The sequence below is a fragment of the Anomaloglossus baeobatrachus genome, chromosome 3 (genome assembly GCF_048569485.1).
Source record: "Anomaloglossus baeobatrachus isolate aAnoBae1 chromosome 3, aAnoBae1.hap1, whole genome shotgun sequence".
Classification (NCBI taxonomy): Eukaryota; Metazoa; Chordata; class Amphibia; order Anura; family Aromobatidae; genus Anomaloglossus; species Anomaloglossus baeobatrachus.
In genome coordinates, this window is record NC_134355.1 from 540,613,526 (window position 1) to 540,757,704 (window position 144,179).

Below are 144,179 nucleotides of genomic sequence, written 5' to 3' on the forward strand. Positions count from 1 at the left end.
CTACTGGCTTGCCACACTATTAGATCCCCGGTACAAGTCCAAATTTTGTGACATAATTCCAGCCATAGAAAGGGACGCACGTATGCAGGAGTATCAGCAGAAGCTGTTACTCGATCTTAGCTCGGCTTTTCCACCAAACAACCATGCAGGTGCAGGGAGTGAATCTCCCAGTTGTAACTTGACAAACATGGGACGGTCTCGTCATCTTCAACAGTCTAACCATACCAGTAGCACCGTATCTGGTGCTGGTAACAGCAATTTTATTGAATCTTTTCATAATTTTTTTAGACCCTCCTTTGCAAGGCCACCAGAGACAACAAGTCTGACACATAGTCAACGGCTGGAGAGGATGATACAGGAGTATCTCCAAATGAACATCGATGCCATGAGTTTGCAAATGGAGCCTTGCTCATTTTGGGCTTCAAATCTTGAAAAATGGCCAGAGCTCTCCACTTACGCCTTGGAGATTTTGTCATGTCCAGCTGCCAGCGTTGTCTCTGAACGTGTCTTCAGTGCTGCTGGGTGTGTGCTGACAGATAAGCGCAAGCGTCTGTCCAGTGACAATGTGGACAGACTAACGTTCATCAAAATGAACAAGTCATGGATAAACAAGGAATTTACTACCCCTATGTCATCCTGGGGAGAGTAAATGCTTGTGTATTTTGAATGTGCTTGATGCAAATCTAGCTGTGAAGTGTACAACTAGTGCACAAGTGCTGCCACTGATGGGGTGTCTGTGTGGCCCAATTTTTGGAAAAAAAGGAGACTCCGTTTGGAGTAACCCTTGCTTACATTGTTTTTAAAAATGATCCAAGATGCACAGAGCTGGGATCAGGAAAGACTTTGCTACCTACCCCGGTGTCATCCTGGGGACGGTTAAGTATGGCGTATTTTTGAATGTGCTTGATGCAAATCTAGCTGTGAAGTGTACAACTGGGGCACAAGTGCTGCCACTGAAGGGGTGGGTGTGTGTGTGGCCCAATTTTTGGAAAAAAGGGAGACTCTGCTTGGAGTAACCCTTGCTTACATTGTTTTTAAAAATGATCCAAGATGCACAGATCTGGGATTAGGAAAGACTTTGCTACCTACCCCGGTGTCATCCTGGGGACGGTTAAGTATGGCGTATTTTTTAATGTGCTTGATGCAAATCTAGCTGTGAAGTGTACAACTGGGGCACAAGTGCTGCCACTGAAGGGGTGGGTGTGTGTGTGGCCCAATTTTTGGAAAAAAGGGAGACTCCGCTTGGAGTAACCCTTGCTTACATTGTTTATAAAAATGATCCAAGATGCACAGAGCTGGGATCAGGAAAGACTTTGCTACCTACCCCGGTGTCATCCTGGGGACGGTTAAGTATGGAGTATTTTTTAATGTGCTTGATGCAAATCTAGCTGTAAAGTGTACAACTGGGGCACAAGTGCTGCCACTGAGGGGGTGGGTGTGTGTGTGGCCCAATTTTTGGAAAAAAGGGAGAGTCCGCTTGGAGTCACCTTGCGGTGTTTTACATGATTTTAGAAGGGCGTGCCATGCCTATATCTGTGTCTCCTTCTCTTTTTCCTTGCCCTGCTCTTTTGTTTTCGCATGAGTATATGTCCTTGTCACTTTCCCATGTGTTTGTGTTGTGTTGTGAGTTGTTTGTCACCTTTTGGACACCTTTGAGGGTGTTTTCTAGGTGTTTTTATGTGTTTGCCTGCCATTGTTTCCTATGCGGTTCGAGTGGTTCGTCGAACGTTCGCTGAACCGAACTCGAACGAGACCTCCGTTCGGCGAACCGAACTCGAGCCGAACCGCGACCGGTTCGCTCATCTCTACTTGAGATTTATTGAAGCAGCTGCTGTTTTGGTGCCTCATCTACATTTGTTAGGGATGGTCGTGACCGTGAAAAAAGGATCATATCAGATTATCCACGGGAAGAAGTACACCTGTTATTTTGGCTGTTATTTGTTGTTACGAATCTGTGCCGCCGTAAACGCAAGCAACCTGCTGCGGTTCCAGTTGAGCCCAGGCGTCAGCTGCCATTTAGGGCTGTGCCTCGGGTTGTCCAGCTGGCTGCTTTCTCCTACACGTCTAAGTGTGGAGAGGCGGCTAGTGCGCATGCGTGTGCCGATTTACCCCAGCCGGAGCCTAACTCCAGTGTTTCGCCTAGTGAGTATGCCCAGCCTGACTGTGCCATTCCTGAGGCTAAGTCTTCATTTCGTGCTACAGCGCAGGCTCCCACACTTAGTGCGAAAAGCCTCTTTGCACAGGTACTTGCACTCTGTGCCGGGTCTAAGTCCTGTGTTGTGCCTAGACAGCATGCTGAGGCTGATAGTCTTTTTTCTGAGACTGTATCTCATGCTACTGAGCATGCTCAGGCACTTACTGCATCAGAGGCTAGGTCCGGTAATGAACTCTTTGGCCCTGCCCCTGATGTGGGGGGCCCATATAGACCACAGGGCATCAGGTGTCCTGATGATGTAGCCAGGCTGCCAACTCCCAACTGGCTTACAGAGGTCCGAACCTATGACTTGTCACCTCATTATTGTTGGTCAGACGATGACTGGTGAGGTATCATAGTATCATAGTATCATAGTTTTTAAGGTTGAAGGGAGACTCTAAGTCCATCTAGTTCAACCCATAGCCTAACATGTTGATCCAGAGGAAGGCAAAAAAACCCCAATGTGGCAAACAAGTTCCAATGGGGAAAAAATTTCCTTCCTGACTCCACATCCGGCAATCAGACTAGTTCCCTGGATAAATACCCTGTCATAAAATCTAATATACATAACTGGTAATATTAAATTTTTCAAGAAAGGCATCCAGGCTCTGCTTAAATGTTAGTAGTGAATCACTCATTACAACATCATGCGGCAGAGAGTTCCATAGTCTCACTGCTCGTACAGTAAAGAATCCTCGTCTGTGATTATGATTAAACCTTCTTTCCTCAAGACGTAGCGGATGCCCCCGTGTTCCAGTCGCAGGCCTAGGTGTAATAAGATCTTTGGAAAGGTCTCTGTACTGTCCCCTCATATATTTATACATTGTGATTAGATCCCCCCTAAGCCTTCGTTTTTCCAAACTAAATAACCCCAAGTTTAATAACCTGTCTTGGCATTGCAGCCCACCCATTCCTCTAATAATCTTGGTCGCTCTTCTCTGCACCCTCTCCAGTTCAGCTATGTCCTTCTTATATATCGGTGACCAGAATTGTACACAGTATTCTAAGTGGGGTCGCACTAGTGACTTGTACAGAGGTAGAACTATATTTTTTTCATGAACACTTATACCTCTTTTAATACATCCCATTATTTTATTAGCCCTGGCAGCAGCTGCCTGACACTGTCCTCTAAAGTGAAGTTTACCATCCACCCATACACCCAAGTCTTTTTCTGTGTCTGTTTTACCCAGTGTTCTACAATTAAGTACATAATCATAAATGTCATTTCCTCTACCCAAGTGCATGACCTTACATTTATCTACATTAAACTTCAATTGCCACTTCTCAGCCCAATCCTCCAATTTACATAAATCTCCCTGTAATATAAAATTATCCTCCTCTGTATTGATTACCCTGCAGAGTTTAGTATCATCTGCAAATATTGAAATTCTACTCCGCATGCCCCCAACAAGGTCATTTATAAATATGTTGAAAAGAAGCGGGCCCAATACTGACCCCTGTGGTACCCCACTATGAACTGAGACCCAGTCCGAGTACGTACCATTAATAACCACCCTTTGTTTCCTATCACTGAGCCAGTTTTTAACCCAGTTACACATATTTTCCCCTATCCCCATTATTCTCATTTTATGTACCAACCTTTTGTGTGGCACTGTATCAAAAGCTTTTGAAAAGTCCATATATCATAGTATCATAGTTTTTAAGGTTGAAGGGAGACTCTAAGTCCATCTAGTTCAACCCGTAGCCTAACATGTTGATCCAGAGGAAGGCAAAAAAACCCCAATGTGGCAAACAAGTTCCAATGGGGAAAAAATTCCTTCCTGACTCCACATCCGGCAATCAGACTAGTTCCCTGGATCAATACCCTGTCATAAAATCTAATATACATAACTGGTAATATTAATACACAACATCCACTGCATTTCCCTGGTCCAGGCTTGAACTTACCTCTTCATAGAAGCTGATCAAATTAGTTTGACAAGATCGATCCCTCATAAACCCATGTTGATACTCTGTCATAAAGTTATTTTTCTTGAGATACTCCAGTATAGCATCTCTCAAGAAACCCTCAAGGATTTTACCAACCGTAGAGGTTAAACTTACCGGCCTATAATTTCCCGGCTCAGTTTTTGTCCCCTTTTTGAATATTGGCACCACATTTGCTATGCGCCAGTCCTGCGGTACCGACCCTGTTATTAAGGAATCTGAGAAGATTAAAAATAATGGTCTATCTATCACAGAACTCAATTCCTGTAGTACTCTGGGGTGTATGCCATCCGGGCCCGGAGATTTGTCAACCTTAGTGATTTTGAGGCGGCGGCGTACTTCCTGCTGGGTTAAGCAGGTAATATTCAAGGGTGAATTTATGGTATCACTGGTCATGTCATCTGCCATGGCATTTTCTTGTATAAAAACCGTAGAAAAAAAGTCATTCAGCAGGTTGGCTTTACCCTCATCCCCTTCCACCATTTCACCAAGACTATTTTTAAGGGGGCCAACACTATCGCTTTTCAGTTTTTTACTGTTTATGTAGTTAAAGAATTTTTTTAGGATTATTTTTACTTTCTCTCGCAATGAGTCTCTCTGTCTCAAACTTAGCTAACTTAATTTGCTTTTTACATATTTTATTTAATTTTCTATAATTATATAATGCCTCATCACTACCAACCCTCTTTAATTCTTTTAAGGCTTTCTGTTTTTCTTTTATTGCTTCCCTCACAGCTCTATTTAGCCATAGGGGTTTCCTCCTATTTCTAGCATGTTTGTTCCCATAGGGTATATTTTCTGCACAAGCCCTATTCAGGATGCTCATAAAAGTCTCCCATTTGCTTTGTGTACTTTTATTACTTAGTACATCATCCCAGTTTATTGCACTAAGATCATCTCTCAACCGTTTAAAATTTGCTTTCCTGAAGTTTAGTGTCCTTGTAGCCCCTCTACTATACATCTTACTAAAGAATACATGAAAAGTTATTATTTTGTGATCACTATTCCCCAAGTAACCCCCAACTTGTATATTTGATATGCGGTCTGGCCTATTGGTTAGTACAAGGTCTAGTAGTGCTCCCCCTCTTGTGGGGTCCTGTTCCATTTGTGAAAGGTAATTATCTTTCATTGTTATCAAAAATCTATTTCCTTTGCTGGAACTGCAAGTTTCTGTTCCCCAATTTATATCAGGATAGTTAAAGTCCCCCATAATAATTACCTCTCCGAGACTCGTTGCTTTATCAATTTGCTTTATGAGGAGATTCTCTACCTCTTCCATAATATTCGGCGTCTTATAACACACCCCTATCAGTATTTTATTATTCATTCTCCCCCCCCTTATCTCTACCCATAGGGACTATACATTCTCAGTACCCTCACATATGTTGTCACGCAGGATGGGTTTTAAGGATGATTTTACATATAGACACACACCTCCCCCTCGCTTATTTGTACGGTCATTCCTGAATAGGCTATAGCCCTGTAAATTAACAGCCCAGTCATAGCTCTCATCCAGCCATGTCTCTGATATCCCCACTATATCATAATTTTCTTCCAACAATATTAATTCTAATTCCTCCACCTTATTTGTGAGGCTTCGGGCATTAGTGTACAAGCACGTTACGTATGACTCTGTACCTATATTCCTGCTTACTGTATTGACTGTCCTAACCCTTCCCCCCGTACCACCCCCAATTTCATTACTTGTGCCCTGGTCACTATCTGCACTACATTCCCCTTCTATAAAGTGAATACCCTCGCCCCCCATTCCTAGTTTAAACACTCCTCCAACCTTTTAGCCATTTTCTGCCCCAGCAGAGCTGCACCCTCCCCATTAAGATGCAGCCCATTCCTAGCATAGAATCTGTAGCCAACTGAAAAGTCGGCCCAATTCTCCAGGAACCCAAAACCCTCTTTCCTACACCAATTCCTGAGCCACCTGTTAACCTCCCTGATCTCTCTTTGCCTCTCTGGTGTGGCTCGTGGCACAGGTAGTATTTCCGAAAATACCACCTTTGAGGTCCATGCTTTAAGCTTACAACCTAATTCCCTGAAATCATCTTTAAGGACCTTCCACCTACCTCTAACTTTGTCATTTGTGCCAATGTGTACAATGACCGCTGGGTCCTCCCCAGCCCCTCCCAGTAATCTGTCAACCCGATCAGCGATGTGCCGAACTCGAGCGCCAGGAAGACAACACACTGTTCGGCGATCCCTGTCTTTGTGACAGATTGCCCTATCTGTCCCCCTAATAATTGAGTCCCCCACTACCAGTACCTGTCTTGCCTGCCCTGCACTCCTATTCCCCCCCTTACTGGAGCAGACACTCCTCTGGCATTCAGAGGTCATGCCTTGCTGCAGCAATGCTACCCCTGTAATGACATCCCCCTCATCTGCCAAGTTTGCAAACCTATTGGGGTGTGTCAGTTCAGGACTAGCCTTCCTAGCACTTCCTAGCACAGGTGTTTGGGTCATGGCTGCCATGAGGTCATCATTGAAGTGGCGGTTCCGAATAGGACGCTAGTTATGCCACTCATGACGTATCACTCTCCTTTTGTCTCCAGGAGGTGCACTGTGGTCCACCCTGGTTTGGGGCGGACCCATGTTATAAAAGGGGTGGGAGCCAACAAGGTGCAGTTCTATTATGCTCCGAAAGAGCACACCTCCATGTTTTGAAACCATTGCGGCTTTAGGCCAGAGGTAGGGAGGGATAGGGCGCCAATGCAGGCCGCTACCACAGTTGGTAACGCAGAATGATTAAGACCAGCTCCTGTCCTACCAGTCGTGCTAGTGCAGCCCAGTGGCATTAACAGGCCTGCTGCTGCTGATGCGCCTGCTGTCCACAGGTGTGGCCCATATGCACATGGACAGCGTACCCAATGGCCCCCTGTGTTGTTAACAGGGAGTTCCTGGGCTGGGTGGGCATGTGGACCCTGTGACGCTAACGGGGCTCCCAGTCTCCAGATCCGAGTGTCGTCTAACTCGGTTCAGGCTACTATTAGTTTCAGTCACCCAGCTCTGTATCCTCCACCTAACCTTCCAGTTACAAGCCTCTCCTTTTCCATTTGGGAGCACGGTGGACACCGACTGGCGATGGGGATATATACCTTTTTCTTTTCTTCTTAATTTTTTTTATATAGCGGTAACATAGTATCTAACACCTTATCCAAATCTGCCAGTCCCACAATAACAGATGTTGTTTCTTTAGCAAATATTACTGTTGCTTAACCACCAAACCCACGGACACAAACTTTTTTCCCCTTTCCAACACACCTGTTCCCCTTTCCACCAGCATCTGTCCTTTTTCAACTTATTTTGTATATGACCAAAAGGCAGCTCTGCAGGGACACCGTACTCAATGCCATCTCAGCACAGCAGCCAGCCCTCGGTCCCTCAGATGTGGACAAGTAAAAGACCATTACCCCCTATCCATGACAAAGCGTTGAGATTCACTCTGTGCACCACTGGTGTTTAGTGGAAAAGCAGATCTAAGATTGTGTACCACCTTCTGCTGATATTCCTGCATACATGCGTCCCTTTCTATGGCAGGAATTATTTTGCCAAATTGTGTCTTGTACCGGGGATCTAACAGCGTGGCAACCCAGTAGTCAGCATTACTTCGAATTCGTACAATCCGAGGGTCATGTTGTAGGTAGTGCAGCAAGAAGGCGCTCATGTGTCTTATACATCCAGGAGGACCAAGTCCTTGGTGTGTTGGTGGTGGCAAGGTGAGAATCGTGCCTTCATCCTCTGCCCTCTCCCCCAAACCTCGCACAACCAAAATGTGAGCAAGCTCTCACTCATCTGCTAAATCTTCCATGCCCATCACCAGTTCATCCTCCATTTCTTCATGGGCTCCTGCACCTTCCTCAACAGTTTTGCTGATACTATGCGCCCTTGATAATCCCTCTCCGCCACCATCCAATGACTGCCGCCTAGGTGCCGCTGACCGTCTGAACCTTGGAGATCTTGTTATCCTTCCGCATATGACGCCTCCTGTACTTCCTCCCCTTCCTCTTGTCCCAACACCTGACTCCAAATAATGCTTACAGTGGGCTCCATCATGTAGATGACCAGAATTGTCATGCTGAGAATGGCATTGCCAGTGCTAAACATCTTCGTCGATATTTGTAAACTGTGTAGAAGGGTGCATAGGTCCTTGATCTGACACCACTCCAGCAGCGTGATCTGCATTACCTCTGGATCAAGTTAGCCCAGGGAATAGGTCATAACGTATTTCAGCAGGGCTCGGCGGTGCTGCCACAGATGCTGCAACATGTGCAGATTTAAATTCCTGCGTGTCGGCACATCGCATTTCAGGCGTTGAACCGCCAGACCAAAAGACTTCTGGAGTGATGAAACTTGTTGAGCTGCTGGGTGAGAATGATGAAAGTGAGCGCATAGCAAGCGTGCCCGCTGCACAAGGCCATGTAGGCCGGGATGGTGTTTTAAAAATTGCTGTAGAATCAGATTCAACACCTGAGCCATACAAGGCACGTGTGTCACATTGCCCTGACCAAGGCCCGCAGCCAGATTTCATCATTGCCGCATATGGCTGTTAAGTCACCACCGGAGTCCCCTCCATCAATTTGTACTCCAGTCGCCAGGTGACAACGTGTTTCTTTCATACATAGTGCTGATGATGGGAGAGGAGTCAATGCCAGTGGTGCAGGTGGACGCAGGTTATGCTCACCCACTGGGCTGTATTACCTTGACAGATGCAGAACCACTGGCTAAATGTAGGTGGTGGGTGTCTCACAGATGAAGTACCATTATTCAGCTACAACCAATGGGAAGACACCACACCCTTTTTTAGGCCCATCCTGTCTGCTGGCCACTGCCAGACATAGCTATGAACCTCTGGTTACTGTTACCCCCAGTTCTGTTTTGTGATTTTGTGTGCTTGTTTCCTGACTACTTTTCCTGCCTGCTGTTTATGTACCTCGTTGGCCAATCCGCATTTCACTTCTGCTTGTTTTCTGATTAAGTCCTGGCCGTCCCATTCTGTTCCTCTTCCTCAATTAATGTTTTGACCCTGCCTGACTACTATTCTCTGGAACTGCAACCTTCCACAGGTATTGATAACCTTGGGCCCTGTGTAATTCCAAATCCCTGTATAGGGGTTAAAGGGTTTCAGGGTTCTGGGGGTCTGCTTGGTGAGTGGCTTCCCTCTAGCCTATCCTTTACAGCCCGTCTGAGTGTGTGGATCAAGGAAGGCATTACACCATGCTCTCTGCAGAAGGCCATGTAGGCCAGGAGAGTGCTTTAAAAATTGCTGGACAACCAGGTTCAACACGTGAGCCACACAAGGCACATGTGTCACATTGTCACGACGAAGGGCCGCACCCAGGTTTGCATCATTGTCACACCCGGCCTTCCCTGGCTGCTGGTTGAGAGGAGACAACCATTGATGAAATTCGGTCTCACTCTCCAGAGCTTACCGTCCACAACTCCTCAGCGGTGTGACTCACAATTCACAGACATTTCAAAGAAAAGAGTCGACCTCCTCATGATGTTGAGCTCTGCTGCTGGCATAGTAAGGAGGTGTGTGAGATTCCTTTTGCGCAGTTGAAACGTGGGTGGCCTGACAACATAGGGTTTGGGCTGAGCTGGAGGACCCACATGAGGTTGAGGAGGCAGAAGCAGTGGAGGAACTTCTACATACAGAGGAAGGATTGTCACACAACTCGTGGGGACAGCAAGACTTGAACAGCAGACCCTTCTCCATCTCTCACCAAAGTTACCCAGTGCCCAGTCAGCGACATGTAACTCCCCTGTCTATGCTTACTGGTCCAAGTATCTGTGATGAAATGAACCCTGTCACACACAGAGTTTCTCAAGGAAGCGATGATGTTGTGTGCGACCTGCTGTGGTAGCGCGGGCACACCTTTCTTGGAGAAGTAGTGGCGACTGGGCATCGGCTCTTGGGGCACTGCGATGGGCATAATGTCTCGAACATCCGTGGTCTCAAAAGGGTGTAAAGGCAGCCTTTCTGTAGCCAACAAGTTGCAAATGCTGAAACTCAAACTCTTAGGCATGTCATGCCCTTCGAAAATCATGTAAAACACAGTGAGGGGACTCCAACCACAGTCTCCCTCGTTTCCACTAATTGGACCACACACACCCCACTTGACTGGCATCAGTTGACCCTGTGAGGTAGCGTGGTCGGCTGCGCAGCAGAAGACACGGGATCCAGGCACCAAGGGTCACAGCACACGGTTTAATATCCAAACATAAGTCCACACAGTACACATGTGCCTCTCCGGCAGAGAACTCAGGGAGTTGTGTTCACTCCCTCACACCCGGAACACCCGCCCTTGTTACTGTTTCCTTTTAACCCTTCCTTCAGCCTGTAGGGAAACAGCATTAACCCTGGAGTGGAGTTACTTTCTATCATGGAGTGAGCACAACCAGGGCGAGACATACCGGCCGTCATAGACAACCCCGGTCACAGTCTCACATACCCCCCCCTCAGTTCAAGCGTGTGGGGTTGAACTCCCGCCATCAAACACGGGCCGCGGGACAAGGCATCGGCGTTGCCCTGCAACCTACCGGCCCGGTGTTCAACCGTAAACCGGAAGTTCTGCAGAGAAAGGAACCACCGGGTAACCCGGGCATTCCGTTCCTTGGCGGACCTCATCCAGACCAGCGGAGAGTGATCCATCACCAAGCGAAACTGCCGTCCCAGCAGGTAATAGCGTAGGGACTCCAAGGCCCACTTGATCGCCAGGCACTCCTTCTCCACTACGCTATAATTCCGCTCAGAAGGGGTGAGCTTCCTACTCAAGAAGGTAACGGGGTGTTCCTCCCCCTCAACCACCTGAGACAGCACTGCCCCCAGGCCGACCTCAGAGGCATCAGTCTGTACTATGAACTCCTTCCGGAAATCAGGATTGACAAGAACGGGTTGTCCGCACAGGACCCCCTTCAGGGCCCAGAAGGAGTCCTCGGCCTGTGGAGTCCAGCGCACCATGACGGACTTCTTGCCTTTGAGAAGGTCCGTCAAGGGGGCTGATAGTCCCGCAAAATCTTTTACAAACCTCCTGTAATACCCTACGATACCCAGGAAGGCCCTAACCTGCTTCGTGGTCAGGGGTCTAGGCCACTTCTGGATCGCCTCAACTTTGTTAATTTAAGGCTTAATCACTCCTTGGCCTATTAAGTAGCCCAAGTAGTGGGCTTCCGTGAGTCCCAACGCACATTTCTGGGGATTGGCTGTCAATCCGGCTGTTCGGAGCGCGTTCACCACCTCTTGTACCTGTTCCAAGTGGGTCTGCCACTCAGAGCTGTAAATAATGATGTCATCAAGGTACGCTGATGCATACGCCTGGTGGGGTTCCAGCACCAAGTCCATCAACCTCTGGAACGTGGCCGGAGCGCCATGTAACCCAAAAGGCAAGACAACATAGTGGAAGAGACCCTCCGGCGTAACAAAAGCGGTTTTCTCCTTGGCGGACTCCGTCAGTGGCACCTGCCAGTACCCCTTGGTCAGGTCGAGCGTGGTGAAATATCGCGCCTGTCCCAGCCTATCAATCAGCTCATCCACCCGGGGCATGGGGTAGAGATCGAACTTGGATATTTCGTTCAATCTCCTAAAGTCATTGCAGAACCTTAAGGAGCCATCGGGTTTTGGTATTAGGACAATGGGACTAGCCCATTCACTCCGGGATTTTTCGATGACCCCCAGACGTAGCATTGTCTTCACTTCCTCTGATATGGCTTGTCTTCGAGCCTCCGGCACCCGGTATGACTTCAGGCGTACCTTCAGGTGAGACTCGGTGACAATGTCATGTCGTATCAGACTGGTCCTACCAGGCAGCTCGGAGAAGACATCGGGGTTCTGCTGAACCAGCCGTCTGGCCTCTCGCCTCTGTGTCTTGGTAAAGGTTTCTCCAATCCTTACTTCCGGTTCGTCCTCTCCGGAGGTCGTGGGAGCCGGATGGGAACGACCCGAAGAGGAGGGAGACGGGGAGAAAACAACCATCAGGCTTTCCCGTTCCTGCCAAGGTTTTAATAGGTTGATATGGTATATTTGTTCGGGTTTCCGCCTACCAGGCTGCAATACTTTATAGTTGACCACCCCGACTCTTTCCTTTATCTCGTAGGGGCCTTGCCACTGAGCCAGGAATTTACTCTCCACCGTGGGGATTAAAACCAACACCCGATCCCCGGGTTTAAAGGTCCGCACGGTGGCGTGTCTATTGTAGCGGCCGCTTTGCGCGGCCTGAGCCTCCTGTAAATGCTCCTTCACAATTGGCATGACCACGCTTATGCGGTTCTGCATTCCTAAAATGTGTTCAATCACACTTTTATGGGGGGTGGGCTCTTGCTCCCATGTTTCCTTTGCCAGGTCCAACAATCCCCGGGGATGTCGCCCGTATAACAATTCAAAAGGCGAAAACCCCGTGGATGCCTGTGGCACCTCTCGTATGGCAAACATCAAATAGGGAAGCATCATATCCCAGTCTTTCCCGTCTTTGGAGATCACCCTTTTGAGCATGGTTTTCAGGGTTTTATTGAATCGTTCCACTAAACCGTCCGTCTGAGGATGATACACAGTCGTACGCAACTGCTTGATCTGGAGTAGCCGGCATAGCTCTTTGGTTACTTTAGACATGAATGGGGTCCCCTGATCCGTAAGGATCTCCTTGGGCAACCCCACCTGGCAGAACACAGCAAACAACTCCCAAGCTATAAGCTTCGCCGCAGTATGTCTGAGAGGTATCGCCTCTGGATACCGGGTGGCATAGTCAACGATCACTAGGATGTGTTGGTGCCCTCGAGCGGACTTTACGAGGGGCCCCACCAGATCCATCCCTATCCGTTCAAAAGGGACTTCTATAATGGGTAACGGTACCAACGGACTGCGAAAGTGGGTCAGGGGTGCGGTAAGCTGACACTCCGGGCAGGTTTCGCAGAACCGTTTTACCTCCCCAAAGACCCCGGGCCAATAGAACCTTTGTAATATTCGCTCCTGCGTTTTCTTGACCCCTAGGTGGCCACTCATCAGGTGTTTATGAGCCAAGTCGAGGACCCGCCAGCGATACGGCTGGGGCACCACCAACTGCTCTACCCCCACGCCCCGTATTTCATCTACCCGGTAGAGTAAATCCTGCTTAAAAGCGAAATGGGGGTACCTTACCTGGGCATCGGGCAGCTGTGCCACCCCGTCAACTACTGTCACCCGACTCCGGGCATGTATTAATGAAGGGTCCTGGAGTTGGGCTGTCCCAAACGTATCCGGGGACGCCTCCAACTCCGGGATGGGCTCGACCGTCTCAGCCTCTCCTGCCAATACCTCTAGGGGCGACCTATCGGGTTCACATTCTGTCCCAATCATGGGGACCCCTACGGCAGGCGTCCCGGATTCAGGATTGTAGGGCTCAGGTCCCGGACTGACCAATATCTGAGGGGACTTAGGAGGTCCCTTCCATAAAGTCCAAAAATAGGGCAGATCCCTTCCTAGGATCACGTAATAGGGAAGAGCGTTAATAAGTGCCACCTCATGTTGCACCTGACCGCACGGTGCTGTGATGGTGACAATCCCCGTGGGATAGTCTCGGCGGTCCCCATGTATGCAAACCACCCCCACGGTACGTCCTGTGGCCTTTACTTTAGCCCTCAAGGTTGATCGCACAAGGGTCACTAAGCTTCCGGAATCCAACAAGCCTGTAACCGGACATCCATTCACCTGTATTTGGCACAAGTGGGGCTCAGTCTCTGGGGAGACCAGGTCAGCGGTACACACCACCTGAGCATACATTGAACCCCGCCGGGTAACCCCACAATCCATTGGGTTCCGTGGTGAGTGGACACTGGGCTTCCATATGTCCCACCCGCTGGCACCGCCAACATCTAATAGGGAAGGAAACCCCCTTGACGAGTTGTCGTTTAGGGTATATAGCCTTCCGGACCTCAGGGACAGAGGGCGCGGCCTCAGACGGGACGGTAGCGGACTCCTGCCCCGGTGTCAGCGGTGGGTCCTTGGCCCTAGGCTTGGAGGGGCCGGACCGACGAGCGGTACGCAAAGTCTCAGTGTCCCGTATCAAGTCCTGCGTAGCCACATGCCGCTCTACCAGGCCCACTAATTGGTCCAGGGTACTTGGGTCGCCCTGTCCTACCCACCGTTGAATGGTGACGGGTAAAGTGCGCACAAAACGATCAACTACTACCCTTTCCACCATTTGCGCCGGGCTCAGAGTGTCAGGCTGCAACCACATCTTTACGAGATGCAACAAGTCATAGGCCTGGGAGCGTACGGGTTTGGCTTCCTCATAGAACCACTGATTTACCCGCTGAGCCCGTACATAGGTATTCACCCCCATCCGAGCAAGTATTTCGGCTTTCAGGGTCGCATATTCTAAGGCGTCCTCGGTACAGAGGTCCAGGTACGCTTTTTGGGGCTCCCCCGTCAGATAAAGCGACAATGCCTCAGCCCACTGAGGGGTCGTCAGCTTTTCCCGCTCGGCCACCCGCTCAAACATCGCCAGGAACGCTTCCACATCATCCCCCGGGGTCATCTCTTGCAACGCTTGTCTCACCGCTTTCCGGACGCTGCCGTCGTCACCTGGTCCCGGGGTTGTTGCTGCCGGTCCGGCACGGATCGACTTGGCCAGGAGAACCATCTGTTCTTGGTGCCTTTTTTCCTGCAATTGCAAGGATTGCTGCTGACGTTCCAACGACCGGAGCAGGTGTGCATTGGTCTGTTGCTGCTGTTCATTAGCCTGTTGTTGCTGTGCATTAGCCTGCTGTTGCTGTGCATTAGCCTGAGCCAGCTGCTTTAGTATGTCCTCCATGGCGTCACCGGGTTTGGGCTGTAGTATAGCCGCTCGAATCCAGGACATGTGCTACCGGATCACCAGAAATGGAAGCTACACCTCACCGGGCTGGCATGCCCGCATTCTCCACCATATGTGAGGTAGCGTGGTCGGCTGCGCAGCAGAAGACACGGGATCCAGGCACCAAGGGTCACAGCACACGGTTTAATATCCAAACAAAAGTCCACACAGTACACATGTGCCTCTCCGGCAGAGAACTCAGGGAGTTGTGTTCACTCCCTCACACCCGGCACACCCACCCTTGTTCCTGTTTCCTTTTAACCCTTCCTTCAGCCTGTAGGGAAACAGCATTAACCCTGGAGTGGAGTTACTTTCTATCATGGAGTGAGCACAACCGGGGCGAGACATACCGGCCGTCATAGACAACCCCGGTCACAGTCTCACAACCCCCATTTTCAAGATGAAAAAGATGCTTTGCATGAAGCACTCTCAAAAATACACGTGCCTTTTGCCTCCCCTGGATGACCCAGGGGAAGAAAAGTCCTCTGTGAGCCATGACTTGTTCATATTGGTTCTTTTTTCAAAAGCGAGTGGACTCCAACCACAGTCTCCCTCGTTTCCACTAATTGGGCCACACACACCCCACTTGACTGGCATCAGTTGACCCCCATTTTTAAGATGAAAAAGATGCTTTGCATGAAGCACTCTCAAAAATACATGTGCCTTTTGCCTCCCCTGGATGACCCAGGGGAAGAAAAGTCCTCTGTGAGCCATGACTTTTTCATCTTGGTTCTTTTTTCAAAAGCGAGGGGACTCCAACCACAGTCTCCCTCGTTTCCACTAATTGGGCCACACACACCCCACTTGACTGGCATCAGTTGACCCCCATTTTCAAAATGAAAAACATGCTTTGCATGAAGCACTCTCAAAAATATACGTGCTTTCGCCTCTCCTGGTTGACCCAGGGGAAGAAAAGTCCTCTGTGAGCCATGACTTGTTCATCTTGGTTCTTATTTCAAAAGTGAGGGGACTCCAACCACAGTCTCCCTTGTTTCCACTAATTGGGCCACACACACCCCACTTGACTGGCATCAGTTGACCCCCATTTTCAAGCTTACAAAGATGCTTTGCATGAAGCACTCTCTAAAAATACACCAACCTTTCGCCTCCCCTGGATGACCCAGGGGAAGAAAAGTCTGAGAGGCATGACTTCCTCATCTTGGTGAACGTTAGTATGTCCACATTGTCAGTGGACTGACGCGTGTGCTTATCTGTCAGCCCACCTCCAGCAGCACTGAAGACACGTTCCGAGAGAACGCTGGCTGCGGGACACAACAAGATCCCCAAGGCGTACGTGGTGAGCTCAGGCAATTTATCCAGATTGGAAGCCTAAAATGAGCAAGGCTCAAATTGCACAGTAATGGAATCGATGTTCCCTTGCATATACTCATATATCTGTGTCTCCTCCTCTTTTTCCTCGTCCAACGGTTTAGTTTTTGCATGGGTATTTGTCCTTATCACTTTCTCATGTGTTTGTGTTGTCTTGGGAGTTGTTTGGCACCTTTTGGACAACTTTGAGGGTGTTTTCCAGGTGTTTTTAGGTGTTTGTGATTGCCTCCCATGTTTTCAATGGGGTTCGAGAGGTTCGTCGAATGGCTCGTCGAACGGCTCGTCGAACGGGGCACTGTTCGATGAACCAAACCGAACTAGAACTCTAGGGGGTGGCTCATCTCTAGTTACATCACTGACAACCAGACACTGCTACTATGCCCAAGGGATTGCCTGGGGTAGCTGCAGTAAAAAATCGGCTACTGGATAAATAGGCGTTGTAGCTTTCTACACAGGGGTGCTACAACACTGACTACCAGACACTGCTACTATGCCCAAGGGATTGCCTGGGGTAGCTGCAGTAAAAAAATAGCTACTGGATAGACAGGCGGTGTAGCTTTCCACACAGCAGTGCTACACTACCTGCCCAAAAGAATTGCCTGAGCTAGATTTGGCCAGATGCTGTGAAAAATACTTGCACAGCACTGGCACAGACCTGCGTGGCAAAAATTGCTAGGAGCTGCTCTAACCTAGTCCTCAAAAGTGCTGAAATTACAACTAGTCCCTACTCCCTAAACCTATCTCTCTATTAAACTTTATAGCGCCCACAGCAGCAGTAGCGGTGACTGACACACAACTGCAGCACTGAGGTAATGGTAGCGATGGGGAAAATGTATAGGGCAAGGACATGTTACATACACAGCCAATGACACATGCCCTTGCTTGTGTGCAAACAATGCACTTTGATGTGTGTGTGTGTGATTGGCTGACAGCCTGCTCCGCCCCCCTCTATATGCGGTTAGAGAAAAAAAAAGGACATTGCCATTATTTCAGCAGCACTGATCTTAACCCTGCCCCCCGCACACTATACACTGAAGTTGGATATTAGGCTGGGGCCACACAGGGATCTGCTGCTGTCCCCTCGCATGACACTGGGCTCACGCTGGCAGTAGAGCAGAGCCGAGTGTCATGCGAGTGGCCCTGCGACTAGGTTCGTTCATGCAAGTAGACCTCAGCTGCAAGGGGCGGGCCGGTGATGCGGAGGGGCGGTCCGGCACGGAGGAGGAGAGGGAGGGATTTCTCTCCCTCTCTCCTCTCTAGCCAGCTATTGCCATTCTCGCCCTGCACTCGCAGTATACCGGTGTACCGCGTGTGCAGTGCAATTTTTCTCTCGCCCCATTGACTTGAATGGGTGTGAGAGAAACAATGATCGCAATGCGCTTACTGTGAAAAGCCAGTTCCGCTTTTGGTGATCGAACCGTTATCGAACATAACCTCGAACTGTCGAACTTGAAGCTAATTGTTCACGTTCGCCGAACGACTCGAACATCGCAATGTATATGCTAAACAACATAATCCCGCCGGATTGAGCTCATAGGCTACATTCGAAATGGGATTTGACATTGTGTTATTTAATGCCTCTGGTTCAATTAAGACTCACCAGGAGTCTGTTTAATGCTCTAATAAGTACATACATATTTCTCTCCATCTTTGAAAAAAGGGAGAACCCTAAAAAATAAAAAAGAAGAGAACCGCTACTTCTCTTCTAGGTCCACGCCCCCACAGACCTGAATACCACCATTATCCTTGCAATTATTTCTGGTAGGGCGTGCATTATTTTTGCTCATATCCCTACCAGCTGCAAAAAATGTTCAAAGCAGTTGAGAAACCTGGAGGCACGTTGCGCATCATGGTTCACTCTTTTGTTTTATTTATCTCATCCTTCTATAGTTCCTGTTTATTTAAAAATCCTGCTAAGACAAAACAAATAAGACGCAAATATGCCCCACTCAAACATCAATGGCCAACATAAAGGTAGCTACCTATAATGTAAAAGGATTAAACATCCCAGGAAAAAGATCACAAATCTTGAACTATCTACATAAAAATAAAATAGATATAGTATTTTTCCAAGAAACTCACTTTAAACAAACACACACACCAGTTACTAAAAATAAAATCTTTACTAAATGGTTTAACGCTAAAGCGGGCTTTATACCCTACGAGATCGCTACAGCGATCTCGTTGGGGTCATGGATTTTGTGACGCACATCCGGCCGCTGTAGCGATGCCGCTGCGTGTGACACCTATGAGCGATTTTGCATCGTCGCAAAAACGTGCAAAATCGCTCATCGGTGACATGGGGGTCCATTCTCAAATATCGTTACTGCAGCAGTAACAAAGTTGTTCCTCGTTCCTGCGGCAGCACACATCGCTCCGTGTGACACCGCAGGAACGAAGAAGCTCACCTTACCTGCGTCCCAGCCACAATGCGGAAGGAAGGAGGTGGGCGAGATGTTCGTCCCGCTCATCTCCGCCCCTTCGCTTCTATTGGGCGGCGGTTCAGTGACGCTGCTGTGACGTTGCTGTGACGCTGAACGAACCGGCCCCTTAGAAAGGAGGCGGTTCACCGGTCACAGCGACGTCGCAGGGACGGTAAGTAGTGTGACAGATCCGGGTGATGTTTTGCGACACGGGCAGAGATTTGCCCGTGTCGCACAACCGATGGGGGCGGGTACGCACGATGGTGATATCGGTACCAATATCGCAGTGTGTAAAGCAGCCTTAACTCACAAATCAAAAAAAACAAAGGTGTATCTATAATTATAAATAAGTGGATTCCTTTCGTCTTTAAGGACACGTTATTTGATAAAGAGGGCAGATACATATTACTGAAATGCACAATATATAATACACTGTTTACGCTAGCAAACATTTATGCACCAAACAACAATCACGCCCTTTTTTTCAAAAGCTTTACTGAGAGCTTAGATTATTTCACAGAAAGCCAATTAATTCTGGGAGGAGAATTCAACATACCCTAAAGGGGGCTTTACACGCTGCGACATCGCTAATGCGGAGTTGTTGGGGTCACGGAATTTGTAACGCACATCCGGCCACATTAGCGATGTTGCTGCATATGACACCGATGAGCAATTTTGCATCGTTGCAAAAACGTGCAAAATCGCTCAAAATCGCTCATCGGTGACATGGGGGTCCATTCTCGATTATCGTTACTGCAGCAGTAACGATGTAGTTCGTCGCTCCTGCGGCAGCACACATCGCTATGTGTGACGCCGCAGGAACGAGGAACCTCTCCTTACCTGCCTCCCGGCCGCTATGAGGAAGGAAGGAGGTGGGCGGGATGTTATGTTCCGCTCATCTCCGCCCCTCCGCTGCTATTGGGCGGCCGCTCAGTGACGTCGCTGTGACGCCACACGGACCGCTCCCTTAGAAAGGAGGCGGTTCGCCGGTCACAGCGACGTCGCCGGGCAGGTATGTGTGACGGGTCTGCGCGATGTTGTGCGGCATGGGCAGCGATTTGCCCCTTACACCCTCCGTTAGACACATCAAATGGCCAATCGACGGTCCCACTCAAAACAACTAGATACATTAAAAAACTTCTAAAGAGCAGACTATTAATAGATTTCACAACCCCGCCACAAAAGACTATTCCATCTTCTCTTCAGTACACAAAAAATACTGAAGGATTGACTATTTATTTCTCCCCCACAAACATCTGAGCTTAGTACATAGCATCTCTTATGACTCAATAATATTCTCAGACCATGCCTCACTTTTTTTCAACCTGAACATACAACAACAAATCAGAAGCCTCTTAAATTGGAAGCTAAATAATAATTTACTCAAAATGAAAGACTCACATGATTTTTTAGCCAGTTCTATTAAGAATTTCTTTACAGAAAAACTGTATTTCTGGCAAATGCGACTCCAACATTTGGGAAGCGCACAAAGCTGTTCTCAGAGGCATTCTCATTGAACTTGGTTCGAGAACAAAGAATGAAAAAGAAAAGGAGATCTCACTAAAAATAGCCCAAATTAAAAATATGGAAGACAAACATAAGATAACACAATCCCATATTCTAGAAAGAAACCTTTATAATCTAAGACTTGAATTAAGGGCCCTCCTTGATCAAAAATTTGAAAAGTTTCTATCATTCTCCAATTTTAAGGCAAACTCTAATAAGAAACAAATTGACTCCATACATATTCTGAAAATAAAAAATAATAAGGATCAGATATTCTACAAAACAGAAGATATCGCCAAAACATTTTCAGAATTCTACTCAAACCTATATAATCTAAAAGCTAACTGCAAATCTGACTCAGAAAAAATTGAAAAAACTGAAGAATTTCTCAAGAACCTAACCCTTCCTCAAATTTCAGCTATGCAAAAGGAATCGCTATACCTCAAACCCCAAATGGTAAGAGCCCATACTTATGTCTTTTTAATAGAATATTATTAGCATTTCAAAACTGAACTGATTCCACAACTGTTAGATTACTTTAACCATATTGATAAATCTAACAAATTCAAGAAGGAATCTCTAGAGGCACACATAAGTCTCATACCGAAAGAAGGAAAAGACCCCACCTCCTGCGGCAGCTTCAGACCAATTTCGCTTATTAACACTAGAACTACTGAGGTAGTCATTTTGACTACTTTGCACCATGTATTTCTATATAGGTGTCACGAGTCCAGTAGTTCTAGTGTTAATAATGATGGGAAGCTCTATGCCAAAATACTAGCAAATCGAATGCAGAAACTTCTCCCAAATTTGATAAATCCGGAACAAGTTGGCTTTATTAAGGGTAGAGAAGCCAAGGATGATGTGATGAGGGCAATTAAAGCGATTCACCTGGCTAAACACTAGAGTTGAGTGTGGTTCGTGGTTCTCCAGTTCGTGGTTCGAGTGATTTTGGGGGCTGTTCTAGATCGAACTAGAACTCGAGCTTTTTGCTAAAGCTCGATAGTTCTAGTTACGTTTGAGAAAGGTTCTAGCAGCAAAAAGCCAAGCTAATTACTAGCTGGCTTTCCGCTGTAATACTGTAAGTCACTCTATGACTCATACTATTATGCAATTTCAGCGTATAGTCTGCGGGAACAGCGCGATCAGATCACTGCTGTTGGGATAATGGCGATCGCCATTTTTTTTTCCTTGTCTTCCTTCCCTAAGCGCACACGTGTAGTGGGGCGGGCCAGCATGTCAGCCAATCCCAGACACACACACACAGCTAAGTGGACTTTTAGCCAGAGAAGCAACGGCATGTGTGATAGGATGTCCATGTCACATGTCCCTGCATTATAAAAATGGGTATCTGCCCATCAGGACGCCATTATCTGCCTTCTGCGTCTGGGTGTCAGTCACCGCTGGCGTAGCTCCTGTCTCTGATACTGCTGTGTACGCTCTACACACAGCGCTATACAAAATAGGGATCGAAGTTTCTTTTAGCCCTAGTAAGGGCTAATAACAGCAGGCTCAGAGCCATAGGTGACAGTCAGGTCCGTGGAAACAGATTTTAACAGCTTCAGATAAGAGCGTCTGTGTAGCTAAGCTCAGGGACTTCCTCGCTGCATTTCCCCATTAGGAGGGATACAAAGTGAGGCTTCCTTTCCTCTACACTGACCCACAACCCTGCCACTGTACCCTCCTGCCCTTTGCACACTCAAGCTCATTGTTACTAAGCCATTATATTAGCAAACACTGAGGAAACTTAGTGGCATCCTAAAAGTGGCTGTTGGACTTCATTATTGTCCCACTGGTGCAAAGCTATTTGCAGCACCACTGCATTGCACACTCAAACTCATTTTTACTAAGCCATTATACTAGCAAACACTGAGGAAACTTAGTGGCATCCTAAAAGTGGCTGTTCGACTTCATTATTGTCCCACTGGTGCAAAGATATTTGCAGCACCACTGCATTGCACACTCAAACTCATTGTTACTAAGCCATTATACTAGCAAACACTGAGGAAACTTAGTGACATCCTAAAACTGGCTGTTGGACTTCATTATTGTCCCACTGGTGCAAAGCTATTTGCGGCACCTCTGCATTGCACACTCAAACTCATTTTTACTAAGCCATTATACTAGCAAACACTGAGGAAACTTAGTGGCATCCTAAAAGTGGCTGTTGGACTTCATTATTGTCCCACTGGTGCAAAGCTATTTGCAGCACCTCTGCATTGCACACTCAAACTCATTTTTACTAAGCCATTATACTAGCAAACACTGAGGAAACTTAGTGGCATCCTAAAAGTGTCTGTTCGACTTCATTATTGTCCCAATGGTGCAAAGATATTTGCGGCACCTCTGCATTGCACACTGAAACTCATTGTTACAAAGCCATTCTAATAGCAAACTATGCTGCCAGTTTAAGGGCCGTAGTTGCATTGTCAGGTATAGTTATTGTTGTTTATTCTGCTGTTAATAAAGCTAGACCACCGCTGAAATCTACAGCACCTCTCAATTTTTACTACCACATTTTAAGTGCACAATCTTGTCGCAATCAAAATGAGTGGCAAAATGACAGATGCTGGTGGAAAGGGTAAGAGGCGTGTTGGAAAAGGAAAAAAAGGGTTTGTCCGTGGGGAAGGTGGCAAAGCTCCATTAACATCTGCTGAAGATAGACCATCTTCCAGCAAAAGTAAGATGTCTACTACTTACCGTGGACAATCCGATGTGCTCCCTTTTTTACGGACATGAACAAATGGGACAAAGGTAGTTGATGGCCAAAAAAAGAACATACTTGAATGAATCTCAAGTGCCCTCTCCGCCACCTCAACTACCGCATCCAAAAAACACCAGTTCTCTAAGTTGTCATCCCAATCACACTTGCTTTCTCCCAGCTCTCAAGTCTCCATCCACCCTGCACAGTATAGTGGAACTGAGATGGCTGAGTCTGCAGAGCTTTTCAGTCACACTATAGCCTGGGAATCAGAGGTCTGCTCCCAAGCTACAGTGAGTACAGACCAGGAAATGGTCTGCAGTGATGCCCAGAACCTTTGTGACTCTGATTCAGGCCATGAGGACCAGGTTTCTGAGCATAATGTAAACTCTTATTCACAAACTGTAACACCTGTTGTTATAGACAATGAGGAACATACTGATGACGATGATTCGCAGATACCAGAATGGGATGACAACTGAAATATTCGGTCAGGGCAAGAAGAGGCTCGGTCTGACGGTGAGGGGAGTGCAAACACAACAATTGATGAGGAAGTTCTAGATCCCACCTACTGTCAACCCACAGTCAGGCACTCGAGGAGGTCAACAGAGGTGGTGGAAGAGGATGCAACTGATGACGAAGTTACCTTACGCCTTCCTGGACAGAGTCGGAGTACTGGTAGCACGTCTACAACTGCATCTTCAGCCACCACTGTGCCTCTGAGCACTAGTCAGGGTGGATCAGCACGTCGCATGCCCTCTATGCCTTGCCTAGCCTGGTCCTTTTTTGACATAGCAAAAGATCGCCCAAATCATGTGATATGTTAAATTTGTCGTGATTCTGTTAGTAGAGGGGCAAAACCTCAGCAGTTTGACAACTTCTTCCATTAATCGTCACATGAATAAATATCATATGTCCCAGTGGGAAGCTCACCGTGCTGCAATGCGGCCTAGCGGAGCGAACCATCCACCGCCTGCCCCTTCCAGTGCATCCGCACGCTCTTCATCTTCTAGGACTGTGGGGACAGCTGTCACACCTGGTTTCCACGCACAACTTCCACCACTGTAACCGCAACAGGCAGTTTGCTTGGTAGGTCGTCAGATGGTTTAGAAGGGGAAACAAGTGCGTGTGTACAGCTCTCTCAGACATCGATAGCATCAACGTTGGATGAAGGCAACATCATGTCTACGCCTGCACTTTCCTCACAAACCTTCATTTTTCCAGGGACACCCTACTCAACACCATCTACACACAGCAGCCAGATCTCTGTCCCTCAGATGTGGACAAATAAAAGGCCATTTCCTGCGACCCATGACAAAGCTATGAGGTTGACTTTATCCCTCTGTAAGCTCTTGGCTACCGAAATGCTGCCTTTCCACCTGGTGGACACACAGGATTTTAGAGACCTTATGTCTGTCACTGTGCCCCAGTACCAGATGCCCAGTCGCCACTACTTCTCTAAGAAAGTTGTGTCTGCGCTACACCAGCATGTCGCACACAACATCACCGCTTCCTTGAGAAACTCTGTGTGTGAACGGGTGCATTTCACCACCGATACTTCGACCAGTAAGCATGGACAGGGACGTTACATGTCTCCGACTGGGCACTGGGTAACTATGGTGATAGATGGTAAAGGGTCTGCTGCACAAGTCTTGCCGTCCCCACGACTTGTGTGTCAATCCTCTGTCTGTCCAAGTTCCACCACTGCTTCTGCCTCCTCCACCTCGTCTGGGTCCTCCACCTCCGCCCCAAGTCTGCCTGGTCAGGCCACCAGTGTTCTAACAGCGCAGAAGGAATCACGCACCCCTCATTACTATGCTGGCAGCAGAGTGCAATGGCATCAGGCGGTCTTTAGCTTGAAATGTCTTGGAAATAAGATTCACACAGCGGCTGAATTGAGGGCAGCTCTGGAGACTGAGTTTAATAAATTGTTGTCTCCACTCAACCTGCAGCCTGGTAAGGCCATGTGCGACAATGCTGCAAACCTGGGTGCGGCACTTCACCTGGGCAAGGTGACACACGTGCCTTGTATGGCTCACGTGTTGAACCTTGTTGTCCAGCAATTTTTAACACACTATCCCGGCCTAGATGGCCTTCTGAAAAGGGCACAAAAACTGTCTGCTCACTTCTGCCGTTCAACCACCGCTGCTGAGCGACTTGCATTGCTCCGGAATTCTTTCGGCCTGCCGGTTCATTGCCTGAAATGTGATGTGCCGACATGCTGGAATTCGACTCTCCACATGTTACAGCGACTGTGGCAGCACCGTCGAGCCCTGGTGCAATACGTCATGACGTATAGCCTGGGCCAACGAGATGCAGAGGTGGGGCAGATCACCCTGATGGAGTGGTCTCAGATCAAGGACCTATGCACCCTTCTGCACAGTTTTGCCATGGCGATGAATATGTTTAACGCTGACAATGCCATTATCAGCATGACAATTCCAGTCATTTACATGCTGGAGGCCACGCTAAACACTATTTGAAGTCAGGGGGTGGGACAACAGGAAGGGGAGGAACTACAGGAGGATTCATATGCGCAAGGGACAACAACATCACCAAGGTCCAGACGTTCATCATCACCAACGTGGCAAGCATGGGACCATGGGGGACAGGGATCAACAAGGGCGCATGGTAGCAGGCGAAATGTTGAGGAAGGTGCAGGAGAACATGAAGAAATGGAGGACGAACTGTCCATGGACATTGAAGACTCAGCGGATGAGGGAGACCTTGGTTAAATTTCTGTTGAAAGAGGTTGGGGGGAGATGTCAGAGGAAGAAAGAACGGTTAGCACCTTTATGCCACAAACACAGCGTGGACTTGGTCCGCATGGCTGCGCAAGACACATGAGCACCTTCTTGCTGCACTACCTCCAACATGACCCTCGTATTGTCAAACTTAGAAGTGATGATGACTACTGGCTTACCACACTATTAGATCCCCGGTACAATTCCAAATTTTGTGACATAATTTTAGCCACAGAAAGGGACGCACGTATGCAGGAGTATCAGCAAAAGCTGTTACTCGATCTTAGCTCGGCTTTTCGACCAAACAACCATGGTGCAGGGAGTGAATCTTCCAGTTGTAACTTGACAAACATGGGACGGTCTCGTCATCTTCAACAGTCTACCCGTACCAGCAGCACCGTATCTGGTGCTGGTAACAGCAATCTTATTGAATCTTCTCATAATTTTTTTAGACCATCCTTTGCAAGGCCACCAGAGACAACAAGTCTGACACATAGTCAACGGCTGGAGAGGATGATACAGGAGTATCTCCAAATGAACATCAATGCCATGACTTTGCAGATGGAGCCTTGCTCATTTTGGGCTTCAAATCTTGAAAAATGGCCAGAGCTCTCCACTTACGCCTTGGAGATCTTGTCATGTCCAGCTGCCAGCGTTGTCTCTGAACGTGTCTTCAGTGCTGCTGGGTGTGTGCTGACAGATAAGCGCACGCGTCTGTCCAGTGACAATGTGGACAGACTAACGTTCATCAAAATGAACAAGTCATGGATCCACAATGAATTTACTACCCCTGTGTCATCATGGGGAGAGTAAATGCTTGTGGATTTGGAATGTTCTTGATGCAAATCTACCTGTGAAGTGTACAACTGGGGCACAAGTGCTGCCAGTGAAGGGGTGGGTGTGTGTGTGGCCCAATTTTTGGAGAAAGGGAGACTCCTCTTGGAGTAACCCTTGCTTAGGCTATGTGCGCACGTTGCGTAAATACATGCAGTTACGCTGCGCTTTGTAGCGCAGCGTAACTGCATGCGTCCTGCGTCCCCTGCACAGTCTATGGAGATTGTGCAGGGGCCGTGCGCACGTGGCGTTATAGAGCGCAGCGCTTTGGCTACTGCCGAAGCGCTGCATAAAAAGAAGTGACATGTCACTTCTTCCGTGCGCTTTGCCGGCAGCTCCTGCTCTGTCTATGGCAGGAGCTGCAGGCAGAGCGCATGGAATCGGCTTCACTACGGACATTTCTGCAGCGATTTAAAGCGCACATGTGCTCTTCAGATCGCTGCAGAAATTTCTGCAGTGAACTGTACGCAACGTGCGCACATAGCCTTACAGTGTTTTTAAAAATGATCCAAGATGAACAATTCATGGTCCAGCAAATACTTTGCTACCTACCCCGGTGTTATCCTAGGGACGGTTAAGTATGGCATATTTTTGAATGTGCTTGATGCAAATCTACCTGTGAAGTGTACAACTGGGGCACAAGTGCTGCCACTGAAGGGGTGGGTGTGTGTGGCCCAATTTTTGGAAAAAAAGGGAGACTCCGCTTGGAGTAACCCTTGCTTACAGTGTTTTTAAAAATGATCCAAAATGAACAGAGCTGGGATCAGGAAAGACTTTGCTTCCTAACCCGGGGTCATCCTGGGAACGGTTAAGGATGGCGTAATTTTGAATGTTCTTGATGCAAATCTACCTGTGAAGTGTACAACTGGGGCACAAGTGCTGCCACTGAAGTGGTGGGTGTGTGTGTGGTCCAATTTTTGGAAAAAAGGGAGACTCCGCTTGGAGTAACCCTTGCTTGCTGTGTTTTTTAAAAGGAGCCAAGATGAACAAGTCATGGTTCAGCAAAGACTTTGCTACCTACCTTGACGTCATCCTGGGGACGGTTAAGTATGGCGTATTTTTGAATGTGCTTGATGCAAATCTACCTGTGAAGTGTACAACTGGGGCACAAGTACTGCTACTGAAAGGGTGGGTGTGTGTGTGGCCCAAGTTTTGGTAAAAAAGGAGACTCCGCTTGGAGTAACCCTTGCTTGCAGTGTTTTTAAAAAGGAGCCAAGATGAACAAGTCATGGTTCAGCAAAGACTTTGCTACCTACCTCGGTGCAATCCTGGGGACGGTTAAGGATGGCGTATTTTTGAATGTGCTTGATGCAAATCTACCTGTCCAGTTTGCAACTGGGGCACAAATGCTGCTACTGAAGTGTTGTCTGTGGGGCCCAATTTTTGGAAAAAAGGGAGACTCTACTTGGAGTAACCTTGCGGTGTTTTACATGATTTTAGAAGGGAATGCCATGCCTATATCTGTGTCTCATCCTCTTTTCCTTGTAATGCTGTTTTGTTTTCGCATGAGAATTTGTTCTTGTCACTTTCCCATGTGTTTGTGTTGTGTTGTGAGTTGTTTGTCACCTTTTGGACACCTTTGAGGGTGTTTTCTAGGTGTTTTTATGTGTTTGTGATTGCCTCCCATTGTTTCCTATGTGGTTCGAGTGGTTCGCCGATCCGAACCCGAACGAGACCTCCATTCGGCGAACCGAACTCGAGCCGAACCACGGCCGGTTCGCTCATCTCTACTAACACCAGGAAATACAATTGTTGGTCCTTTCCACAGACACAGAAAAAGCATTTGATCGCGTTGACTGGTACTTCATAGAACAAGCACTCATTAAATTTGGCTTCCCCAAAAGTTTTTTACAAAAAATCCTGGCCTTATATACCATGCCCTCAGCCAGAGTCAAAGTGAATAATATTCTGTCCCCCAGATTTGATATACAGAACAGTACGAGGCAGGGCTGCCCATTGTCCCCCCTTCTATTCATCCTTACACTGGAAACCCTTTTACAAAAAATTAGACAATCCCCCAATATCAAAGGACTGAAGACTGGCACAATTGAACATAAATGTGCTGCTTATGCAGATGATATTCTATTCTTTTTGGTAAACCCAAATGACTCTATACAAGAATTGCTATCAGAACTGCGTCTCTTTAACACAATTTCTAACTTTAAAATAATTTTCTCTATAGCTGGGTTCACACATAGTGACAGCGACAACGACGTCGCTGTTGCGTCACCATTTTCTGTGACGTAACAGCGACCTTGTAAGTCGCTGTTATGATCGCTGCTTAGCTGTCAAACACAGCGACGCAGCAGCGATCATAACGTCGCTACATGTGCAGAGAGCAGGGAGCCGCGCACACTGCTTAGCGCTGGCTCCCTGCTCTCCTAGCTACAGTACACATCGGGTTAATTACCGCTTACCGCAGCTGCCAGATGCCGGCTCCTGCTCCCTGCTCGCTTCATTTTGTCACTCTCTCGCTGTCACACACAGTGATCTGTGCATCACAGCAGGAGAGCGACGACCAAAAAAACTAACCAGGGCTTTGTGTAATGAGCAGCGATCTCACAGCAGGGGCCAGATCGCTGCTCAGTGTCACACACAGCGAGATCGCTAATGAGGTCACTGCTGCGTCACAAAAACCGTGACTCAGCAGCGATCTCAGCAGCGATCTCACTGTGTGTGAAGCACCCCTTAGTCCAATATAATGCATATCCTATTATCACCTGAAAGCAAAGAAAAGCTGTCTACTCTCCCTCCCTTTAAAGAATGTTCCTCCATCACTTATTTGGGTACAAAGCTGAGTAATTCTTCCAATCACCTTTACAAACTCAACTTTATGCCTTTACTAAAGTCAGTACAATCTTCCCTGATGTCATGGAAAGACGCCCCGATTTCCTGGTTTGGTAGAATTAATCTGATAAAAATGATAATTCTACCCAAAGCTCTTTACCTTTTACAAACCCTCCCAATAGATATCCCTGAACATTTTTTTTAAAAAAATGAATGCTATAATATCAAAGTTTGTATGGGCAGGGAAAAGCCATAGGATTAAACACAAAATTCTAGTAAATCTGAGACATAGAGGAGGTCTTGACCTTCCAGATTTCGAAAAATATAGGACAGCAGCACATATAGCAAGAGTGGTTGAGCTTCAGTCCCACACATCAACAAAACTTTGGACGATACTTGAATTGAGCGATTTACATAGAGGATTTCTACATTACTTGTGGCCTACTTCCTTTAACAAATTCAAATACAAAAGTATCACAAATCCTTATACCATAACAACTCTCAAATTTTGGCATAAAACAAATAAAAAAATGAATCTGATAACAAGGATCTGCAAAGCCACTCCTACTCTTGCCCTAATCCCCAATAGCTACAGATCACTAAAAAAAAAACTCAGCCACCTGGATCAATATAAAACAATGCCAATACAGTAATTAATAGACAAAAAGGACTCACTGAATAAAGGTAAGCTTAATGCACTTATTTCCACACTAAAGCTGGAGAAAGTAGATATTCTGATCCTACAAGATACGATAAATCTACACCTTCCAGATATCTCTTCCTCACCTACGGACCCACCATTACTCAAACTCTTTCTAAACACAACAAGAATGAAAAAATAATATCCAAAATACATAAAAACTTATCCCAAGATGTTGATGTTCCAGACTTTTTGAACAAATGGGAAACAGATTTTAATACAAAATTCCTCCAAGAAGAAATCCAAATAATTTTAGGGAACATTCACTCCCTCACTACTTCGGTGAGGTATCAAGAATTAAACTACAAAACAGTCTCAAGATGGTATAAAACTCCAATTATATTAAATTAAAAAACAGCTCAATTTCCCCACTCTGCTGGAGATGTGGATCTGAACTAGGTACCCTGTCACATATCCTGGTGAAATGCTCAAAAATCCAAAATTACTGGGAAAAAATTAGAGACCATAATAAAAAAGTGACCAATACGGAAATACCCTTATCCTCCGAATTCATTCTCCTCAACTTAGATCCCTCAAAGTCACTCATTAGGAATAATTCTCTGTTACCACAAATACTCAATGCTGCTAAAATAGTCATAACAAGACACTGGAAGAGTAAAGAGCCACCCTCATTTAAAGAATGGATCAGAGAGACAGTCCAGACAGGTACACTTGAAAAAATCAGACTGTCAAAAATCAAACATGGAAAAGATTTAAATGACTGGGAGGCTTGGCTAAATGCATCGTTATCATACTAAGAAGTTAGTTGAAAAGTTGCATCTGATCAGCATGCAATGAGAAGTCTCATTTCGATAAAAAAAACAGAAAACTTAGCAGGTTTTATTTTTTCTTCTTTGTCTTTGCTCCTGTTGCTCCCCCTTGCTTACCTTAAGCAGGCTTTACACACTACGATTTCGCTACAGCGATCTCGTTGGGGTCATGGATTTTGTGACGCACATCCGGCCGCTGTAGCGATGTCCTAGCAAGTTTTTTCTGAATCCACATTGTCATAATTTGTAAGAAAGTGTCATGACGGTTCCCTACCCATCTATGTTGTATTCTAAAATGTTAAATAAAGAATTTAAAAAACAAAACAAAAAAAACAGGTTGAATTTGAGATTGGCAAACAGTTCGATTCGAACACCGCTCATCTCTAGTCTGATGCCCAAATAGGCTCAACTTGAGTACTGAGTATATGGAAGTCAAAGGTACACTTGAGCATATTTCTGAAGACCCTAACAAGAGGGTTAGGGAGACAGGAAAATAGCCGCTATGGATGAAAACAGCGCTGAAATGGAATGAGAACATCATGAGGAAAATATCTAGACGCATTTCTGACTCCCAAGTCGCTGATGGAAACAATGTTGTCAGAATATTACTCAACTTTTACGGACTGACAATAAACCTCACAAAACTAAAGATAAAATGGAATCTACAGGAAAAAAAATGTTGGGAAACATTTATCTCTGTATTATGATTTGTATAAGGTAAAATTAAAACAATTAAAAACGCCATCTCCACTGCTTAATAGCTGGGCCACCTCTCAGCGAATTTTCCCATTGTTTATGCCTAGAATAGATGACATAGTAAATGGGGAAATAAAACTATACTCACCAGTAAATGTAATTTTAACATTTTACTATTTTATCTGGGAATGTGGTATGTGTCACCTTGTAAGATGCATCCCCTTTCATTTATGAAGAAGGACTCTGAAACTCACACAGCCTATTCAGACAATGCAAAAACTGCCAAAAATTGGAAGGAAGAGTGAACCCAATGCACCCTGTATTAGATAAAGAAGGACTTCATACACATTTTGCTAAAACTGTTAGGTAGTGGGACTACTAGACTCATAAAATCTATGCAATAAGTGTAAGGACTGCCAAAAATTAGGAGGAGGGACTGCCATTCACCCTGGAAGACATGTAAAGGAGGGCCTCAGAAAACATTTTTTCCTATTCTTGAGGCCCCCTTCACACGTCCGTGAAAAACACGCATGTGTGTTACGGGCCGTTTTTCGGGTCCGTGTCCCGTTTTTGTGTCCGTTTTTATGGTCCGTGTGGCACCTGTGTGAATTGCGTATGCTAGCCGTGTTTGTGTGCAGAACGTCCGTGTGTGCGTGTGGAATTAACGTGTATGTGTACGTGTAATGTCCGTGTGTAATGTCCGTGTGTGTAATGCACAATGTCGTTTATAAACGTCGGCTGACAGCAGACAGAGTTGCGCGATGAGAATGAACTCGGGTGAACTTCACCCGACTTCATCCTCATACCGCGGCTCTGTCTGTGCCGAGTACTGATTAGCGGTCGCCTGTGAAGGATTCACCGGTGACCGCTAATCCCCCGAGTAACTGAAGTTTCCCCCCCTCTCTTATACTCACCGTTCCTCGATCCCCCGCGCGGCCCTGCACAGCATTCACACTGCTGCGGCGGCTTTTACTATTTTGAAAAAGCCGGCCGCTCATTAAACAATCTCCTATTCCCTGCTTTCCCCGCCCACCGGCGCCTATGATTGGTTGCAGTGAGACACGCCCCCACACTGAGTGACAGGTGTCACACTGCACCCAATCACAGCAGCCGGTGGGTGTGTCTATACTGTGCAGTAAAATAAATAAATAAATAATTAATTAAAAAAAAATGGCGTGCGGTCCCCCCCAATTTTAATGCCAGCCAGATAAAGCCATACGGCTGAAGGCTGGTATTCTCAGGATGGGGAGCTCCACGTTATGGGGAGCCCCCCACCCTAACAATATCAGTCAGCAGCCGCCCAGAATTGCCGCATACATTATATGCGACAGTTCTGGGGCTGTACCCGGCTCTTCCCGATTTACCCTGGTGCGTTGGCAAATCGGGGTAATAAGGAGTTATTGGCAGCCCATAGCTGCCAATAAGTCCTAGATTAATCATGTCAGGCGTCTATGAGACACCTTCCATGATTAATCTGTAAGTTACAGTAAAAAAACACACACACCCGAAAAATCCTTTATTAGAAATAAAAAACACAAACAAATTCCCTCATTACCAATTTATTAACCCCGACAAACCCTCCATGTCCGGCGTACTCCACGGTCCTCCAGCGTCGCGTCCAGCTCTGCTGCATGGAGATGACAGGAGCAGCAGAAGACACCGCCGCTCCGGTCACGTCCACGCAGCTAATGAGATGAGTAGCGCGAGAAGTGCCGGGTACAGCCCCAGAACTGTCGCATATAATGTATGCGGCAATTCTGGGCGGCTGCTGACTGATATTGTTAGGGTGGGGGGCTCCTCATAACGTGGAGCTCCCCATCCTGAGAATACCAGCCTTCAGCTGTATGGCTTTATCTGGCTGGCATTAAAATTGGGGGGAACCGCACGCCGTTTTTTTTAATTATTTATTTATTTATTTCACTGCACAGTATAGACACGCCCACCGGCTGCTGTGATTGGGTGCAGTGTGACACCTGTCACTCAGCGTGGGGGCGTGTCTCACTGTAACCAATCATAGGCGCCGGTGGGCGGGGAAAGCAGGGAATAGGAGATTGTTTAATGAGCGGCTGGCTTTTTCAAAATAGTAAAAGCCGCCGCAGCGGTGTGAATGCCGTGCAGAGCCGCGCCGGAGATCGAGGAACGGTAAGTATGAGAGAGGGGGGGGAAACTGACCGACAGCCTGTGAGAGAGGGACAGACAGACAGAGAGACCGACAGAGAGACAGAGAGACTGACCGACGGACTCAGGGAGATTGACCGACATACACAGAAATAGAAAGAATAGCCGACATCACTAGAAATAAAAACACCAAACGGACACGGACTATAGGTAGATGCATACGTGTTTACTAACGTGTGTGCACATACCCATAGACTTTCATTGTGTCCACGTGTGCGTGCTCTGTGCAGATAACGGACATGCATCCGTGCCAAACGCAAACACATACGGATCACGGACACGCACACACGGACATAATGAAATAACGGACGTGTGACCACAATCATAGATTAACATTGGTGCACGTTTGGCCGTGTCTCCGGTATATACGGAAACGGACCAAACACGCACGTGTATCACGGACGTGTGAAGGGGGCCTTAAGGAGTAGGACTCCTAGACTAGTAAAGCCTAAGCACTAAGTGCAAGGGGTGAAAAATAATTGCCGCTGGGGGTATACATCCCTATATGTAAGAAAATTGCAGCAGTAGGCCTCATACACATCCTGAAAAAATTATGAATGAGGACCTCATACACATCTTAGATAATTTAAGAGCCGGGGTCGCATGTTGAAAACTAAAAATTGAGTGACGGCTGCCTGTTTACCCTTTTACAATTTGGAGCAAGGGCCACCTGATAACCTCCTAAAAATTTTGAGAGAGGGACACCTGTTTACCCTCTTAAGATCTGGAGCAAGGGCTGCCTGATGACCCTCTAAAAATTTTGAGTGACAGCTATATGATGACCTTATTGATATGGTGGATGAAGAGGACAAGAAAAAGAAGAAACCATGAACTATATACCCTTTATTTGATGGGAAGGGGTACATGGGAATACATTAGAAAAAAAGAAACATTTTCATTGGCTTCAGATTCCACTGCTGTCATCTGGTAGAGCTGAGATGTCTAGGAAACCATTTTGATAAGACTCATCCTGTCAGTATTTTCAGTTTACAGGGGAATGTGACTATCAGTGGCACTAAAAACCTGTTGTGATGGAATGCTAGCAGTAGGGCAGGCCAGCACCTCAAAGGCGTAGAGGGACAGTGTATTCCATGTGTCCAGCTTGGATACTAGGTAATTGTACAGGATCATGGAGGATACTGGTACGGTCGGCTAGGTACTCATTCACCATCTTCCAAAATTTTTCCCTAATTGTCTTACACCCTCGTGCATCAGACCCAGAGCACTGGGAGGGTCTAATGAAACTGTCCTAGACCTTTGATTTTCCTACACTGTGTCTCCAATATCTTTTTTCCTTTTTGGCCTAAGCAACTTTGACCATTGCTGCCAGAGTGATCAGATGGTAATTTGTGCACTAATTGTTTTAGGGCCTTCTTGTAATACATCATTTTACTAGCCCTCTATACTGCAGAAAGGATACATTTAATGTCCTTCTTGTAGTGTGGGTCAAGAATAGTTTAACTAGTAATCCGTGTATGCCAAAATATGTATAACACAAGAGTAATAGTAATGGCAGCACAACACAAAGTCTGCAATGTGTGGATATATATTAGTGCTCACTTCAGTAATCCTATTTAGCATTATGACGTTTTTTTCTGAATGTGAACACAGCTCCGCCCCTTTCGGACATGTTTTTTCCATCTCCTATATAAGAAAGTCCTTGGTTACCCCTCTCCACACATAGCAGTTTTTAATTGCAATGAGATGACACACAGTTAGGGTCATAGAGCTAGGGACCCCAATATAGAGATATACCTTGGCGAGGTTTTGGGGCTCAGTTACATTGATCAATGCAATTGCTAAATATCTCCTTTTTCCTAATATTCATGGCAGGTATGCATTTCATTATTCACACTTTCAAGTTAGCAAGTGGCATTTTTCATTGTATGCTTCAATGTTTTTAGGTATGCTTATAGCATTATACTATTATCTAACTTTGATGTGCGGCCTTATCCTTATGTACTATGTATTTTTTTGGCTTGCACTCAGAATATATATTAGTGCTCACTTCAGTTATCCTATTTAGTATTATGCAATGTGTGGAAGACTTACAGCACGAAAACGTGCCTGTCCCCACCAACTCTCCATCCTCTTCTCCCTCTCATCGTCCTTCCTCTCTTCAGCCCATCCACAGTGAACAGATGGATTGAAGCTGGTGCGGGTAGTACCCTCTGTAGCGCAGGCATCTCATGTTCCTCCTCCTCACCTCTTCCTCATTATCAATGAATTTGCGCTGAGAAGATGAGATGAAGCTTGCTTGGGTAGTATCACACTATGTACTTTCGTTCTCCATATCCACCTGATTTACATGCAATATTTATTTTATTGTCAGCAGCAAATATTTGAGTCGACACAGAAGCAGGAATGGTTACGATGATTATAACATAATTGCTGCTCAGTCACCATCTTGGTTAATTCCTCAAAGTTTTGTAGAACCTCACAGATGTCAGACACAGCCCGGCACTCAGGTCACCTGAGATCACACTAGGTGCTTCCCCGCTATCCTCAGAGAAAATGCTGCCAGATTGTTGGACTGTGGGAAATGGCTGTGGCTTGCAATCTGATAGTCCTGCAGCAGCTTCAGCTTTCACTGAGGGCAACGATGACCTCAGGTGACTGCGGATCATGGCCGTGTCACTCAGTCCAACAGTTGGCAGTCAGGTCATCTGAAGTCACACCGTGGCAACCTGAGTAATAGGTAATGTCACCTGCTCACAGTCGGGTCTCCCTCGTCTGTCAGAGATTCCCGGAGTCTGCAGAAAGTGGACATGTTTTCCCTCTCTGCAGCCTCTGGATGTTGCAGGGCTGAGGATTTTCGTGGGACTTTATTTCAAATAAAGGATTTTTTCAGTGTTTGTGTTTTATTTGTTTTCACTTACATTATTAGTAATGGGGATGTCTCATAAAATCCTCCCATTACTAATCCAGGGTTGATGGCAGCTGTCATTTTTTGACAAATCACAGCTGTAATTAACTTCGTATATTACCTCGATTGCCATAGCAGCAGGGCAATTGGGATGAGCTTGGTAAAGCACAAGGATTGGCAAATCTAATACCCATACTTATACCCAATGGGGGGCTAATATCCATGGCTCTAAGCTTACTGATAACACCAGCCCCCACCTGTCTGCTTTACCGTGGCTGGTTATCAAAAATAGGAGGAGCCCTAAGCCTTTTTTATAATAAAAAAAAATGATCATAGCATTTAGGAGGCTGGCAGATAGAGTGCTCTCCCATTTGATTGGGACAAAGACAAAGTGATCACGGTGGCCCTATCATCGCCATGGTAATCTGAGGTCAAATGACAACCTCTGGGTGGCCTCTTAGACTATGCCAGTAGCATGGTTTAAGAAGTGATCTGTAAGTTTAATACTGACACAAAGAGAGAAAATACAGGTCACCGGCAGCTGTATGCTGGTAAATAATGTCCTGTGAACGGAATGGTCTGGCCACCAGATTATAAAAAAGGAAGAGAAATCCAGCGCAGGTCCAGTTAAATATTCCATTTTATTAAAATTTTTCATAAAATCCATCATATACAGCTCATGATATAAGGATCAGTGGGAACTATTTTGATGCTAACGATTCATTTCGATGCTAAGTCTTAATCATGTTCTGCCACCTTGTGTGACTGAGTCTGTGATTGGCTGGAATCACACACGCTCTCTGGTTCCCCTAATGGAGTGTAAAAATTAATAATTAACAAAAAAAGATTGACGTAATGTCCCACATATATTGATACCCATCGCAGATAAGGCAGACAGCTACAGACTGCAGCCCCGAGCCATGTGCTTGTCATGGCTGTGTATCAAAATGAGAGGGACACAATGTGGCTTTTTTAAATTCATTATTTAAATATATTTTGAAAACCGGCATGCAGTCACCCCAATCTTGATACCCAGCCATGATACAGCTGGCAGCTGGGGGCTGGTATTCTCAGGCTGTGGAAGCCTTTACGCAGCTTATTCCAATTTCCCTGACGCGGCGGCAATCAGTGTGATATAAGGGGTTAAAAACAGTTTATAGTTGCCTCTAAACCCAAGATTAGTAATAGGAGGCGTCTATGAGACTCTTCCATTAATAATACTATAAGTGAAAAGAAATAAACACAGACACCAAAATAATACTTTATTTGAAATAAAGCATGAATGAAAAAAAACAACCTCTTTCTCCAATTTATTAACTGCAAACACGCAGTTCTGACATAATCCATACGAGGTCTCACGATGATCCCTGTTTTGATATATGCTGAAGTCACACTGTGTGGGCACAGAAGATGACCACACTCTGTGGCTTCAGGCACAGACTGACTGAGCCGCACCTGTGAAAGGTGATGCTACTCAGTTTATTTGCAGTGACAGCAAGAGGTTCCCATGGTAAATTGACCTCAAGTGACCTCATTGAACTCAGTGACCTCAACTCAGGTGAACTCATTCAAGTCAATGAGACTTGCTTTGTTATGCTATGCTTTTTGCCAGGAGATGCAGATTTTCTGTTGAAATTTATACATCAAATTCCTGCACCAAAGCTGTATCTTCTGGCAAAAAAAATTGCATCTAAACACAATGCATTTTTGATGTGATATTGATGCAGCTTTTGCTAGGAGATGCAGTTTTCGCACTGAAATTTATACACCATATTCCTGCACCAATTTTGCATCACGCTTTGATGCGGTTTCTTTGCAAGAGATTTCAGATTTGATGCAGGAATATAGTGAATGAATTTCAGTACCAAATCTGCATCTCTTGACAAAAAACCCACAAAAGCGATTTTGGAGCAGATTTTTTTCAGGAGATGCAATTATGGTGCAAAAACAGAAAACAAATTTGCATCTCCTGGAAGAAAACCACATCGAAATAGTGTCAAAATTGTTTTTGTGCATTTGTGTGCCAATAAATGCAGATTTGGAGCTGAAACTTATACATCATATTCCTGCACCAAATCGGCATCTCCTAGTAAAAAAAAAATCGCATCAATACCATAACAAAACCACAGTGTCTTTTGATGCGTTTTTTTTCCCCAGAAGATGCAGATTTGGTGCAGGAATATAGTGTATAACTTTCAACACCAAATCTTGGCAAAAAAATGCGGTTTTATACCAGGAGATACAGGTCTGATTGAACTTAGTGACAATCACATGAATCTCAGCAAGTCTCATTTAGATGTAAAGAATAGTCTCAGACATTGCATTATGATATGGTTTTGATGTGATTTTTTTGCCAGGGGATGCAGAACCAGAGATAATGCTAGGACAGAAAGTTAAGCAAAAAGGTACAAAACAACATGAAAATTGGCAGAAAAATACATGGGGCTCTTTTCTTGTTGAGTAACTTGTTTGGTCCAAATATGGTGAGATGTAAATTGGTAATTGGAGGCGGTGTTCAAGTTACTTCACAACCCCACATGAGCCCCAGCAATGTGATTCTAGACACCATTGAAAGGGAGCTGGTACAGGAGGAGAGAATAGTCTTTATTATTTTACCTGGGGAAAACGTGGAATTAGAAGGGGTTGTCCCAGTAGTGGACAAGCCGTTTAAGGAAAGGCCTCTGGTTCACTGGTCCACCAATCTTTTGGTATTTCCACTGGTCTCAGTGTCAGCAGGTCGTCTGTTTCCAGCCATGTCATTTACAAAACAGAGCATTTTGTGTATCACTTCTCAATCATAGTTGTGTGTGAAGTGTGTTGGATAATTAGCTCATTTCTATAGCTAAGCCTACCCTTTACTCTGTCATGGCCAGTGCATGAATAGTTAAGAGGATTGACTTAGCCATTGAAATAGGCAGTAGGGATGGGCAAACCCGGACTGTAAAGTTTGGGGTCTGTACCGAACACATAGTGTTTGTGCACATGACTCCGAACACGAGCTTTCCTGGGAAGCTCGTGTTACAGTTCGGGTCCAGTTTGGGTCAGGAGCTGTAAAGAAAGCACGTAATTAAAAAAGATTATGATCATACTTATAGGTTCCGCGACGCATCCTGCAGGCTCTGTCTCCCGGCCACTTCTGCGTCCGTCCAATCATTGCTGTGCCATCCAGTAACCAGCACGGAGTTACAGGACCTTCCGTGACATCATAGCCATGTGACCAGTCATGTGTAAATGTTGTATTACCTCATTGGCTACAGACTGGTCACGTGAGTATGACGTCATCAAAGGTCCTTGTGTGCCGTGATGCGAGTGTTGCGTCACATCACATCGCATCACGGCGCACAATCTCCTGACAGCAGCGGGTCAGCTGCATTTATTTCCATAGCTGAGGTTCTGCTATCGGGAGAGTGGGGTGATGCAATGTGAGTGCAATCATCCCCTCACTGTCAGCCTCTGCTTCATCACTCTGTGCAGAACGATGTAGCAGACCTGACATGTCTCTCTGTGCTTCTCACTATGTATAGACACTGTCTGTGCACAGTGATGTAGCAGAACTGACATGGGTCTCTTTGCTTCTCACTATGTATAGACACTGTCTGTGAAGAGTGATGTAGCAGACCTGACATGGGTCTCTGTTTCTCACTGTATACAGACACTTTCTGTGCACAATGATCTGACATTGGTCTCTTTGCTTCTCACTATGCATAGACACTGTGCAGAATGATGTAGCAGAACTGACATGGGTCTCTGCTTCTCACTGTGCATAGACTGTGTCTATGCAGAGTGATGAAGCAGAGTTGACTTTGCTCTTTGCTTCTCACTATGTATAGCACAGTCATGAAGCAGAGTTGACATTGCTGTCCCTGTGGATTACATCAGACTAAGGATTTTTTATAGTAAAGATTAAGTCTCTAAATGTTTTGTTTTTGTTTTATTTCTAAAACAAGAAACATTTCTGTGCTGTGCTTTTTTTTTACTGTATCCTAGAAATTCATGGTGGCCATGTCTAATTTGGCATGACACAATGAATTTCGGGCTTAGTACCATCTGAGAATACAAAGCTGGTATTAACCCCTTTTTTTACCCAGCGAGCCACCGCCATCAAGGCCGCTGGATGAACTGGGTAAAGCACCTAGAAATGACGCTAAGAGACAATGCGTCATTTACAGGGGCGGCTGTGGGCTGCCGAGAATACTAGCCCTCAACTGCCTGGCTTTACCTGACTGGTGATCAAAATATGGCGAGAGCCCATGCATTTTTTTCAAATTATTTTTTTAAATAAAAAAATTAAATGGACTTCTCTGTATTTTGATAGCCAATTAGGTAAAGCAAGACAGATGGGGGTGACAGCCTGATTTATCTGCGCTGAGAATCAAAAATAGAACGGAGAGCTATGTCTTTTTTTAAATTATTTATTTTGACAGTACTGTGATGTCAGCCAATCACAGACCAGACACATAGAATGGGCGTCTGTGATTGTCTGTTTTAGGAGGGGACAGGCATGTAGTCTTGCTCAGCTGGTCACACCCACTTACCTGGAGGCAGATCTCACAATCATAAAATCACAAAGACTGAAAATTTTGCAGTGGCCTCTTAATTTTTGCCAGAGGCTATATATATATATATATATATATATATATATATATATATATACCCCTCGAAAAAGTAAAGGGAACGTTTAGTACTAGAATGTGGTATTTTAATGTTTTCTTTATATTTTTTGAGCAGTATATATATATATATATATATATATATATATATAAATACATATATATATAATGTACACAATATTTTGTTGTATACAAATTAATAATTTTAGAAAATAACGTAGCGCTCCACGGTATTTTGGATTTTCAGCGCACACAAAGCAGATGGTTAAGGGCTGACAATCCTAGCTGCCTGATTTACTTTGGCTGGCAATCAAAATACAGGGAAGCCCATTTTTTTTTTTAGTTAGTTAAAAAATAATTAAAAAAATAATTAACTCACACTGCATTTTCTATTGCTAGCTAAGTGTACCCCAAGCAGCTACTGGCTCCTAACACTCACTGCTTGGTGTTACCTTCACTGGCAATGGAAAATCCAGGTAAGCCCTTTTTTTAAAAACGTTTTTTGCCAAAAACTAAAAAAAAATGACGATGGCTTCGCCATATTGTTGTATGCTTGCCAGGTAAAGCAGGCAGGTACGGGCTTCCCCCAATCCCCAGCTGTCTATTTGTACCCGGCTGGGAACTAAAAATATAGGGAAGCCCTTTTTTTAATTATTTCATGAATTTCATGAAATAATTAAAAAAAAAAAATGATGTGGGCTTTGCTCAATTTTTCTTTCCAGCCAGATACAACTAGGCAGCTGGGAATTGGAATCCGCAGCTCAGGTTGGCCCAAGCCTTCTTCCCCCTCCTTCCCCGCTGTGAATTGCAGTCCACAGCCACCTCAGAAAATGGCGTTTTCATAGAAACGCCATTTTCTGGCGCTGAATCCAATCCTTCCAGCGGAGCTGGTGCCAGGTGGCATGCTGGGTAATAAGGGGTTAATATCAGCTTTGTTTTACCAGCTGATATTAAGCCCGAGATTCTTAATGTCAGTCCAAGTTTGAACCGGCCATTAAGAATCTCCAATAAAGGGTTAAAAAAAACACCACACAGACAAAAAATACTTTATTAGAAATAAATACACAGACACACCTCGTGACTCCATCTTTATTACTCCCTCTCACCCCTCCATGATCCTGGTTTTATTTCTTCTTCAACCCATGCAGTTCTGCTATATCAGAGAGCACAGGGGAGGAATAATCTTACTGCTCCCCATGCTGTTTAATCACTCAATGAGTGAGAAGAGGCTGCGGGTTGGTATGTTGTGACTAGAGATGAGCGAACCGGTCCCGGTTCGACTCGAGGTCGGTTCGCCGAATGGAGGTCCCGTTCGAGTTCGGCTCGTCGAACGTTCGACGAACCGAACTCGAACTGCATAGGAAACAATGGCAGGCAATCACAAACACAGAAAAACACCTAGAAAACACCCTCAAAGGTGTCCAAAAGGTGACCAACAACTCAAACACATGGGAAAGTGACAAGGACATATACTCATGCGAAAACAAAACAGCTGGACAAGGAAAAAGAGGAGGACACACAGATATAGGCATGGCACGCCCTTCTAAAATCATGTAAAACACCGCAAGGTGACTCCAAGCGTAGTCTCCCTTTTTTTCCAAAAATTGGGCCCCACACACACCCACCCATTCAGTGGCAGCAGTTGTGCCCCAGTTGTACAATTCACAGCTAGATTTGCATCAAGCACATTCAAAAATACGCCATTCTTATCCGTCCCCAGGATGACACCGGGGTAGGTAGCAAAGTCTTTCCTGACCCCAGCTCTGTTCATCTTGGCTTCTTTTAAAAACACAGCAAGCAAGGGTTACTCCAAGCGGAGTCTACCTTTTTTCCAAAAATTGGGCCCCACACACACCCACCCATTCAGTGGCAGCACTTGTGCCCTAGTTGTACACTTCACAGCTAGATTTGCATCAAGCACATTCAAAAATACGCCATAATTAACCGTCCCCAGCATGACACCGGGGTAGGTAGATAAAGTCTTTGCTGAACCATGACTTGTTCATCTTGGCTTCTTTTAAAAACAATTTAAGCAAGGGTTACTCCAAGCGGAGTCTCCCTTTTTTTCCAAAAATTGTGCCCCACACACACCCACCCATTCAGTGGCAGCACTTGTGCCCTAGTTGTACACTTCACAGCTAGATTTGCATCAAGCACATTCAAAAATACGCCATAATTAACCGTCCCCAGATTGACACCAGGGTAGGTAGCAAAGTCTTTCCTGATCCCAGCTCTGTTCATCTTGGCTTCTTTTAAAAACACAGCAAGCAAGGGTTACTCCAAGCGGAGTCTCCCTTTTTTCCAAAAATTGGGCCACACAGACACCCACCCCATCAGTGGCAGCACTTGGGCCCTAGTTGCAAACAGGATGTTTTGATTTGCATCAAGCACATTCAAAAATACGCCATAATTAACCGTCCCCAGCATGACACCGGGGTAGGTAGATAAAGTCTTTGCTGAACCATGACTTGTTCATCTTGGCTTCTTTTAAAAACAATGTAAGCAAGGGTTACTCCAAGCGGAGTCTCCCTTTTTTCCAAAAATTGGGCCACACAGACACCCACCCCATCAGTGGCAGCACTTGGGCCCTAGTTGCAAACAGGATGTTTTGATTTGCATCAAGCACATTCAAAAATACGCCATAATTAACCGTCCCCAGCATGACACCGGGGTAGGTAGATAAAGTCTTTGCTGACCCATGACTTGTTCATCTTGGCTTCTTTTAAAAACAATGTAAGCAAGGGTTACTCCAAGCGGAGTCTCCCTTTTTTTCCAAAAATTGTGCCCCACACACACCCACCCATTCAGTGGCAGCACTTGTGCCCTAGTTGTATACTTCACAGCTAGATTTGCATCAAGCACATTCCAAATCCACAAGCATTTACTCTCCCCAGGATGACACAGGGGTTGTAAATTCCTTCTGGATCCATGACTTGTTCATTTTGATGAACGTCAGTCTGTCCACATTGTCACTGGACAGACGCGTGCGCTTATCTGTCAGCACACACCCAGCAGCACTGAAGACACGTTCAGAGACAACGCTGGCAGCTGGACACGACAAAATCTCCAAGGCGTAAGTGGCGAGCTCTGGCCATTTTTCTAGGTTTGAAGCCCAAAAGGAGCAAGGCTCCAGTTGCACAGTCATGGCATCGATGTTCATTTGGAGATACTCCTGTATCATCCTCTCCAGCCGTTGACTATGTGTCAGATTTGTTGTCTCTGGTGGCCTTGCAAAGGAGGGTCTAAAAAAATTATGAAAAGATTCCATAAAATTGCTGTTACCAGCACCAGATACGGTCCTACTGGTACGTGTAGACTGTTGAAGATGACGAGACCATCCCATGTTTGTCAAGTTACAACTGGGAGATTCACTCCCTGCACCTGCACGGTTGTTTGGTGGAAAAGCAGATCTAAGATCGAGTAACAGCTTCTGCTGATACTCCTGCATACGTGCGTCCCTTTCTATGGCTGGAATTATGTCACAAAATTTGGACTTGTACCGGGGATCTAATAGTGTGGCAAGCCAGTAGTCATCATCACTTCTAATTTTGACAATACGAGGGTCATGTTGGAGGTAGTGCAACAAGAAGGCACTCATGTGTCTTGCGCAGCCATGCGGACCAAGTCCACGCTGTGTTTGTGGCATAGAGGTGCTAACCGTTCTTTCTTCCTCTGACATCTCCCCCCAACCTCTTTCAACTGAAATTTGACCAAGGTCTCCCTCATCTGCTGAGTCTTCCATGTCCATGGACAGTTCGTCCTCCATTTCTTCATGTCCTCCTGCACCTTCCTCAACATCTCGCCTGCTACCATGCGCCCTTGTTGATCCCTGTACCCCATGCTCCCATGCCTGGCGCCTTGGTGATGATGAACGTCTCGACCTTGGTGATGTTGTTGTGTCTTGCGCATATGAATCCTCCTGTAGTTCATCCCCTTCCTGTTGTCCCACCCCCTGACTCCGAATAGTGTTTAGCGTGTGTTCCAGCATGTAAATGACTGGAATCGTCATGCTGATAATCGCATTGTCAGCGCTAAACATATTCGTCGCCATGTCGAAACTGTGCAGAAGGGTGCATAGTAGAGATGAGCGAACCGGTCGCGGTTCGGCTCGAGGTTGGTTCGCCGAACGGACCTCCCGTTCGAGTTCGGTTCGTCGAACGTTCGACGAACCGAACTCGAACTGCATAGGAAACAATGGCAGGCAATCACAAACACAGAAAAACACCTAGAAAACACCCTCAAAGGTGTCCTAAAGGTGACAAACAACTCAAACACATTGGAAAGTGACAAGGACATATACTCATGCGAAAACAAAACAGCTGGACAAGGAAAAAGAGGAGGACACACAGATATAGGCATGGCACGCCCTTCTAAAATCATGTAAAACACCGCAAGTTGACTCCAAGCGGAGTCTCCCTTTTTTCCAAAAATTGGGCCACACACACACCCACCCCTTCAGTGGCAGCACTTGTGCCCCAGTTGTACACTTCACAGCTACATTTGCATCAAGCACATTCAAAAATACGCCATTCTTATCCGTCCCCAGGATGACACCGGGGTAGGTAGCAAAGTCTTTCCTGATCCCAGCTCTGTTCATCTTGGCTTCTTTTAAAAACACAGCAAGCAAGGGTTACTCCAAGCGGAGTCTCCCTTTTTTCCAAAAATTGGGCCACACAGACACCCACCCCATCAGTGGCAGCACTTGGGCCCTAGTTGCAAACAGGATGTTTTGATTTGCATCAAGCACATTCAAAAATACGCCATTCTTATCCGTCCCCAGGATGACACCGGGGTACGTAGATAAAGTCTTTGCTGATCCATGACTTGTTCATCTTGGCTTCTTTTAAAAACAATGTAAGCAAGGGTTACTCCAAGCGGAGTCTCCCTTTTTTTCCAAAAATTGGGCCACACAGACACCCACCCCATCAGTGGCAGCACTTGGGCCCTAGTTGCAAACAGGATGTTTTGATTTGCATCAAGCACATTCAAAAATACGCCATTCTTATCCGTCCCCAGGATGACACCGGGGTAGGTAGCAAAGTCTTTCCTGATCCCAGCTCTGTTCATCTTGGCTTCTTTTAAAAACACAGCAAGCAAGGGTTACTCCAAGCGGAGTCTCCCTTTTTTCCAAAAATTGGGCCACACAGACACCCACCCCATCAGTGGCAGCACTTGGGCCCTAGTTGCAAACAGGATGTTTTGATTTGCATCAAGCACATTCAAAAATACGCCATTCTTATCCGTCCCCAGGATGACACCGGGGTAGGTAGCAAAGTCTTTCCTGATCCCAGCTCTGTTCATCTTGGCTTCTTTTAAAAACACAGCAAGCAAGGGTTACTCCAAGCGGAGTCTCCCTTTTTTCCAAAAATTGGGCCCACACACACCCACCCCTTCAGTGGCAGCAGTTGTGCCCCAGTTGTACACTTCACAGCTAGATTTGCATCAAGCACATTCAAAAATACGCCATTCTTATCCGTCCCCAGGATGACACCGGGGTAGGTAGCAAAGTCTTTCCTGATCCCAGCTCTGTTCATCTTGGCTTCTTTTAAAAACACAGCAAGCAAGGGTTACTCCAAGCGGAGTCTCCCTTTTTTCCAAAAATTGGGCCCACACACACCCACCCCTTCAGTGGCAGCAGTTGTGCCCCAGTTGTACACTTCACAGCTAGATTTGCATCAAGCACATTCAAAAATACGCCATTCTTATCCGTCCCCAGGATGACACCGGGGTAGGTAGCAAAGTCTTTCCTGATCCCAGCTCTGTTCATCTTGGCTTCTTTTAAAAACACAGCAAGCAAGGGTTACTCCAAGCGGAGTCTCCCTTTTTTCCAAAAATTGGGCCCACACACACCCACCCCTTCAGTGGCAGCAGTTGTGCCCCAGTTGTACACTTCACAGCTAGATTTGCATCAAGCACATTCAAAAATACGCCATTCTTATCCGTCCCCAGGATGACACCGGGGTAGGTAGCAAAGTCTTTCCTGATCCCAGCTCTGTTCATCTTGGCTTCTTTTAAAAACACAGCAAGCAAGGGTTACTCCAAGCGGAGTCTCCCTTTTTTCCAAAAATTGGGCCACACAGACACCCACCCCATCAGTGGCAGCACTTGGGCCCTAGTTGCAAACAGGATGTTTTGATTTGCATCAAGCACATTCAAAAATACGCCATTCTTATCCGTCCCCAGGATGACACCGGGGTACGTAGATAAAGTCTTTGCTGATCCATGACTTGTTCATCTTGGCTTCTTTTAAAAACAATGTAAGCAAGGGTTACTCCAAGCGGAGTCTCCCTTTTTTTCCAAAAATTGGGCCACACAGACACCCACCCCATCAGTGGCAGCACTTGGGCCCTAGTTGCAAACAGGATGTTTTGATTTGCATCAAGCACATTCAAAAATACGCCATTCTTATCCGTCCCCAGGATGACACCGGGGTAGGTAGCAAAGTCTTTCCTGATCCCAGCTCTGTTCATCTTGGCTTCTTTTAAAAACACAGCAAGCAAGGTTTACTCCAAGCGGAGTCTCCCTTTTTTCCAAAAATTGGGCCACACAGACACCCACCCCATCAGTGGCAGCACTTGGGCCCTAGTTGCAAACAGGATGTTTTGATTTGCATCAAGCACATTCAAAAATACGCCATTCTTATCCGTCCCCAGGATGACACCGGGGTACGTAGATAAAGTCTTTGCTGATCCATGACTTGTTCATCTTGGCTTCTTTTAAAAACAATGTAAGCAAGGGTTACTCCAAGCGGAGTCTCCCTTTTTTCCAAAAATTGGGCCACACAGACACCCACCCCATCAGTGGCAGCACTTGGGCCCTAGTTGCAAACAGGATGTTTTGATTTGCATCAAGCACATTCAAAAATACGCCATTCTTATCCGTCCCCAGGATGACACCGGGGTACGTAGATAAAGTCTTTGCTGATCCATGACTTGTTCATCTTGGCTTCTTTTAAAAACAATGTAAGCAAGGGTTACTCCAAGCGGAGTCTCCCTTTTTTCCAAAAATTGGGCCACACAGACACCCACCCCATCAGTGGCAGCACTTGGGCCCTAGTTGCAAACAGGATGTTTTGATTTGCATCAAGCACATTCAAAAATACGCCATTCTTATCCGTCCCCAGGATGACACCGGGGTACGTAGATAAAGTCTTTGCTGATCCATGACTTGTTCATCTTGGCTTCTTTTAAAAACAATGTAAGCAAGGGTTACTCCAAGCGGAGTCTCCCTTTTTTTCCAAAAATTGGGCCACACAGACACCCACCCCATCAGTGGCAGCACTTGGGCCCTAGTTGCAAACAGGATGTTTTGATTTGCATCAAGCACATTCAAAAATACGCCATTCTTATCCGTCCCCAGGATGACACCGGGGTAGGTAGCAAAGTCTTTCCTGATCCCAGCTCTGTTCATCTTGGCTTCTTTTAAAAACACAGCAAGCAAGGTTTACTCCAAGCGGAGTCTCCCTTTTTTCCAAAAATTGGGCCACACAGACACCCACCCCATCAGTGGCAGCACTTGGGCCCTAGTTGCAAACAGGATGTTTTGATTTGCATCAAGCACATTCAAAAATACGCCATTCTTATCCATCCCCAGGATGACACCGGGGTACGTAGATAAAGTCTTTGCTGATCCATGACTTGTTCATCTTGGCTTCTTTTAAAAACAATGTAAGCAAGGGTTACTCCAAGCGGAGTCTCCCTTTTTTCCAAAAATTGGGCCACACAGACACCCACCCCATCAGTGGCAGCACTTGGGCCCTAGTTGCAAACAGGATGTTTTGATTTGCATCAAGCACATTCAAAAATACGCCATTCTTATCCGTCCCCAGGATGACACCGGGGTACGTAGATAAAGTCTTTGCTGATCCATGACTTGTTCATCTTGGCTTCTTTTAAAAACAATGTAAGCAAGGGTTACTCCAAGCGGAGTCTCCCTTTTTTTCCAAAAATTGGGCCACACAGACACCCACCCCATCAGTGGCAGCACTTGGGCCCTAGTTGCAAACAGGATGTTTTGATTTGCATCAAGCACATTCAAAAATACGCCATTCTTATCCATCCCCAGGATGACACCGGGGTAGGTAGCAAAGTCTTTCCTGATCCCAGCTCTGTTCATCTTGGCTTCTTTTAAAAACACAGCAAGCAAGGGTTACTCCAAGCAGAGTCTCCCTTTTTTCCAAAAATTGGGCCACACAGACACCCACCCCATCAGTGGCAGCACTTGGGCCCTAGTTGCAAACAGGATGTTTTGATTTGCATCAAGCACATTCAAAAATACGCCATTCTTATCCGTCCCCAGGATGACACCGGGGTAGGTAGCAAAGTCTTTCCTGATCCCAGCTCTGTTCATCTTGGCTTCTTTTAAAAACACAGCAAGCAAGGGTTACTCCAAGCGGAGTCTCCCTTTTTTCCAAAAATTGGGCCCACACACACCCACCCCTTCAGTGGCAGCAGTTGTGCCCCAGTTGTACACTTCACAGCTAGATTTGCATCAAGCACATTCAAAAATACGCCATTCTTATCCGTCCCCAGGATGACACCGGGGTAGGTAGCAAAGTCTTTCCTGATCCCAGCTCTGTTCATCTTGGCTTCTTTTAAAAACACAGCAAGCAAGGGTTACTCCAAGCGGAGTCTCCCTTTTTTCCAAAAATTGGGCCACACAGACACCCACCCCATCAGTGGCAGCACTTGGGCCCTAGTTGCAAACAGGATGTTTTGATTTGCATCAAGCACATTCAAAAATACGCCATTCTTATCCGTCCCCAGGATGACACCGGGGTACCTAGATAAAGTCTTTGCTGATCCATGACTTGTTCATCTTGGCTTCTTTTAAAAACAATGTAAGCAAGGGTTACTCCAAGCGGAGTCTCCCTTTTTTCCAAAAATTGGGCCACACAGACACCCATCCCATCAGTGGCAGCACTTGGGCCCTAGTTGCAAACAGGATGTTTTGATTTGCATCAAGCACATTCAAAAATACGCCATTCTTATCCGTCCCCAGGATGACACCGGGGTACGTAGATAAAGTCTTTGCTGATCCATGACTTGTTCATCTTGGCTTCTTTTAAAAACAATGTAAGCAAGGGTTACTCCAAGCGGAGTCTCCCTTTTTTTCCAAAAATTGGGCCACACAGACACCCACCCCATCAGTGGCAGCACTTGGGCCCTAGTTGCAAACAGGATGTTTTGATTTGCATCAAGCACATTCAAAAATACGCCATTCTTATCCGTCCCCAGGATGACACCGGGGTAGGTAGCAAAGTCTTTCCTGATCCCAGCTCTGTTCATCTTGGCTTCTTTTAAAAACACAGCAAGCAAGGGTTACTCCAAGCGGAGTCTCCCTTTTTTCCAAAAATTGGGCCCACACACACCCACCCCTTCAGTGGCAGCAGTTGTGCCCCAGTTGTACACTTCACAGCTAGATTTGCATCAAGCACATTCAAAAATACGCCATTCTTATCCGTCCCCAGGATGACACCGGGGTAGGTAGCAAAGTCTTTCCTGATCCCAGCTCTGTTCATCTTGGCTTCTTTTAAAAACACAGCAAGCAAGGGTTACTCCAAGCGGAGTCTCCCTTTTTTCCAAAAATTGGGCCCACACACACCCACCCCTTCAGTGGCAGCAGTTGTGCCCCAGTTGTACACTTCACAGCTAGATTTGCATCAAGCACATTCAAAAATACGCCATTCTTATCCGTCCCCAGGATGACACCGGGGTAGGTAGCAAAGTCTTTCCTGATCCCAGCTCTGTTCATCTTGGCTTCTTTTAAAAACACAGCAAGCAAGGGTTACTCCAAGCGGAGTCTCCCTTTTTTCCAAAAATTGGGCCACACAGACACCCACCCCATCAGTGGCAGCACTTGGGCCCTAGTTGCAAACAGGATGTTTTGATTTGCATCAAGCACATTCCAAATCCACAAGCATTTACTCTCCCCAGGATGACACAGGGGTAGTAAATTCCTTCTGGATCCATGACTTGTTCATTTTGATGAACGTCAGTCTGTCCACATTGTCACTGGACAGACGCGTGCGCTTATCTGTCAGCACACACCCAGCAGCACTGAATACACGTTCAGAGACAACGCTGGCAGCTGGACACGACAAAATCTCCAAGGCGTAACTGGAGAGCTCTGGCCATTTTTCTATGTTTGAAGCCCAAAAGGAGCAAGGCTCCAGTTGCACAGTCATGGCATCGATGTTCATTTGGAGATACTCCTGTATCATCCTCTCCAGCCGTTGAGTATGTGTCAGACTTGTTGTCTCTGGTGGCCTTGCAAAAGAGGGTCTAAAAAAATTATGAAAAGATTCCATAAAATTGCTGTTACCGGCACCAGATACGGTCCTACTGGTACGGGTAGACTGGTGAAGATGACGAGACCGTCCCATGTTTGTCAAGTTACAACTGGGAGATTCCCTCCCTGCACCTGCACGGTTGTTTGGTGGAAAAGCCGAGCTAAGATCGAGTAACAGCTTCTGCTGATACTCCTGCATACGTGCGTCCCTTTCTATGGCTGGAATTATGTCACAAAATTTGGACTTGTACCGGGGATCTAATAGTGTGGCAATCCAGTAGTCATCATCACTTCTAATTTTGACAATACGACTGTCATGTTGGAGGTAGTGCAACAAGAAGGCACTCATGTGTCTTGCGCAGCCATGCGGACCAAGTCCACGCTGTGTTTGTGGCATAGAGGTGCTAACCGTTCTTTCTTCCTCTGACATCTCCCCCCAACCTCTTTCAACTGAAATTTGACCAAGGTCTCCCTCATCCGCTGAGTCTTCCATGTCCATGGACAGTTCGTCCTCCATTTCTTCATGTTCTCCTGCACCTTGCTCAACATTTCGCCTGCTACTATGCGCCCTTGTCGATCCCTGTTCCCCATGGTCCCATGCCTGCTGCGTTGGTGATGATGAACGTCTGGATCTTGGTGATGTTGTTGTCCCTTGCACATATGAATCCTCCTGTAGTTCCTCCCCTTCATGTTGTCCCACCCCCTGACTCCGAATAGTGTTTAGCGTGTGCTCCAGCATGTAAATGACTGGAATCGTCATGCTGATAATGGCATTGTCAGAGCTAAACATATTCGTCGCCATGTCGAAACTGTGCAGAAGGGTGCATAGGTCCTTGATCTGAGACCACTCCATCAGGGTGATCTCCCCACCTCTGCATCTCGTTGGCCCAGGCTATACGTCATGACGTATTGCACCAGGGCTCTGCGGTGCTGCCACAGTCGCTGTAACATGTGTAGAGTTGAATTCCAGCGTGTCGCCACATCGCATTTCAGGCGATGAACCGGCAGGCCGAAAGACTTCTGGAGCGATGCAAGTCGCTCAGCTGCGGCGCTTGAACGCCGGAAGTGAGCAGACAGTTTTCGTGCCCTGTTCAGAAGGCCATCTAGGCCGGGATAGTGTGTTAAAAATTGCTGCACGACAAGGTTCAACACGTGAGCCATACAAGGTACGTGTGTCACCTTGCCCAGGCGAAGGGCCGCACCCAGGTTTGCAGCATTGTCGCACACGGCCTTACCAGGCTGCAGGTTGAGTGGAGACAACCATTTATTAAACTCGGACCGCAGAGCTGACCACAACTCCTCAGCTGTGTGACTCTTATTACCAAGACATGTCAAGCTAAAGACCGCCTGATGCCGTTGCGCTCGGCTGCCAGCATAGTAATGAGGCGTGCGTGATTCCTTCTGCGCAGTGAGAACGCTGGTGGCCTGACCAGGCAGGCTTGGGGCGGAGGTGGAGGACCCAGATGAGGTGGAGGATGCAGAAGCTGTGGCGGAACTTGGACAGACAGAGGATTGACACACAAGTCGTGGGGACGGCAAGACTTGTGCAGCAGACCCTTCACCATCTATCACCATAGTTACCCAGTGCCCAGTCAGCGACATGTAACGTCCCTGTCCATGTTTACTGGTCCAAGTATCGGTGGTGAAATGCACCCGTTCACACACAGAGTTTCTCAAGGAAGCGGTGATGTTGTGTGCGACATGCTGGTGTAGCGCGGGCACACCTTTCTTAGAGAAGTAGTGGCGACTAGGCATCTGGTACTGGGGCACAGCGACAGACATAAGGTCTCTAAAATCCTGTGTGTCCACTAGGCGGAAAGGCAGCATTTCGGTAGCCAACAGCTTACAGAGGGATAGAGTCAACCTCTTAGCTTTGTCATGGGTCGGAGGAAGTGGCCTTTTATTTGACCACATCTGAGGGACAGAGATCTGGCTGCTGTGTGTAGACGGTGTTGAGTAGGGTGTCCCTGGAAAAATGCAGGTTTGTGAGGAAAGTGCAGGCGGAGACATGATGTTGCCTTCATCCAACGTTGGTGCTATCGATGTCTGAGAGAGCTGTACACACTCACTTGTTTCCCCTTCCAAACCAACTGACGACCTTACAAGCAAACTGCCTGTTGCGGTTACAGTGGTGGAAGTTTTGCGTGGAAAAACAGGTGTGACAGCTGTCCCCACAGTCCTAGAAGATGAAGAGCGCGCGGATGCACTGGAAGGGGCGGGCGGTGGATGGTTCGCTCCGCTAGCCGGCATTGCAGCACGGTGAGCTTCCCACCGGGACTTATGATATTTATTCATGTGACGATTCATGGAAGAAGTTGTCAAACTGCTGAGGTTTTGACCTCTACTAACAGAATCATGACAAATGTTACATATCACATGAGTTGGGCGATCTTTTTCGATGTGAAAAAAGGCCCAGGCTAGGCAAGGCTTAGAGGCCATGCGACCTGTTGATCCACCCCGAATAATGCTCATAGGCAGAGTGGTGGCTGAGGATGCAGTTGTAGACGTGCTACCAGTGCTCCGACTCTGTCCAGGAAGGCGCAAGGTAACTTCGTCGTCGGTTGCATCCTCCTCCACCGCCTCTGTTGACCTCCTCGAGTGCCTGACTGGGGGTTGACAGTAGGTGGGATCTAGAACGTCATCATCAATTGTTGTGTTTGCACTCCCCTCCCCCTCAGACCGAGCCTCTTCTTGCCCTGACCGAATATTTAAGTTGTCATCCCAATCGGGTATCTGCGTCTCATCTTCATCAGTATGTTCCTCATTGTCTATAACCACAGGTGTTACAGTTTGTGACAAAGGGTCAACATTATGCTCAGAAACTTGGTCCTCACGGCCTGAATCTGAGTCACAAAGGTTCTGGGCATCACTGCAGACCATTTCCTGTTCTGTACTCACTGTAGCTTGGGAGCAGACCTCTGATTCCCAGGCTATAGTGTGACTGAACAGCTCTGCAGACTCAGCCATCTCAGTTCCACCATACTGTGCAGGGCTGATGGAGACTTCAGAGCTGGGAGAAATCAAGTGTGATTGGGATGACAACTCAGAGGAATGGTGTTTTTTGGATGCGGTACTTGAAGTGGCTGAGAGGGCACTTGTTGGACCACTTGAGATCCATTCAAGCATTTTCCTTTTTTGCCCATCATCTACCTTTGTTCCTCTTGTTCGTGTCCGTAAAAAAGGGAGCACATCGGATTGTCCACGGTAAGTAGTAGACATCTTACTTTTGCTAGTAGATGGTCTATCTTCAGCAGATGATAATGGAGCTTTGCCACCTTCCCCACTGACAAAACATTTTTTGCCTTTTCCACCACGCCTCTTCCCCTTTCCACCAGCATCTGTCATTTTGCCACTCATGTTGATTGCGACAAGATTGTGGACTGAAAATGTGGTAGTAAAAATTGAGAGGTGGTGAAGATTGCAGTGGTGGTCTAGCTTTATTAACAGCAGAATAATAAAGAATAAATATCCCTGACAATGTAACTTAGTTATAATTCGTTGGAGTGTGCAACGCAGGCAGACGTGCTGCAAATGTCTTGGCACTAGTGGGACTATAGCAAAGTCCAATAGCCACGTATAGGATGCCACTAGGTACACTGAGTGTTTGCTAGTATAATGGCTTCGTTATAATTAGTTGGAGTGTGCAACGCAGGCAGATGTGCTCTGCAAATGTCTTGGCACTAGTGGGACTATAGCAAAGTCCAATAGCCACGTATAGGATGCCACTAGGTACACTGAGTGTTTGCTAGTATAATGGCTTCGTTATAATTAGTTGGAGTGTGCAACGCAGGCAGATGCGCTCTGCAAATGTCTTGGCACTAGTGGGACTATAGCAAAGTCCAATAGCCACGTATAGGATGCCACTAGGTACACTGTGTGTTTGCTAGTATAATGGCTGAGTTTAAAAAACTTGGAGTGTGCAATGCAGGCAGATGTGCTCTGCTAATGTCTTTGCACTAGTGGGACTATAGCAAAGTCCAATAGCCACGTATAGGATGCCACTAGGTACACTGAGTGTTTGCTAGTAAAATTGCTTAGTTTAAAAAACTTGGAGTGTGCAATGCAGGCAGATGTGCTCTGCAAATGTCTTGGCCCTGGTGGGACTATAGCAAAGTCCAATAGCCACGTATAGGATGCCACTAGGTACACTGAGTGTGTGCTAGTATAATGGCTTCGTTATAATTAGTTGGAGTGTGCAACGCAGGCAGATGCGCTCTGCAAATGTCTTGGCACTAGTGGGACTATAGCAAAGTCCAATAGCCACGTATAGGATGCCACTAGGTACACTGAGTGTTTGCTAGTATAATGGCTTCGTTATAATTAGTTGGAGTGTGCAACGCAGGCAGATGCGCTCTGCAAATGTCTTGGCACTAGTGGGACTATAGCAAAGTCCAATAGCCACGTATAGGATGCCACTAGGTACACTGAGTGTTTGCTAGTATAATGGCTTCGTTATAATTTGTTGTAGTGTGCAACGCAGGCAGATGCGCTCTGCAAATGTCTTGGCACTAGTGGGACTATAGCAAAGTCCAATAGCCACGTATAGGATGCCACTAGGTACACTGAGTGTTTGCTAGTATAATGGCTTCGTTATAATTTGTTGTAGTGTGCAACGCAGGCAGATGCGCTCTGCAAATGTCTTGGCACTAGTGGGACTATAGCAAAGTCCAATAGCCACGTATAGGATGCCACTAGGTACACTGAGTGTTTGCTAGTATAATGGCTTCGTTATAATTTGTTGTAGTGTGCAACGCAGGCAGATGCGCTCTGCAAATGTCTTGGCACTAGTGGGACTATAGCAAAGTCCAATAGCCACGTATAGGATGCCACTAGGTACACTGAGTGTTTGCTAGTATAATGGCTTCGTTATAATTTGTTGTAGTGTGCAACGCAGGCAGATGCGCTCTGCAAATGTCTTGGCACTAGTGGGACTATAGCAAAGTCCAATAGCCACGTATAGGATGCCACTAGGTACACTGAGTGTGTGCTAGTATAATGGCTTCGTTATAATTAGTTGGAGTGTGCAACGCAGGCAGATGCGCTCTGCAAATGTCTTGGCACTAGTGGGACTATAGCAAAGTCCAATAGCCACGTATAGGATGCCACTAGGTACACTGAGTGTTTGCTAGTATAATGGCTTCGTTATAATTTGTTGTAGTGTGCAACGCAGGCAGATGCGCTCTGCAAATGTCTTGGCACTAGTGGGACTATAGCAAAGTCCAATAGCCACGTATAGGATGCCACTAGGTACACTGAGTGTGTGCTAGTATAATGGCTTCGTTATAATTAGTTGGAGTGTGCAACGCAGGCAGATGCGCTCTGCAAATGTCTTGGCACTAGTGGGACTATAGCAAAGTCCAATAGCCACGTATAGGATGCCACTAGGTACACTGTGTGTTTGCTAGTATAATGGCTGAGTTTAAAAAACTTGGAGTGTGCAATGCAGGCAGATGTGCTCTGCTAATGTCTTTGCACTAGTGGGACTATAGCAAAGTCCAATAGCCACGTATAGGATGCCACTAGGTACACTGAGTGTTTGCTAGTATAATGGCTTCGTTATAATTAGTTGGAGTGTGCAACGCAGGCAGATGCGCTCTGCAAATGTCTTGGCACTAGAGGGACTATAGCAAAGTCCAATAGCCACGTATAGGATGCCACTAGGTACACTGAGTGTGTGCTAGTATAATGGCTTCGTTATAATTAGTTGGAGTGTGCAACGCAGGCAGATGCGCTCTGCAAATGTCTTGGCACTAGAGGGACTATAGCAAAGTCCAATAGCCACGTATAGGATGCCACTAGGTACACTGAGTGTTTGCTAGTATAATGGCTTCGTTATAATTTGTTGTAGTGTGCAACGCAGGCAGATGCGCTCTGCAAATGTCTTGGCACTAGTGGGACTATAGCAAAGTCCAATAGCCACGTATAGGATGCCACTAGGTACACTGAGTGTTTGCTAGTATAATGGCTTCGTTATAATTAGTTGAAGTGTGCAACGCAGGCAGATGCGCTCTGCAAATGTCTTGGCACTAGTGGGACTATAGCAAAGTCCAATAGCCACGTATAGGATGCCACTAGGTACACTGTGTGTTTGCTAGTATAATGGCTGAGTTTAAAAAACTTGGAGTGTGCAATGCAGGCAGATGTGCTCTGCTAATGTCTTTGCACTAGTGGGACTATAGCAAAGTCCAATAGCCACGTATAGGATGCCACTAGGTACACTGAGTGTTTGCTAGTAAAATTGCTTAGTTTAAAAAACTTGGAGTGTGCAATGCAGGCAGATGTGCTCTGCAAATGTCTTGGCCCTAGTGGGACTATAGCAAAGTCCAATAGCCACGTATAGGATGCCACTAGGTACACTGAGTGTGTGCTAGTATAATGGCTTCGTTATAATTAGTTGGAGTGTGCAACGCAGGCAGATGCGCTCTGCAAATGTCTTGGCACTAGTGGGACTATAGCAAAGTCCAATAGCCACGTATAGGATGCCACTAGGTACACTGAGTGTTTGCTAGTATAATGGCTTCGTTATAATTAGTTGGAGTGTGCAACGCAGGCAGATGCGCTCTGCAAATGTCTTGGCACTAGTGGGACTATAGCAAAGTCCAATAGCCACGTATAGGATGCCACTAGGTACACTGAGTGTTTGCTAGTATAATGGCTTCGTTATAATTTGTTGTAGTGTGCAACGCAGGCAGATGCGCTCTGCAAATGTCTTGGCACTAGTGGGACTATAGCAAAGTCCAATAGCCACGTATAGGATGCCACTAGGTACACTGAGTGTTTGCTAGTAAAATTGCTTAGTTTAAAAAACTTGGAGTGTGCAATGCAGGCAGATGTGCTCTGCAAATGTCTTGGCCCTAGTGGGACTATAGCAAAGTCCAATAGCCACGTATAGGATGCCACTAGGTACACTGAGTGTGTGCTAGTATAATGGCTTCGTTATAATTAGTTGGAGTGTGCAACGCAGGCAGATGCGCTCTGCAAATGTCTTGGCACTAGTGGGACTATAGCAAAGTCCAATAGCCACGTATAGGATGCCACTAGGTACACTGAGTGTTTGCTAGTATAATGGCTTCGTTATAATTTGTTGTAGTGTGCAACGCAGGCAGATGCGCTCTGCAGATGTCTTGGCACTAGTGGGACTATAGCAAAGTCCAATAGCCACGTATAGGATGCCACTAGGTACACTGAGTGTTTGCTAGTAAAATTGCTTAGTTTAAAAAACTTGGAGTGTGCAATGCAGGCAGATGTGCTCTGCAAATGTCTTGGCCCTAGTGGGACTATAGCAAAGTCCAATAGCCACGTAAAGGATGCCACTAGGTACACTGAGTGTGTGCTAGTATAATGGCTTCGTTATAATTAGTTGGAGTGTGCAACGCAGGCAGATGCGCTCTGCAAATGTCTTGGCACTAGTGGGACTATAGCAAAGTCCAATAGCCACGTATAGGATGCCACTAGGTACACTGAGTGTTTGCTAGTATAATGGCTTCGTTATAATTTGTTGTAGTGTGCAACGCAGGCAGATGCGCTCTGCAAATGTCTTGGCACTAGTGGGACTATAGCAAAGTCCAATAGCCACGTATAGGATGCCACTAGGTACACTGAGTGTTTGCTAGTATAATGGCTTCGTTATAATTTGTTGTAGTGTGCAACGCAGGCAGATGCGCTCTGCAAATGTCTTGGCACTAGTGGGACTATAGCAAAGTCCAATAGCCACGTATAGGATGCCACTAGGTACACTGAGTGTTTGCTAGTAAAATTGCTTAGTTTAAAAAACTTGGAGTGTGCAATGCAGGCAGATGTGCTCTGCAAATGTCTTGGCCCTAGTGGGACTATAGCAAAGTCCAATAGCCACGTATAGGATGCCACTAGGTACACTGAGTGTGTGCTAGTATAATGGCTTCGTTATAATTAGTTGGAGTGTGCAACGCAGGCAGATGCGCTCTGCAAATGTCTTGGCACTAGTGGGACTATAGCAAAGTCCAATAGCCACGTATAGGATGCCACTAGGTACACTGAGTGTTTGCTAGTATAATGGCTTCGTTATAATTTGTTGTAGTGTGCAACGCAGGCAGATGCGCTCTGCAAATGTCTTGGCACTAGTGGGACTATAGCAAAGTCCAATAGCCACGTATAGGATGCCACTAGGTACACTGAGTGTTTGCTAGTATAATGGCTTCGTTATAATTTGTTGTAGTGTGCAACGCAGGCAGATGCGCTCTGCAAATGTCTTGGCACTAGTGGGACTATAGCAAAGTCCAATAGCCACGTATAGGATGCCACTAGGTACACTGAGTGTTTGCTAGTATAATGGCTTCGTTATAATTTGTTGTAGTGTGCAACGCAGGCAGATGCGCTCTGCAAATGTCTTGGCACTAGTGGGACTATAGCAAAGTCCAATAGCCACGTATAGGATGCCACTAGGTACACTGAGTGTGTGCTAGTATAATGGCTTCGTTATAATTAGTTGGAGTGTGCAACGCAGGCAGATGCGCTCTGCAAATGTCTTGGCACTAGTGGGACTATAGCAAAGTCCAATAGCCACGTATAGGATGCCACTAGGTACACTGTGTGTTTGCTAGTATAATGGCTGAGTTTAAAAAACTTGGAGTGTGCAATGCAGGCAGATGTGCTCTGCTAATGTCTTTGCACTAGTGGGACTATAGCAAAGTCCAATAGCCACGTATAGGATGCCACTAGGTACACTGAGTGTTTGCTAGTATAATGGCTTCGTTATAATTAGTTGGAGTGTGCAACGCAGGCAGATGCGCTCTGCAAATGTCTTGGCACTAGAGGGACTATAGCAAAGTCCAATAGCCACGTATAGGATGCCACTAGGTACACTGAGTGTGTGCTAGTATAATGGCTTCGTTATAATTAGTTGGAGTGTGCAACGCAGGCAGATGCGCTCTGCAAATGTCTTGGCCCTAGTGGGACTATAGCAAAGTCCAATAGCCACGTATAGGATGCCACTAGGTACACTGAGTGTTTGCTAGTATAATGGCTTCGTTATAATTAGTTGGAGTGTGCAACGCAGGCAGATGCGCTCTGCAAATGTCTTGGCACTAGTGGGACTATAGCAAAGTCCAATAGCCACGTATAGGATGCCACTAGGTACACTGAGTGTTTGCTAGTATAATGGCTTCGTTATAATTAGTTGGAGTGTGCAACGCAGGCAGATGCGCTCTGCAAATGTCTTGGCACTAGTGGGACTATAGCAAAGTCCAATAGCCACGTATAGGATGCCACTAGGTACACTGAGTGTTTGCTAGTATAATGGCTTCGTTATAATTTGTTGTAGTGTGCAACGCATCCAGATGCGCTCTGCAAATGTCTTGGCACTAGTGGGACTATAGCAAAGTCCAATAGCCACGTATAGGATGCCACTAGGTACACTGAGTGTTTGCTAGTAAAATTGCTTAGTTTAAAAAACTTGGAGTGTGCAATGCAGGCAGATGTGCTCTGCAAATGTCTTGGCCCTAGTGGGACTATAGCAAAGTCCAATAGCCACGTATAGGATGCCACTAGGTACACTGAGTGTGTGCTAGTATAATGGCTTCGTTATAATTAGTTGGAGTGTGCAACGCAGGCAGATGCGCTCTGCAAATGTCTTGGCACTAGTGGGACTATAGCAAAGTCCAATAGCCACGTATAGGATGCCACTAGGTACACTGAGTGTTTGCTAGTATAATGGCTTCGTTATAATTTGTTGTAGTGTGCAACGCAGGCAGATGCGCTCTGCAAATGTCTTGGCACTAGTGGGACTATAGCAAAGTCCAATAGCCACGTATAGGATGCCACTAGGTACACTGAGTGTTTGCTAGTATAATGGCTTCGTTATAATTTGTTGTAGTGTGCAACGCAGGCAGATGCGCTCTGCAAATGTCTTGGCACTAGTGGGACTATAGCAAAGTCCAATAGCCACGTATAGGATGCCACTAGGTACACTGAGTGTTTGCTAGTATAATGGCTTCGTTATAATTTGTTGTAGTGTGCAACGCAGGCAGATGCGCTCTGCAAATGTCTTGGCACTAGTGGGACTATAGCAAAGTCCAATAGCCACGTATAGGATGCCACTAGGTACACTGAGTGTGTGCTAGTATAATGGCTTCGTTATAATTAGTTGGAGTGTGCAACGCAGGCAGATGCGCTCTGCAAATGTCTTGGCACTAGTGGGACTATAGCAAAGTCCAATAGCCACGTATAGGATGCCACTAGGTACACTGTGTGTTTGCTAGTATAATGGCTGAGTTTAAAAAACTTGGAGTGTGCAATGCAGGCAGATGTGCTCTGCTAATGTCTTTGCACTAGTGGGACTATAGCAAAGTCCAATAGCCACGTATAGGATGCCACTAGGTACACTGAGTGTTTGCTAGTATAATGGCTTCGTTATAATTAGTTGGAGTGTGCAACGCAGGCAGATGCGCTCTGCAAATGTCTTGGCACTAGAGGGACTATAGCAAAGTCCAATAGCCACGTATAGGATGCCACTAGGTACACTGAGTGTGTGCTAGTATAATGGCTTCGTTATAATTAGTTGGAGTGTGCAACGCAGGCAGATGCGCTCTGCAAATGTCTTGGCACTAGAGGGACTATAGCAAAGTCCAATAGCCACGTATAGGATGCCACTAGGTACACTGAGTGTTTGCTAGTATAATGGCTTCGTTATAATTTTTTGTAGTGTGCAACGCAGGCAGATGCGCTCTGCAAATGTCTTGGCACTAGTGGGACTATAGCAAAGTCCAATAGCCACGTATAGGATGCCACTAGGTACACTGAGTGTTTGCTAGTATAATGGCTGAGTTTAAAAAACTTGGAGTGTGCAATGCAGGCAGATGTGCTCTGCTAATGTCTTTGCACTAGTGGGACTATAGCAAAGTCCAATAGCCACGTATAGGATGCCACTAGGTACACTGAGTGTTTGCTAGTAAAATTGCTTAGTTTAAAAAACTTGGAGTGTGCAATGCAGGCAGATGTGCTCTGCAAATGTCTTGGCCCTAGTGGGACTATAGCAAAGTCCAATAGCCACGTATAGGATGCCACTAGGTACACTGAGTGTGTGCTAGTATAATGGCTTCGTTATAATTAGTTGGAGTGTGCAACGCAGGCAGATGCGCTCTGCAAATGTCTTGGCACTAGTGGGACTATAGCAAAGTCCAATAGCCACGTATAGGATGCCACTAGGTACACTGAGTGTTTGCTAGTATAATGGCTTCGTTATAATTTGTTGTAGTGTGCAACGCAGGCAGATGCGCTCTGCAAATGTCTTGGCACTAGTGGGACTATAGCAAAGTCCAATAGCCACGTATAGGATGCCACTAGGTACACTGAGTGTGTGCTAGTATAATGGCTTCGTTATAATTAGTTGGAGTGTGCAACGCAGGCAGATGCGCTCTGCAAATGTCTTGGCACTAGTGGGACTATAGCAAAGTCCAATAGCCACGTATAGGATGCCACTAGGTACACTGTGTGTTTGCTAGTATAATGGCTGAGTTTAAAAAACTTGGAGTGTGCAATGCAGGCAGATGTGCTCTGCTAATGTCTTTGCACTAGTGGGACTATAGCAAAGTCCAATAGCCACGTATAGGATGCCACTAGGTACACTGAGTGTTTGCTAGTAAAATTGCTTAGTTTAAAAAACTTGGAGTGTGCAATGCAGGCAGATGTGCTCTGCAAATGTCTTTGCACTAGTGGGACTATAGCAAAGTCCAATAGCCACAGATAGGATGCCACTAGGTACACTGAGTGTTTGCTAGTATAATGGCTTAGTTAGAATGAGTTGGAGTGTGCAGAGGACAAGAGGGTACAGTGGCAGGATTGTGGTGCTCTGGGTAGAGGAATGGAAGCCTGCCTTTCTATTCCCTCCTAATGGTGAAATGCAGGGAGGAAATCCCTGACCTGGGCTACACAGACGCTGGCGCTGTTTGCAGGACCTGTCACCTATGGCTCTCTGACCCTGCCGGTACGAGCCCTTAAAAGGACTGCTAGAATGTGCTCTCCCTAAGCTGTCTAACGCTGTGTATGCAGCGCATACAGCTGTATCGGCGATAGGACAAAGGACGGAACTGCGACAGTGATGTCTGACACCAAAGACGCAGAAGGAAGATAATGGCGATCGTGAAGAAAATGTCCGGTTTTATAATGCAGGGACATGTGACATGCAGATCCTATCACACATGCCGTTGCTTCTCTGCCTCAAAGTCCACTTAGGTGTGTGTGTGTCTGTGATTGGCTGACATGCTGGCCAGCCCCACAAGACGCGCGCGCTTAGGGAAGGAAGACAAGAAAAAAAAAATGGCGATCGCCATTATAGAAACAGCAGTGATCTGAAGGCGCTGTTCACGCACACTATACACTGAAATGTGATAATAGTTTGATTCACAGAGTGACTTACACTATTACAGCAGAAACCAAGCTAAGATTTAGCTGTTTTTTGGCTGCTAGAACCGTTCTCGAACGTTTCTAGAACTATCGAGCTTTTGCAAAAAGCTCGAGTTCTAGTTCGATCTAGAACATGCCCCAAAATCACTCGAGCCTAGAACTGGAGAACCACGAACCACGAACCGCGCTCAACTCTAGTGCATAGGTCCTTGATCTGAGACCACTCAATCAGGGTGATCTGCACCACCTCTGCATCTCGTTGGCCCAGGCTATACGTCATGACGTATTGCACCAGGGCACGGCGGTGCTGCCACAGTCGCTGTAACATGTGGAGAGTTGAATTCCAGCGTGTCGCCACATCGCCACATCGCATTTCAGGCGATGAACCGGCAGGCCGAAAGACTTCTGGAGCGATGCAAGTCACTCAGCTGCGGCGCTTGAACGGCGGAAGTGAGCAGACAGTTTTCGTGCCCTGTTCAGAAGGCCATCTAGGCCGGGATACTGTGTTAAAAATTGCTGCACGACAGGGTTCAAAACGTACATGAGCCATTCAAGGTACGTGTGTCACCTTGCCTAGGCGAAGGGCCGCACCCAGGTTTGCAGCATTGTCGCACACGGCCTTACCAGGCTGCAGGTTGAGTGGAGACAACCATTTATTAAACTCGGACCGCAGAGCTGACCACAACTCCTCAGCTGTGTGACTCTTATTCCCAAGACATGTCAAGCTAAACACCGCCTGATGCCGTTGCGCTCTGCTGCCAGCATAGTAATGAGGGGTGCGTGATTCCGTCTGCGCAGTGAGAACGCTGGTGGCCTGACCAGGCAGGCTTGGGGCGGAGGTGGAGGACCCAGATGAGGTGGAGGATGCAGAAGCAGTGGCGGAACTTGGACAGACAGAGGATTGACACACAAGTCTTGGGGACGGCAAGACTTGTGCAGCAGACCCTTCACCATCTATCACCATAGTTACCCAGTGCCCAGTCAGTGACATGTAACGTCCCTGTCCATGCTTACTGGTCCAAGTATGGTGGTGAAATGCACCCGTTCACACACAGAGTTTCCCAAACAAGCGGTGATGTTGTGTGCGACATGCTGGTGTAGCGCGGGCACACCTTTCTTAGAGAAGTAGTGGCGACTAGGGATCTGGTACTGGGGCACAGCGACAGACATAAGGTCTCTAAAATCCTGTGTGTCCACTAGGCGGAAAGGCAGCATTTCTGTAGCCAACAGCTTACAGAGGGATAGAGTCAACCTCTTAGCTTTGTCATGGGTCGCAGGAAGTGGCCTTTTATTTGTCCACATCTGAGGGACAGAGATCTGGCTGCTGTGTGTAGACGGTGTTGAGTAGGGTGTCCCTGGAAAAATGCAGGTTTGTGAGGAAAGTGCAGGCGGAGACATGATGTTGCCTTCATCCAAAGTTGGTGCTATCGATGTCTGAGACAGCTGTACACACTCACTTGTTTCCCCTTCCAAAACAACTGACGACCTACCAAGCAAACTGCCTGTTGCGGTTACAGTGGTGGAAGTTGTGGGTGGAAAAACAGGTGTGACAGCTGTCCCCACAGTCCTAGAAGACGACGAGCGCGCGGATGCACTGGAAGGGGCAGGCGGTGGATGGTTCGCTCCGCTAGGCCGCATTGCAGCACGGTGAGCTTCCCACCGGGCCATATGATATTTATTCATGTGACGATTCATGGAAGAAGTTGTCAAACTGCTGAGGTTTTGACCTCTACTAAGAGAACCATGACAAATTTTACAGATCACATAATTTGGGCGATCTTTTTCTATGTCAAAAAAGGACCAGGCTAGGCAAGGCTTAGAGGCCATGCGACCTGATGATCCACCCCGAATAATGCTCAGAGGCAGAGTGGTGGCTGAGGATGCAGTTGTAGACGTGCTACCAGTACTCCGACTCTGTCCAGGAAGGCGCAAGGTAACTTCGTCATCAGTTGCATCCTCCTCCACCACCTCTGTTGACCTCCTCGAGTGCCTGACTGTGGGTTGACAGTAGGTGGGATCTAGAACTTCATCATCAATTGTTGTGTTTGCACTCCCCTCCCCCTCTGACCGAGCCTCTTCTTGCCCTGACCGAATATTTAAGTTGTCATCCCAATCGGGTATCTGAGTCTCATCTTCATCAGTATGTTCCTCATTGTCTATAACCACAGGTGTTACAGTTTGTGACAAAGGGTCAACATTATGCTCCGAAACTTGGTCCTCACGGCCTGAATCAGAGTCACAAAGGTTCTGGGCATCACTGCAGACCATTTCCTGTTCTGTACTCACTGTAGCTTGGGAGCAGACCTCTGATTCCCAGGCTATAGTGTGACTGAACAGCTCTGCAGACTCAGCCATCTCAGTTCCACCATACTGTGCAGGGCTGATGGAGACTTCAGAGCTGGGAGAAATCAAGTTTGATTGGGATGACAACTCAGAGGACTGGTGTTTTTTGGATGCGGTACTTGAAGTGGCTGAGAGGGCACTTGTTGGACCACTTGAGATCCATTCAAGCATTTTCCTTTTTTGCCCATCATCTACCTTTGTTCCTGTTGTTCGTGTCCGTAAAAAAGGGAGCACATCGGATTGTCCACGGTAAGTAGTAGACATCTTACTTTTGCTGGTAGATGGTCTATCTTCAGCAGATGATAATGGAGCTTTGCCACCTTCCCCACGGACAAAACCTTTTTTGCCTTTTCCACCACGCCTCTTCCCCTTTCCACCAGCATCTGTCATTTTGCCACTCATGTTGATTGCGACAAGATTGTGGACTGAGAATGTGGTAGTAAAAATTGAGAGGTGGTGTAGATTGCAGTGGTGGTCTAGCTTTATTAACAGCAGAATAATAAAGAATAAATATCCCTGACAATGCAACTACGGCCCTTAAACTGGCAGCAAAAATTGCTAGTATAATGGCTTAGTTATAATGAGTTGGAGTGTGCAATGCAGGCAGACGTGCTCTGCAAATGTCTTTGCACTAGTGTGACTATAGCAAAGTCCAATAGTCACGTTAGGATGCCACTAGGTACACTGAGTGTTTGCTAGTATAATGGCTTAGTTATAATGAGTTGGAGTGTGCAATGCAGGCAGACGTGCTCTGCAAATGTCTTTGCACTAGTGTGACTATAGCAAAGTCCAATAGCCACGTTTAGGATGCCACTAGGTACACTGAGTGTTTGCTAGTATAATGGCTTAGTTATAATGAGTTGGAGTGTGCAATGCAGGCAGACGTGCTCTGAAAATGTCTTTGCACTAGTGTGACTAGACAACAGTCCAATAGCCACGTTTAGGATGCCACTAGGTACACTGAGTGTTTGCTAGTATAATGGCTTAGTTATAATGAGTTGGAGTGTGCAATGCAGGCAGACGTGCTCTGCAAATGTCTTTGCACTAGTGTGACTATAGCAAAGTCCAATAGTCACGTTTAGGATGCCACTAGGTACACTGAGTGTTTGCTAGTATAATGGCTTAGTTATAATGAGTTGGAGTGTGCAATGCAGGCAGACGTGCTCTGCAAATGTCTTTGCACTAGTGTGACTATAGCAAAGTCCAATAGCCACGTTTAGGATGCCACTAGGTACACTGAGTGTTTGCTAGTATAATGGCTTAGTTATAATGAGTTGGAGTGTGCAATGCAGGCAGACGTGCTCTGCAAATGTCTTTGCACTAGTGGGACTATAGCAAAGTCCAATAGCCACGTTTAGGATGCCACTAGGTACACTGAGTGTTTGCTAGTATAATGGCTTAGTTATAATGAGTTGGAGTGTGCAATGCAGGCAGACTTGCTCTGCAAATGTCTTTGCACTAGTGTGACTATAGCAAAGTCCAATAGCCACGTTTAAGATGCCACTAGGTACACTGAGTGTTTGCTAGTATAATGGCTTAGTTATAATGAGTTGGAGTGTGCAATGCAGGCAGACGTGCTCTGCAAATGTCTTTGCACTAGTGGGACTATAGCAAAGTCCAATAGTCACGTTTAGGATGCCACTAGGTACACTGAGTGTTTGCTAGTATAATGGCTTAGTTATAATGAGTTGGAGTGTGCAATGCAGGCAGACGTGCTCTGCAAATGTCTTTGCACTAGTGTGACTATAGCAAAGTCCAATAGCCACGTTTAGGATGCCACTAGGTACACTGAGTGTTTGCTAGTATAATGGCTTAGTTATAATGAGTTGGAGTGTGCAATGCAGGCAGACGTGCTCTGCAAATGTCTTTGCAGTAGTGGGACTATAGCAAAGTCCAATAGTCACGTTTAGGATGCCACTAGGTACACTGAGTGTTTGCTAGTATAATGGCTTAGTTATAATGAGTTGGAGTGTGCAATGCAGGCAGACGTGCTCTGCAAATGTCTTTGCACTAGTGTGACTATAGCAAAGTCCAATAGCCACGTTTAGGATGCCACTAGGTACACTGAGTGTTTGCTAGTATAATGGCTTAGTTATAATGAGTTGGAGTGTGCAATGCAGGCAGACGTGCTCTGCAAATGTCTTTGCACTAGTGTGACTATAGCAAAGTCCAATAGCCACGTTTAGGATGCCACTAGGTACACTGACTGTTTGCTAGTATAATGGCTTAGTTATAATGAGTTGGAGTGTGCAATGCAGGCAGACGTGCTCTGCAAATGTCTTTGCACTAGTGGGACTATAGCAAAGTCCAATAGCCACGTTTAGGATGCCACTAGGTACACTGAGTGTTTGCTAGTATAATGGCTTAGTTATAATGAGTTGGAGTGTGCAATGCAGGCAGACGTGCTCTGCAAATGTCTTTGCACTAGTGTGACTATAGCAAAGTCCAATAGCCACGTTTAGGATGCCACTAGGTACACTGAGTGTTTGCTAGTATAATGGCTTAGTTATAATGAGTTGGAGTGTGCAATGCAGGCAGACGTGCTCTGCAAATGTCTTTGCACTGGTGGGACTATAGCAAAGTCCAATAGCCACGTTTAGGATGCCACTAGGTACACTGAGTGTTTGCTAGTATAATGGCTTAGTTATAATGAGTTAGAGTGTGCAATGCAGGCAGACGTGCTCTGCAAATGTCTTTGCACTAGTGGGACTATAGCAAAGTCCAATAGCCACGTTTAGGATGCCACTAGGTACACTGAGTGTTTGCTAGTATAATGGCTTAGTTATAATGAGTTGGAGTGTGCAGAGGACAGGAGGGTACAGTGGCAGGATTGTGGGGCTCTGGGTAGAGGAATGGAAGCCTGCCTTTCTATTCCCTCCTAATAGGGAAATGCAGGGAGGAAATCCCTGACCTTGGCTACACAGACGCTGTTGCTGTTTTCAGGACCTGTTACCTATGGCTCTGACCCTAACAGTTTGAGCCCTTAAAAGGACTGCTAGAAAGTGCTATCCCTAAGCTGTCCAGCGCTGTGTATGGAGCGCATACAGCTGTATCGGCGATAGGACTCAGGAGGACGGAGCTGCGACAGTGATGTCTGACACCAAAGACACAGAAGAGATAATGGCGTCCTGGAGGAAAATGTCCGGTTTTATAATGCAGGGACATGTAACATGGACATCCTATCACACATGCCGTTGCTTCTCTGGCTAAAAGTCCACTTAGCTGTGTGTGTGTCTGGGATTGGCTGACATGCTGGCCCGCCCCACTACACTCGCGCGCTTAGGGAAGGAAGACAAGGAAAAAAAAAAAAAAAATGGCGATCGCCATTATAGAAACAGCAGTGATCTGAAGGCGCTGTTCCCGCACACTATACACTGAAATGTCATAATAGTGTGATTCACAGAGTGACTTACACTATTACAGCGGAAACCAAGCTAGGAATTAGCTGTTTTTTTGCTGCTAGAACCGTTCTCGAACGTTTCTAGAACTATCGAGCTTTTGCAAAAAGCTCGAGTTCTAGTTCGATCTAGAACAGGCCCCAAAATCACTCGAGCCTAGAACTGGAGAACCTCGAACCACGAACCGCGCTCAACTCTAGTTGTGACGCCACCGCTGCCACCCTTGCCATAGTAACCTAGCAAGCGGGTTACTATAGCAATGGTGATCTCTGATCACCTGATTCCCGGCGACTCTATTCACCGGCTGTGGCAGCCAATCCCTGCATGAGGGCTGACTCTATAAAGAGCACCGACATGCAGGGACGGGGAGTCGAGCATGTGCCTGAGCATCTTGCCAGTACATGGCACTCACTGGGTATACTGAATACTGAGATGCTTGGGCAAGCACCGCATACCAGCAAGATGCACTGACAGGACCTAGCATGATATCATAGCTATGTGATCGGTCTGTAACCAATGAGGTAATACAACATTTACACGTGGCTGGTCACATGTATATGATGTCACAGAAGGTCCTATCATCAGTGCTGGTCACCGGGAGGGCCCAGCAATGATTGGAAGCAGAAGCGGCAGGAGATAGAGTCTGCAGGACACGTTGCGGGACCTGTAAGTATAATGACAATGTTTATTATAAACTAAATTCCTTATTTACAGCCATCCCATAACTGTAAGGTCCAAGTTCGGGGTTCGGATGCAAGCTCGCGTTATCTCAGAACCCGAAAATAAACTTTACAAGACGTTCGGGTGAGTCTCCCAAACACCGAACATCCGGGGGGGGGTCGCCCATCACTAGGCATTAAGGCAAAATCGAGCTTCCAAAAGTGAATTCTTGTAGATCAAGGAAACTGTAAGAATAGACACCTATTTTTATTGCAAGTTATACAACATGAAAAGGGATTTAACATCTTATTTACAAATCTTTTCAAAGCCACTAATACTGAAATACTGACAAAATTGCTGAATACTTATCCATATAATCCATGCTGCTGTCTACTGTGCTGAGTCCTCAGTTCTCTTCTGTTTACTTGACTGCAGCAGTGATATCCTATAAACCCCACATGATTGCTGTAGCCAATCACTGGCCTCATTGGAATCATACTATATACTGCTGAGATCAGCGACTGGGTACAATGGTCATTTGAGATATGCAAGACATTAATGCTGCAAATAAAAAAATGACTACTCTGAAATGGGGATGTGGCTCTGGAATAGCAAGAAAAAATACATATTTTAAGTTATTTTTTACAGAATTGGTGGCTGTGGGTGGATAGATTTAGAATGTGTTTATCTACCTATGTATCTATCTATGTATCTATCTATGTATCTATCTATTTTATTGAGTCTGAATAAATGAAAATATTTGATTGAGAAGTAAATATTTAAAATTATTTACATTAAAATTTAATTTTCATTTCTAATTTGTAAAATATTCAGTTGTGACTCATAGATTGGTATCTATTTTTAATGAATTGTCTTCTATTATTTGGACATTTATTTTACGCAAAAAAAAAAATACTGAAATGACTTCAGACTGCCATCCCTCTGAGCTTTGGGGCCTGCAAAAACCTCTCATTTGAGCTGCATCAAAGTGAAGGAAATTCAAGGATCACTAACGTCTCAGATGGTAGCACTTGCCCTAACAACCAAGGTTCAGGAATTCTTTGGAGCAGACTGAGGTCATTTTTCTCCTCTTTTTTCCTAGTGCTTTTCTGTATTAATCAGAGCTCACAGCTCAGATTGGTCTTCAACTTCCTCCCAATCCTTCCTAAGCCTGTCATTTCGAGCTATTATTTACTTTAATGGACTTTGGCTGATCCCTTATGAAGCTGGATCTGAGAATAATAAGGCTAGAGAGTAACGGGCACAGACATGGGTGTGGATTTGCCTGCAGATTAACTGTGGCAGATGGGCTTTGCAGCGGTTTCCTGTGTGCTGAGTGTTGATTGAGAGAGCATAATGAGAGAGGTGGTGTCAGTACAATGACTGCGACCACTTCATTGCGCCTCTCTTCTAAACAACTCCATTTTTCGAAACCTTTGGCTTGTGAAATTTTCGGAAGTCAAAGCACAAGAACAAGTACAAAAACAACTGTAAATAACCATGAATGGTAATGCAACATTAATTGGCTTCCAGTTGAATTAAATACACATTTTACATGATAGGAAAGAAACATTAATCAGAGAAGCAAGTGTTCTATTATTATTAGTAATATTATTATTTTATTTATTTATTAATTAATTATTTTTTTCTATTTTTGCAAATAATTAACTGTAATTGCAAGAAGACTTCAGGTCAAGTTTGTGTACATAGGATACAATTTTTTTTGCCACAATCCCTTCTTATTGGTTTTTAAAAGTTTCCACACACTGCTGTAAAAGCTAAAACCACCAATTATCCCACTCCTTTGTAAGGCTTTATCAAGATTTTCAAAACGTCTTTCATTTCACTGTTGTCAGTCAATGAAAAGGAAACTAACCACCATGTCAAGACAACTCAGCTGCCTGGCAACCGAAAGACCACATTCTAACTCCGAGATGTCCAGTGTCTCAGCTAATGCTGAAAGGACTGCAATGTCAGGCCAGCTACATGTGATTCCTGTCTGGAGTGCAAACAAAATGAGATTGTTGGTCTATGTCTCAATAGGTGGCTCCTGTCTGCTGCATTACTTTTACATTGTGTGTATGAGGTGTAATATCTCTACTCCGAGAGCTACCCACAAGGAATAATAAGAATTTATGGATTCTGCTGTTAACTTGAATTTGAGTTGGAAAGGAAAAAAGAAGCAGGTAGTTTCTATTAGCTATTGAAAATGTTAATTTCCACTTATTCTTCCATATAGTGTATTATACATCAGTAATCCGAGTTTTGGAACTGACATATAAAGTACTGGCATTCAATAAGATTAAAACTTGCAAAAAAAAAAAAGGTAAATTTAGGTGTTATTTTTGACCAGTATGCATGAACTGTAGCAAATAATTTGAATTCATTTAATTTATAATCACTGTGCAGATTTTTTTAGTTATAAAGATCATTTTCTATGAGCAAATAACTATAGAAACAACAATAGACTTTTAAATGAAATGTATAACCGATGTAGCACATAGGAAACACTTATGGAATTGAGACCTTTACCAGCAAACTAATTGCTTAATTTATAATTCATGGTTCATAATACAGATAGTAGCAACATATATGTTTGCATGCAGTGTTTCTGTTATATAGTGATGAAATTTAGTACTATGGTAATAGTTGTATATACACACACACATATATATATATATATATATATATATATATATATATGAATATTTCATATTATAAAATATATAAAATATATGTGTGATTAATATTTTCTTTTTTACTACTTTTAAAAATTGACTATACCTGGTTAAAATGGTTAATAGAAATGGTTAACAAGATACAGAAAAACAATAGTGAATAAAATACAATAGAATTTTAATGATAGTGTGCACATATCCTAAATACAGTATATAAATCTGTGAGTAAATATTCCTGAATGTGAACTACTTATTCCTCACTACACAAATCCTACACAAGATAATCTGTGAAGACGCTTTGTGTAAGTCTTATTAGTAAACCTTCATTGGGAAGACATGAAATATCATCTTAAGCTTCACCACCTCGTACACACAGTAATATTTTCCTTGTATGCATTTTATGTCAATCTTTATAAGAATATTCATATATTTAATTATTTTTTGTTGTTGCAGGATTGTGAAATTTATGAAGAGTAATATGTAAGACCATTTATGAGAAAGTTAGGTATAATTCATTAATGTTGAGTGCTACATTTGTTTTTAATACTGCATTACCTGCATTTTGATGTTGGAAAATATCACTGGTCATAATGAAAAGATTTGACAGAGTGGTACAAGAGGTACACAAGTCTGGGCTTATGGTTAGTGAAAGTTGTATGTTCTATTGAGAAATCCATTGCACTAGAAGGCCATGCCCCTTTCTAGGCAACAAAAATTTAAAAAAAATAATTCACTTTAATTTCCAGGTAGTCTTTTTACATATGGATATAGTGTCCTGTGTGCACACTGCGTTTCTTGATGCGGATTTTCTGCAGTTTTTGCTCATAAAGTTCATGCAGTCCTTCCCAAACAAAATCTATGAGAAATCCAAAATGGTGTACGCACACTGCAGTTTTTTTCCTTACAGGTTTTGCTGCAGAATTTCTGCAGCAAAAAGAAGCAGCATGTCACTTCTTTTCCACAAGTACCTGCGGTTTTGCCATTGATAAGGGTTGAAAACAGAAGGGAAAAAAACGCTACAAATCCGCACCAACACCGCAACAACCCACAACAACAATACAAATTCATTACTTTAGTGCAGATCACCTCCTTCACCTTCTTCATTTTTATAGGTTATTGTCCTAAGGTATTAAATGTGTAAACCCAAAATTCAGATTTGGATAATTCTGAATTTTGGTTATGTGATATGTGCATACTGAGCAGTTTGCAATTTTGATCTCTTCTGAGGCCTAGTTAGGGGTAAAAAAAACAATGAAATATTTCACTCAATTATACTCACCTCTTCTTAAACTTCACCTTACCTTTACTACTGTAGCAGCTCCCTCCCGTTCCTCCCCTTGCTTCTTTTCTGCATTGCTCTGGGTCTGAATCTTCTGGCAATGCATGTGATTAGACCCCAATACTTGGAAGGAGTAAAAAGTTGAAGAGGGGTACCGGGCGGGGAGCTGCAGCAATATTACATGTGTAGAGATGGAACAGGAGAGCGGACTAAAGGGCGCTTTACAGGCAGCGACATCACTAGCGATGTTGCTCGTTAAAGCACCCGCCCCCGTCGTTTGTGCGTCACGGGCAAATCGCTGCCCATGGCGCAAAATATCGCTAGTACCCGTCACACGTACTTACCTTCCTAGCAATGTTGCTGTGGTCAGCGAGCAGCCTCTTTTCTAAGGGGGGCAGTTCGTGCGGCATCACAGCGACATCACACCACAGGCGTCCAATAGAAGCGGGGGGACGGAGAGCAGCCGCATGAAAGACACACCCACCTCGTTGCTGGAGGACGCAGGTACGGTGTTGTTCGTCGTTCCTGGGGTGTCACACGTAGCGATGTGTGCTGCCTCAGGAACGACGAACAACCTGCATCCAAAATCAGCAACAATATTTTGGAAATGGACGATGTGTCAACAAGCAATGATTTTGTAAGTATTTTGCATCGTTAGCGGTCGCTTGTATGTGTAACATGCAACGACGTCGTTAATAAGGCCGGATGTACGTCACAAATTCCGTGACCCCAACGACATCTCGTTAGCGATGTCGTTGCGTGTAACGGAGACTTTAGAGTTTATTGTTTTTCAAAACGTTATGGGCAGACAAATAGAATGTCCCTATCCAAAGTGAGTAAATTTGCCTGAATCGAATTTTGGGATATTTGCTCAACTCTAGACTTCACTTGATTAGTTATTTTTTAATTTTAATACTATTTGATTACTTTTATTATTCAGAAAATACATTGTTTGCCATATGATACTGCTTACATGAAATATATATTATATATATTTCCAAGGATATTTTAAGTTTTAGGTATTCAGTTTTATTTAAAAAAAAAATTGAAAAATATATGACAAATAAAGATGTTAAAGCCCATGTGGGCAGAGTCCTCTACTCCTCTGTAGCAGTCTGTCAGTGTTAATTTGTTTACTGTATAGTATATATGTATTATATGTATGCAAACCTCTTTTCACATGAACAGCTACAAAGAATCAATGGTGCTTTGAAAATAAGTAATAATAATAATATTAATAATGATGATCTATCTCAAACCTTATGCACAAAAAAGTTGAGTTCTTAATAAACAGTTTTTTAATGATCATTCATAATTTTCAGGGGGAAATATCTTTGTTGTTTGACACTATATTGTGGTAGACCAAAAGAAAAACTATTCTACGGCATGTCCATCCAAATAAAATCTGTGCTTTTATTCAATAATCCATATAAAAAATTAATCCATAAAACATTACATATCCATACACAATTCTAGTGCAACAGCACCATTAGTTACAGGATTAAACAGGAAACAAGGAGTAACCCTTTAGATACACAATAACCAAATAACCAATCACAGAATGAGTAGTAAACATTCAATGCTGATAGAAAACTACATATATACATAAATTATATATATATATATATATATATATATATATATATATATATATATATGTATATATATATAAAATTGCAAAGATACACATTACATTTAATAATAGAGAAGGACATGTACAAACAATTACAAAATTACAAAAAAATAAATGCCAGAAAATACAAACAAATTATCCATAGAATTTGCAATCCAAAAGATACTAGTTACTCACATCCATATATAAAAAAAATTAGTTTTAAAATTCATACTTTGTGGAAACTTAGTGTTTAATGTCAAGATCCAGTTAGCTTCTCAGAGTGCTACCTGTCTCTGCCATGAACCACCACTGTCCGACGGTAAGACCTTCTCTAACGCATAGAAAAAAACAAAGTATTTAGCCACATATATAGTGGTACTATGTGCTTTCATACAGTGCTTCTATACTTAGCAGCATACCCACATGAGTGGGTGAAAGGACCCTCTAGCAAAGACTAAACTGATCACCCAATTATGGGGACAGATTTTGTCACACAGGGCAGAAGGGACTTTGTTTCCTTACTTCAAACCTTTTCTAATAAACTTTAGCCTAATTTTCTATCACTTTGCTAGCAATGTTCTTTCTCTGGAGGGAGAGTTTTGCTCAACAATCTCAGTAAAAATAGTTTGGAACCAACAAGGACTGGGCCACTTTCCTCTCCAAAGGCTAATTAGCAGCCATAAGGCCTACATCTACAGTATGTAAGCCCTCGTCTGCATAAGCAGCTTGGCCATTTGGATGAGTCACATAAAATTATATAAATGGGGATGCAGCAAGAAAAATGGTTAATCTAGACTAAAAAAATACTATCTAAACCAATAATATATTTTATATATACATAATATATATATATATATATATATATATATATATATATATATGTATAATATATATATATATATATATATATATATATATATATATATAGATAGATAGATAGATAGATAGATAGATAGAAATAAAAAATGTTACAGATTATGTTACGTTCTAAATTGCAACAAAAGAAAAATAGACTACAATTAGTGAATTGGAAATTTTAATAGACATTGCACTTTTGTTTGTAATGCTTAAAAATGTCCCGGCAGAATGTGTTATATTATATATTTGCCCATTTACAAATTCTCCTTCCTAGACCTATTTAATTTGCTCATGAAAACATTAACAAGTACAAGCTCTGATATTAGCCAATAATTCCGCACCTTTGTTACTGCCGCCATTGATTGAATGTTACTCTATTCTTTCTAGAACACCTGGCCCCTTTTCATTAAGCAATTTTAATTTGTTACAAAAGATTACATTATATGATTGCCATGTATTTTCTTCAGAACAAAAGGCTTTTTGTATTTTTTCAAACGGCACTTCCTCTACCTGCTGCCATCACAATGGAGATGATTTCAGTGGACGCAGACAGACTGCACATGAATTGCTGCTTCACGTGACACCAAAAATGTTTTGTTTTAGAGCGTACTCAATTTCTAAATCTTCTCAGTCATAGCCTCTTGTGTTTTCGTGGCCTTGACTTATGGGCAGAGAGCATATGTCCTTCCTTGTAGGAACAAATGATTTCTGCAACTGTATTGTGATATATGATTGAAACACACAGGAAATGCGCTGCATTAATAAAGACATATGTGCATGCCTCGGGTGCATTCGAGACATTAGGCCATTGTGCCTTAAGCTCCCAAGTGGTAAATGAACTTCATAATAGGATGCCAAGAAATCACAAAAGCTAAGTGACGCTAATTTTTTTAACACAGTATAAAATGAAATGATAGGCTTTATTCAGCAAATAGTACATAGTCCATTGTGCTTAATAATAGAGGGAGAAATAGCATTTTTGTCACTTGGTATATTTTCTTTTTCCTTTGTTTTTTTTCCTTTTAATATATTTATATACATCAGCTGTACATTCTATCTAAATATATGTACGTCAAGTAGGGATGGACTTTGACTGAAATTCAGCCCTGGCATTTGGAAGGGCAGAGACCCATGCTCTCCCTGTCCCAGATGGGGGCGTCTATTACTAATATTACCCTGCCTAGAAGAAATCAAGGTTTACTACAAGACCAATATTTCTAAAAAATACCAATAATAACACTATATAAGATTGAATAATAATACCGCAATAATAATATTGCAATATAGCAGACGAATATCAACAAACCATATTACCAGTATACACCATAGGGATAATACCACCATACTGATCATTAAACAGGTTGAGGTTAAAGTCTGTGACCTCAGACTTCTGAATCCTTACAGTGCGCATTGCGAGTTGACCGCAAGTATGCAATTTCCACATTGTGGCTAAACATACATGGCACTGCTTAATTCACTATTATTGAGTGAAGCTAAGCACCTCTAGCCAGCACGTGACCGCATATACTGTATGTAAATTGCAAGAGTCACTGCAGATTTTAACTTCAAGCCTGCATGACAACTTTAACCATGACCACTGTACTAAGACTGATTATTAGAGTTGAGCGCGGTTCGTGGTTCGTGGTTCTCCAGTTCGCGGCTCGAGTGATTTTGGGGCATGTTCTAGATCGAACTAGAACTCGAGCTTTTTGCAAAAGCTCGATAGTTCTAGAAACGTTCGAGAACGGTTCTAGCAGCCAAAAAACAGCAAAATCCTAGCTTGGTTTCTGCTGTAATAGTGTAAGTCACTCTGTGAATCAAACTATTATCACATTTCAGTGTATAGTGTGCGTGAACAGCGCCTTCAGATCACTGCTGTTTCTATAATGGCGATCGCCATTTTTTTTTTTTTTTCTTGTCTTCCTTCCCTAAGCGCGCGCGTCTTGTGGGGCGGGCCAGCATGTCAGCCAATCACAGACACACACACACCTAAGTGGACTTTGAGCCAGAGAAGCAACGGCATGTGTGATAGGATCTGCATGTCACATGTCCCTGCATTATAAAACCGGACATTTTCTTCACGAACGCCATTATCTGCCTTCTGCGTCTTTGGTGTCAGACATCAGTGTCGCAGCTCCGTCCTCCTGAGTCCTATAGCCGATACAGCTGTATGCGCTGCATACACAGCGTTAGACAGCTTAGGGAGAGCACATTCTAGCAGTCCTTTTAAGGGCTCAAAGCGGCAGGGTCAGAGAGCCATAAGTGACAGGTCCTGCAAACAGCAACAGCGTCTGTGTAGCCCAGGTCAGGGATTTCCTCCCTGCATTTCACCATTAGGAGGGAATAGAAAGGCAGGCTTCCATTCCTCTACCCAGAGCACCACAATCCTGCCACTGTACCCTCTTGTCCTCTGCACACTCCAACTCATTCTAAGTAAGCCATTATACTAGCAAACATTCAGTGTACCTAGTGGCATCCTATACGTGGCTATTGGACTTTGCTATAGTCCCACTAGTGCAAAGACATTTGCAGAGCACGTCTGCCTGCATTGCACACTACAACGTTTTTAAACTAAGCAATTTTACTAGCAAACACTCAGTGTACCTAGTGGCATCCTATACGTGGCTATTGGACTTTGCTATAGTCCCACTAGTGCAAAGACATTTGCAGAGCACGTCTGCCTGCATTGCACACTACAACTTTTTTAAACTAAGCAATTTTACTAGCAAACACTCAGTGTACCTAGTGGCATCCTAAACGTGGCTATTGGACTTTGCTATAGTCCCACTAGTGCAAAGACATTAGCAGAGCACATCTGCCTGCATTGCACACTCCAAGTTTTTTAAACTAAGCAATTTTACTAGCAAACACTCAGTGTACCTAGTGGCATCCTATACGTGGCTATTGGACTTTGCTATAGTCCCACTAGTGCAAAGACATTTGCAGAGCACGTCTGCCTGCATTGCACACTACAACTTTTTTAAACTAAGCAATTTTACTAGCAAACACTCAGTGTACCTAGTGGCATCCTATACGTGGCTATTGGACTTTGCTATAGTCCCACTAGTGCAAAGACATTTGCAGAGCACGTCTGCCTGCATTGCACACTACAACTTTTTTAAACTAAGCAATTTTACTGGCAAACACTCAGTGTACCTAGTGGCATCCTATACGTGGCTATTGGACTTTGCTATAGTCCCACTAGTGCCAAGACATTTGCAGAGCGCATCTGCCTGCGTTGCACACTCCAACTAATTATAACGAAGCCATTATACTAGCAAACACTCAGTGTACCTAGTGGCATCCTATACGTGGCTATTGGACTTTTGTCAATTCACAGTATTGGAACGTTATTTGCAGGACATCTGCCTGCATTGCACACTCTAACTTTTTTAAACTCAGCCATTATACTAGCAAACACTCACTGTACCTAGTTGTATCCTAAACGTGGCTATTGTACTTTTGTCAATTCACAGTATTGGAACGTTATTTGCAGGACATCTGCCTGCATTGCACACTCAAACTTTTTTAAACTCAGCCATTATACTAGCAAACACTCACTGTACCTAGTTGTATCCTAAACGTGGCTATTGTACTTTTGTCAATTCACAGTATTGGAACGTTATTTGCAGCACGTCTGCCTGCATTGCACACTCAAACTTTTTTAAACTCAGCCATTATACTAGCAAACACTCACTGTACCTAGTTGTATCCTAAACGTGGCTATTGTACTTTTGTTAATTCACAGTATTGGAACGTTATTTGCAGGACATCTGCCTGCATTGCACACTCAAACTTTTTTAAACTCAGCCATTATACTAGCAAACACTCACTGTACCTAGTTGTATCCTAAACGTGGCTATTGTACTTTTGTCAATTCACAGTATTGGAACGTTATTTGCAGGACATCTGCCTGCATTGCACACTCAAACTTTTTTAAACTCAGCCATTATACTAGCAAACACTCACTGTACCTAGTTGTATCCTAAACGTGGCTATTGTACTTTTGTCAATTCACAGTATTGGAACGTTATTTGCAGGACATCTGCCTGCATTGCACACTCAAACTTTTTTAAACTCAGCCATTATACTAGCAAACACTCACTGTACCTAGTTGTATCCTAAACGTGGCTATTGTACTTTTGTCAATTCACAGTATTGGAACGTTATTTGCAGCACGTCTGCCTGCATTGCACACTCAAACTTTTTTAAACTCAGCCATTATACTAGCAAACACTCACTGTACCTAGTTGTATCCTAAACGTGGCTATTGTACTTTTGTTAATTCACAGTATTGGAACGTTATTTGCAGGACATCTGCCTGCATTGCACACTCAAACTTTTTTAAACTCAGCCACTATACTAGCAAACACTCACTGTACCTAGTTGTATCCTAAACGTGGCTATTGTACTTTTGTCAATTCACAGTATTAGAACGTTATTTGCAGGACATCTGCCTGCATTGCACACTCAAACTTTTTTAAACTCAGCCATTATACTAGCAAACACTCACTGTACCTAGTTGTATCCTAAACGTGGCTATTGTACTTTTGTCAATTCACAGTATTGGAACGTTATTTGCAGCACGTCTGCCTGCATTGCACACTCAAACTTTTTTAAACTCAGCCATTATACTAGCAAACACTCACTGTACCTAGTTGTATCCTAAACGTGGCTATTGTACTTTTGTCAATTCACAGTATTGGAACGTTATTTGCAGGACATCTGCCTGCATTGCACACTCAAACTTTTTTAAACTCAGCCATTATACTAGCAAACACTCACTGTACCTAGTTGTATCCTAAACGTGGCTATTGTACTTTTGTCAATTCACAGTATTGGAACGTTATTTGCAGCACGTCTGCCTGCATTGCACACTCAAACTTTTTTAAACTCAGCCATTATACTAGCAAACACTCACTGTACCTAGTTGTATCCTAAACGTGGCTATTGTACTTTTGTCAATTCACAGTATTGGAACGTTATTTGCAGGACATCTGCCTGCATTGCACACTCAAACTTTTTTAAACTCAGCCATTATACTAGCAAACACTCACTGTACCTAGTTGTATCCTAAACGTGGCTATTGTACTTTTGTCAATTCACAGTATTGGAACGTTATTTGCAGCACGTCTGCCTGCATTGCACACTCAAACTTTTTTAAACTCAGCCATTATACTAGCAAACACTCACTGTACCTAGTTGTATCCTAAACGTGGCTATTGTACTTTTGTCAATTCACAGTATTAGAACGTTATTTGCAGGACATCTGCCTGCATTGCACACTCAAACTTTTTTAAACTCAGCCATTATACTAGCAAACACTCACTGTACCTAGTTGTATCCTAAACGTGGCTATTGTACTTTTGTCAATTCACAGTATTGGAACGTTATTTGCAGCACGTCTGCCTGCATTGCACACTCAAACTTTTTTAAACTCAGCCATTATACTAGCAAACACTCACTGTACCTAGTTGTATCCTAAACATGGCTATTGTACTTTTGTCAATTCACAGTATTGGAACGTTATTTGCAGGACATCTGCCTGCATTGCACACTCAAACTTTTTTAAACTCAGCCATTATACTAGCAAACACTCACTGTACCTAGTTGTATCCTAAACGTGGCTATTGTACTTTTGTCAATTCACAGTATTGGAACGTTATTTGCAGCACGTCTGCCTGCATTGCACACTCAAACTTTTTTAAACTCAGCCATTATACTAGCAAACACTCACTGTACCTAGTTGTATCCTAAACGTGGCTATTGTACTTTTGTCAATTCACAGTATTAGAAAGTTATTTGCAGCACGTCTGCCTGCATTGCACACTCAAACTTTTTTAAACTCAGCCATTATACTAGCAAACACTCACTGTACCTAGTTGTATCCTAAACGTGGCTATTGTACTTTTGTCAATTCACAGTATTGGAACGTTATTTGCAGCACGTCTGCCTGCATTGCACACTCAAACTTTTTTAAACTCAGCCATTATACTAGCAAACACTCACTGTACCTAGTTGTATCCTAAACGTGGCTATTGTACTTTTGTCAATTCACACTACTGCAAATCTATGTGCAGCACCTCTGCATGACAACCTCGTGCTCTGTTTTTAATAAGCTATAATGATAGCACAAAATACTGCCATTTTGTGGCATCATAGAACTGGCTGTTGTATTCCATTAGTGCCCCACTGGTGACAAGCTATTTCTAGCACCTCTACATAACACCCTCATGCACATTTTGCTACGCTAATGTTATAGCAAACTCTTGGAATTCATTGCTGCATTTCATAATTCGGAGGGATAGAAAGTCAGGCTTCCTTTAGCTTTTCCTTCTGTTCATAGACAGCATCTCCAAGACAAATTTCCCCTCCACGTCTAAGTGTGGAGAGGCAGCTAGTGCGCATGCGTGTGCCGATGTACCCCAGCTGCAGCATAATTACAGTGTTTCGCCTAGTGAGTATGCTCAGCCTGACTGTGCCATTCCTGACGCTAAGTTTTCATTTCGGGATACAGCGCATGCTCCCACACTAAGTGTGAAAAGCCTCTTTGCACAGGTGCTTGCATTCCGTGCCGGGTATAAGTCCTGTTTTGGGCATAGACACCATGCTAAAGCTGATAGTCTTTTTTCATAGACTGTATTTCATGATACTGAGCATGCTCAGGCACTTCCTGCATCAGAGACTAGGTCCGGTAATGAACTCTTTGGCCCTGGCCCTGATGTGGGGGTCCCATATAGACCACAGGGCATCAGGTGTCCTCCCAAATGTCTTGCAGAGGCCCACACCTATGACTTGTCACCGCATTATTGATGCTCAGACGATGAATGGTGAGGTGTTTGGGTCATGGCAGCCATGAGGTCATCATTGAAGTTGCGTTTCCAAATAGGACGCTAGTTATGCCACTCATGACGTGTCACTCTACTTTTGTCTCCAGGAGGTGCATTGTGGTTCACCCTGGTTTGGGGCGGACCCAGGTTATAAAAGGGGCTGGAGCCAACCAGGAGGTGCGCAGTCTTCTATTATGCTCCGAAAGAGCACCCCTCCATGTGTTGAACCCATTGCGGCTTTAGGCCAGAGGTAGGCAGGGATCGGGTGGTGGATGCAGGCCACCACCACAGTTGGTAACGCAGAACGGTTAAGACCAGCTCCTGTCCTAACAGTCCTGCTTGTGCAGCCCAGTGGCATTAACAGGCCTGCTGCTGCTGATGCGCCTGCTGTCCACAGGTGTGGCCCCTACGCACACGGTCAGCGTACTCAATGGCCCCTGTGTTGTTAACAGGGAGTTCCTGGGCTGGGTGGGCATGTGGACCCTGTGACGCTAACAGGGCTCACAGTCTCCAGATCCGAATGGCGTCTAACTCGGTTCAGGCTACTATTAGTTTCATAGCCACACAGCTCTGTATCCTCCACCAAACCTTCAAGTTGCCAACCTCTCCTTTTCCAACTGGGAGCACGGTGGACACTGACTGCTGATGGGGATATATACCTTTCTCTTTCTTATTAATTTTCGTTATATATCGGTCACAGATTATATACCACTTTATCCAAATCTGCCAGTCCCACTGTAACAGATGTTGTTTCTTCAGCAAATGTTACAGTTGCTTAACCACCAAATCCACGGACCAAAACTTTTTTCCCCTTTCCAACACACCTGTTCCCCTTTCCAACAGCATCTGTCCTTTTTCAACTCATTTTGGGATATGACCAAAAGTGCAACTGTGCAGGGACACCGTACTCAACGCCATCTCAGCACAGCAGCCATCCCTCGGTCCCTCCGATGTGGACAAGTAAAAGACCATTTCCTCCTATCCATGACAAAGCGTTGAGATTCACTCTGTGCAGCACTGGTGTTTAGTGGACAAGTAGATCTAAGATTGCGTACCACATTCTGCAGATACTCCTGTATACGTGCGTCTATTTCTATGGCAGGAATTAGTTCGCCAAATTTTGTCTTGTACCGGGGATCTAACAGTGTGGCAACCCAGTATTCAGGATTAGTTCAAATTCATACAATCCGAGGGTCATGTAGGTAGTGCAGCAAGAAGGCGCTCATGTGTCTTGTGCATCCAGGAGGACCAAGTCCTTGGTGTGTTGGTGGCAGAGAGGTGAGAATCGTGCATCCTTCCTCTGCCCTCTCCCCCCAACCTCGCACAACCGAAATGTGAGCAAGCTCTCACTCATCTGCTGAGTCTTCCATGCCCATCGCCAGTTCGTCCTCCATTTCTTCATGGGCTCCTGCACTTTCATCAACACTTTTTGCTGATACTATGCGCCCTTGTTAATCCCTCTCCCTCACCATGACTGCCGCATAGGTGCCGCTGACCATCTGGACCTCGTAGATCTTGTTATCCCTTCCGCATATGACTCCTCCTGTACTTCCTCCCCTTCCTCTTGTCCCAACACCTGACTCCGAATAATAATTACAGTGTGCTCCATCATGTAGATGACCAGAATTGTCACGCTGAGAATGACATTGCCAGTGCTAAACATCTTCGTCGACATTTCAAAACTGTGTAGCAGGGTGCATAGGTCCTTGATCTGACACCACTCCAGCAGCGTGATCTGCACCACCTCTGGATCAAGTTATCCCAGGCTATATGTCTTACTGTATTTCAGCAGGGCTCTGCGGTGCTGCCACACACGCTGCAACATGTGCAGATTCAAATTCCTGCGTGTCGAAACATCGCATTTACGGCGTTTAACTGCCAGACCCTAAGACTTCCGGAGTGATGAAAGTTGTTGAGCTGCTGTGTGCGCACGATGGAAGTGAGCACATAGCGAGCGTGCCCACTGCACAAGGCCATGTAGGCCGTGATGGTGTTTTAAAAATTGCTGGCGAATTCGGTTCAACACGTGAGCCCTAAAAGGCACAAGTGTCACATTGCCCTGAGGATGGCCCGCAGCCAGGTTTGCATCATTGCCGCACACGGCTGTTAAGTCACCAACGGAGTCCGCTCCGTCAATTTGTACTCCGGTCGCCAGGTGACAACGTGTTCCTTTCATGAATAGTGCTGATGATGGGAGAGTAGTCGATGCCAGCGGCGCAGGTGGACGCAGGTTATGCTCACCCACTGGGCTGCATTACCTTGACAGATGCAGAATCTCTGGCTGAATGTAGCTGGTGGGTATCTCACAGATGAAATACCATCATTCAGCTACAACCAATGGGAAGACACCACACCCTTTTTTATGCCCATCCTGTCTGCAGACCACTGCCAGACATAGCTATGAACCTCTGGTTAATTTTACCCCCAGTTCAGTTTTATGATTTTGTGTGCTTGTTACCTGACTACTTTTCCTGCTTGCTGTTTATGTACCTTGTTGGCCGATACGCATTTCACCTCTGCTTGTTTTCTGATTCTTTCCTGGCCGTCCCATTCTGTTCCTGTTCCTCAATTAATGTTTTGACCCTGCCTGACTACTATTCTCTGTAATAGCGGTGTGACTCACATTTCCCATACATTTCAAAGTAAAACTTTGACCGCCTGATGGCATTGAGCTCTGCTGCCAGCATAGTAAGGAGGTGTGTGGTAGTCCTTGTGCGCAGTTGCAAGGAAGGGTGGCCTGACCACACAGGGTTTGCGCCAAGGTAGAGGACCCACACGAGGTTGAAGAGGCAGAAGCAGTGTATTAACTTCTACATACAGAACAAGGATTGAAACAACTCGTGGGGACGGCAAGACTTGTACAGCAGACCCTTCTCCATCTCTCACCATAGTTTGCCAGTGCCCAGTCAGTGACATGTAATGACCCTGTCTATGCTTACTGGTCCAAGTATCTGTGTTGAAATGCACCCTGTCGCACACAGATTTTCTCAAGGAAGTGGTGATGTTGTGTGCGACATGCTGGTGTAGCGCGGGCATGCTTTTCTTGGAGAAGCAGTGGTGATTGGGCATCTGGTACTGGGGCACAGCGACAGACATAAGGTCTGTAAAATCCTGTGTGTCCACTACGCGTAAAGGCAGCATTTCGGTAGCCAACAGCTTACAGAGGGATAGAGTCAACCACTTAGCGTTGTCATGGGTCGCAGTAAGTGGCCTTTTATTTGACCACATCTGAGGGACAGAGATCTGGCTGCTGTCTGTAGACGGTGTTGAGTAGGGTGTCCCTGGAAAAATGCAGGTTTGTGAGAAAAGTGCAGGCGGAGACATGATGTTGCCTTCATCTTGCCTTCAGATCTGTTCATCTTGTATCATTTTTAAAAAACACAGCAAGCAAGGGTTACTCCAAGCGGAGTCTACCTTTTTTCCCCAAATTGGGCACACAGACACCCCATCAGTGGCAGGACTTGTGCCCTAGTTGCAAACAGGATGTTTTGATTTGCATCAAGCACATTCCAAATCCACAAGCATTTACTCTCCCCAGGATGACACAGGGGTAGTAAATTCCTTGTGGATCCATGACTTGTTCATTTTGATGAACGTCAGTCTGTCCACATTGTCACTGGACAGACGCGTGCGCTTATCTGTCAGCACACACCCAGCAGCACTGAAGACACGTTCAGAGACAACGCTGGCAGCTGGACACGACAAAATCTTCAAGGCGTAACTGGAGAGCTCTTGACATTTTTCTAGATTTGAAGCACAAAAGGAGCAAGGCTCCATTTGCAAAGTCAATGCATCGATGTTCATTTGGAGATACTCCTGTATCATCCTCTCCATCCGTTGACTATGTGACACACTTGATGTCTCTGGTGGCCTTGCAAAGGAGGGTCTAAAAAAATTATGAAAAGATTCCATAAAATTGCTGTTACCAGCACCAGATACGGTCCTACTGGTACGGGTAGACTGTTGAAGATGACGAGGCCGTCCCATGTTTGTCAAGTTACAACTGGGAGAATCACTCCCTTCACCTGCACGGTTGTTTGGTGGAAAAGCCGAGCTAAGATCGAGTAACAGCTTCTGCTGATACTCCTGCATACGTGCGTCCCTTTCTATGGGTGGAATTATGTCACAAAATTTGGACTTGTCCCGGGGATCTAATAGTGTGGCAAGCCAGTAGTCATCATCACTTCTAATTTTGACAATACGAGGGTCATGTTGGAGGTAGTGCAACAAGAAGGCACTCATGTGTCTTGCGCAGCCATGCGGACCAAGTCCACGCTGTGTTTGTGGCATAGAGGTGCTAACCGTTCTTTCTTCCTCTGTCATCTCCCCCCAACCTCTTTCAACTTAAATTTGACCAAGGTCCCCCTCATCTGCTGAGTCTTCCATGTCCATGGACAGTTCGTCCTCCATATCTTCATGTCCTCCTGCACCTTCCTCAACATCTCGCCTGCTACCATGCGCCCTTGTTGATCCCTGTCCCCCATGGTCCCATGCCTGCCGCGTTGGTGATGATGAACGTCTGGACCTTGGTGATGTTGTTGTGTCTTGCGCATATGAATCCTCCTGTAGTTCCTCCCCTTCCTGTTGTCCCACCCCCTGACTCCGAATAGTGTTTAGCGTGTGCTCCAGCATGTAAATGACTGTAATCGTCATGCTGATAATGGCATTGTCAGCGCTAAACATATTCGTCGCCATGTCGAAACTGTGCAGAAGGGTGCATAGGTCCTTGATCTGAGATCACTCCATCAGGGTGATCTGCCCCACCTCTGCATCTCGTTGGCCAAGGCTATACGTCATGACGTATTGCACCAGTGCTCTGCGGTGCTGCCACAGTCGCTGTAACATGTGGAGAGTTGAATTCCAGCGTGTCGCCACATCGCATTTCAGGCGATGAACCGGCAGGCCGAAAGACTTCTGGAGCGATGCAAGTCGCTCAGCTGCGGCGGTTGAACGGCGGAAGTGAGCACTGCAGACAGTTTCCGTGCCCTGGTCAGAAGGCCATCTAGGCCGGGATAGTGTGTTAAAAATTGCTGGACAACAAGGTTCAACACGTGAGCCATACAAGGCACGTGTGTCACCTTGCCCAGGTGAAGGGCCGCACCCAGGTTTGCAGCATTGTCGCACACGGCCTTACCAGGCTGCAGGTTGAGTGGAGACAACCATTTATTAAACTCGGACCGCAGAGCTGACCACAACTCCTCAGCTGTGTGACTCTTATTCCCAAGACATGTCAAGCTAAAGACCACCTGATGCCGTTGCGCTCTGCTGCCAGCATAGTAATGAGGGGTGCGTCATTCCTTCTGCGCAGTGAGAACGCTGGTGGCCTGACAAGGCAGGCTTGGGGCGGAGGTGGAGGACCCAGATGAGGTGGAGGATGCAGAAGCAGTGGCGGAACTTGGACAGACAGAGGATTGACACACAAGTCGTGGGGACGGCAAGACTTGTGCAGCAGACCCTTCACCATCTATCACCATAGTTACCCAGTGCCCAGTCAGCGACATGTAACGTCCCTGTCCATGCTTACTGGTCCAAGTATCGGTGGTGAAATTCACCCGTTCACACACAGAGTTTCTCAAGGAAGCGGTGATATTGTGTGCGACATGCTGGTGTAGCGCGGGCACACCTTTCTTAGAGAAGTAGTGGCGACTAGGCATCTGGTACTGGGGCACAGCGACAGATATAAGGTCTCTAAAATCCAGCATTTCTGTAGCCAACAGCTTACAGAGGGATAGAGTCAACCTCTTCGCTTTGTCATGGGTCGAAGGAAGTGGCCTTTTATTTGACCACATCTGAGGGACAGAGATCTGGCTGCTGTGTGTAGACGGTGTTGAGTAGGGTGTCCCTGGAAAAATGCAGCTTTGGGAGGAAAGTGCAGGCGGAGACATGATGTTGCCTTCATCCAAAGTTGGTGCTATCGATGTCTGAGAGAGCTGTACACACTCACTTGTTTCCCCTTCAAAACCAACTGACGACCTACCAAGCAAACTGCCTGTTGCGGTTACAGTGGTGGAAGTTGTGGGTGGAAATACAGGTGTGACAGCTGTCCCCACAGTCCTAGAAGATGACGAGCGCGCGGATGCCCTGGAAGGGGCAGGCGGTGGATGGTTGGCTCCACTAGGCCGCATTGCAGCACGGTGAGCTTCCCACCAGGCCATATGATATTTATTCATGTGACGATTCATGGAAGAAGTTGTCAAACTGCTGAGGTTTTGACCTCTACTAAGATAACCATGGCAAATGTTACAGATCACATAATTTGGCCGATCTTTTTTTATGTCAAAAAAGGACCAGGCTAGGCAAGGCTTAGAGGCCATGCGACCTGTTGATCCACCCCGAATAATGCTCAGAGGCAGAGTGGTGGCTGAGGATGCAGTTGTAGACGTGCTACCAGTGCTCCGACTGTGTCCAGGAAGGCGCCAGGTTACTTCGACGTCGGTTGCATCCTCCTCCACCGCCTCTATTGACCTCCTCGAGTGTCTGACTGTGGGTTGACAGTAGGTGGGATCTAGAACTTCATCATCAATTGTTGTGTTTGCACTCCCCTCCCCCTCAGACCGAGTTTCTTCTTGCCCTGACCGAATATTTAAGTTGTCATCCCAATCGGGTATCTGCGTCTCATCTTCATCAGTATGTTCCTCATTGCCTATAACCACAGTTGTTGGAAAGGCAGCATTTTGGTAGCCAACAGTTTGCATTTTATGAAAGTCAACCTCCAAGCCATGTCATGCCCTTCTAAAAGCATGTATAACACAGCGAGGGGACTCCAACCACAGTCTCCCTCGTTGCCACTCACTGGGCCACACACACCCCACTTGACTGGCATCGGTTGAGCCCCCTTTTGAAAAAGAAAAAGATGCTTTGCATGAAGCACTCTCAAAAATACGCGTGCCTTTCCCGTCCCCTGGCTGACTCAAGGGAAGAAAAGTCCTCTGAGAGCCATGACTTGTTCATCTTGGTTCTTTTAGAAACACAGCGAGGGGACTCCAACCACAGTCTCCCTCGTTGCCACTCACTGGGCCACACACACCCCACTTGACTGGCATCGGTTGAGCCCCCTTTTGAAAAAGAAAAAGATGCTTTGCATGAAGCACTCTCAAAAATACGCGTGCCTTTCCCGTCCCCTGGCTGACCCCGGGGAAGAAAAGTCCTCTGAGAGCCATGACTTGTTCATCTTGGTTCTTTTAGAAACACAGCGAGGGGACTCCAACCACAGTCTCCCTCGTTGCCACTCACTGGGCCACACACACCCCACTTGACTGGCATCGGTTGAGCCCCCTTTTGAAAAAGAAAAAGATGCTTTGCATGAAGCACTCTCAAAAATACGCGTGCCTTTCCCGTCCCCTGGCTGACCCCGGGGAAGAAAAGTCCTCTGAGAGCCATGACTTGTTCATCTTGGTTCTTTTAGAAACACAGCGAGGGGACTCCAACCACAGTCTCCCTCGTTGCCACTCACTGGGCCACACACACCCCACTTGACTGGCATCGGTTGAGCCCCCTTTTGAAAAAGAAAAAGATGCTTTGCATGAAGCACTCTCAAAAATACGCGTGCCTTTCCCGTCCCCTGGCTCACCCCGGGGAAGAAAAGTCCTCTGAGAGCCATGACTTGTTCATCTTGGTTCTTTTAGAAACACAGCGAGGGGACTCCAACCACAGTCTCCCTCGTTGCCACTCACTGGGCCACACACACCCCACTTGACTGGCATCGGTTGAGCCCCCTTTTGAAAAAGAAAAAGATGCTTTGCATGAAGCACTCTCAAAAATACGCGTGCCTTTCCCGTCCCCTGGCTCACCCCGGGGAAGAAAAGTCCTCTGAGAGCCATGACTTGTTCATCTTGGTTCTTTTAGAAACACAGCGAGGGGACTCCAACCACAGTCTCCCTCGTTGCCACTCACTGGGCCACACACACCCCACTTGACTGGCATCGGTTGAGCCCCCTTTTGAAAAAGAAAAAGATGCTTTGCATGAAGCACTCTCAAAAATACGCGTGCCTTTCCCGTCCCCTGGCTGACCCCGGGGAAGAAAAGTCCTCTGAGAGCCATGACTTGTTCATCTTGGTTCTTTTAGAAACACAGCGAGGGGACTCCAACCACAGTCTCCCTCGTTGCCACTCACTGGGCCACACACATCCCACTTGACTGGCATCGGTTGAGCCCCCTTTTGAAAAAGAAAAAGATGCTTTGCATGAAGCACTCTCAAAAATACGCGTGCCTTTCCCGTCCCCTGGCTGACCCCGGGGAAGAAAAGTCCTCTGAGAGCCATGACTTGTTCATCTTGGTTCTTTTAGAAACACAGCGAGGGGACTCCAACCACAGTCTCCCTCGTTGCCACTCACTGGGCCACACACACCCCACTTGACTGGCATCGGTTGAGCCCCCTTTTGAAAAAGAAAAAGATGCTTTGCATGAAGCACTCTCAAAAATACGCGTGCCTTTCCCGTCCCCTGGCTGACTCAAGGGAAGAAAAGTCCTCTGAGAGCCATGACTTGTTCATCTTGGTTCTTTTAGAAACACAGCGAGGGGACTCCAACCACAGTCTCCCTCGTTGCCACTCACTGGGCCACACACACCCCACTTGACTGGCATCGGTTGAGCCCCCTTTTGAAAAAGAAAAAGATGCTTTGCATGAAGCACTCTCAAAAATACGCGTGCCTTTCCCGTCCCCTGGCTGACCCCGGGGAAGAAAAGTCCTCTGAGAGCCATGACTTGTTCATCTTGGTTCTTTTAGAAACACAGCGAGGGGACTCCAACCACAGTCTCCCTCGTTGCCACTCACTGGGCCACACACACCCCACTTGACTGGCATCGGTTGAGCCCCCTTTTGAAAAAGAAAAAGATGCTTTGCATGAAGCACTCTCAAAAATACGCGTGCCTTTCCCGTCCCCTGGCTGACCCCGGGGAAGAAAAGTCCTCTGAGAGCCATGACTTGTTCATCTTGGTTCTTTTAGAAACACAGCGAGGGGACTCCAACCACAGTCTCCCTCGTTGCCACTCACTGGGCCACACACACCCCACTTGACTGGCATCGGTTGAGCCCCCTTTTGAAAAAGAAAAAGATGCTTTGCATGAAGCACTCTCAAAAATACGCGTGCCTTTCCCGTCCCCTGGCTGACTCAAGGGAAGAAAAGTCCTCTGAGAGCCATGACTTGTTTATCTTGGTTCTTTTAGAAACACAGCGAGGGGACTCCAACCACAGTCTCCCTCGTTGCCACTCACTGGGCCACACACACCCCACTTGACTGGCATCGGTTGAGCCCCCTTTTGAAAAAGAAAAAGATGCTTTGCATGAAGCACTCTCAAAAATACGCGTGCCTTTCCCGTCCCCTGGCTGACCCCGGGGAAGAAAAGTCCTCTGAGAGCCATGACTTGTTCATCTTGGTTCTTTTAGAAACACAGCGAGGGGACTCCAACCACAGTCTCCCTCGTTGCCACTCACTGGGCCACACACACCCCACTTGACTGGCATCGGTTGAGCCCCCTTTTGAAAAAGAAAAAGATGCTTTGCATGAAGCACTCTCAAAAATACGCGTGCCTTTCCCGTCCCCTGGCTGACCCCGGGGAAGAAAAGTCCTCTGAGAGCCATGACTTGTTCATCTTGGTTCTTTTAGAAACACAGCGAGGGGACTCCAACCACAGTCTCCCTCGTTGCCACTCACTGGGCCACACACACCCCACTTGACTGGCATCGGTTGAGCCCCCTTTTGAAAAAGAAAAAGATGCTTTGCATGAAGCACTCTCAAAAATACGCGTGCCTTTCCCGTCCCCTGGCTGACCCCGGGGAAGAAAAGTCCTCTGAGAGCCATGACTTGTTCATCTTGGTTCTTTTAGAAACACAGCGAGGGGACTCCAACCACAGTCTCCCTCGTTGCCACTCACTGGGCCACACACACCCCACTTGACTGGCATCGGTTGAGCCCCCTTTTGAAAAAGAAAAAGATGCTTTGCATGAAGCACTCTCAAAAATACGCGTGCCTTTCCCGTCCCCTGGCTGACCCCGGGGAAGAAAAGTCCTCTGAGAGCCATGACTTGTTCATCTTGGTTCTTTTAGAAACACAGCGAGGGGACTCCAACCACAGTCTCCCTCGTTGCCACTCACTGGGCCACACACACCCCACTTGACTGGCATCGGTTGAGCCCCCTTTTGAAAAAGAAAAAGATGCTTTGCATGAAGCACTCTCAAAAATACGCGTGCCTTTCCCGTCCCCTGGCTGACCCCGGGGAAGAAAAGTCCTCTGAGAGCCATGACTTGTTCATCTTGGTTCTTTTAGAAACACAGCGAGGGGACTCCAACCACAGTCTCCCTCGTTGCCACTCACTGGGCCACACACACCCCACTTGACTGGCATCGGTTGAGCCCCCTTTTGAAAAAGAAAAAGATGCTTTGCATGAAGCACTCTCAAAAATACGCGTGCCTTTCCCGTCCCCTGGCTGACCCCGGGGAAGAAAAGTCCTCTGAGAGCCATGACTTGTTCATCTTGGTTCTTTTAGAAACACAGCGAGGGGACTCCAACCACAGTCTCCCTCGTTGCCACTCACTGGGCCACACACACCCCACTTGACTGGCATCGGTTGAGCCCCCTTTTGAAAAAGAAAAAGATGCTTTGCATGAAGCACTCTCAAAAATACGCGTGCCTTTCCCGTCCCCTGGCTGACCCCGGGGAAGAAAAGTCCTCTGAGAGCCATGACTTGTTCATCTTGGTTCTTTTAGAAACACAGCGAGGGGACTCCAACCACAGTCTCCCTCGTTGCCACTCACTGGGCCACACACACCCCACTTGACTGGCATCGGTTGAGCCCCCTTTTGAAAAAGAAAAAGATGCTTTGCATGAAGCACTCTCAAAAATACGCGTGCCTTTCCCGTCCCCTGGCTGACCCCGGGGAAGAAAAGTCCTCTGAGAGCCATGACTTGTTCATCTTGGTTCTTTTAGAAACACAGCGAGGGGACTCCAACCACAGTCTCCCTCGTTGCCACTCACTGGGCCACACACACCCCACTTGACTGGCATCGGTTGAGCCCCCTTTTGAAAAAGAAAAAGATGCTTTGCATGAAGCACTCTCAAAAATACGCGTGCCTTTCCCGTCCCCTGGCTGACCCAGGGGAAGAAAAGTCCTCTGAGAGCCATGTCCACATTGTCAGTGGACAGACACGTGTGCTTATCTGCCAGCAGACCCACAGCAGCACTGAAGACAGGTTCCGAGAGAACGCTGGCTGCAGGACACGACAAGATCCCCAAGACGTACGTGGCGAGCTCAGGCAATTTATCAAGATTGGAAGCCAAGAATGAGCAGGGCTCAAGTTGCACAATAATGGAATCGATGTTTCCTTGCATATACTCATATATCTGTGTGTCCTCCTCTTTTTCCTTGTCCAGCTCTTTTGTTTTCGCATGAGTATATGTCCTTGTCACTTTCCCATGTGTTGTGAGTTGTTTGTGACCTTTTGGACACCTTTGAGGGTGTTTTCTAGGTGTTTTTCTGTGTTTGTGATTGCCTGCCATTGTTTCCTATGCAGTTCGAGTTCGGTTCGTCGAACGTTCGACGAACCGAACTCGAACGGGAGGTCCGTTCGGCGAACCAACCTCGAGCCGAACCGCGACCGGTTCGCTCATCTCTACTGATTATCACTAGGGATGATCAAATACCAAAATATCCGACTTTGCGAATATCCGATGAATAGGTTGGCACTATTCAACTATTCACAAATATTTGATGCTCAATGTAAGTTCATAGGAAACCAGAATAATTTCACGTTGGACCTAACGGCGAGCTGTGGTCACTAAGGATAAGGTCAAAATGGATGGGAAAAGGCAGAATCTTTCTCTCTCTCTATGTGTGCGTGCTGTGTAGGTTCTCACCAGTGAAATTCTCGAATTGTAGTCATTCACTTGGCCTTTTTTTTCCTCCATTCAGCCCAGACCTCTTTGACCTATTCTTCCATCCATATGTTGGCCCTGCAAAATATAGCACACAGACATCTTTACCTTACTGCTTTTTGTAATATGATGGACCAACCCACAGCCCCTTGTGAAATATGATGGTCCCCCCACAGCTCCTTGTGTAATATGATGGTCCTCCCACATAGGCCCTTGTGTAATATAATGTCCACCTCCACAGCCCCTTGTGTAATATGCTGGTCCATTCCACAGCCCCCATAAAATATGAAATCCTTATGCTAACCTAATATAGACTACTTGTAATCCACAGCGTCCATCTTCTTTTCTAGTTAGTCTCTTAGTGGAAGCTGGCGGCATGATACAGTGACTTCTCGCAGTGCCAAAATTCCCTGCTTGGTACCGGCTGGCTGCATGCAAAAGGGAAACTGGTGGCCTGCCGGGCAAAGTGACAGAGCCTGTGGTTCCATGCACCGCCACAAGTGCTAACTGTATCGGTGTCCTGAGGACGCCAATCCTGTTGACAACATAGCAGACAAGGTTGCCCAAGAGCCAGATTAGCACTTCTGGCATTTACCAGAATTGCCAGATGGCCAGTTTGGCCCTGGCATCAAGCAATATTCTCAGTCTTATTACAAATGGTATGTATGCAGTCTAATTCATTATTCAGATGTTTCATTCCATCCCACTTGTGTTACTTATATATTATATATATTAATTAGAACTCATTCATATGTTTTTTTTATGTACTTATTCTTTACCTTGTTTTCAACAATAGAACACATACTGTAGGTATTGTAGTCTATGGGACTGCTTACATATCAATCACATTTTTTAAGACTATTGGCCGATTCATCGAAGATTACACATCAGTATCTTGGCTTAAAAAGATAACCCATAATAAGGACTCAGTTATTAATATTAGCTGCCTTTTCAATTTGTTGCAGCATTTCATCCTCTACCTGTTCAGGTATGTTAGAAGGCTTATAAGAAACTCTAATTAGAAGCTTTCCATTATTGCCCTCACCATGTACATTTACCCATATTGACTCTAGATTGCCTAAGCTCCTCCCCCAATGTCATCATTGAGCACAGGTCTTAGGCTAGATTTGATAAATATACACACCCATCCACCTTCTTTTTCTTTCCTGAATGTAGTATAACCCTCTATGTTTGTCACCCAGTCATGGCTCTCATCCAGCCAGGTTTCCATAATGCCCACCACATCATGCATGGTTGACATAAGAGTCTCCAATTCATTCATTTTGTTTGCAAGACTTTTTGCATTTACATTTAATACTATTTACACATTCCTTAAGCCCGCTTTACACGCTACAATATATCTTACTATGTGTCGGCAGGGTCACGTTGTAAGTGATGCACATCCGGCATCGTAAGGTACATTATAGTGCGTGACAGGTACATGCGATTGAGATTGAAAACGTTCATCGCATACACGTCGTTCATTTCCTAAAAATTGAACATGAGGTTGTTCATCGTACCCGGGATAGCACACTTCACAGTGTGTGACAAACCGGGAACGATGAACAGATCTTACCTGCGTCCTGCGGCTCCCGGCCAGCAATGCAAAAGGAAGGAGGTGAGCGGGATGTTTACATGGCGCTCATCTCCACCCCTCCGCTTCTATTGGCCGGCTGTTGCGTGACGTCGAAGTGACACCGAACGTCCCTCACACTCCAGGAAATGGACGTTCGCCGCCCACATCGAGGTCGTATGGACGGGTAAGTACATGTGACGGGGGTTAATCGTTTGTGCGGCACATTCAACAAATTGAATGTGCCGCACATGCGATGGGGGCGGTTAAGATCACATACGATATCGTATGTGAAATCGTAACAAGTAAAGCAGGCTATACTCTCTGCCTCTCTACTTTCCTTGCATGTCCCGATCCCCTAGTCCTTCATTGACCTCTAGTGTCTCAGTGTCTCTATCTGCTCTGTCTATCCCCTTATTTGTCCACTACCCTCCCTCCCCCTAGACCCCAGTTTAAAAGCTCCAGGAGTTTAGCTAGTTATGAAAAATTCTCTTCACATAAACTTTACAAGAATATGTTTATCTTGTAAAAAAAATATCCAGAGCAATAATAAAAACGCTGATTTTATTAAAAATTCTATTCATTTGACCAACGCTATACTGTAAACTGCATTTCACCCTTTATATACCTGTACTTGCAGACTCTTGCTCAGAAAGATAACATCATCTTCCTGCATTCTGATGCAAGATCTAGCCGTGTTCTCCACCAACCATGTGTCATTGCAAAAACAGTGTCCTGTTATGAGGTGCAGGGGTCTCCGAGGCCCTTTGATTTCAGTAACAAATTTAATATTTTATCTCTGCAATTACTGTGATAATACTAAAGATCTGATTTTTAAAATATAACTAAATTTATCTTTTATGCTTACACTAATGAGGCAGGGAAGTAAGCATTTCATGCTTGTCCATTTATTCAGTGCTATTATGATAACATGCAGTTGTCAAGGTCTGACGAAGATTACACAAAACATCAGAAAGCTGAAACGTTGTGGGGCAAAGAGTAGCAGAAAAACCCTATATTCGTAGTTTCATAATGTTTAAGGTTGAAGGTAGACTTAAGTCCATTGAGTTCAACCCATTACCTAACCTAACATGTTGATCCAGGGGAAGGCAAAAACCCCATGGGGCAAGACAGTAAGCACCACATTAGGGGGAAAACTTCAATCCCCACTCCATATACAGCAATCAGACTAGTTCCCTGGATCAACGCCCCATCACAGAATGTAGTGCACATAACCAGTAATATTATATTTTTCAAGAAAGGCATCCAGGCCTCTCTTAAGTTTTAGTAATGAATCAACCATTACAACAATATGTGGCAGAGAGTTGCATAGTCTCAATGCTCTTACAGTAAAGGTATCTGTGCCTGTGCTTATGATTAAACTTTCTTTCCTCTAGACGTAGTGGATGCCCCCTTGTCCCTGTTGCAGAGCTAGGTGTAAAAAGATCATTAGAGAGAGCTCTGTACTGCCCTCTCATATATTTGTACATTGTAATAGGATCACCCCTAAGTCTACATTTTTCCAAACTGAATAACCCCAAGTTTAATAACTAGTCTTGTTACTGCATTCCACCCATTACTTTACTAACAATGGTAATTGTCTCTAGTTTAGCTATGTCCTTCTTATACACTGGACTGGAGATCAAAATTGTACACATTATTCTAAGTGTGGTGACACTACTGACTTGTATAGGGGTAAAACTATGTTCTTATTAGGAGCATCTATGCCTCTTTTAATGCCTTGGCAGCAGCTGCCTGAAACTGCTCAGTAAAGTTGAGTTTGCCATCTTCCCATACACCCAACTCTTTTTCAGTGACAGTTTTACCCAGTGTTTTATAATTGAGCACTTAGTTATACATTTCATTTCCTCAGCCCAAGTGCATGACCTTACATTTATCCACATTAAACTTCAATTGCCATTTCTCAGCACAAAAGTCCATCCTACATAAATCCCTCTGTAATATTAAGTTATTATCCTCTGTAATAATTACCTTGCATAGTTTAGTATCATCTGCAAATATTGAAATGCTATTGTCAATCCCCCCTACAAGGTCATTAATAAATGTGTTAAAAAGAAGAGGGCCCATTACTGATCCCTGTGGTACACCACTGTTAACTGTGACTCAGTCCATGTGTGTTCCATTAATAACCGCCCTTTGCTTCCTATCACTGAGCCAGTTCTTAACCTAGTTACACATATTTTCGCCTATTCTGATTTTATGTATCACCCTATTGGGGGGCACTGTATCAAACACCTTTGAAAAATCCATATGTACAACATCCATTGCATTTCCCTAGTTCAGTCTGGAACTTTCCCCTTCATAGAAGTTAATCAAATTAGTTTGACAGGACCAATCCCTCATAAACCCATGTTGATACTGTGTCATGAGGTTATTCTTTTTAAAAAACTCCAAGATGGTATCTCTTAGGAAACCCTCAAGAATTTTATCCACAGGATAGATTAAACTTACCGGCCTATAATTACCAAGCTCAGATTTTGTCCCCTTTTTGAATATAACATAATTGTATATTATTATAGAATGTATGATTAGTAATTTTAAAGTGGTACCTTACTTCCTGCTGGGTTAATCAGGTGACATGTTTTGGGGAATTGATAGTATCCCTGATTATGTCATCTGCCTTGGGATTTTCTTGTATAAAAACTGTAGAAAAATAAGGCATTTAGCAGATTGGCCTTTTTTTCATCCTCTTCCACCATTTCACCCAGACTATTTTTGAGGGGGCCAACACTATCATTTTTGAGTTTCTTACTGTTTATGTAGTTGAAGAATAATTGTTGATTACTTTTACTATCTCTTACAATGAGTCTATCTGTCTCAATCTTTGCTGCCTTGATTTGTTTCTTACAGAATTTAATTTTCTAAAAGAATTTAATGCCTCTTCACTACCCTTTTGCTTTAATTCTCTAAACACTTTCTTTTTGTCATTTATTTCTCCCTTTACACGTTTATTTAGCCATAATGCTTTCCTCCTATTTCTAACTTGTTTATTCCCATAGGATATATATTGTGCATAGGTCCTATTCAAGATGCTCATAAAAGTGTCATATTTACTTTGTGTACTTTTATTTCTCAGGATATTGTCCCAGTTTATGGCACTTAGTTCATCTCTTATACTTTGTAAATTCACCTTCCTGAAATGTAATGTCCTTGTAGCCCTCTACTCTATACCTGATTAAAGCATACACGAAAATGCATTATTTTGTGATCACTATTAAAGTACAAAATTAATGACAATATATAGTTAGAGGCCACCACATTCTCACTTTGGATCTGCTGACACATACTTTCCGAAGGTCCCCTCTGACTGCCCCTGCAGTAGTATAAACAATGTACAAGGATGCAATGACACAGGGAAGGTGACTCAACAACAGAAGTTTATTTTACACAAAGGGGTGTGAAGGTAGAGTACAATAACGGAACAGCACAAGTGACTAGAAAAACAGATTCATTTATTTATTCAGCAATGGATAAGCAAGATATAAATGCAATATTTTTACACTTAGTGCCAACATTACCTTAGGCTATGTGCGCACGTGTGCGCTCTGCACCGCACCGAAAATGTGCGCTTCAGAGCGCAGCTGAAAAGCTGCGTTCTGAAGCGCATGGTGCCGGCAGATTCGTGCGCTCTGCATGCTGCCTCTCCCTATAGACAGCATGCAGAACGCACGAAAGAAGTGACATGTCACTTCTTAGAACGCAGCGATTCGGCAAGCAGCCGAATCGCTGCGTTCTAACATGCCACGTGCGCACGGCTCCTGCACAATCTCCATAGATTGTGCAGGGGACGCAGGACGCATGCAGTTACGCTGCGGTGCAGAACGCAGCGTAACTGCATGTAATACGCACACGTGCGCACATACCCTTAGTCCCAGCCTCTCTTTCATTAAAATCATTAAAATCCCCCTAGTTTTTGTCAAAATCCCACTTTTCTAGATAATTCAACCTATCAACACACTGTTTTTAATGAGGTTATGGTACCACTCACTAAGCTGCAAGTCCAATTTTAAGTGGGTAACTCCCCTCATTGAGTACAGTACATCTGCACAGGAAGAAACTGCCCGGCTCACTTCAACTTTTTTCTAGGAACAATGTTCTATCTTCAGTGTTTGGTCTTCGCTATTGCTCAAGTCTTCTCTGGGGTCAGGTCTATCACAGGTACGTCTATGGTAATGGGGGTTATACGCCTGCTCTGCTGCTCACAAGTGTGCTGCCCTCGCGTCTTGATGTCAACTTCTTCCCTCTTGCACTTCCTAGGCTTTATATTAAATAACTGGACACAACTGTCACATGACCTGATGTTTTTTCTACACTCTTCCCTCAAGGAAACACACACTCTTTTATTTAGTTCCTGCTTTCACTTTTCAACCACCAGATTGCAATAATCATTTAAAACTATTTTAAAATGATAGTGGAGTGCGTCTTTTATTCACTACCCTCTTACAGTAGCACCAATTCTTAAAGAATGGACGGGAAATCAGCAGCATTCAAACCAAATGAATTTAAATAAGTAATATAACAAACAGAGCAGATTCTCACCCTCCCCGAGTCCAGTTGTGTCTCTCCACCGCTGCCCTGGTCTCAGTGTTTTGGCTGCAGTGGTGATGTTATTACAAAAGCTGTAACCAATGCTGCAGCCAATCACTGAATTAGCAGCTCTACTGATGTAGGCAGCATGAACCCATGATGTGTACTGTCAATTGTGAGATCAAAATACTGGTGGGAAGTAGGCACTGGACTCAGGGAGAGTGAGAACCTGCTCTGTTTGTTATGTGATGTATATTAAAGTATTTAGGGTCCACTTTTCTTAAAGTGGAAAACAACTTTAAGGGTCTGTGCGCAGTGGGTATATGTGTTTCTTAAACAAAATATGCACCCTCTTGCAGAATTCCACACCTGTGGCAAAAAAATGCACCCAAAATCCTCATGCAGTTTTACCATGGTTTGTTGTGGTTTTGGTGCAGTTTTTCTGCAGTTTTGGTGCAGATTTGCAGAGGTAATATCCATGCGGTTTTTAACCATTATCAATGGCAAAACTGCAGGTACCTGCGGAAAAGAAGTGACATGCTGCTTCTTTTTACTGCAGAAATTCTGCAGCAAAACCTGTAGGGGGAAAAAAATGCAGTGTGCGCACAGTATTTTGGATTTCTCATAGACTTTGCTGGAGAAGGACTGCATGAACTTTATGAGCAAAAACTGTGCGTTTTCTGCAGCAAAAACAGCAGCATATCCAGGTCAAAAAACGCAGTGTGCACACAGGGTCTAAATCTTTTACCAACTAGTGATGTTCTTGAATTGTGGGACATAGTAATTGGAGTAACTGAAACAGTAAGCTTACAGCAAACTATTCCAAATATTAAGAGAAAGGGGATTGGGTCACTGCTACCAGGACAAAGTCAATCTCATTAAGTCCAAAAGAAATGTCCATCTTGATTAAGCAAGAACCTCAAGGGACTAGCAAAGAGTAAGAACTTGTTCCTCGTCTAATCAGAAAGATGAAAGTGACTGTTTTGAGTGATTTTCTGCCAACACCACTCCAGGGAGAGGGTAGTCATGGTATTGCTTCAAACGCTATGTGCTGCAGAAGAGGGAGGTATGAAAACACCTATGTTGTTATAATGAAGGATGGACCATACATGACAAGCAATTTTTACCTATTGTGCCCCCCCATTTTATCATAAATTGTAAGCTTGCAAGCAGGGCACTCCCTCCTCCTTTAACTGTTGAATTATCTGTTACTTTATAATGTCTTTATTGTCAGAATATGTCTACACTTAATTATATAGTGCTGTGTTATATGTTTGTTCTATACAAATCAGATTTTTACTTTGAGAGATAAGTATCAGTCTGCATGGAGGTGGTTGGGTTGTCATATTGCCCCCCAAATACACCAGTCACTCTATAGTATTCTTTTGTGTTTTCTATCTGCTATGTGCCCTGGAGTACTGCCACCAGCCACAAGAGGCCATTGTTTTCATTTTGGTAGGTTTAGATTTTCCCGAGAGCTGTAGAATTCTGTTGACAGAAAAAAATAGGGTTAACTCTTGACCAACCAGGGCAGTGGGTGGAGTTACAGGAGCTCAGTGGAGTGTGGAAAGAACACCTGATTGGAGCAGACAAGTGTAGTGAGTTGTTGGATAGAAAAAATTTGCAAAAATTTAAACAAATGTTAGAGGTGCCATAAATTTATCACATAAGCATGTGGGTGCAATCTGTATCATAGTATCATAGTATCATAGTTTTTAAGGTTGAAGGGAAACTCTAAGTCCATCTAGTTCAACCCGTAGCCTAACATGTTGATCCAGAGGAAGGCAAAAAAAAAAAAAAACCCCAAAGTGACAAACAAGTTCCAATGGGGAAAAAATTTCCTTCCTGACTCCACATCCGGCAATCAGACTAGTTCCCTGGATCAATACCCTGTCATAAAATCTAATATACATAACTGGTAATATTAAATTTTTCAAGAAAGGCATCCAGGCTCTGCTTAAATGTTAGTAGTGAATCACTCATTACAACATCATGCGGCAGAGAGTTCCACAGTCTCACTGCTCGTACAGTAAAGAATCCTCGTCTGTGATTATGATTAAACCTTCTTTCCTCAAGACGTAGCGGATGCCCCCGTGTTCCAGTCGCAGGCCTAGGTGTAAAAAGATCTTTGGAAAGGTCTCTGTACTGTCCCCTCATATATTTATACATTGTGATTAGATCCCCCCTAAGCCTTCGTTTTTCCAAACTAAATAACCCCAAGTTTAATAACCTGTCTTGGTATTGCAGCCCACCCATTCCTCTAATAATCTTGGTGGCTCTTCTCTGCACCCTCTCCAGTTCAGCCATGTCCTTCTTATATATCGGTGACCAGAACTGTACACAGTATTCTAAGTGCGGTCGCACTAGTGACTTGTACAGAGGTAGAACTATATTTTTTTCATGAACACTTATACCTCTTTTAATACATCCCATTATTTTATTAGCCCTGGCAGCAGTTGCCTGACACTGTCCTCTAAAGTGAAGTTTACCATCCACCCATACACCCAAGTCTTTTTCTGTGCCTCTTTTACCCAGTGTTCTACAATTAAGTACATAATCATACATTTTATTTCCTCTACCCAAGTGCATGACCTTACATTTATCTACATTAAACTTCAATTGCCACTTTTCAGCCCAATTCTCCAATTTACATAAATCTCCCTGTAATATAAAATTATCCTCCTCTGTATTGATTACCCTGCAGAGTTTAGTATCATCTGCAAATATTGAAATTCTACTCCGCATGCCCCCAACAAGGTCATTAATAAATATGTTGAAAAGAAGCGGGCCCAATACTGACCCCTGTGGTACCCCACTATGAACTGAGACCCAGTCCGAGTACGTACCATTAATAACCACCCTTTGTTTCCTATCACTGAGCCAGTTTTTAACCCAGTTACACATAGTTTCCCCTATCCCCATTATTCTCATTTCATGTACCAACCTTTTGTGTGGCACTGTATCAAAAGCTTTTGAAAAGTCCATATACACAACATCCACTGCATTTCCCTGGTCCAGGCTTGAACTTACCTCTTCATAGAAGCTGATCAAATTAGTTTGACAGGATCGATCCCTCATAAACCCATTTTGATACTCTGTCATAAGGTTATTTTTGTTGAGATACTCCAGTATAGCATCTCTCAAGAACCCCTCATGAGAACAGTCTTCAACAGGAGTGACTCCAGTGTTGGCCAGGTGTAGAAAAAGAGAAAGGATCTGCCTAACCAGAAACACGGGAAGAGAGTATTGGCTCAAGTAGCAGCCTTCGTGAGGTTTCACAGTAAGTTGTTTGGGTGCAGGATCCATAGCATTACACATTGACCTGGGTGGTCCCACACAAAGGAGGATGTGTCCCTCATTTCTCCCGTTTGTTCACTGTACAAAAGAAGAATGCCTTTTTTTAGAAACTGAAAAAAGAGAGAGAGGGCGCTCCTGTGTGGGATCTTAATGTACCGAGGTATGTACAATGTGAGGTGCACACTCACCTGATAGTGTTGTACGTCAGGTACAACACTGATAGTGGTATTGAAGGGGGATCGCAAGTTCACCGCTCCTTGTCAGCAGGGATCCAGTCCTCCTGACTCCGCAGGACTCTGCTCACACGATCGGGGTTTCCACGTGCAGTGTACAGCCGCCGGACCGGTGTCTGATAGCAGCTCCTCCTCCGGGTCGGATGGTCCCGTGATCACAGATGCGGTGATTCCCCAGCCCCTGGTGTTAGATTCTAACGGATAGTACGATCCTGGTTCTGGCTGCAGCAGCCCCGTGAGCTCCCAAAGGGAGATAAAGATGCAAGGAAAAAAAAAAAAAATGCACGGTTTCGCTGCGCTGCTCAGAAAGGTAGTGATAAGGTTATTTGGGATGTAGGTTTATTAATTATTTACATGCCACTACGCGTTTCGGGGGTACAACCTCCCCCTTCCTCAGGTAGCCTGAGGAAGGGGGAGGTTGTACCCCCGAAACGCGTAGTGGCATGTAAATAATTAATAAACCTACATCCCAAATAACCTTATCACTACCTTTCTGAGCAGCGCAGCGAAACCGTGCATTTTTTTTTTCCTTGTTTTTTTAGAAACTGTTAAGAGTGTGCCTCTGTTTGATATAGAAAACAAAGTGAAGTGGGCTGCCTGCTGCCCTATGTACTCAAGTTGTCTGCAGAGTAAAGTTTGCCTTGTTTATAACAATTAAGGCCACGTCTCTATAAGCGACATCGCTAGCGACATCGCTGCTGAGTCACGGCTTTTGTGACGCAACAGCGATCTGGCTAGCGATGCCACTCTGTGTGACATCCAGCAATGACCTGGCCCCTGCTGTGAGGTTGCTGGTCGTTGCTGAAAGTCCTGGACCATTTTTTGGTCATTGCTCTCCTGCTGTGAAGCACACATCGCTGTGTTTGACAGCGAGAGAGCAACAATCTGAATGTGCAGGGAGCAGGGAGCCAGCTTCTGCGGACGCTGGTAACCAAGGTACACATCGGGTGACCAAGCAAAGCGCTTTGCTTAGTTACCCGATATTTACCTTGGTTACCAGCGTCTGCAGCTTCTAGAAGCCGGCTCCCTGCTCCCTGCACACGTAGCCAAGGTACACATCGGGTAACTATAAGCAAAGTGCTTTGCTTAGTAACCCGATGTGTACTATGGTTACCAAGCACAGGGTCGTTACATGGGTCGCTGGTGGCTGGTGGCTGATCTCTGAGCGCTGTGGAGATCTGCCTGATTGACAGTTCACCAGCGACCATGTAGCGATGCTCCAGCGATCCCTGCCAGGTGTTGGGATCGCTTGAGCGTTGCTAAGTGTGATGGTACCTTTAGTATGGTGTCTTTATCCTAAAGATAAAGGGGCTAAAGGAAGAATAGAACCACCAGGGTCAGAAGGTGAAGGTGTTTTCGGTAATCATATCATCACACCTACACCCAAAGGAAGCCCACCCTTTTGTAGTGTGCCTGGGTGTAGCATGAAAGACATGAAATCCAGGAAAAAGGTGTAAGTATCAGATAATAATATCATATAAAATTACTTATTAAAAATAATGTTACCGGCAGAATAAAGCTTAGTCATCTTTTCTTACAAGAATCACTTTACACTTGGCTGAAAATTCAAAAACATTTAAGCCATCAAGATATTTGTGAAGTAATCTCCTATGTATATGTGAGAAGATAGAGGAATTATCACTTCAAATTGCATTTGACAGTCTTCATCATCAAAATCAAACTGTGAATAAAATGTTCTTCCTAATGATGCGTGAAAGTTTACATCCCAGCGCAACCTAAAATAGGAAAGCGAGCGCAGACTATTATAGGACGGTAAATTCTGTTAGATACTTGAACACTAATTACAGTATTTCAATATGATTTTGTTTCCAAAATATGTGTTTGCATAACACTCCACTTTGTTGATGGGCTGGATAGGCACGAGGCTCGAATACCTTCCAGCCCACAAAGATTTACTGAAATGTATTTGCATTTAAATAAGTATCTGTGATTAAAAATAAAATATAAATACAAGCCATGCATTGAAAGCACTAATGTTTGCACATTACTGATGGGGTTACAATAAAAGAGTTTTATTGTGGCAAAAACGCTCTATAATATGTGACTCTGCTTTGATATATTACAGGATAATAATTGCATGTGTCAATGACTTGCAAACTAAGCAGAATCTACTGTGTTGGTAAAATCATATCAAACAGGTATAATATTTTTACCATAGTTATGTTGATTACTATAAAACAGGTAAAGGCATTATTCAAATTTTAATTTACATTTTGATCTTCCTAAGGGTGATCTGATACGAAAACTATGTTGTCCTTATCTGCAGAATTCATCTTAATTCCAATTATGCTGTGGAAACCTTTCACACCACCGCCATTTTATTTCTCCAAATGATTTATGTTCTTTAGTGTAGGACAATGCTTTTTTTCATGCACGTTCAATAGAAAGGTCCCAATTTATCATTACCTTTGTTCCTGTTTTTGTCTAGTTTTGTGTGTTTGCACCTTTTTTGTTGTTTGTATCCAATTTAGTGCTTTTGTGGCGCCCTGGACTAGCCAGGTCATCACCGGTACTACAACATACACCCCCACCCTGAGACAGGCATATCAGCCAAACACAAAATCCTTGTTGCCTCCCTCCAGGGGCTGATGTCCACAAAAGGTGGGGTGGAGCCAGGTGGTTGGCCCCACCCACTGAGGAGTTCACAGTCCTGGAGGCGGGAAAGGAAGTCAGTGCAGATCAGTGAGTGAGGAGGAGAGTGCAGTTAGGGAAGTGGTAGGAGAGGAGCAAACTGACCGTGTCCGGGTGTGTGGCCCGGGCACCAAGAGCAAGGTTGGCAGACGGTGGTGGCCGTCTGCAGGAGAGGCAGATCAACGCGGAACCGTAGGACCGGGGACGGGCGGTGGCCCGCCGGTACCGAACCGGGAAGCGAAGTGAAGCCAGCACACACAGGCAGGGCCTACGGACCCCGACCAGGCTTTGAGTCACCATCAGAGGTCAAATCCGTCAGTGACCGGAACCCCAGGGGTTTCCTAACAGCCAAGACCCGATTGAAGGCAACTGTCCGACCAGCAAAAGGAAATACAGCTACTGCCACAGCTAGCGTTCCAAGGGCCAGAGCCTGCGGGCAAAAGGGCTCCTCCGGCACATACACACGCTGGGCAGCGGGTTACCGGTGGGAATCCATCGGGACCGAACATACACAAAGGTGCAGGGAAAGGCAGCCACCACTAACCATCCAGGAGAAGCCACAGCAGCCATCTGTGGGACCCATCCAGCCGTTTGGTTTACCAGAGACCTTGCATACCTTTGTGGCTGAGTGAGTACTACTGTGCCGTCTGGCACCGCGCTGCGCAGTCCAGGTGACCCTGCACCCATCCAACCCTGCCTCCCCGTCATCTCACCGGGCCCTGGGACCACCAACCCCTACCCACGGAGGGAGAAAACAACATCATAGCTGCTTCCTGCCATCGCTCCCGGGATCCCCTTCACCAGCAGCGGTGGTGCCCAACCTCACCACAACCCGTGGGTGGCGTCACGGACCAAATCCCCAAACCAAACTAATCCCCTTTCACTCACGGGCGAGGAGCGCCACTCGAGTCACCGGATCCGGCCCACCGCTCGAGCCACCGAGCAGCGCCAGACCTGAGCGTTAGCGACTGCAGCGCAGTGGCGTCCTTCCCCGCCCGCGACACTTTCAGTATTTTTTCTAGTTTTCCACTTTGCGTGCAGAGTTGAGGAATTCCAGACGATTTTGCCTGCTTCATTATTTGCAACTTTTTAAGAAGTTGCAAAATTTGTCTCAGCTCCATTCCAGTCACTCTATTGTGTATTTTTGACTGTGCTGGTATTTTGATGCAATTTTTGTGCCATTTTGCGAAATGCTTACAGCAACGAAAGGCAGCAGTTGTACACTGCCCAAGCCAAAAACTAATGCACTAGCAGGGTGCAGCAAAACCCCCACTAGGTGGAGGCATCACGGGTGCAAGAGGAGCAAATCACTCACACACCTCAAAAAAATGAAAGGGGCGATTGCTGGATGATAAAATTGCACACAGATGGCTTGCATAGAGCGCTGTTCACATATGAAGGTACACAGTAACTGGCTAGCAGCCTATTACCACGCCCATACTTTGTGATCAGAAGGGCTGCCCAGTACTCTATATGTGCACCATACAGGGACAGGGACTCCAATATGCAAGGCCTAACAGAAAGGGGCCTGGCTACATCCTGTATAAGATATTATGTGTAAAAAAATATATGAGGTTTTAGTTGGTATTATGGCCAAAATACAGATGCCTACAACCCACTTCACGGGTTCTCAAGCTTGTAGGTCCCTACTCTAATATGCAGTACAGACCAAAAGTTTGGACACACCTTCTCATTCAATGAGTTTTCTTTATTTTCATGACTCTAAAAATTGTAGATTCACATTGAAGACATTAAAACTATGAATGAAAACATGTGGAATGAAATACTTAAAAAAGTGTGAAACAACTGAAAATATGTCTTATAGTCTAGGTTCTTTAAAGTAGGCACCTTTTTCTTTGATTACTGCTTTGCACACTCTTGGCAATCTCTTGATGAGCTTTAAGAGGTAGTCACCGGAAATGGTTTTCCAACAGTCTTGAAGGATTTCCCAGAGATGCTTAGCCCTTGTTGGCCCTTTTGCCTTCACTCTGCAGTCCAGATCACCCCAAACCATCTCGATTGGGTTCAGGTCTGGTGACTGTGGAGGCCAGGTCATCTGGCGTAGCATCCCATCACTCTCATTTTAAGTCAAATAGCCCTTACACAGCTTGGAGGTGTGTTTGGGGTCATTGTCCTGTTGAAAAATAAATAATGGTCTAACTAAACGCAAACCGGATGGAATAGCATGCTGCTGCAAAATGCTGTGGTAGCCATGCTGGTTTAGTATGCCTTCAATTTTTAATAAATCCCCATCAGTGTCACCAGCAAAGCACCCCCACACCATCACACCTCCTCCTCCATGCTTCACGGTAGGAACCAGGCATGTAGAGTCCATCCATTCACCTTTACTACAAAGACATGGTGTTTGGATCCAAAGATCTCAAATTTGGACTCATCAGACCAAAGTACAGATTTCCACTGGTCTAATGTCCATTTCCTGTGTTCTTTAGCCCAAACAAGTCTCTTATGCTTGTTGTCTGTCCTTAGCAGTGGTTTCCTAGAAGCTATTTTACCATGAAGGACTGCTGCACAAAGTTAATTCTTAATAGTTGTCCTAGAGATAAGGTGTGTCCAAACGTTTGGTCTGTAGTGTATATATATATATATATATATATATATATATAATAGCAGCAAAAAGAGGAATAAATAGCCTACAAAAATCAGCAAATACTTACAGCAACAAAAGACAGCAGTTGTACACTGCACAGGTGAAAAACTAATGCACTAGAAGGATGCAGCAAAACCCCCACTAGGTGGAGGCATCACAGGTGCAAGAGGAGCAAATCACTCACACACCTTCAAAGAATGGAAGGGGCGATTGCTGGATGATAAAATTGCACACAGAAGGCTTGTATAGGGTGCCGTTCACACATGCAGGTGCACAGTAACTGGCTAGCAGCCTTTTACCACGCCCATAGTATTTGATCTGGGGTTGCCCAGTACTCTATATGTGCACCATACAGGGACAGGGACTCCAATAAGCAAGGCCTAACATTTTGCGAAAAAGTATGACTTTTGGTGCCAAAAACAGTTCAAGATTAGAGATGAGTGGACCAGTACAAGCTCGGATTTGCCAGGTTCAGCCAGACTTTAGATGATGTTCGGGACCCGGACTTGACCTGAACTGGATCCCGGAGCCCGAACCCCATTAGAAGTTAATATTGTGTGCCACCCCTGCAGCGGATCGAACCGCTCGGATCCAGGCGTGATGATTACTCGTGGCTCGAGGGTCTTCGGACCCGGGGGCTAGGGGCCGCACTCAAATGTAAAAGGGGTTTATTTACAGGGGATATGTATAGTTTGTGACGCCACCCATGGTGTAAGGTAATTGGGAGTACCGCCACTGCCGTTGGGAGTACCCGGGGTGATGGAGTGGGGGCAGCAAGATGACGTTACCTTCCATGGGTAGGGGAAGGCCCCAGGACTCTGGAAGGTGATGTGGGAGTGCAGTTCAGGGATCAGTCGGGTACTCACTTAGCAATAAAGCAGATGCTGACAACAGGGTAAACCAAGTCTCTGACTGCCGCTGTCTCCTGAGGGGAGGTCATCCGGGTCCCATCCCCTGCAGCACTGCCTGGTGGTCTGTAACCTGCCTCCAGGCACACAATTTAGATTGTCCGTTGTGAGCCGATAGCTTGAAGATTTCCGGACCCCACTCTCCACTGTGGCTAAGTGAAGGAGCCTGCTCTCAGGAGCTCACGCTTGGGATTTCAGTGGGTCGCTTGCTAGGAAAGCCCTATCCCCCTCGTTGCGATAGTGTCCCCAATCTCTGAGCTTCGTGGGAACAGTCCATAAAGGCCCTGTCCTCCGCAGGTTATTTGCCGGGTTGTCTGAAGCTTCTCCCTGACCTAGGATCCGTGTACCCCGTCGTGCCTTCGGTCCCAGACCGGTGATAGGACCAGGATGCTGACCATCCTCCTTGATGGGCTCCAGGCACCTAGCCTCAATCCCCTGTGACTGGGGGTCTGACTCCTCTAGGTCCAGACTATCCTCTGCGACCTAGTCTGCTTTTCCCCTGGGATCTACAACTCCCAGCTTCCTCAGAGCTCCTCACAGCTCAATGGTTCCTACTCGACTCCCTTGATACCTCCCACCTCCCTGTCTGACCCTTAGGTGGGCGGCCTGATTCCTGCTTAAGCAGCCCACTGGTGTGCCTGACAGGTGTGGTGCAAAGTGTATCAAGGATTTCTGAATGCTGGTGGAGGCAGCACTACAGGTAAGGTTCCCAGAACCATAGGGGTTTGAGTCCTGCATGGGAAGGGCAGATTGTGCAGAACCCTGTGACGACACGAATAGTACAGGGCGTCACATTTGGTTATCTCAGCTCTCCACCCACATACAGCCAGCCATAAACAGAGTATTTCTGGGTTAGGGAAGATGGGTTTCTTTTTCATTCTTATTTTTTAGACACAGCTTACAAAACTGTTGTTTTTATCAACAGTGAGAGCCATTCAATGACAGCAAGAATCTCTTATTGGACCGAGCACCGAGCCTACCTAAGCACTTCATTGTTCAATTGAGTGGTTAGCATACGAAGAGCACCTGAACTCCGCAGTCAGACAGGTTCTTTAAAAGTACATGTTTGGTACAAACCCCGAACTTGATATTTCGAGTTTGCTTATCTCTATTCAAGACAAAAAATAGACTATTTTTGACTTTGCACCAAAGTCACAATTCGCATGCACATTTTTGAAGTAAACAGCAATTAATACCAGAAGACAAAGAAGGAAAGTGGCTTAAAAAAATTAATGAAAATAATATAGCGGGGCCAAAGTTTGTATTTCAAATGTACACAAATCATGCAAACTGAACAATCTCTTATATTGAGAGACCATTTACCAAAGGTAATCTAAGCATTCAGAACAAAGGTATAAGAATAAACAATATTATAATTGAATGCTACATTCAGACATGAAATAAAAGTATGTTTAAAATCTTTGGGAAAATACAGTATGCAATGTCAAATGGACCCTCTAGGCTTCCATTTTTGCAGTCTCATTTGCATCAGGATGCATGTCAAATTAATTATATGGCGGTTTAGCACTCAGTACTATATAAGGCTGAGTTCACATGTCCTGTAGCCATCCATTAGCATGGATCTGTTAGAGATCCATTGGCAAAAAAGTTGTGCAAACGGATGTCTGCTGGATCAATTTTTAAACATAAGAGTCTATGAAGGAGGATTCGGTAACGGATTGCTATTTAGCCATCCATTGTACTTGCATTAGTAATGGCTCTGTTGTTTTCTTAATGGATCCGTTACAAATGGAAGATAAATAGCAATCCGTTAATGGAGCTGTATTCCATAGACTCCCGTGTTAAAAAAACGGATCCAGCAGAAATCAATTTCCCAACGGATCTCTGCAGGAACCGTTCTAACGGATGACAACAGGTCCTGTGAACTTAGTCAAAAGGGGCTTTACATGCAGCGACATCACTGGCAATGTCGCTGGTGAAAGCACCCGCCCCCGTCGGTTGTGCGTCACGGGCAAATCGCTGCCCGTGGTGCACAATGTTGTTAGGAGCCGTCACACGGACTTACCTGCCTAGCGACATCACTGTAGCCGGCAAACCGCCTCCTTTCTAAGGGGTCAGTTCGTGCGGCATCACAGCGGCATCACTAAGCGGCCGCCTAATAGAAGCGGAGGGGCGGAGATGAGCGCCCATAACATCCCACCCACCTCCTTCCTTCTTCATTGCCGGCGGCTGCAGGTAAGCTGTAGTTTGTCGTTCCCGAGGTGTCACACTTAGCGATGTGTGCTGCCTCGGGAACGACGAACAACCTGCGTCCTCAACAATCAACTTTTTTTTAAAATGAACGACATGTCAACGATGGATGATATGGTGAGTATTTTCCTTCGTTAATGGCCGCTCATTGGTGTCAAACGCAATGACGTCGCTAACGATGCCAGATGTGCGTCACAGATTCCGTGACCCCGGCGATATATCGTTAGATACGTCGCTGCGTGTAACGGGGTCTTTAGTGTGTTAGAGAATGCAGCAAAGTGAGAGGTGAAATAAAATATAACTTTTATTTAATATATTAAAATCAATAAATCCTACAAACATTGCCTAAGGTTAAAAATCAAATAAACTGATAAACTCAGTAGTGTACCTGTAAATAGTGGAGAGGGTATTATTAATTATGAGTGAGCACTAAAGTGCTTAAGTGTTCATTACACGAACAGAGCATGTTCAAAGCTCGGGCGAGCTTAATTTGAGTAATGACTAAATAGAAATCTATGAGGAACTAGAGCTTTTTCCCTTCAGCCCCCCTCCCCCCAAGAAGGCTGGGGAGGCCAGACAATCCTTGAAATTAATGGAAACAGTATGGGGAAGACGACTGGATGCATCTCTGACTCCCAGGTTGCTGCTTTGAAGTGAAAAATTAAATAATTTAAAAAAAATCATGGAATCCTCCCATTTTTAATAAGCAGGCAAAAATAGAGGTGACCCTACGCCATTTTGAAATTATTTATTTATTAGTGATGAGCGAGTACTAAAAAGCTCGGGTGCTCGAGGCTCGGGCCGAGCATCCCAAGATACTCGTGTACTTGGCCCGAGCACCGAGCCCAATGTTATCCTATGGGAGACCCGAGTATTTTTCTGAAATGACCCCCGGCAGCATGTAGAAACCCTAAAAATGTCACAAAAGTCTCAGAAGAGTGCTCAAATGACATGGCAACAGCATGGGGAAGACCCCTTGAAGCATTTATCACTCAAAAGTCACAGCTGTGAACAATTTTGTCCGCGTTTTACACCATTTTTACGGACTCACCAGAAAACCTTCCAAAATGACACCAAAATTAATTTTCATGGCGGAAATGTTAAGGGCACATACCCAATAGTGAGATAGAGCTGGTGTATGTTACTTTTTGAGATTAATACATGAAAGATTTTACGTAAAACATTGTGTGGCACTCCGATGTCCAAAACGCACGTTTTGTGCTTTTTACTAGCGATGTCGGTCATTTTTTTTTTCATTCTATCTCCCATCGGTCGGTCTCGCTCTGTCGGTCTCTCTCTGTCTTGTCTGTCCCCCTCTCACAGTCTGTCGGTCATTCTCCCCCCTCTCTCTTACTTACCGTTCCCCGATCACTGCCGCGGCGCTGCACAGCTGTGTTCACTAAACTCCGGTGGCTTTTCCTCTTTTGAAAAAGCCGGAGATTAAACAATCTCGTATTCCCTGCTTTCCTGCTTTTCGGCGCCTATTATTGGTTGCAGTGAGACACGCCCCCACGCTGAGTGACAGGTGTCTCACTGCACCCAAACACAGCAGCCGGTGTGTGTGTGTATACTGTGCAGTGAAATAAATAATTAAATAATTAAAAAAACGGCGTGCGGTCCCCCCAATTTTAATACCAGCCAGATAAAGCCATACGGCTGAAGGCTGGTATTCTCAGGATGGGGAGCTCCACGTTATGGGGAGCCCCCCAGCCTAACAATATCAGTCAGCAGCCGCCTAGAATTGCCGCATACATTAGATGCGACAGTTCTGGGGCTGTACCCGGCTCTTCCCGATTTACCCTAGTGCATTGGCAAATCGGGGTAATAAGGAGTTAATGGCAGCCCATAGCTGCCACTAAATCCTAGATTAATCACGTCAGGCGTCTCACTGAGATTCCTTCCATGATTAATCTGTAAATTACAGTTAAAAAACACACACACCCGAAAAATCCTTTATTAGAAATAAAAAACACTAACAAAGTCCCTCATCACCAATTTATTAACCCCGACAAACCCTCCATGTCCGGCGTAATCCACGGACCTCCAGCGTCGCGTCCAGCTGTGCTGCATGAAGGTGACAGGAGCTGCAGAATACACCGCCGCTCCGGTCAGCTTCACATAGCAACTGTGGCGCCTGTGGGCGTGGAAAGCATGGAATATGAGATGGCTGTGTGCAGAGCACAGCGCGCCCACCGGTATAAAGGCTCGGTCATGCTGTGCAGGCCAGCCAATCACTGCAATTCCACAACTAACAGGGCTGTGGCATTGCAGTGGTCTGCCAGCCAATCCCTGCATGAGGGCTGGCTCTCAAAAGAGCGCCAACATGCAGGGATGAAGACCACGAGTACAGCACGAGTATCGCGAAATTACTCGGTACCCGCCGAGTAGCCCGAGTACAGTGATACTCGTGCGAGTACCGAGTAGTAACAAGCATACTCGCTCATCACTATTATTTATAAATAGATTTCAAAAAACTTTTGTGGGTTACACCTTCTTTGTGGTTGCCAACCAAGTTAAAGCAAACAGCTGTGGGCTTAAATTATCAGGATACAAAAATCCATGGTTATATGACCCTTCCCAGCCTAAAAATAGCAGCCCACAGCTGCCTCAGAGTTGGCACATGCACTAGTTGCACTAATTCTCGCCCTTCATTTTGGCTCATCCTGATTGACTTAGGGGTACTTTGCACACTACGACATCGCAGGTGCGATGTCGATGGGGTCAAATTGAAAGTGACGCACATCCGGCATCGCAGGCGACATCGTAGTGTGTAAAGCCTAGATGATACGACTAACGAGCGCAAAAGCATTGTAATCGTATCCATAATTACGCCGACGCGATGGTCCGATGTTGTTCCTCGCTCCAGCAGCAGCACACATCGCTGTGTGTGAAGCCGCAGGAGCAAGGAACATCTCCTACAGGTGTCACCGCAGCTCCCGTAGGATATGCGTAAGGGAGAAGGTGGGCGGGATGTTTACATCCCGCTCATCTCCGCCCCTCCGCTCCTATTGGCCGCCTACCGTGTGACGTCGCAGTGATGCCGTACGACCCGCCCCCTTAATAAGGAGGCGGGTCGCCGGCCAGAGCAACGTCCCAGGACAGGTGAGTCCATGTGAAGCTGCCGTAGCGATAATGTTCGCTACGGCAGCTATCACAAGGATATCGCAGCTGCGACGGGGGCGGGGACTATCGCGCTCGGCATCACAGCATCGGCTTGCAATGTCGCAGCGTGCAAAGTACCCCTTAGTGTGTTGGCAATCGGGGTAGGCTAATATTTTTGGAAGTTGATTTTAGCTGTGAATTGTCAGTTGGCATCAAGATCACAGATTAGAAATGGATAGGTGTCTGTCAGACATCTCTATTGCTAACCCAGTAAGTGTAAAGTTAAAGAAACATACACAAAGGAATAAAATTGTTTATTTGAATTAAGGTTCACCCACACTATCCCTTGTTCACCAACGTTTTAAAAGAAAGCCATGAAGTTCCAACATAATCTTTGATGTACTGGTTCCACCATGATCCCTAAATCCATACTCTAACCTATGAAACCTCGCTGAGAGAATGATACTTTAAAGGTCAAACCCGGTGAGCGTCAGACCTGGAACTTCTCATACGCAGTGACGTCAGTGAGTTACTGAAGTAATAATAATCTTTGTTTCTCTAGCGCCAACATATTCCGCAGCGCTTTACAATTCAGGAGGATCATATACAAACAAGTAACAGTTATAGAAATACAATATTTAGAGGAAAAAAAAAAAGAAAAAACACAACCCTGCTCGTGAGAGCTTACAATCTACAATGAAATGGGGGGGAGAGGCAAGGTTCAAGTGCTTATTTACAATGACAATCCAGCCATCTGAAGTCATTGCGCTTGAGAAACTATGAATCTGGCAATGATCAGAAGTCACCTCTGGAGCATCATTCCCTGAACGGGACTCCATAGGTTGAAGTACAGATGCGTGTTAGAAAGGATAGAGGAATGGGAGCGCGCGCGGTGTACTTGCCAAGGCTTCAACATGGCTGTATGCTACTCCCCGGCCTCGTATTCACTGCCTGGGCCTCTAATTACAGTCAGATGCGCAGTCAGACATGCCCCCACCTTGAGTGGCAGCATGTCAGCTGACTGCAACCAATCACATGCACCAGAACAGCCGGTAGGCGGGGAACGGAGTGTAACTAAGGGATCCCATAGACTCTACATCAACTGTGAGCCTAGAATGTATGGGCTAATTCCAGGTTAGTGGGCATGGTAATGTTTCCTCTCGTCCACTATAATTGTGCAAGGGCTGGCTTCGCACCTCCCTGCACTCCCCCCATCTGAGGGTCTTACCCCAGACCCCCGCTTCTATTCTAAACAACTCCATGCCAATATGGACTTATAAAAAGAATGTTTATTCTGGATGGAAACATCAGATAGCATTTTGAACATATCCCCTATAATGTGATAGGGGCGAGTTGAAATGACATCTTCCTTGAAGGAGCCTATACACTCTAGCATCTACAGTCAGTATCGTGGTATGAAAAATCAAAACAATTCATGCAGGGTTTCCCCCAGGTATTCTGATACCCAGCACAGATAAGTAGGCTACAGCCTCAGCCGTTCATTTAGCTTGGCTGTGTATCAAAAGAAGAGGAACCGTATGCGCCTTTTTTTTCTTCTTTTTTTTCTTTAAATAATAAATTTTAAAAAACGACATTCGGTTTCCCCCAATTTTAATACCCAGCCAAGATAAAGCCAGCTAGGGACTGATATTCTCAGACTGGGGAGTAGAGTTGAGCGCGGTTCGTGGTTCGTGGTTCTCCAGTTCTAGGCTCGAGTGATTTTGGGGCATGTTCTAGATCGAACTAGAACTCGAGCTTTTTTGCAAAAGCTCGATAGTTCTAGAAACGTTCGAGAACGGTTCTAGCAGCAAAAAAACAGCTAAATCCTAGCTTGGTTTCTGCTGTAATAGTGTAAGTCACTCTGTGAATCACACTATTATGACATTTCAGTGTATAGTGTGCGTGAACAGCGCCTTCAGATCACTGCTGTTTCTATAATGGCGATCGCCATTTTTTTTTTTTTTTCTTGTCTTCCTTCCCTAAGCGCGCGCGTCTTGTGGGGCGGGCCAGCATGTCAGCCAATCCCAGACACACACACAGCAAAGTGGACTTTTAGCCAGAGAAGCAACGGCATGTGTGATAGGATGTCCATGTCACATGTCCCTGCATTATAAAAACGGACATTTTCCTCCAGGACGCCATTATCTGCCTTCTGCGTCTTTGGTGTCAGACATCACTGTCGCAGCTCCGTCCTCCTGAGTCCTATCGCCGATACAGCTGTATGCGCTGCATACACAGCGTTAGACAGCTTAGGGAGAGCACATTCTAGCAGTCCTTTTAAGGGCTCAAACCGGCAGGGTCAGAGAGCCATAGGTGACAGGTCCTGAAAACAGCAACAGCGTCTGTGTAGCCCAGGTCAGGGATTTCCTCCCTGCATTTCACCATTAGGAGGGAATAGAAAGGCAGGCTTCCATTCCTCTACCCAGAGCCCCACAATCCTGCCACTGTACCCTCCTGTCCTCTGCACACTCAAACTCATTATAACTAAGCCATTACACTAGCAAACACTCAGTGTACCTAGTGGCATCCTAAACGTGGCTATTGGACTTTGCTATAGTCCCACTAGTGCAAAGACATTTGCAGACAACGTCTGCCTGCATTGCACACTCCAACTTTTTTAAACTAAGCCATTTTACTAGCAAACACTCAGTGAACCTAGTGGCATCCTAAACGTGGCTATTGGACTTTGCTATAGTCCCACTAGTGCAAAGACATTTGCAGAGCACGTCTGCCTGCATTGCAGACTCCAACTCTTTTTAACTAAGCCATTATACTAGCAAACACTCAGTGTACCTAGTGGCATCCTAAACGTGGCTATTGGACTTTGCTATAGTCCCACTAGTGCAAAGACATTTGCAGAGCACGTCTGCCTGCATTGCACACTCCAACTTTTTTAAACTAAGCCATTTTACTAGCAAACACTCAGTGTACCTAGTGGCATCATAAACGTGGCTATTGGACTTTGCTATAGTCCCACTAGTGCAAAGACATTTGCAGAGCACGTCTGCCTGCATTGCACACTCCGACTTTTTTAAACTAAGCCATTTTACTAGCAAACACTCAGTGTACCTAGTGGCATCCTAAACGTGACTATTGTACTTTTGTCTATTCACACTATTGTAAACATATTTGCAGCACGTCTGCCTGCATTGCACACTCAAACTTTTTCAAACTAAGCCATTATACTAGCAAACACTCAGTGTACCTAGTGGCATCCTAAACGTGGCTATTGTACTTTTGTCTATTCACACTATTGTAAACATATTTGCAGCACGTCTGCCTGCATTGCACACTCCACCTTTTTTTAACTCAGCCATTATACTAGCAAACACTCAGTTTACCTAGTGGCATCCTAAACATGACTATTGTACTTTTGTACTTTTGTCTATTCACACTATTGTAAACAAATTTGCAGCACGTCTGCCTGCATTGCACACTCCACCTTTTTTTAACTCAGCCATTATACTAGCAAACACTCAGTGTACCTCGTGGCATCCTAAACGTGGCTATTGTACTTTTGTCTATTCACACTATTGTAAACATATTTGCAGCACGTCTGCCTGCATTGCACACTCAAACTTTTTTTAACTCAGCCATTATACTAGCAAACACTCAGTGTACCTAGTGGCATCCTAAACGTGGCTATTGTACTTTTGTCTTTTCACACTATTGTAAACATATTTGCAGCACGTCTGCCTGCATTGCACACTCAAACTTTTTTAAACTAAGCCATTATACTAGCAAACAGTCAGTGTACCTAGTGGCATCCTAAACGTGGCTATTGTACTTTTGTCTTTTCACACTATTGTAAACATATTTGCAGCACGTCTGCCTGCATTGCACACTCAAACTTTTTTAAACTAAGCCATTATACTAGCAAACACTCAGTGTACCTAGTGGCATCCTAAACGTGGCTATTGTACTTTTGTCTATTCACACTATTGTAAAGATATTTGCAGCACGTCTGCCTGCATTGCACACTCCACGTTTTTTTAACTCAGCCATTATACTAGCAAACACTCAGTGTACCTAGTGGCATCCTAAACGTGGCTATTGTACTTTTGTCTATTCACACTATTGTAAACATATTTGCAGCACGTCTGCCTGCATTGCACACTCAAACTTTTTTAAACTAAGCCATTATACTAGCAAACACTCAGTGTACCTAGTGGCATCCTAAACGTGGCTATTGTACTTTTGTCTATTCACACTATTGTAAAGATATTTGCAGCACGTCTGCCTGCATTGCACACTCCACCTTTTTTTAACTCAGCCATTATACTAGCAAACACTCAGTGTACCTAGTGGCATCCTAAACGTGGCTATTGTACTTTTGTCTATTCACACTATTGTAAACATATTTGCAGCACGTCTGCCTGCATTGCACACTCAAACTTTTTTAAACTAAGCCATTATACTAGCAAACACTCAGTGTACCTAGTGGCATCCTAAACGTGGCTATTGTACTTTTGTCTATTCACACTATTGTAAACATATTTGCAGCACGTCTGCCTGCATTGCACACTCAAACTTTTTTAAACTAAGCCATTATACTAGCAAACACTCAGTGTACCTAGTGGCATCCTAAACGTGGCTATTGTACTTTTGTCTATTCACACTATTGTAAAGATATTTGCAGCACGTCTGCCTGCATTGCACACTCCACCTTTTTTTAACTCAGCCATTATACTAGCAAACACTCAGTGTACCTAGTGGCATCCTAAACGTGGCTATTGTACTTTTGTCTATTCACACTATTGTAAACATATTTGCAGCACGTCTGCCTGCATTGCACACTCAAACTTTTTTAAACTAAGCCATTATACTAGCAAACACTCAGTGTACCTAGTGGCATCCTAAACGTGGCTATTGTACTTTTGTCTATTCACACTATTGTAAACATATTTGCAGCACGTCTGCCTGCATTGCACACTCAAACTTTTTTAAACTAAGCCATTATACTAGCAAACACTCAGTGTACCTAGTGGCATCCTAAACGTGGCTATTGTACTTTTGTCTATTCACACTATTGTAAACATATTTGCAGCACGTCTGCCTGCATTGCACACTCAAACTTTTTTTAACTCAGCCATTATACTAGCAAACACTCAGTGTACCTAGTGGCATCCTAAACGTGGCTATTGTACTTTTGTCTATTCACACTATTGTAAACATATTTGCAGCATGTCTGCCTGCATTGCACACTCAAACTTTTTTAAACTAAGCCATTATAGTAGCAAACACTCAGTGTACCTAGTGGCATCCTAAACGTGACTATTGTACTTTTGTCTATTCACACTATTGTAAACATATTTGCAGCACGTCTGCCTGCATTGCACACTCAAACTTTTTTTAACTCAGCCATTATACTAGCAAACACTCAGTGTACCTAGTGGCATCCTAAACGTGGCTATTGTACTTTTGTCTATTCACACTATTGTAAACATATTTGCAGCACGTCTGCCTGCATTGCACACTCAAACTTTTTTAAACTAAGCCATTATACTAGCAAACACTCAGTGTACCTAGTGGCATCCTAAACGTGGCTATTGTACTTTTGTCTATTCACACTATTGTAAACATATTTGCAGCACGTCTGCCTGCATTGCACACTCCACCTTTTTTTAACTCAGCCATTATACTAGCAAACACTCAGTGTACCTAGTGGCATCCTAAACGTGACTATTGTACTTTTGTCTATTCACACTATTGTAAACATATTTGCAGCACGTCTGCCTGCATTGCACACTCAAACTTTTTTTTAACTCAGCCATTATACTAGCAAACACTCAGTGTACCTAGTGGCATCCTAAACGTGGCTATTGTACTTTTGTCTATTCACACTATTGTAAACATATTTGCAGCACGTCTGCCTGCATTGCACACTCAAACTTTTTTAAACTAAGCCATTATACTAGCAAACACTCAGTGTACCTAGTGGCATCCTAAACGTGGCTATTGTACTTTTGTCTATTCACACTATTGTAAACATATTTGCAGCACGTCTGCCTGCATTGCACACTCCACCTTTTTTTAACTCAGCCATTATACTAGCAAACACTCAGTGTACCTAGTGGCATCCTAAACGTGACTATTGTACTTTTGTCTATTCACACTATTGTAAACATATTTTCAGCACGTCTGCCTGCATTGCACACTCAAACTTTTTTTAACTCAGCCATTATACTAGCAAACACTCAGTGTACCTAGTGGCATCCTAAACGTGGCTATTGTACTTTTGTCTATTCACACTATTGTAAACATATTTGCAGCACGTCTGCCTGCATTGCACACTCAAACTTTTTTAAACTAAGCCATTATACTAGCAAACACTCAGTGTACCTAGTGGCATCCTAAACGTGGCTATTGTACTTTTGTCTATTCACACTATTGTAAACATATTTGCAGCACGTCTGCCTGCATTGCACACTCAAACGTTTTTAAACTAAGCCATTATACTAGCAAACACTCAGTGTACCTAGTGGCATCCTAAACGTGGCTATTGTACTTTTGTCTATTTACACTACTGCAAATCTATGTGCAGCACCTCTGCATGACACCCTCCTGCTCTGTTTTTAATAAGCTATAATGATAGCACAAAATACTGCCATTTAGTGGCATCATAGAACTGGCTGTTGTATTCCATTAGTGCCCCACTGGTGACAAGCTATTTCTAGCACCTCAACATGACACCCTCATGCACATTTTGCTACGCTAATGTTATAGCAAACTCATGGAATTCATTGCTGCATTTCATAATTCGGAGGGATAGAAAGTCAGGCTTCCTTTAGCTTTTCCTTCTGTTCATAGACAGCATCTCCAAGAGCAATTTCCCCTCCACGTCTAAGTGTGGAGAGGCAGCTAGTGCGCATGCGTGTGCCGATGTAACCCAGCTGCAGCATAATTACAGTGTTTCGCGTAGTGAGTATGCTCAGCCTGACTGTGCCATTCCTGACGCTAAGTCTTCATATCGGGATACAGCGCATGCTCCCACACTAAGTGTGAAAAGCCTCTTTGCACAGGTGCTTGCATTCCGTGCCGGGTCTAAGTCCTGTTTTGTGCCTAGACACCATGCTAAAGCTGATAGTCTTTTTTCAGAGACTGCATTTCATGCTACTGAGCATGCTCAGGCACTTACTGCATCAGAGACTAGGTCCGGTAATGAACTCTTTGGCCCTGGCCCTGATGTGGGGGTCCCATATAGACCACAGGGCATCAGGTGTCCTCCCAAATGGCTTGCAGAGGCCCACACCTATGACTTGTCACCGCATTATTGATGGTCAGACGATGACTGGTGAGGTGTTTGGGTCATGGCAGCCATGAGGTCATCATTGAAGTTGCGGTTCAAAATAGGACGCTAGTTATGCCACTCATGACGTGTCACTCTACTTTTGTCTCCAGGAGGTGCATTGTGGTTCACCCTGGTTTGGGGCGGACCCAGGTTATAAAAGGGGCTGGAGCCAACAAGGAGGTGCGCAGTCTTCTATTATGCTCCGAAAGAGCACACCTCCATGTGTTGAACCCATTGCGGCTTTAGGCCAGAGGTAGGCAGGGATGGGGTGTCGATGCAGGCCACCACCACAGTTGGTAACGCAGAACGGTTAAGACCAGCTCCTGTCCTACCAGTCCTGCTTGTGCAGCCCAGTGGCATTAACAGGCCTCCTGCTGCTGATGCGCCTGCTGTCCACAGGTGTGCCCCTACGCACACGGTCAGCGTACTCAATGGCCCCTGTGTTGTTAACAGGGAGTTCCTGGGCTGGGCGGGCATGTGGACCCTGTGACGCTAACAGAGCTCACAGTCTCCAGATCCGAATGGCGTCTAACTCGGTTCAGGCTACTATTAGTTTCATAGCCACACAGCTCTGTATCCTCCACCAAACCTTCCAGTTGCCAACCTCTCCTTTTCCAACTGGGAGCACGGTGGACACTGACTGCTGATGGGGATATATACCTTTCTCTTTCTTTTCTTATTAATTTTCGTTATATAGCGGTCACAGATTATATACCACTTTATCCAAATCTGCTAGTCCCACTGTAACAGATGGTGTTTCTTCAGCAAATGTTACAGTTGCTTAACCTCCAAATCCACGGACCAAAACTTTTTTCCCCTTTCCAACACACCTGTTCTCCTTTCCAACAGCATCTGTCCTTTTTCAACTCATTTTGGGATATGACCAAAAGTGCAACTGTGCAGGGACACCGTACTCAACGCCATCTCAGCACAGCAGCCATCCCTCGGTCCCTCCGATGTGGACAAGGAAAAGACCATTTCCTCCTATCCATGACAAATCGTTGAGATTCACTCTGTGCAGCACTGGTGTTTAGTGGAAAAGTAGATCTAAGATTGCGTACCCCATTCTGCAGATACTCCTGTATACGTGCGTCCATTTCTATGGCAGGAATTAGTTCGCCAAATTTTGTCTTGTACCGGGGATCTAACAGTGTGGCAACCCAGTATTCAGGATTACTTCAAATTCATACAATCCGAGGGTCATGTAGGTAGTGCAGCAAGAAGGCGCTCATGTGTCTTGTGCATCCAGGAGGACCAAGTCCTTGGTGTGTTGGTGGCAGAGAGGTGAGAATCGTGCATCCTTCCTCTGCCCTCTCCCCACAACCTCGCACAACCGAAATGTGAGCAAGCTCTCACTCATCTGCTGAGTCTTCCATGCCCATCGCCAGTTCGTCCTCCATTTCTTCATGGGCTCCTGCACTTTCATCAACACTTTTTGCTGATACTATGCGCCCTTGTTAATCCCTCTCCCTCACCATGAATGCCGCATAGGTGCCGCTGACCATCTGGACCTCGAAGATCTTGTTATCCCTTCCGCATATGACTCCTCCTGTACTTCCTCCCCTTCCTCTTGTCCCAACACCTGACTCCGAATAATAATTACAGTGTGCTCCATCATGTAGATGACCAGAATTGTCACGCTGAGAATGACATTGCCAGTGCTAAACATCTTCGTCGACATTTGTGAACTGTGTAGCAGGGTGCATAGGTCCTTGATCTGACACCACTCCAGCAGCGTGATCTGCACCACCTCTTGATCAAGTTATCCCAGGCTATATGTCATACCGTATTTCAGCAGGGCTCTGCGGTGCTGCCACACACGCTGCAACATGTGCAGATTCCAATTCCTGCGTGTCGGAACATCACATTTCCGGCGTTTAACTGCCAGACCCTAAGACTTCCGGAGTGATGAAAGTTGTTGAGCTGCTGTGTGCGCACGATGGAAGTGAGCACATAGCGAGCGTGCCCGCTGCACAAGTCCATGTAGGCCGTGATGGTGTTTTAAAAATTGCTGGAGAATTCGGTTCAACACGTGAGCCATACAAGGCACGTGTGTCACATTGCCCTGAGGATGGCCCGCAGCCAGGTTTGCATCATTGCCGCACACGGCTGTTAAGTCACCAACGGAGTCCGCTCCGTCAATTTGTACTCCGGTCGCCAGGTGACAACGTGTTCCTTTCATGAATAGTGCTGATGATGGGAGAGTAGTCGATGCCAGCGGCGCAGGTGGACGCAGGTTATGCTCACCCACTGGGCTGCATTACCTTGACAGATGCAGAATCTCTGGCTGAATGTAGCTGGTGGGTATCTCACAGATGAAATACCATCATTCAGCTACAACCAATGGGAAGACACCACACCCTTTTTTTATGCCCATCCTGTCTGCAGACCACTGCCAGCCATAGCTATGAACCTCTGGTTAATTTTACCCCCAGTTCAGTTTTATGATTTTGTGTGATTGTTACCTGACTACTTTTCCTGCTTGCTGTTTATGTACCTTGTTGGCCGATCCGCATTTCACCTCTGCTTGTTTTCTGATTAAGTCCTGGTCGTCCCATTCTGTTCCTGTTCCTCAATTAATGTTTTGACCCTGCCTGACTACTATTCTCTGGAATAGCGGTGTGACTCACATTTCCCATACATTTCAAAGTAAAACTTTGACCGCCTGATGGCATTGAGCTCTGCTGCCAGCATAGTAAGGAGGTGTGTGGTAGTCCTTGTGCGCAGTTGCAAGGAAGTGTGGCCTGACCACACAGGGATTGCGCCAAGGTGGAGGACCCACACGAGGTTGAAGAGGCAGAAGCAGTGTATTAACTTCTACATACAGAAGAAGGATTGAAACAACTCGTGGGGACGGCAAGACTTGTACAGCAGACCCTTCTCCATCTCTCACCATAGTTTGCCAGTGCCCAGTCAGTGACATGTAATGACCCTGTCTATGCTTACTGGTCCAAGTATCTGTGTTGAAATGCACCCTGTCGCACACAGATTTTCTCAAGGAAGTGGTGATGTTGTGTGCGACATGCTGGTGTAGCGCGGGCATGCTTTTCTTGGAGAAGCAGTGGTCATTGGGCATCTGGTACTGGGGCACAGCGACAGACATAAGGTCTCTAAAATCCTGTGTGTCCACTAGGCGGAAAGGCAAGATTTCGGTAGCCAACAGCTTACAGAGGGATAGAGTCAACCACTTAGCTTTGTCATGGGTCGCAGGAAGTGGCCTTTTATTTGACCACATCTGAGGGACAGAGATCTGGCTGCTGTCTGTAGACGGTGTTGAGTAGGGTGTCCCTGGAAAAATGCAGGTTTGTGAGGAAAGTGCAGGCGGAGACATGATGTTGCCTTCATCTTGCCTTCAGATCTGTTCATCTTGTATCATTTTTAAAAAACACAGCAAGCAAGGGTTACTCCAAGCGGAGTCTCCCTTTTTTCCAAAAATTGGGCACACAGACACCCCATCAGTGGCAGCACTTGTGCCCTAGTTGCAAACAGGATGTTTTGATTTGCATCAAGCACATTCAAAAATACGCCATAATTAACCGTCCCCAGCATGACACCGGGGTAGGTAGATAAAGTCTTTGCTGAACCATGACTTGGTCATCTTGGCTCCTTTTAAAAACAATGTAAGCAAGGGTTACTCCAAGCGGAGCCTCCCTTTTTTCCAAAAATTGTGCCCCACACACACCCACCCATTCAGTGGCAGCAGTTGTGCCATAGTTGTACAGTTCACAGCTAGATTTGCATCAAGCACATTCAAAATCCACAAGCATTTACTCTCCCCAGGATGACACAGGGGTTGTAAATTCATTCTGGATCCATGACTTGTTAATTTTGATGAACGTCAGTCTGTCCACATTGTCACTGGACAGACGCGTGCGCTTATCTGTCAGCACACACCCAGCAGCACTGAAGACACGTTCAGAGACAACGCTGGCAGCTGGACACGACAAAATCTCCAAGGCGTAACTGGATAGCTCTGGCCATTTTTCTAGATTTGAAGCCCAAAATGAGCAAGGCTCTATTTGCAAAGTCATGGCATCGATGTTCATTTGTAGATACTCCTGTATCATCCTCTCCAGCCGTTGACTATGTGTCAGACTTGTTGTCTCTGGTGGCCTTGCAAAGGAGGGTCTAAAAAAATTATGAAAAGATTCCATTAAATTGCTGTTACCAGCACCAGATACGGTCCTACTGGTACGTGTAGACTGTTGAAGATGACGAGACCGTCCCATGTTTGTCAAGTTAAAACTGGGAGATTCACTCCCTGCACCTGCACGGTTGTTTGGTGGAAAAGCGGATCTAAGATCGAGTAACAGCTTTTGCTGATACTCCTGCATAAGTGCGTCCCTTTCTTTGGCTGGAATTATGTCACAAAATTTGGACTTGTACCGGGGATCTAATAGTGTGGCAAGCCAGTAGTCATCATCACTTCTAATTTTGACAATACGAGGGTCATGTTGGAGGTAGTGCAACAAGAAGGCACTCATGTGTCTTGCGCAGCCATGCGGACCAAGTCCACGCTGTGTTTGTGGCATAGAGGTGCTAACCGTTCTTTCTTCCTCTGACATCTCCCCCCAACCTCTTTCAACTGAAATTTGAGCAAGGTCCCCCTCATCTGCTGAGTCTTCCATGTCCATGGACAGTTCGTCCTCCATATCTTCATGTCCTCCTGCACCTTCCTCAACATCTCGCCTGCTACCATGCGCCCTTGTTGATCCCTGTCCCCCATGGTCCCATGCCTGTCGCCTTGGTGATGATGAACGTCTGGACCTTGGTGATGTTGTTGTGTCTTGCGCATATGAATCCTTCTGTAGTTCATCCCCTTCCTGTTGTCCCACCCCCTGACTCCGAATAGTGTTTAGCGTGTGCTCCAGCATGTAAATGACTGGAATCGTCATGCTGATAATGGCATTGTCAGCGCTAAACATATTCGTCGCCATGTCGAAACTGTGCAGAAGGGTGCATAGGTCCTTGATCTGAGACCACTCTAGCAGTGTAATCTGCCCCACCTCTGCATCTCATTGGCCTAGGCTATACGTCATGACGTAATGCACCAGGGCTCGTTGGTGCTGTCTCTGTATCATGTGGAGAGTCGAATTCCAGCGTGTCGATACATCGCATTTCAGGTGATGAACCGGCAGGCTGAAAGACTTCTGGAGCAATGCAAGTCAAGTCAGCTGCGGCGTTTAAACGGCAGAAGTGAGCAGAGAGTGACCATGCCCTGTGCAGAAGCCCATCTAGGCCGTGATAGTGGGTTAAAATTGATGGACAACAAGGTTAAACACGTGAGCCATACAAGGCACGTGTGCCAGCTTGCCCAGGCGAAGGGCCGCACCCAGGTTTGCAGCATTGTCGCACACGGCCTTACCAGGCTGCAGGTTGAGTGGAGACAACCATTTATTTAACTCGGACCGCAGAGCTGACCACAACTCCTCAGCTCTGTGACTCTTATTCCCAAGACATGTCAAGCTAAAGACCGCCTGATGCCGTTGCGCTCTGCTGCCAGCATAGTAATGAGGGTTGCGTGATTCCTTCTGCGCAGTGAGAACGCTGGTGGCCTGACCAGGCAGGCTTGGGGCGGAGGTGGAGGACCCAGATGAGGTGGAGGATGCAAAAGCAGTGGCGGAACTTGGACAGACAGAGGATTGACACACAAGTCGTGGGGACGGCAAGACTTGTGCAGCAGACCCTTCACCATCTATCACCATAGTTACCCAGTGGCCAGTCAGCGACATGTAACGTCCCTGTCCATGCTTACTGGTCCAAGTATCGGTGGTGAAATGCACCCGTCCACACACAGAGTTTCTCAAAGAAGCGGTGATGTTGTGTGCGACATGTTGGTGTAGCGCGGGCACACCTTTCTTAGAGAAGTAGTGGCGACTAGGCATCTGGTACTGGGGCACAGCGACAGACATAAGGTCTCTAAAATCCTGTGTGTCCACTAGGCGGAAAGGCAGCATTTCGGTAGCCAACAGCTTACAGAGGGATAGAGTCAACCTCTTAGCTTTGTCATGGGTCGAAGGAAGTGGCCTTTTATTTGACCACATCTGAGGGACAGAGATCTGGCTGCTGTGTGTAGACGGTGTTGAGTAGGGTGTCCCTGGAAAAATGCAGGTTTGTGGGGAAATTGCAGGCGGAGACATGATGTTGCCTTCATCCAACGTTGGTGCTATCGATGTTTGAGAGAGCTGTACACAATCACTTGTTTCCCCTTCCAAACCAACTGACGACCTACCAAGCAAACTGCCTGTTGCGGTTACAGTGGTGGAAGTTGTGGGTGGAAAAACAGGTGTGACAGCTGTCCCCACAGTCCTAGAAGATGACGAGCGCGCGGATGCACTGGAAGGGGCAGGCGGTGGATGGTTGGCTCCGCTAGGCCGCATTGCAGCACGGTGAGCTTCCCACCAGGCCATATGATATTTATTCATGTGACGATTCATGGAAGAAGTTGTCAAACTGCTGAGGTTTTGACCTCTACTAAGATAACCATGCCAAATGTTACAGATCACATAATTTGGGCGATCTTTTTTTATGTCAAAAAAGGACCAGGCTAGGCAAGGCTTAGAGGCCATGCGACCTGTTGATCCACCCCGAATAATGCTCAGAGGCAGAGTGGTGGCTGAGGATGCAGTTGTAGACGTGCTACCAGTGCTCCGACTGTGTCCAGGAAGGCGCAAGGTTACTTCGTCGTCGGTTGCATCCTCCTCCACCGCCTCTGTTGACCTCCTCGAGTGTCTGACTGTGGGTTGACAGTAGGTGGGATCTAGAACTTCATCATCAATTGTTGTGTTTGCACTCCCCTCCCCCTCAGACCGAGCCTCTTCTTGCCCTGACCGAATATTTCAGTTGTCATCCCAATCGGGTATCTGCGTCTCATCTTCATCAGTATGTTCCTCATTGTCTATAACCACAGTTGTTGGAAAGGCAGCATTTTGGTAGCCAACAGTTTGCAGATGATGAAAGTCAACCTCCAAGCCATGTCATGCCCTTCTAGAAGCATGTAAAACACAGCGAGGGGACTCCAACCACAGTCTCCCTCGTTTCCACTAACTGGGCCACACACACCCCACTTGACTGGCATCGGTTGAGCCCCCTTTTGAAAAAGAAAAAGATGCTTTGCATGAAGCACTCTCAAAAATACGCGTGCCTTTCCCGTCCCCTGGCTGACCCAGGGGAAGAAAAGTCCTCTGAGAGCCATGACTTGTTCATCTTGGTTCTTTTAGAGACACAGCGAGGGCACTCCAACCACAGTCTCCCTCGTTTCCACTAACTGGGCCACACACACCCCACTTGACTGGCATCGGTTGAGCCCCCTTTTGAAAAAGAAAAAGATGCTTTGCATGAAGCACTCTCAAAAATACGCGTGCCTTTCCCGTCCCCTGGCTGACCCAGGGGAAGAAAAGTCCTCTGAGAGCCATGACTTGTTCATCTTGGTTCTTTTAGAGACACAGCGAGGGGACTCCAACCACAGTCTCCCTCGTTTCCACTAACTGGGCCACACACACCCCACTTGACTGGCATCGGTTGAGCCCCCTTTTGAAAAAGAAAAAGATGCTTTGCATGAAGCACTCTCAAAAATACGCGTGCCTTTCCCGTCCCCTGGCTGACCCAGGGGAAGAAAAGTCCTCTGAGAGCCATGACTTGTTCATCTTGGTTCTTTTAGAGACACAGCGAGGGGACTCCAACCACAGTCTCCCTCGTTTCCACTAACTGGGCCACACACACCCCACTTGACTGGCATCGGTTGAGCCCCCTTTTGAAAAAGAAAAAGATGCTTTGCATGAAGCACTCTGAAAAATACGCGTGCCTTTCGCCTCCCCTGGATGACCCAGGGGAAGAAAAGTCCTCTGAGAGCCATGACTTGTTCATCTTGGTTCTTTTTTCAAAAGCGAGGGGACTCCAACCACAGTCTCCCTCGTTTCCACTAATTGGGCCACACACACCCCACTTGACTGGCATCGGTTGAGCCCCCTTTTGAAAAAGAAAAAGATGCTTTGCATGAAGCACTCTCAAAAATACGCGTGCCTTTCCCGTCCCCTGGCTGACCCAGGGGAAGAAAAGTCCTCTGAGAGCCATGACTTGTTCATCTTGGTTCTTTTAGAGACACAGCGAGGGGACTCCAACCACAGTCTCCTTCGTTGCCACTAACTGGGCCACACACACCCCACTTCAATGGCATCGGTTGACCCCCCTTTTGTAAAAGAAAAAGATGCTTTGCATGAAGCACTCTCAAAAATACGCGTGCCTTTCCCGTCCCCTGGCTGACCCAGGGGAAGAAAAGTCCTCTGAGAGCCATGTCCACATTGTCAGTGGACAGACATGTGTGCTTATCTGCCAGCAGACCCCCAGCAGCACTGAACACAGGTTCCGAGAGAACGCTGGCTGCAGGACACGACAAGATCCTCAAGGCGTACGTGGCGAGCTCAGGCAATTTATCAAGATTGGAAGCCTAAAATGAGCAGGGCTCAAGTTGCACAATAATGGAATCGATGTTTCCTTGCATATACTCATATATCTGTGTGTCCTCCTCTTTTTCCTTGTCCAGCTCTTTTGTTTTCACATGAGTATATGTCCTTGTCACTTTCCCATGTGTTGTGAGTTGTTTGTCACCTTTTGGACACCTTTGAGGGTGTTTTCTAGGTGTTTTTCTGTGTTTGTGATTGCCTTCCATTGTTTCCTATGCAGTTCGAGTTCGGTTCGTCGAACGTTCGACGAGCCGAACTCGAACGGGACCTCCGTTCGGCGAACCGACCTCGAGCCGAACCGGGACCGGTTCGCTCATCTCTACTGGGGAGACCCAACCTAAAATTATCAGCCTCCAGACGCCCAGAGTTGTCGCATCCATTAGCTGCAATAAGTTTATCGGCTCCTCCCAATTACCCTGGTGTGGTGACAATTGGGGCAATGAGGGGTTAAAAGTAGCCCACAGCTGCTACTAAACACTAGACTAATGATGGCAGGCATCTATGGAACACCCAACGTTATTAATTTATAAGTGAAAGTAAACAAACACGGCAAAAAATCCTTTATTTGGAATAAAATACAAAAACCTACCCTCTTTCACCACTTTTTTAACCCCAACACCCTGCAGGTCCGATATAATCCACACAAGATCCCACAGTGATTCCAGCTTTGCTACATCTGAATATCACAGCGAGTGGCCATAGACCATGACTGCCCACTGTGAATGCAGAGAATAAATGTGCTGTGCAATGAGCGGTGATGTCATTCAGGTCATTTGCGGTCACAGTTGGAGGTTCCAACGGTCCTTCACCTGTGATCACAGGTAACCTGACCTCAGGTGAGGTCACTGAGTTCACAGACCTGTGTCTCCTGGCAGAAAACCGCAATTTTTTTGCCAAGAGATGCAGATTTGGTGATGACATTTTTACACCACATCCCGGCACCCAATCTACACCTCCTGGCAAAAAAAGCATTTTTTATCAGCTTTTTTTGCCTTGATTTTTGCCATAATTGTCTGCCAGGAGGTGCACATTTTGTGTTGAAATTGTCTGCACCTGATTTCCGCACCAAATTGACACCTACTGGCAGAAAAAAACTTTTTTTTGCATTTTTGGACCAAGGGATGCAACTTTGGTGATGAAAAATTAGATTAATGATGGCAGGCGTCTATGAGACATGCCTCATCATTAATCTGTAAATGAAAGTAAACAAACACAAAAAAAATCCTTTATTTCAAATAAAATACAAAAAAGCACCCTCTTTCACCACTTTATTAACCCCAACACCCTGCAGGTCCAACGTAATCCACACGATTTTGCATGGTGATTCCAGCTCTGCTACATCTGAATCTCACAGCCAGTGTCACAGAAAAAGACTGCTAGCTGTGAGTGCAGAATAAATGAGCCACAATGAATGACGACTGCAGACAGATGCCGTCACACAGGCTGGGGGTACATCTGACTGCAACCAATCACAGAGGCTAGGCCGGCTAGTGGGCAGGGAAAGCCATGCATATGAAATCAGCGGCCCAGATAGGCCACATGAACAGCATAACAGCAGCATGAGGGCAGCGTACAGCCGGGGCGGAGCCTTTATTAGGCTGCGACCACACTTTGCATTTCCACCTGCGTTTTGGGTGCTTTTTAGGTGCATTTTGAGAAGCACCTTTTTCATGCCAAAAGGCATGCGTTTTGATTTCACAGCAAAGTCTATGGAAAATTGGGATTTCTAGACCGGACTTTGCGTTTCTAAACGCTACGTTTAATTTGCATATTTTGTGGCAAAAACAATGCGTTCAAAGAAGCAGCATGTCAATTGTTTTTGTCATTTTGGGTGCGTTTTGCTAACATTGGATTCAATGAGAAATGGCAAAAACCAAGTTTCCTACAAATTCCTGCGTTTTACCTGCTTTTTCTGTGCAGAAAACATGCGTTTTGAAGTTAAAAAACGCATGTTTTTTGCACATTAAATTAATGATTTCATATGTCTCTTTACACACACACATAATCCGACAATTAAATTAAAGAAAATGTTAAATTTAGTGCTATTTTTCTAATAAATACTATATTACCGCTATAATTCCATTATATATTTCTATTTTCTTTTTAATTTCTGCACTTATGTATTTAATCCTTTTTTTTTTTCAATATATTGAATGTTTAACCTTTATTTAGCAGTGTCTTGATTTAGAAAACGCATTTGTCAAAACGCAGGTGGAAAAGCAGGTAAAAAGCGCTGAAAATGCATCAAAAACGCGGTAAATACGCATGCGTTTTCAGCGCTAAATTTCTGAAAAAGGCAACTTTGGTCAAATCAATTAAGCACAAAACGTGCGTTTAGAACTGCAAGTAGGTGAACGCAAAGTGCGGTCGCAGCCTAAGTATGAAACGCTCGATTAATTCTTATTTTCTTTATTTTTTATTTTCTCGAGTGCTGGATCCGGATGAAACACCCGGAATCCCGGGTCCGAGCCCGGCACCCTGGCATCTTTGAAACCATGTGGATCCGGACTTTACAGTCTTGGTCCACCCAGCCCTATTAATAACTAAAGCCAATTTTTTAACTGCTGTTAATTTGTTTATTTTGTCTCCCAAAGATTGCAGTATGGTGCGGCTCATCTTTATCCTGCGCTCTTCGCTAAGCGCTTACACCAGGGATTATAGGTAAATCTCTGAAAAACAATTCGGACAACATTCTCAATGGCAAATTCACTGTAATGAGGCAGAGGGAGTCACTTTGAACTCCCGTGTGGCCTGTGGTGCGATGATGTCCATCTTTTTACACGTCTTTGTAGATGGGCACAAACGTGTAGTCAGCAACAGTTTTCTTCACTTTTCAAAATATGTATACCACTGAACAGAGGCTAAATTGACTCAGAAAAAGCTGTTTGATTAATGAATGGATCCATCAGGGGTTTAACCTGAATCCCATATTTCAGAGATATAGATGGAGACCCAGATCTAAGTGCTAAGCATAGCATAGAATAAATGTGGACTGATCCAAAATGTTATTTACCCAAAAATTCCGCCAAATAGCAACTCAACCCAACAGTCCCCACTCAGGTCCATCATATCTTAACAGAAATATAGGGGTTTCCACGTTACTCGTAGCACAAAAGATCCAAAAAAATGCTATGACTTCCCCCCACAAAAATAAAATCCAGCAAAATCTGCTCTCCAAAATACAAATGTTCTCCTCCATTCTGAGCACCACAATGTGCCTAAACTACAGTTAGCGTTCACATGTTTGGTATTGTTGTAGTGTTGAGAGCCCACTTAATTTATGGGGTGTATATTTTCAGAATCACAACACAAGCTGAGCACAATGTATGGGCACTACAATATACAGGACATGACAAGGGCTTATTTGCAATTTTTAGTTCTTCAACAATCACTTCGTTTAACACCATGGGTGTTTTCACTTTGCACTGTTCCTCAAAAGTAGTTTCTGACCACATATGGGGTATTGGCGTATTCAGAAGAAACTGGATAACACCATTTTTTGGTGCATTTTCTCCTGGTACTATTGTAAAAATGAAATATTTAGGGTTAAAGTGACATTTTTGTGGTAAAAATTAACTTTTTTATTTTCCAACTTTATAAAATTCCTTGAAGCAGTTGGGAGTTCAAGGTGCTCACCAAACATCTAAATTCTTTGAGAGGTCTAGTTTCCAAACTGGGTTCACATGTGGGGGAGCTCCACAGTTAAGGCACATCAGGGGCTCTCCAAATGCGACAGTGTCCTCTATTCCAAACAATTTTGCGCTCTAAAATTTAAATTGCACACTTTCACTTTTGAGCCCTGCAGTGCGAATAAACAGTAGATTTTCAACACATATGGGGTATCAGTCTACTCAGGAGAAATTGCACAACACATTTTAAGATGCATGTTCTCTTTTTTACTCTTGTGAAAATGCAAAATTTTGGGCTAAAGTGACATTTTTGTGGGGAAAAATTAACATTTTAATTTTTTCCTTCCACATTTCTTTAGCTACTGTGAAGCATCCAAAGGGTTAATAAACTTGATTTTTAGTTGTGCAGATTTTAGAACGGTTTCATTTTGGGGCATATTCTCTTACCTAGTCTTCTCAAAGTCACTTGGAATGTGATATGATCCCAAAAAATATTGTTTTGCAAATTTTGTTAGAAAAAAAAAGAAATTGCCGATAGACTGAACCCTTCTAAGTTACGAACCACAGATATGTGGGAAATATTTTTTATTAACTATTTTTGGTCATATGACTTTCTGGTTTAAGAGTATAAAAATTCAAAGTTTGAAAATTGTGAAATTTTCAACATCTTCTCCAAATTGTTGATTTTTTTACAAATAAACAAAACAAAATTGTCTTGAATTTTTCACTATCATGATTTCTGATATGTCACGAAAAAACAAACTTGAAAACACTGGGATCCATTGAAGCATTCCAGAGTTATTAGTAGAGATTAATGGATCTGTGGAAGTTCGGTTCTGCGGGTTCAGCTGAACTTTAAATCAAGATTGATTTGGGACTCGAACTTGACCTGAACCCCAATGGAAGTCACTAATTGGGCAGTTCAGGTGTCGGCCCTCATGCAGCCAGGCATTAACAGATCACTCCTGTCGACGATGGGCATGTTTTTCCATTTTTTTGGGGTACACACTATATCCAACCATTCTGCTGTTACCCCCAATGCGAGTCGTTCAAATACTGCAATCAGCGGCATTGGGCTGAGCACCGAGCTTACTCCAGCACAGTAATTCTTGCGCAAGTGGTGTTTATATGTAAAGCACCTGAACTCCGAATCCAAACTCTTTTTTGTGTAAAGTTTGTGTTTGGTATGAACTCTGAACACTGAACTTTAGGTTCACTCATCTCTACTTATAGCTTTCATAAGGTGACACTGGTCAGAATTGAAAAAATTGGCTAGGTCATGATGGTGACAATATCCTGACGGGTAAAGGGGTTATTGTTATATGTTATACAAATCGGCTTGGGGACATACACAGCACTCTAGAATGCTGTATATAACTGTTTACTGCTGGTGGCCGCAGCTTATATGGGTAACAACTGGTGACAGGTTCCCTATAACCTACCATATAGCCAAGACTGCTGGCATGTGATGTCATAATGAGACTGCACATTAATCCCTTAACAACCGCCGATACGCTTTTTAATGGCGGCAGTCAAGGGTACTTATTCCTTTGCGCTGATTTTTAATGGTAAAATTAGGATAATGGAAAAATGGAATAGCGCCCAGGGCTATCTGAGAACTTTTAGATCACGATCTTTTTTCCGGTCTACTAAAATATATTGCCAAAAAAAGTATTCTAATGTTTACTATTGGTTTATGCCATAAAAGTTAAAATGGCATTTACATAATGACCTCTGGATCAGCCAGCTACAGGGTCTAAGACACTTATGTCAGTGTAAGGGCTCGTGTGCACCTCGCATTTTTCCTTGCGTTTCCGCAGCGTTTTAAGCAGTAGCATCTCATTGTCAAAATGCATGAGTTTTGTTTATCAAGCAAAATCTATGGGATTTCAACAAAATTTGTGCGCACGGTGCTTTTTTAAACGGAGCGTTAAAAATGCGGAATGTCAATTCTTTTGTCCGTTTTTGCAGCGTTTGGACGTAGATGGAAACTCTAATGTATGTGCTCAGCATAGAAAACAGGATAAATATGAACTGATCCAAAATGTCCTTTGCCTCAAGTTACCACCATATAGCATTCAACTTCACCTACTCAGGTCCATCAACTGTTAACGGAAATTTAGGGGGCTTCCATGTTGCTGGTAGCAAAAAAGCCTCTGGAAAAGCGCAATGGCTCCCTCCCACCATACAAAATCTAGCAAAATCTGTGCTGCTAAATCAAATGTCCTCTTTCCCTCTCAGTCCCACAGTTTGCCTTAACCAAATTTAGCCCCTTCAGTGAACACCATAAAAAAAATAATAAAAACCTAGCAAAAAATAGGCTTTTTTGGTATTTCTGTAGTGAAGAAAGCCTGCTTAATTTACGGGCTATGTGTCTCCTGAAGCATGAGCTGGACACAATTTATGGGCACTACAAGGTACTGGGCATCACATTTGCAGATTTGCAATTTTCACTCAGCAACATCCATTGCTCTTGGTTCTGCAAAACTCCCATGGAGTCAAAATGATCACTACAGCTGTATAAACAGGAGGTACAGAAAGTATTCAGACTCATTTACATTTTCCACTCTTTGTTTCATTGCAGATATTTGGTAAATTCAAAAAAGTTCATTTTTTTTCTCATTAACGTACACTCTGCACCCCATCTTGACAGAAAAAAACAGAAATGTAGTTATTTTTGCAAATTTATTAAACAATAAAAACTGAAATATCACATGGTCATAAGTATTCAGACCCTTTGCTCAGTATTGAGTAGAAGCACCCTTTTGAGCTAGTACAGCCATGAGTCTTCTTGGGAATGAGGCAACAAGTTTTTCAAATGTGAATTTGGGGATCCTCTGTCATTCTTCCTTCCAGATCCTCTCCAGTTCCATCAGGTTGCATGGCGAACGTTGGTGGACAGCCATTTTCAGGTCTCTCCAGAGATGCTCAATTGAGTTTTGGTCAGGATCTAGCTGGGCCAGTCAAGAATGGTCACAGAGTTGTTCTGAAGCCATTTATTTTCTATTTTAGCTGTGTGCTTAGGGTCATTGTCTTGATGGACGGTGAACCTTCGGACAAGTCTCAGGTCCAGAGCACTCTAGAAGAGGTTTTCTTGCAAGATATCTCTGTACTTGGCCACATTCATCTTTCCTTCAAATTGCAACCAGTCGTCCTATCGCTGCAGCTAAAAATATACCCCCATAACATGATGCTGCCACCATGTTTCACAGTTGGGATTGTATTGGGCAGGTGATGATGCACTGCTTGCTTTTCTCCACAAATACCGCTTAGAATTATCACCAAAAAGTTCTATCTTCGTCTTATCAGACCAAAGAATCTTTTTTCTCATAGTCTGGGAGTCCTTCATGTGTTTTTTGCAAACTCTATGCGGGCTTTCATATGTCTTGCACTGAGGAGAGGCTTCCACTAGTTGACTTTGTGGAACTTTCTCCCGTCTCCCTACTGCATCTCTGGAGCTCAGGCACAGTGATCTTGGGGTTCTTATTTACCTCTCTCACCAAGGCTCTTCTCCCACAATTTCTCAGTTTGGCTGGATTGCCAGGTCTAGGAAGAGTTCTGATGGTCCCAAACCTCTTCCATTTAAGGATTATGGAGGCCACTGTGCTCTTAGGAATCTTGAGTACTGCAGAAATTCTTTAGTAATCTTTGCCACAGCTGTACCTTGCCACAATTCTGTCTCTGAGCTCCTTGGGCAGTTCCTTTGACCTCACGATTATCATTTGGTCTGACATGCACTGTGAGTGGTAAGGTCTTATATAGACAGGTGTGTGCCTTTCCAAATAAAGTCCTATAAGTTTAATTAAACACAGCTGGACTCCAATGAAGGAGTAGAAGCATCTCAAGGAGGATCACAAGGAAATGGACAGCATGTGACTTAAATATGAGTGTCTGAGCAAAGGGTCTGAATACTTATGACCATGTGATATTTCAGTTTTTCTTGTTTAAATAAATTTGCAAAAATGTCTAAATTTTTTTTTTTTCTAAGATGAGTTGAAGAGTGTACATTAATGAGAAAAAAATGAACTTTTTTGAATTTACCAAATGGCTGCAATGAACTAAAAAGTAAAAAATGTAAAGGGGTCTGAATACTTTCCATACCCACTGTAAATTCCTGAAGGGGTGCAATATCCAAAAAGACGTCAGTTTGGGAGGATTCTACTCTTCTGGCACTCAAGGGTTCTGTATATGGAGTTCGCAAAGTATTGTATGAAAATTTGTACACCAAGAGTGAAATAGCGCTCATTCTCTCCTGAGTCTTGCCGTGTGGCTAAGCAGTACTGTACAGCAACATATGGGGTATTGCCTCATTCAGCAGAATTTATGTGACACATTTTGGTGACATTTTCACCCATGTTCCTGTGTGAAAATGTAAAATCTGGGGCTACAACAAATGTTTGGTAGTAAGAATGTAATTATTTTTTCTTTACCGCCCAACGTATAAAATTCTGAGACACATCTGTGGTGTCAATATAATCACTGCATTCCTAGATTCATTCATTGAGAGGTGTAGTTTATAAAGTGCAGTCACTTATGCGAGGTTCTTGTGTTCTGGCACCTTGGGGCAATGCCAATGTGACATGGCACTCACAAACCATAATAGCAAAATCTACACTATAATATGGCACACCTTTCCTTCTGAGCTTTGCACTGTGCCGCAAAAGTAGTTTTCGGTCACATATGAGATATAGGTGTATTCAGGAGAAATTGCGTAACAAATTGTATCATTCATTTACTCCTATTACACTTTTTAAAATTAAAAACTTGGAACCAAAGCAACATTTTAATGGAAAAAATGGTAATTTTAATTTACTGAGCCCAATGTTACACAATTCTGGGAATCAACTAGATAAATTAACTGAGAGGTGTATTTTCAAAATGGGGTCACATGTGGGGTTTCTGCTGTTTTGGCATGGCCTCAGCAATGTGATATGGCATCCAGTTATCAAATCCAGTCAACTTTGCATTCTAAAAGTAAAATGGCATTCCTTCTCTTCTGAGCCCTGCCATGCACTCAAAGAGTAGTTTTTAACCACACATGGGATATCGGCGTACCCAGGAAAAATTACACAAAAAACTGTATAGTGGAGCTAAAATAACTTTTTTTGTTGAAAAAAATGTGTTTTTATTTTCATGCCAGTCTGCAGGGTATGAGTGAGATAGCACTGACATGCAATGGTATATTGGCCTGAAGGTTACTGCAGATTGTAGACTTTTATGAAGAGGTAGATCTTCGGGTTTGTTTTCAAGGTTTCCATAGTAAGCAAGAGTCTGATATTTGAGGAAAAAGTTCCAGAATATGGGGGATGCAAAGAAGAAATCTTGTATACAATTGTGGAAAGAGGAGGTTAAGGGGAAGTAGAGAAGATCTTGTGATGATTAAAGGTTGCATGCAGGTAAGTATCAGGAGACTAAGTAAAAAATGTATGGAGAAGACTTGTGGATGGCTTTGTATGTCATGATAAGAGGTTTGAACTGGAGTCTTTGGGCAATGGGAAGCCAGTGGAAGTGGAAGCAGAGTGGAAAGGATGGGTAATAGCAGGAGGAGAGGTGAATCAATCGGGCAGCAGAGTTTAGGATAGATTGGTGCAAGAGTGTTAGAAGAGAGGCCACAGAGCAGGAGGTTGGTTGCAGTAGTTGAGGCGGGAGATGATAAGGGCATGCACTAGTGTTTTTGCAGAATCTTTGTTATGGAATGTACGGAATAGGGAAATATTTTTGAGTTGCAGGAGATGGAAATGGTTTGGGGATGTGGCTTAAAGGAGATAGCAAAGTCAAGGCTTACCCCAAGGCAGTGAGCTTGCGGGACTGGGGAAAGTGAGTAGCTCTGCATTGACCATGATGGATAGGGTTGAGTGAGTGAGTGAGTGAGAAAGTTAACAAATTCTGTTTTGTCCACTTTAAGTTTTAGAAATTGAGTGGAGAAAATGGATGAAATAGCTAACAGACATTGTGAGATTCTGGTTAGTAAAGAGCTGATATCAGGTCCAGAGAGATAGATCTGCATCTCATCAGCATATCAATTATACTGAAGCCTTAGGGCTTTATAAGCTGTCCCAAGCTGAAGATGTAGATGGAAAAGGGTAGAGTTCCGTGAATGGATTCTTGGAGGACACCGACAGATAGTTGGAGAGATGAGGAGGTAGTGTGAGAGTGGTCAACACTGAATGTTCGGTCAGTTGGATATGAATTGATCCATTATAGGGCCAAGTATGTGATGCCAAGGGATGAGAGAATCTGTAGTAGGAGGGAATGATCCACTGTATCAAAGGCAGAGGACAGGTCCAGGAGGAAGAGGACAAAGTAGTGTTGCTTGGCTATGGTGGTTAGTAAGCCATTAGTTACTTTAGTTAGGGTATTTTCAGTTTAATAATCTGGTTGGAAGCCAGATTGTAACAGATCAAAGAGGCAGCAGGAGGAGAGGTGGGAGGACAGTCCAAAATGGACATTCTGTTCCAGATTTTTAGTTTTGAGGCTTAGGGGAGAATTGATATAGGGTGATAGGTAGACACAAGGTCAATAGAAGGCTTTTGAGGCATGTTTAAAACATGAGGGGAAGACACCAGTTGTTAGTGACAGGTTGAAGACATGGGTTTGGGTTGGGATAGTAAGATTGTGGATGAGGTGGGATGGGATTGGGTTAAATGCACAGGTGGTGAGATTTAATCTGGAGAGTAGAGAGGTTAGGTAACAGAAGCGGGTGAAGATAAGATCCATTGTGGCCATCTTTCTGGGTATTTGCGAAGGACCATTGAGCCAGGGCAAAACAGGAAGTGAGTGTTAAAAACTTAGAAACAAATGAGTAGGAAATGTTAATGGGAATGTTGAAGTCACCCCAGTGTGAATGTCAGCAAAAAGGAAACAAAGTAGTCCAGTGTTGAAGTGGTCAGAAATGGTGGTAATTAGCCCTAGGGTGCTAATTAACAGCCAGTTTGAGGTTGGGGGGAGTAGATTCTGGCAGAATGCAACTCAAAAGAAGAGCGTAATGGAGGGTAGCAGTGGAATTAGGTGAAGGAGCAGTTATCAGGTAGGAGAAAACCAACTCCTCCATCATGCTTGTTGCTGTGGTGGAGGTGTGTGAGAAAGATGGAAACCACCATAAGAAAGTGAAGCTGGAGAGGCTGTGTTATGCGGGTGTCACACGATATGATCTATCGTGCAATCGCACGAGCGATCGTACCCGCCCCTGTCATTTGTGTGTCACGGGCAATTAGGTGCCCGTGGCATACAAAGTCGTTAAATCACCGTCACACGCACTTACCTGCTGAGCGACGTCGCTGTGGGAGGCGAACATCCACTTCCTGAAGGGGGAGAGACGTTCAGCGTCACAGCGACGTCACACAGCGGCCGGCCAATAGAAGCGGAGGGGCGGAGATTAGCAGGACGTAAACATCACGCCCACCTTCTTCCTTCAGCATTATCGGCGGCCGCAGGTAAGCTGCAGTTCATCGTTCCCGGGGTGTCACACGTAGCGATGTGTGCTACCCTGGGTACGATGAACAACAGGCGCAAAGAAGAATAAACGATTTTTTAAAAATAAACGACGTGTAAACCATACACGATTTGTAACCGATTTGCGATTGTTCTGAGACGCTCGTAGGTGTCACACGAGACGACATCGCGATTCGCAAACGATGCCGGATGTGCGTCACGAAAACCATGACCCCGACGACATATCGCACGATAGATCGTCTCGTGTGACGCCCGAATTAGAGAGGGTGAGCCAGGTGTTGGTGATAAAAAAGAAAGAAGTTTTTTAGTAGAGACCTTCCTTTCAGTCAAAAAATTACAATTTTTCTAGAGGGAAATTGACAGTATATTCCATATTATGTCAATTCACTTTTGTATGTTAATGACAGAGTGCAGTTTACAGCAATTTCTATTTTGAAAATATGATATACAGCGAAATCATCTGTAATCTACAAGAAAGCGAACATATTTCATACTCACCTTACAGCAAATAGGTTTGTGTGCTCTCCAATACCAGGACTGAATTTCAGTTCAAATCTTGCCCTGATGGCAAAATGTTGTGACTGAAAATGGGTATATATAGCTTAGTCACTTCTTACATCATGTTATACAGTCTACATTGGATATATACGCCCAGATTCCCAACATATTCTACTGTATAATGCTGATAGCACAATGCAAATTATTTTACAATAAAGATATACAGGGGGATACTTTTCTCGCTCTAAAGCAACTCCCATAAATCAAACAGTATTACAAGCCCAATACCCTATTTCCATTGTCTTTGGCTTTATTTACTACCCCGAGACCTTTCTCACTTCATTGTAGAGCGCAGCAATCTGCCCGATAAAACTAAATGCTACTATTTGCAAT